The sequence below is a fragment of the Rhinopithecus roxellana genome, chromosome 17 (assembly GCF_007565055.1).
Source record: "Rhinopithecus roxellana isolate Shanxi Qingling chromosome 17, ASM756505v1, whole genome shotgun sequence".
Lineage (NCBI taxonomy): Eukaryota > Metazoa > Chordata > Mammalia > Primates > Cercopithecidae > Rhinopithecus > Rhinopithecus roxellana.
The window spans coordinates 31,111,538-31,255,716 of record NC_044565.1 but is presented as its reverse complement, the minus strand read 5'-3'; the positions used below and the strand labels follow the sequence as shown (position 1 = coordinate 31,255,716).

At 43.2% G+C, this 144,179-nt stretch overlaps 1 protein-coding gene across 1 annotated transcript; it reads right to left on the bottom strand.

The window, feature by feature from the left end:
* Window positions 1-55,907: 55,907 nt before the first annotated feature.
* Window positions 55,908-115,223, bottom strand: LOC104667570 (X-linked retinitis pigmentosa GTPase regulator-like). The gene is given in 20 exon segments (XM_030920491.1): window positions 55,908-56,565; window positions 60,135-60,226; window positions 61,831-61,888; window positions 63,327-63,509; window positions 73,917-74,068; window positions 74,679-74,859; window positions 78,102-78,167; window positions 78,577-78,668; window positions 84,109-84,274; window positions 86,034-86,105; window positions 86,107-86,220; window positions 88,623-88,747; window positions 91,974-92,129; window positions 98,140-98,298; window positions 104,791-104,940; window positions 106,232-106,390; window positions 108,753-108,815; window positions 110,582-110,674; window positions 111,120-111,245; window positions 115,050-115,223. Coding segments are annotated over 20 exon segments (2,442 nt in total). The 5' UTR covers window positions 115,078-115,223; the 3' UTR covers window positions 55,908-56,358.
* Window positions 115,224-144,179: the final 28,956 nt, after the last annotated feature.

Here is a 144,179-nt window from a genome sequence, read left to right as displayed (position 1 = left end):
CCCCACATGTGGGCTGGTCCCCTCAACTTCTCAATGAGCCCACAGCACCCATTGTATTGTCCCCGGGATTCTCACAGCATCCTCATCCTCATTCCCTGTACCCTGGACTGCCCCACATTCACCTCTAGGACTCAGGACATTACCAACCCCATGCTCCCCACACAGACCAGGTGTTGCTAGAAAGAGAGGCCTGCCCCGGGGTATAGCTCCACATCTCTCTGGCTGCCCTCACTCTACCAGCCACCACACCTGCTGCTTGCCTGAGCCTGGGGAGGGAGGGGCAGTGGGGCAAGGCCCGAGACAGGCAGGGTGGCTGCCAAAGCAGCAGGCATCCTTCTGCCACCTGTTTCTCCTTGAATCTGTCCATTTCCAGGGATGTTCTGGTCATCGGAAGGGCTACCCCAGCCCTCGGGGCTCTGCCATTCTGCCCACTACTGCACAGGGGGTACTGTGTCCCCCACTCTCATCAAACACAAGGTAGGTATTGCTAGGCCCTGGCACCCCAGATGGGTGTCAGGACCACCCTGGAATACCCAGATGTGTATTGGCTCAGAACCATGAGGCTGACTAGGGGCTCCTCCCAGCAGAGCTGAAGCTCCCTGAGAGCAGAACCCTCCTCACCTTGTCTCCATGGACCTGCACAGGGCCCAGGAATAGCACATTTCCTTGATTCTAATATATGCATCTTGTTCACACTTAACAACCCTAAACTCAGCAGCATCTTACAATTGATGGTATCTGACCATCGAGGCTGGCAGGGGTTTATTTCTTTTAAATGGTCTGTGAGATAACGATTTGTCTTCCAGACATTATCATCTTGGGTTTGACGCGCAGTGTTTACTCTGCATGTCCATGGGAATTTAGGAGTCCTCACAGCTGGGACGAGGCTGCAGAGTCACCCCATCTTAGATATGAGGAGACCTGGAGCATGGGGTAATCGTCTTGCTCAAGGACCATGTGGGGCACTTTCCTGGGTTGTGCACCTTCTCTGCAGATGGTCAGCATGCCCAGAAATCAGACAAAGAATAAGGCACCTTGTCTTGTGGGGGGCGGTTAGGGAGGGGGAGGCTGGAACCTCGAAGGTTCAGAGCCTGGGAGTCTGGGTCCTGTGTGCAGGATGACCTGCCCCACCAGTTCCAGGGCCCTGAGAACAGAGCCAGTTTGGAGATGGGAGCCATCCTTGTTCAGGAAATGCCAGAGGCATCTGTGTGTTGAATCATCATATCCTAGAGTAGTGGAGAGTAGCTGGGAGGATGAACATACAGACAAAGGCTAGGCAGATGGATGGAGAGACACTGGCCAGTGTTTGTTGATTGACTGACTCTCATCTTGTTACTGACTTGCTGTGTGACCTGAGGCAGGCACGGCCCTTTCCCCTCTGGGCCCAGGCCTCCCTTTTAGAACAGAGACTGCTCTTTCTTCTGAGAATTCCATATCAGTGCCACAGAGGACAGAAAAAGCCAGGAGATGACAGGAGGAGGGAAAGGAGGCCGCTGAGTCAACACTAGGATTTCAGAAGCCAAAGCCCTCCCATGGGGTCCTCCCAGCTCATCCTCCACAGGCCTCACAGACACAGCCAAAACACACATTAGTGAGGTGGTTTCACATGTACTATTTTCTTTTAGAGACAGGGTCTCACTCTGTTGCCCAGGCTGAAGCGCAGTGGCACAATCACAGCTTACTGCAGCCTCGACCTCCTGGGCTCAAGCAATCCTTCTGCCTCAGCCTCCCAAGTAACGGAGTACAGGCTTGCGCCGTCACACTCAGCTAACTTGTGTAATTTTTTTTTTTTTTTTGAGACGGAGTGTCGCTCTGTCGCCCAGGCTAGAGTGCAGTGGCGTGATCTTGGCTCATTGAAAGCTCCGCCTCCCGGGTTCACGCCATTCTCCTACCTCAGCCTCCCGCTGGGACTACAGGCGCCCGCCAGCACGCCCAGTTAATTTCGTGTGTGTGTGTGTGTGTGTGTGTATTTTTAGTAGAGACAGGGTTTCACCGTGTTAGCCAGGATGGTCTTGATCTCCTGAACTCGTGATCCACCTGCTTCAGCCTCCCAAAGGGTTGGGATTACAGGCGTGAGCCTCCACGCCCAGTCTTTTTTTTAAACTTTAAGTTCTAGGGTACATGTGCACAACATGCAGGTTTGTTACATATGTATACATGTGCCATGTTGGTGTGCTGCACCCATCAGCTCGTCATTTACATTAGGTATTTCTCCTAATGCTATCCCTCCCCCAGCCCCCAGCCCCCAACAGGCCCCGATGTGTGATGCTCCCCTCCCTGTGTCCATGTGTTCTTGTGTCAGCTCCCACCTATGAGTGAGAATATGCAGGTGTTTGATTTTCTGTCCTTGTGATAGTTTGCTGAGAATGATGGTTTCCTGCTCCATCCATGTCCCTGCAAAGGGCATGAACTCATCCTTTTTTATAGCTGCATAGTATTCCATTGTGTATATGTGCCATATTTTCTTAATTCAGTCTATCATTGATGGACATTTGGGTTGGTTCCAAGTCTTTGCTATTGTGAATAGTGCCACAATAAACATACATGTGCATGTGTCTTTAGAGTAGCATGATTTATCATCCTTAGGGTATATACCCAGTAATGGGATTGCTGGGTCAAATAGTATTTCTAGTTCTAGATCCTTGAGGAATCGCCACTGTCTTCCACAATGTTGAAACCCAGCTAGCCTTTTTATTTCCTGAAGAGACTAAATCTCTTCAGGAAATAAGAGTGTTGCCCAGGCTGTTCTCAAAACCCTTGACTCAAGAGATTCTTCTGCCTCAGCCTCCCAAAGTACAGGGGTTACAGATGTGAGCCACCACACCCAGCCTACATATAATCTTAATTGCAATGTAGCATCCAAATAGATGCTGGTCCCGGCTTCTCCTTTAGGTCCCACCCCTAGTATATGCAGCAGAGACAGGGGCCCTGATTGAAGTCCTTTTTTGCTTCTCTCCTGCACAGGTGGACACCCCAGGACTCTCTGGGAATGACATCTGCCCCCCTGGCTTCTTCTGCCCTAAAGGAACAAGCTCTCCAGTGCCTTGTCCTCCTGGGTTTTATTCCTCTGTTCCAGGCCTGAGCAGCAAGGACCAGTGCCAACCGTGTCCCCCAGGGCGCTACTGCAGCCGACCAGGGCTGAGGAGCACCCTGGAGGCAGGGCTTTGCGATGCAGGGTAAGGGTGTGCTGGTTCTGAGCTCCTCAGGAAGAGGAGGCAGGAGGGTCCCCAGCACAAGCCAGAGCCTGCCAGGGCCTCCAAGTCACAAACACGTCCTAAATTCCTATGGTCTCTCCGCAGCCCCTCTGGGGAGCACAGGCCAGGGTGACTCTCCCTGCTTGCAGGCCTCAGACGTTCCATCCCCGGACACAGGGCTGAACAGGACACACCCTCACAGGCTGCCCAGCACTGGCCTTCTGCAGTCCAAGGAGTCCTGGGTGTGCTGGAACAGCCCTAAGGTCTCCCTCCTCCTCAGGGCGCCTGCACTCCCTCCACAGCCCCTGCTAGGCCTTGGTCTTTACCCCATTGGCCAATATCCTCTGCCAACGTCCATCCAAGGCTCCCAATAAGTGCATTTTCCCTCATCGTCCAGAGGGCTGGAGACTGGCCATGACCACCAGAGGCTCCAGCCGGATCCTGTGTGCAGGACGACCTGCCTCATCTGCTCAGGGGTCCTGAGAGCAGAGACAGTTTGGAGATGGGAGCCGTCCTTATTCTGGGAAATGCCAGACATTTTCCAGGACTGTTTTCCTGAGGCCCCTACTACTTAGTTTCCCATGGTAGGGACAGAAGCATGTTTTAAGGTTGATGAATCAGAGAACTCCTGCTGCATTTGCAACGCCCTCTGGTCCTAGGCATGGCCCAGCTCAGCCGCTGACCCTCGGCTGTGGCCACACTTGCTGTCCCCGCAGCACAGCCTGACATCCAGGGCTCCAAACAGCCCGGCCGGCAGCTGAGGGAGTTCAGCCACAGTTCTGTCTCCCCCAGGTACATCTGTCGAGAGGGCAGCAGCTGTCCCCTCACCCTCCGATGGAACCCATGGATACACTATGTCCCCCTGGCTTCCATTGTCCCCCAGGAGCCCACAGGGAGCTGCCATGTGAGCCTGGCACCTTCAGTCCTCTGCCTGAGGCTGCCACCTGCCTGCCCTGCCCAGAGGGCACATACTGCCACCAGGCTGCCACCGTGCAGTCCACCATCTGCCCCAAAGGTAACATCCTTAGGCCACCTTGCCCTGGCTCTCCTGGGCGAAGAACATTGGCATCTCGCACCCCTGGCTCCCTGAGCTCAGGTCTGTCCAGAGTGCCATGCTGGGTGTTGAGTGTCACCTCACCCTGTGCTGCCCCTGCTGACCCACCTATGAAATGGGCTTATCATGTGACAGAGGGAGGTCGTCGGGAGAAGGGTGTTGGAGGTCCACAATGCCTGGGGACTTGCCAGCCCCTGCCCTACACGGTCTGTGAGGGGAATGCTCAGCTGTCCCCGGCGTGTGGCTGTGCAGGGGTAAGGAAGGAGCACAGTGGGACACGGCCAGGCGGCCTCCTGAACTGTACTCTCCTGTTGGGGTCGGCTCCTCCCTGACTCGAAGGCACTGCACCCCCGGGCAGACCAAACCCATCTGCAAATGGGACCATGGTGCCTGGTGCCTGTGGGCGCCCCATCCCAGCAGGAACATCCCCAGAGGGGACTGTGGCGGATCTGGTTTGAGACTCCAGGTCACCTCTGGGGCACCTGGTGGTGCCTGTGGGGCTCCAGGGCAGTGCAGGGGTGACAGGGACACATGGTCTCATTTTCTCCAGGACAAGAAGTTCTTTCCCTCTCAGGCCTGCAGAGCCAGACCACACCTGCCCTGGGCCCACCTCTCCCTAAGGAACAGCCTGTGCACACACAGACACAAACACGTGCTCATGTGCACACACTCATGTACGCAGGCATGCTCACACACATTCACATTTCTCAAACTCACTGTGACGTCCACTTCACTCACACCATTACACGCACACCCTGTCACACTCACACTCACTTGCACATGCACTCCACTCACACTTGCTCACACACACACACACTGTCACACCCACACCTCAGCTACCCCAACACAGACTCCACCCCACTGGCCCGGATTCTGGACCAGCATCCCCTTCAGGCCCTCTGGCTGTGGCCTCTGCACCCTCAGGGCTGCCCTGATTTCTCTTCCACAAACCATGGGAGGCTGTGGAGTGCCAGGCAGCCATGGGATTGGGACATTGGTGCTCACCCTGGTCTTTTCTGCAGGTCACTATTGCCCAGCCAGGACATCCTCTGCCGGCCCCTTTCCGGAGGGAACCCTGAGCGGGCGGGAGGGTGCTGTATCCCCTGGGGCCTGCCAGCCCTGCCCTGCAGGGACGTACTGCCCGGGAGAGGGCAATGGGCAGCCTGAGGGTAGGTACCCATGCCCACACAGAGTGTGTCCTGGGAACTGACCGGGTAGCCAGGGGACTGGCCCCATGGCATAGCCTGCTGGCTGAGGCGAGAACAGGACCATCGGGACTCCTGCGGGAGGCAGTTAGGTGCTGCAAAGACTGAGAGAGGGGTCAGGGACACAGAGCAGGCTTGCAGCATCACACAGAACTCAAGACCAATGCCCTGAATCCCTACTTCAGGGTCTCAGGGGTCCAGAATGGCCAGCTCCTCCACAGGGCTGCAGCACAGGCCTGTGGCTGGCCCAACCACCTCCTTATGCCACTTCCTGCTCCTCCCCTAAGAGGTCTCAGCCTCACGGCCAAGAGCGGGGCCACTGAGCCACGCCAGCCTCACTCGGAGCTTAGTGTTGGTGTGATGCTAGATGAGGCCCTTGCCCTCTTGGGTCTTGGTCTCCTGCCTATGAACTGAGCTGACAGTAGCACTCACCTCCTGCAGCTACTGTGTAGAGTGAGATCATTGTGGTCAGGAGCTCAGACTGGCACTGTGTAGAGTGGGCTCACTGCCGTCAGGAGCTCGGACTGGCTTGGACAGTGCCCACCACTGTCACCCCCAGTTGTCACTGCTGGCATCCTTGCCAACACTGACGCCAGAGCTGTGTGGACACCGCCAGCTGCAGGCTGTGGGCACCGGGCCCAGACACCAAGGCTGCTCTGCAGCTCCTTGCTTCGCCTTTGCTTTCTTCCTTAATTTCCGTGACTCTCCAGGTTTAGGGCCAGCAACCAGAGGCAGGGACTCACTGCAGGGACAAGACCTGGGCCTCCCACGGTCAGGCAAGTTCAAATACATGCTGGGGAGACTTCTGCCCTGAAATCCCACACCCCTCTGTATCCAAGGGCCCTGCTCAGCTGTTTACTACTGCCAGGGGGGCTCTGCCAGCCCCACGCCCCAGAGAAACTGCCTTTTCCCTCAACGGACCTTGTCCCGGAGGCCACTACTGCCCACAGGGGACGCTGTTCCCGGTTCCATGCCCCGTGGGGACAAGGAGCAGCCCAAGTGAGTGTCTGTCCTGGGCCCAAACTCCCTTCCCAGCCACGTGTCCCCAGTGTGGTGTTCAGAGCTTTGTCCCTGACTGGACCCATAGACACAAACGGTGCAACCGGGAGCCCCTGTGGCTGTGTTCCCCAGGGGACACTCAGGCTGAGCTGTGGACAGGAGACCTCTCCCCCAGGACAGGGCCACTGCTCCGCCCACAGCCTGTATCCTGGACCCGCAGTGCCCTCTGTTCTAGCTCCAGGACACAGCAGTGAGCCCGCAGGGAAGAAGGGCGTGTCCCTCTGGGGTTGCAATTCCAGAGAGACACAGAGCCCATGAACTGCCACCACCCCCATCCAGGCGCCACCTCCCAGGGCAACTGTGAGCCCTGCCCCGCTGGCTCCTTCTGCCCAAGGCTGGGCCTCAGCTTGTCCACTAGGCCCTGTGAGACTGACTCTGACTGCCCCTCGGACCCCGGGGCCTACAGCCCGAAGGCTCTCCCCTGCCCTCAGGTACCTCCCGAGAGCTTCAGGAGGGAGCTCAGTCCCCAGGGCCCTGAGAGGCTGGGAGTCCAGCCACGGACTTGAGGCTGGAGCTCAGCTTCCCAACTGTGGGCATCAGACCAGCCCTCAGTGCCTTGAGGGAGGGACTCCAATGCCCCCGTCTCCCATTCCCCATCCTTTCCCCACTGCCCCACCCGACCTCCAGGCCACCTGCCCCTCCATTCCCTGAGACCTGAACCAGCAGGAAGGAAGGATGCTGCACTGACCATCTCAGCGGCTGGCACCCTGACCATATCCATCCTTGGCCTCAGAGATGCCACTTTGTGTCCAATGCTCAGGGTCACTTCTGCCAGCCAGGGACTGCCTGGCCTGCCCTATGCCACCGAGGGCACTACCAGCCCTCCTTGGGCTCGGACCCCTGCCTACCGTGTCCACAAGGCTTTTACTGCCCACATCCAGGCACCAGCACGCCCAGGCTCTGCCCAGCACATGCCTACTGCCCGGTTGGTATGTCAGGAGCCCTCAACTCCACACATGTCCCAGGCCCTCTTCCTCCTCCCCAACATCCCTGCCTGCCTGCCTTTCATTCATTTATATATGCCCTATGGACTGCCTAGGTCGTCGGTCCACAGGCACTGATGTGACCTGAGCCCCCGGAGTCCATCTTCACTCAATGTCCCCTGCTTCTCCAGGGACATGGTCTCCACCACGGTGTCCTCCAGGGACCTTCACTCTCCAGGATGTATCAGGCCTCCGGGAAGAGAGTGACTGTTCCGTCTGTCCCCCGGGCCACTACTGCAGGTCAGTCACTGCCCAGAGCCATCCACATCCTGCCACCCGGTCAGACTGCAGTGGCTCGCAGCCCCCAGCCTGCTCTGCTTGTCCTGACCCGTGGCCTTGCACTGTAGGTGGGAGAGCAGGCTGGCTGCCCTAATTCAGGTGTGGGGGCCTGGGGGTGAGATCACAGCCCTGCCTGGCCACCCAGGCCTGAGTGGGGAGAGAAAACCTGACTCTCAGGTAAAGGAGAGATAGAACAATTAGCACAGGACTGGATTTTTTAAAAAATTTAAAGCAAAATGCATTCAAACTGAGGGAGGATCAGCATAAGGTGGAAAACTTCTGCTCAGTCCTTGCCTTAACTTAGGGAAAGCTCCTTGCAGGCAAAATTCTCTGCCTCTAGGGGACACTGGTATGCTGCATGCACATTCAGGAGAAACATGGACAGTTCTTCCTTCTCCTACTTCCCAATTATCTTCCATATGAAAAGCACTTGTAATCAGTCAGTCTGGGAGAAACGATAAATGGTACCTTTGAACAGAATGATCCAACATTAGGCCCGAGGGCGCCAAATTCCACCTGAACATCTTGTGTCCACTCGGTGTGGCCTGGCTTCCACATCTGGATGGTGGGGACATTCTCATGGAGTGTAGAAGTTACTGGAGAACTCTGGACCTGGGTCAGAGACTGACAGCTTCTAGGGCTGGATGAGGGGTAGGGGTGGTCCCTGACTCTCAAAGTGACCCTGGGCCCACACCCAGAGGGAGCCACAGCATGGGGATCTCTGGTCTAGGAAAGTCCCCAGCACTTGCTGAAGGCAAATACCTGCAACTCCAGAGATGGTGTCCGGTTCATCCACACAACAGTTGCTTGATATTTCATGCAGAAGTGAACCTGCTGTGAAGCAGATTTTTTTTCTGCTTAGAAGATGATAGCAGAAGATTCCTCAGGCTCTGTCTGGAGGCTGGTCTCCCTTGGCTCAGGAAGTTCATCCCTAGGTCTAGCCTGCTCTCTCCTGCTGCAGAGCTGGAGATCAGACTCAGGTTACCTTGGAGCCTAGGACTAAGCCCTTGGGGATCCAGCAGGCCCCAGACATCACAGGAACAGTGCAGGAAGCAGGTGCAACACCTGCTGGTGCCCTCTGTCCCCATTTTTACTGCAAGTCTAGAAAGGTCACTGACCTCTCGAGGACAGGTTTGTCCGCTGTTGGCAACCCTGAGTCCTGCTCCTGGTCCATTGAGCTCCATATACTCCAAGATGGAAAGATGTGCGGGAAGATGGAAAGATGTGCGGGAAGCTACCGCTTGCTGGTGGAAGCACAGTGGGGGCTATGAGCCTCGTGCTGGGCCTGGGCCAGGGGTCAGCCTCCCGGCCCTGCTGTGCTGCGCGCACCTCACCTTGTCTCTGTTGTATATCCAGGCTGTGCGTCTAAGGGAAGAGGCTGAGCTACAAAATATAATTTGAAGAGTTTACTTGAGCCAAAGTGAGGACAGCTGCCCAGAAGACTCAGACCCAAGTAGCCTTGGATCTGAGTTCTATTCCTTTGTAATAAGCAGGCAGTTTAAAGGCAAAAAGGAGTATGCTGGGAGAGGGCTGGTACAAAGTTGTCAGGAATTCTCACTGGTTTACAGAAAAAGCAGTAGTGATTGGCTAGACGTTGTTAAGCTATAGAGCATGGGTTATAGTGTCTGGCGAGGCTTTAGTAGGTTAAGTTACAGCTGCTCATGGCAATTGCAGGCAGTTTCAAGAGATGAATACACAGCTCAAACGGGGAGTCAACGGGATTGCTGTCTCATTTTAATGCCTCTCTGGGCCTGATCATTTGAAAGGACTCACATTCCTCAGATAAAAGTTCTTTTCTTTTCTCAGGGCCCACTCAAAGTTCTCTTGGGGCACAGGCAAAAGCATGTCTCCCTGTGGGCACAGAGAAAACTGAAACCCGGGTCGGGTGGGGCTTCCCCCAGCCCAGGGCCCAGGCTCCGGGGCTCAGATGGGCCCCCCTTCCCAGCTTCTCACTCTACTCCCTCTCCTGGACTATTAGAGGTGGACAGGTGTTGGGAAAATGTCCTGCTGGTTACTTCTGCCCACCTGGGGCCTCTGAAGTGAGAACATCAGGTCCCAGGCAGCCCCAGGTGCCATGTCCCCAGAGACAGCTTTGCGCGGAGCAGTGTCTACCAGGTAACCGCCCTCACATCTCGCCTGTGGGTGTGAAAGAAGCATAGGACCACCTGCGCATGGAGTTCTTTAATTGCCACTGACAGACTAAAAACAGGTCACCCCAGTCCTCCTACATTTAACATGTGTGTGCATGTAACATGAATCTGCTCCCAGTGCCATTGAGATGGTGGCTGATTTGACAAACATAAAAAGCAAGTGCACCGGGACGAATGCCCAACACTCAACTCCTGGACAGCACAACCCCAGGCTGCCCTGGACAGGGTCCCCCACAGTCCTGCCACTGTCCCCTGCCTGCCTTCACGGGTGCCAGCATCACCCCTTTGTTCTGTAGGATTTTACTGCCCTGAGGGCAGTGGAGAGCCCATTCGTTGTCCGCCTCACACACTGGTGGCTGACCCTGGAGGCAAGCAGAAAGAGGACTGTGAGCCTTGCCCCCCTGGGCGCTGGTGCAAAGCAGGTGAGGCGGGGGACGGTGGGACCTGTGGCACAGCCCAGAATGTGCTGCTTCCTGAGGGAGGCCTGGGGAAGCCGAATCTGGGGAGAAAAGTGAGGGCAGCCCTTGCTCTGCAGGCACCCCGGCCACTCAGTCCACTACTGCCCTGGAGGAAGTGAGACCCACCTGGGAGCCCCCCAGGCCTGTCCTGAGCATACCTACCTGGCAGCTGAAGGAGGCCAGAGTCAGGCGGAGTGCCTCCCCTGCCCTGCCGGGTACCACTGCCCGTGGCCAGGTAAGAGCCTGTCTGCAGGCTGGATGTGGGGGCCTTGGGATGGAGAGGGAAGAGGCTGTCGGGAGCCTCTCAGGCAACTCTTCTTAGCCTGATGCTTTTGCCCCCAGGTCTCTCTTCCTTTGAAGACCACCCATGTCGTCCTGGCCACTGGTGTCTAGGTGACCAGGGTGCCTTTCTCTGCCCACCTGGCACCTTTCGGTCAGAGCCGGGGGCATCAGCACAGGAAGACTGTGAACTCTGCCCTCCCGGCTACCACTGCCCAGACCCTGAGCTTCAGGGCCGTGCAAATGTGTTTGCCATCCCCTACCGAGCCGGATCTGAGTGCCCAGCAGGTGAGGCTACAGGATGACCCCAGCCCCTTCCCATCCCTGCCCTCATCCCTGAGACTCAGGCCTGGGCTCCTCAGGAAGCCCTGATTGAGCTCAGGCCACAGATGTGGCACAGCCACACCTGACCAGCCCCCACAAGACCCACCCAGTCTCTCGTGGCATCCACACCACCTGGATGTCCCCAGACCAAGGTGCCTTCAAGCCACCTCTTCCTCCTCATCTGGGTCAAGGAGGAGGCAGGCCAGAGGTTTAACTAGAAATAGCATGCCCGGTACAAAGCGTCCAGTACCTGCCACAGCTCAAGGCACACCCAAAAGCACCCTCCTGTTGGCTGCCCTCAGATGAGCTGTGGCCTCAGTGTCACTGCCCTGTGCCTCCTCATCAGAGCTCTTACCACCACCTCATGAAATGCATCCTTTTTCCCCGCCCCGGCCGCTGGCTGCACAAGGACAAGGGAACGTCCTGCCATTGATCTCTGTTCATGACACCACCACCTGCACGAGTCACCCTCCCTGACCACGCGAGATCTCCCTTCACCTGCAAGCTCCCCACCCCTTCCTGGTTCCCACACTGCTCCCCTACCACCTCAGAGGCCTCACCCCACTGCTGTCCTCCCTGCCTAGGCCCCTCCTGGGGAGCTGGGGACCCTCCTGGGTTCTCCTCCAGCTCTGGACCTCTCCCTGCTTCCAAGTGCCACTGATGGATGAAGGGGGGACTTGGGGTGTCCTCCAAACCACTGCCCACATTGTGGCCTGCTCTCCTGCATCCCTGGCTCTGTCTCCTCAGGTGCTGTGACTGAGGTCCCCTGTAGGAGCGGCTCCTACTGCGGGCCCCAGACGGGGGTGCCCCCCCTCTGCCCCAGGGGCTATGCCTGCCCTGTCAGCTCCTCCACCTACAGTGGCCCAGGGCAGTGGTGAGCAACTTCCCCCCACCCCCTAAGGGTCTGAGCCCCAACCCCAGCCCTGGAACTGCTGTCAGCACCCTATGTGAGGCCCCCCCATGACAAGCCTGTGTGCCCAGAAATCCAGCCAAAGGGCAGGGCCCACAAGCAAGCCCTGGTGACCCTCTGCTTGGGCTTCCCAGCTAGGGCCAGCCCCTGCCTCTGCCCCAGGGAAGGCGGGGTGATGAAGCACATTGCCCTGGGATGCCCCTGTCAGAGTGCAGGCTCATCCTGGTGGGGCAGCCAGATGGAACTACAAAACTACAGCACGCCTAGTTACATCTGACTTACAGGTAAAGGACGATACATTTTTACTCTAAGTATGGCCCATGCAATATTGGGGGTGTACTTCTACTAAAATCATGCTCATTGTTTATCTGAAATTCAAATAGGACTGGGCATGGAGTATTTCATCTGGTAAGCCCCATCCCGTGTCTGGGACTAACACCCTGACATCAGATCCACTCCACAGCACCCCACTGCCCAGGGTGGAATAGGCGAGCAGTTCCGGTCTGGCTACCTGGGTATGGCTCATCCTCCACCAGAAAGGCAGCTTGGTGCCGTGGCCCCACCAGACACAAGGCAACCCCAGGACTCCTGACTGGGACAGTAGCAGAGTCTCCCTCCCCCAGCAGCTGAGGCCCCAGGCCAGGGAGAGTCGGCCCCTGCTAGTGACAGGAGAAACCACCACACACACAGGTCCCGGCAGCACGAACCATCTGGGCTGTCTCTCTGCAGCTGTGTCTTTCCCCATTACTGCCCCCCGGGCAGTGCCCAACTTTGTGCCTGCCCTGGGGGCTCTGAAGCCCTGAATGGGAGCAGCCTCAGGGTCTCTGAGGAGACGTGCTGCCGCCTCTGTGAAGCGGGCACCTACCGCAGTCGGACCCTAGATGCCCTCCCCTGCCAGCCCTGCCCTGCCTGGATTCAGCTGCCCCCAGGGTGAGTCCTTGGGAGGCCTGGGAAGGAGAAGGGGGACCAGGCCTAGAGGTGACCCTGAGCAGAGGTCAGTGAGGCGGGTGGAGGCGCAGGCAGGGAGGGATCCTTAGGGCCTGGGGACAGCCCAAGAGGCCTGGAGCAGCCCAACACACAGACCCAAGAACATGAGGAGGATGGCAACACACACCAGGTGAGTGTCAGCTGCCACCGCATCAGGTTTAAAAGTCCTCCAGACACGGGGCAAAGCAGCACGCACACAGATGTGTCGGAGCCAGTGGCCCAGGCACTCTGGAGAGTAGGACAGCCACTGTCCAGTGCCCTACTGTGCCTAACACCCTGCCCTGCACCTGGCTGAGAGGGAGACCAAGGGCTGTGGGAGGTGAGGGGGTTACAGGGTACAGAGCCCTCCACTGTCCCCACAATCTAGATTCTTCCCTGATTTGCTGTGAGGTTCCCCCTCTCCCTCAGGGGGCACATCTCTTCCCTGGACAGCCCCAGCCCACTCACAGTCCCTGCCTTGGCTGGGTCAGAATTTCCCCTCTGTGTTCCTCCAGGGTCAGAGAGCTACCAGGGCCATCCCTGCCCCGTGGGCCACTACTGCCCTGCAGGGACTCACAGCCCAAGGCCCTGCCCAGCAGGGACCTTCAGAAGCAGCAGTGGGGCCAGGGCAGCTGAAGAGTGCCAGCTGTGCCCTGTGGACACCTTCAGTGCCCTGCCCGGACAGGTGGGCTGCCATACCTGCGGGAGCGTCGCTTTCTCTCCACCAGGTGAGTGTCATGTCTGCCTGCTCCTAATGCCCTGTCTGGGGCCTGCAGCTTTGAGGGCCCAAGATGTAAGGTTTTAGGAAACAGCCACCCATGGCTGAGTGGAGCTGTTCTAGGAGGGCTGCAGGTAAGGGCAGGAGCCTCTCTGTGACTCCCACACACTGGGTTGAGTGTGTGGATGGAGCAAGTGTGTATGCCAGGACTTCAGCAGGCAAAGGGGTGGGTGTGAGGGAACCAGCTCAGACCAGGCTCAGCCACTTGCTCAAGGTGTCTTGGTGGATGGGGCCAGCACCGCTCTGAGGCCGTCCAACAGGCTGCGATGCTGCATGGCTCTCCGGGGAACAGCCTTGTTCTGCTCACCCAAGTCAGTCCCTGGTCATAGGGTCAAGGCCAGAGCTGCAAGTGCAGCTCCCAGCTTTGAGCCTACAGCCCTGCTGATGTCTCCACTTCTCCCCATTTTGAGGTGTGGTCTTCTCATGGTCTTTGTTGTGGCACCCATATGTATGCAGTCCACTGTACAAACAGAAGTAACCAGATAATCTTACGATGGATAATCCAAAAGTTACACACATCACACATAGTTAGCCTCAATGGGGGCTCCAGTTGAGGGCTGACCTCAAAGCTCTGCTGATGGTGTCAGCAAGCTTCCTCTCTTAAGGCAATGGGACTGCTTACCACATGCCAGGTGTGTTCTAATGCTATATAATGTCAACTTACATGATCCTCATGACAACTCTATGAATCACGTACCCATTATGATCCCTGTGTTATGAGTATGTAAACTGAGGCACAGAGAGTTTAAATGACTTGCCCACATCAGAGGGTTAGTGGTGGCCGAACCAGGATTTGAACCCAGTCTGGCTGATTCCCAGTTTCCCGCTGTCAACCACCACACCATGACACCTTCAGATGCTGTGATTTGAGGTGTCCAGGGATTCTGCCGTCCTTTCTTATCTTCCAGCTGAGGCATTCTATCTCTGAGGTGACCAACTCCTGAATCGTGTAATCCCCCCACCTACCTGGAGACCAGGGACTGAGTAAAGTGGGTCCCAGAGGTGGTTGTGTCTAAATTACATTTCACTGGTGGGTTCGTAAAAATCACGTACAGCTGTTTGTGTGCTTGTCAGCTATTGAGGGGTATATTTTTAACTGGGTTGGATATGTGATTGTAGTGTTGGTAGTGACCCTTAGATAGCACTAAAACCTTTTCCAGGCTAATATTATTGCAGCCGTTCTCTGTGACGTGGAACTCTCTAGGTGTTTGTCTGCTGTAGCCGAATCCCACAGACGGTGGGGCTTGAGCAACAGAAACTTACCTCCTCAGAGTTCTGGAGGCTGCAAGTCCAAGATCGAGGTGTCAGCAGGGTTGGTTTCTCCCGAGGCCTCTCTCCTTGGCTTGCAGCTGGTCACCTTCTCCCTGTGTTCCCACATGCTCTTTTCTCTGTGCCTGCATCTGGTGTCTCTGTGTGTCCAAATGTCCTCTTCTGATAAGGGCAATAGTCACATTGGAGTAGAGCCCCTTCCACCTCTTCATTTTGACCTAGTAATCGCTTGAAAGGCCCTACCTCCAGTTACTGTCACATTCTAAGGAACTGGGGGATAGGGCATCTGTGTGTGAATCCAAGGAAACACAATTCAGCCCATAACGGGAACCCTAATCACCTCTGGGCAGAGCACCAGAACAAACAACATTCTTCTCAGGCTGTGTCCCAGTTATGCTTCTTCACATCTACAGTAAGTCCCACTCCAGTTGATATACTCTTCTTTTTTATTTCCTGCAAACTGTTGATTTGTTGTATAGGGTATGAATTAAGGTTCATAATATCTTTTTCCCAAATAGATATTCAATTGGCATGGAACCTAACATGAAATATTACCTAGGTTTATCATTGATCAAACATTTCACAGACATGCAGGTGTGTTTGAGAATCTCATGTCTGTTCCACTGGTATTGCATTCTATTCCTGTATAGGAATCACCCTGTCCCTAATCACTGTAGTTCTATATGTCTTAAATCGAGTAGTCTGTCTTCCAACTGTGTTCTTTTCAACAACAATGGCTATTCATGGTCCTTGCATTTCCATATAATCAGATTATTAATATCTACACGGGAACCTGCCAGGATTTCTATTGGGACTTCATAGAAACAATTGATCCATTGGCAGAGAAATGACATTACTACTATTTTGAGTCTTCTAGTCCTTGAACATGGCTTATCCTCTCATTTATTTATCTCTTCTTTTGTTTTTCTAAGCAGATTTTTGTGGGGGATAATTTTGTTTTTTGGGTAGAGATGGTGTGTATCTCATTAGATTTATTATTGGACTTTTTATGCTGTAAATGCTATTAGGTTTTTAAAATCTTTAGTAATGTTTTGTTTGTCTGAAAGGTGTATTTTTTCAGCTTTATTCTTGAAGCATGTTTTAGCTAGGTATAGAACTCTATCTTGAACTTTTTCTTTCAGCATTTCAAAAATATCTTTCCATTGCCTCTGGTTTTTCTTTTTCTGATATTAGTCTTATTTGCTCTTCATAGTTAAACGTCTTTCTGCTCTTGTGTTTTTAAGAGATTCTCATTGTCTTTGGTTTTTAGGACTGTAACTGAAGTTTTCTTCCTGTATTTATCCTATTTGGAGTTCTTTATCACTTCTCAAATCTGGTTTAATGGATTTTACCAATTTTATAAAATTCTCAGCCATTCTGTTTTGAAATATTTATTCTTTCCTTTTTGATATCCAATTACTCACGCTATCACTTTTTACTATGTCTCTTGCACTATTTTCTGCATTTTTATATTTAATTTTCTCTATGCTTCAATCTAGATAGTTTTTTGGACCTATATTCCAGTGTATTAATTTTATCTTCAGCTCCATATGATCGCCTATTAAATGCATTACTGATATTTTAATTTTTGCTGTTGAATCTTCTATTTAATTATAGTTCTCTATTCCTTGTTGACCTTTTCCACTTTGTCATTTATCAAACACAGTAATGGCAGTTTAAAGTACATGTCCTGTTTGGCAACTTTAATATTTGGATCCCTTGAGAGTGTGTAACTATTGTCTGGGTTTCTTCACATTAGTATTTCTTAATGATTTTTGTTGTCTTGTGTGTCTGGTTATTATTATTATTATTTTTTGAGACGGAGTCTCACTCAGTCGCCCAGGCTGGAGTGCAGTGGCGCGACCTCAGCTCACTGCAAGCTCCGCCTCCTGGGTTCATGCCATTCTCCTGCCTCAGCCTCCCAAGTAGCTGGGACTACAGGCACCCGCCACCACTGCCTGGCTAATTTTTTGCATTTTTAGTAGAGACGGGGTTTCACCGATGTCTGGTTATTTTTTATTGAATGCTAGATATTCTGTTGACAACTGTAGAGAAAATTTCCAATTCTGGATGGTGTTACCTTCCTCCAGGGAATAATTTTTTTTTATTCTAGGAGGCAATTAGAGTAGAAACAAATGACTTCAATTCATCAGGGATTTAGTAAATATAGTTCTGGCTCCATGTCTTGAGAGTGTCAGTTTCTTTGCAGTCAAGTCTTAGGGTGTAACCCCTCAGTGGTTCCAGTTGAAAGCCTGTGATGTTAACTAGAGACTCTCATTCTTGGTGGATTCAATGTTTGTTCCCTTATCCTTATGAGACCTCCTGAAGCCATGCTCATCTTCTCAGCTGTCTCACTCAGTTCAGCTATAATAAAGTACCATAAACTGGAAGGCTTATAAACAACAAAAATTTACTTTTGGTGGTTCTGGAGGCTGGAAGTCTGAGATCAGGATGCCAGCATGCTTGGGTTCTGGTGAGGGCCTGCCTCTAGGTTGCAGACTACCGACTTCTTGCTGTGTCCTCACATGCCAGAGAGCTGAGAGCAAGACAGCTCTCTGGGCCCCTTTTATAAGAGCACTAATCCCACTCCTGAGGGCTCCACCCCCATGACCTAATCACCTCCCAAAGGCTTCACCTAACACCATCACCTTGGGGTTGAGGATTTCAACATAAGAATTTGAGGGAAGAGAAACATCCAGCCCATAGCACCAGCTTCTCAACTGCACCTTTGAAGTGGCAAATGCCTTTAGGGAAAATGTGGCACCAGATCGGAGTGTGGGGCACATCCCTCTGGATTTTCCTTCTCTCCAGATTTTTTTTCTTAAGTCTTTACATTCTCCATTTTTCAAACAGATATTCTCTACATATTTTTCCTCCTTTCTAGTTATACATCATAGGAGGTTTGGTCTGAAATAAGCTGTCCTGCCATTGCCAAAGGTAGAAATTTATTTATTTTTATCTTGTAAGCATATGTAGTTTTGTAAACTGCCTCTTTCTCTTTGAGAATGAGGTACACAGCTTTCTACTTAACTTGTTTTTAAGGTTATCTCACAGACACTAACCTCCCACTATTGTCAGGTCCACAAAGGCACTGTGGAAGATACTAAGACAGGTATAATAGGAAGAAGGAAAATATTCACACCCGTGGTGGCAGAAGTGTTGAGTGCTGGAAGAAGGGAGCCCAAAAAGTCTGAATGGTTTAAAACAGGAAGAAATTGCTTCTTCATGACTGGATCAGTAGAACTTATGGAAGATGTATATATTTAAACTCATCAACATAAAATAATCAAAAGGGTCAGAATCTAGTTTAAGGAGAGTTTATTCAAGAGCAACATTTAAGGTTAGCTGCTTGGGAAGCCCAGATTCCAAAGAATGGAAGTCAGAGTTCTGCAGTGCAGAAGTTTGGAATTATTTATATAAAGTTTGGGAAAGCTAAACTTCCCTAAACATCTTCCCTTCAACATCTTTCTATTTAAGGCTTAACGGGTAGTTACAGTGATCTAATTAGTCAAGGTGGTGTCTTTCATTCAGGAAGGGTATATTTAACGTTCTGCACTGAAGATACAACAGTCATGGGGTCTTGGGTGCCGTCTAGTCTGAGTTAGGTACGGGACAATAAAGGAGGAGTTAATCTATAACAGAGATCAGTGATTGGAAGCAGGGAAGTTCTGGTCTCTGGTCTCTCCTAGTAATTTACAGAACAAGAACAATGAGGAAGTGAGTTCACCTATAATACAAGAAACCGAACTGCAAACACTATGTGATTCTGTCTCTGGGGCTTAACTTCCCCTATGGCATAATAAATTTAGAGGACCCTGAAATTTTATTTTCTTTTACAAGCTGGATCTTGAGGATAAGTAAAACTTCGGTGCGTTGAGATGGTGAGGGGAAATATTTTTAAACTGATACTTGTAATACAGATCTGTGGTTAATTCTACAGCCATGAATGTCAGGCCAAGTTCAGACTTTTGTTTGAAGTGTTCTTTAACAATAGAACACTTTCTCAAAAGAATTCTCCCTTTGAGAATTAACATAAAGCCTGTGAGGCAGGGTGGCTCAGATTAAACAAATGGTGAGGTCTTGTAACTGCTCCCGTTTGGTTTCTCCTTCACCCAACGCATCCCTGCAGCACCTCTGTAGAACCACAGGCCTCCAGAAACCCGATTTGAAGCCAGTGTCCTGGACAATGAGAAGACATGGCAGATGGCCTGATCACAGAGGTGCATGGGTCTTGCAGGGAGCCTGCAAAAGACAGGGCCTGACCATCCAGAACCAGACTAGGGGAGACAACTCCATGTGTCCCTATTATGTTACCTCCCTTCCTTCTGTATGGTGGAAATAGTTCTCTCTCTTGTTCGTTAGCAGAACAATGCCAGCTTTCCATCACCTCAGTTAATAAGCCCTGCTGAGGGCTCACTGGACACTGTGCCATGTACACTATGGAATGTGCATATGCATGGGAATCTGCAGCACACTGACAGGGCTGAATTTTAATTGTGTGTCGCCAAGTCTCCCTGAGCAGATTCCAACCCCAGCAGTGGGAAACAGGCCAGGATCGCAGGAACCCTGGTTGGCCACCAGGTCCCAATCATCACCTCAGCCACAATGCCTCTCCCAGAAGAACAGATCCCCCTGGACCCTTTTTGTCTCTCAACTAAACCCTGTATTTCCCACTGCCCACCTTCCTGTCCTCCCAGCTTTGCCTGTCAAATCCATTCCACCCTTCAGGCCTTGGTCTCTGCAGACCTAACTTCTCCCACGTCGGGAGGCAGCAGCCTGTGCAGTGCTGCAGGACTGTCCCACACAGCTTTGTGGGGTCATGGATGGAAACGAGGCCTCACATTCAGTGTCCACCGCATCCATAGTTCTCAGCCCAGCACCTAAGGGGCTTTAAAAAGGCAGATGTCCTGACCTTATCTCCTGTTTTTATTTAATTGGCCTAAAGGGGACCTGAACAGCAGTGTTTCTTTTTTCTTTTTTTTTTTTTTTTAATACTTTAAGTTCTAGGGTACATGTGCACAATGTGCAGGTTTGTTACATATATATACATGTGCCATGTAGGTGTGCTGCACCCATTAACTTGTCATTTACATTAGATATATCTCCTAATGCCATCCCTCCCCCATCCCCCTTCCCCACAATAGGACCCAGTGTGTGATGCTCCCCTTCCTGTGTCCAAGTGATCTCATTGTTCAATTCCCACCTATGAGTGAGAACATGCTGTATTTGTTCTTGCAACAGTTTGCTGAGAATGATGGTTTCCAGCTGCATCCATGTCCCTACAAAGGACACAAACTCATCCTTTTTTATGGCTACATATTATTCCATGGTGTATATGTGCCACATTTTCTTAATCCAGTCTGTCACTGATGGACATTTGGGTTGATTGCAAGTCTTTGCTATTGTGAATAGTGCCACAATAAACATACGTGTGCATGTGTCTTTATAGCAGCATGACTTACAATCCTTTGGGTATATCCCCAGGTAATGGGATGGCTGGGTCAAATGGTATTTCTAGTTGTAGATCCTTGAGGAATCGACACACTGTTTTCCACAATGGTTGAACTAGTTTACAGTCCCACCAACAGTGTAAAAGTGTTTCTATTTCTCCACATCCTCTCCAGCACCTGTTGTTTCCTGATATTCTAATGATTGCCATTCTAACTGGTGTGAGATGGTATCTCATTGTGGTTTTGATTTGCATTTCTCTGATGGCCAGTGATGAGCATTTTTTCATGTGTCTGTTGGCTGTATGAATGTCTTCTTTTGAGAAGTGTCTATTCATCAGTATTTCTTAAAAGCTTCTCATGAAAAGTCAGGGTTGAGAATGACTGAGAAGATCTCATTCAATCCCTATAAAGGCACCTAGGGTCAGAACTGTGGTAAAGGTCGGTGTCTGATCTCCCTATTGAGACCATACATTCCCTGAGGACAGGGACAGAGCTGGTCACCAGCCAGGCTCACTCCTGGGTACCTGTGAGGCCAAGGGACTTCTCTATTCCCAGGTGCCTCCACCTGCACATGTCAGGGCCTGAACAGGGTCTTCCAGAAGTCAGATGGTTCCTGCATCTGCCAAGCAGGACACGTGTCCTTCAACAACAAGGGCCTGGAAAGTGAAGACGAGAGCAGTGGCCATGAGGACTGCCAGCCCCAGGTGAGTCACTGCAGCCCCTGGACCAGCAGGCACAAGGGTAGAGGAAAGGGAAGGTCTAGGGGGTGCTGATGGGCTGTGGCCAGGTACTTAGGCTTGGGTATTTGTTTCCTGTTTGGTCCTCTGAGCCAGGTGCATTACTCTTTTGCAAGTGAGAAGGAGTTAATTCCTTAACATCTAACCACGATGCTGGCATCACAAAGAATCTCAGAGAGTGATTCTAAGATGTGCTCCCACCACTCCACGTGCTGAGCTTGCTAGACTCTGAGGAGTCATTTGGGGCCGCCCATGGGGACTCTGAGGCTGCAGGTGGGCTTGCTCCCCGTGGGCAGAGTCCCCCCGGTTGTGGGTGACCTTGCCTTGTGCCCGTGCTTGGGGCAGCTGGCAGGAGGGGCCACGTTCCATGTGGCTGGGAGACCAGCAGAGGAGCACAGAGTCCGCCCCCCCAATCCCAGGCATACAGCCCCGCAGCAGCATCCATCGGAGCCCCTTCCTTTCATGTCTGGAGGCTCTGGAGTGGATTACTTTTGAAAAGGCAGTGACTTCTTTAGAGGGAGTCACTTTATCCCATCAGCCACTTGGTGTGGAAAGCCCTGTGCTGGCCCCACAGCTCAGCCAGCCCCTCCTGGATGGAGCACAGCCCCCTATCCCCCTTATCCTTCCTACCCACCAACTGCAGGCCCCACTTTAGACAGCTCGTGCCTGTTCAGAGGTTTCCCCTTTGAACCCAAGTCTCCAGTTACTGGTCGGTCCCAATCCCACATTTCAACCACAGAGTCAAGACCCCAAGGTCAGCCTGGCCCTCCCAGTCATGTCTTGGGAGCCTCAGGGACTCTCTGCCCGCCCTTCTCATCTGCACTCTGATTAGGCAGCTCTACCTGACCCTGGGGACCCAGCCTCTGGGAAAGGACAAAACTAAGGGGATGTGTCCTGCCGCTTCATCTCTGCCACACAGAGGCTGTCGCCAGCCTCTGACTTTGACCCCTCCACTTCATCCTGTCCTGGCTGGCCTCCAGCACCCTCATGGGCCTTAACTCACCTGGCGCTCACTTTCCAGCAGCCTCTCCTATCTGACCCTGCTCCTGCATGCACAAATGGCTCTGCATCCTGCTGCCTTCCAGCCTAGCAGTTCTCAAAGCAGGGCCTTTGCACCGGCAGCATCAGCATCGCCTGGAAATGTGTTGGAAATGTGCATTCTCAAGCCCTCAGGCAGGCCCACTGAGTCAGAATGCCAGGGGTGGGACCCAGCCATCTGCACTTCTGCAAGCTCTTCAGGCGCCTTTGAAACCCGCTCAACCTAGCCCCCTACCAAGGCAACCTCAGCTGAGAGCCCCTCAGCTTGGGTGAAGGGCCAGCCCCATGGGTCAGCCTGGGAGCCTGTCCCTCATGCCGACATCCCTGCCTGAGGCCAAAGCCAGGGCCCCCGACAGGCCCTAGGACACAGCTCCCTCCTCCCAGTAGCCAAGAACACCAAGTCCCTGGCATCTGTCTCATCCTCTAGCTTCCCCCCCTCCCTCCCTCAGGGCTGAGTTGCTGGGGCAGCTCCTAACCACTCCTTCCCCTCCAGAGATCAGTACATCCTCGGAGCAGCACCAGCACCCCCTCCTCCTGGCTTCCAGCCCCAAACCTCCCATAGCTCCTCCAAGCCCTGTGAGCCTGACACACGCCAGCTGGCCCACCTCCCCACCCCTACAGGTCAAACCTGCCACCTTCACACCTGAAGAGGTTGAGATGCTGACCAGTAATGTGATCATGGACAGAGCGCAGGAGCCACAGCAGGGCTAGCCGCCAAGGTCAGATAGATCCTCAGTCAGAGGCGTGGTTACTTCATGGAAACCATCTCAATTCATCTCTTATTGGAATAGGCAGACTCCCTCATCCCCGAGAGGCCAGGACTTCTCCCAGGCAGAAGGCAGCCTAGGCCTGAGGCCCCCCAGCCCACCCCAAAGTGGGTGTGACCAGCCCCGGGGTACAGAAGAAAATATCCAAACTACCCATATTCATGTTTTCTTCTCATTCATTTTTCATTTATATTTTAGCCTATCTTTTAAGTGTAGTAAAATATATGCTATAAACTTTTTACAATAATTTTTTACTCTTGATGGAGCATGATCAGGTTTGGCTACCACTAGCCTAAGTACTCAGGCTGTTTCAATGGGGGTGTAGCATCCCTGACTCAACCCCCAGGGAGAGGCTGCAGTTCCCCTGTCCTCCCCTATCCTGGATCCACGCTCTCAGGAGAGAGTCATAGAAATGGCCTCATTTGATGCTGTGTCCTCTTGTAGACCCTCTGCACCGGCCCTGATGAGCAGCCTGTTCTCCTGAAACACTGGTCATTCTGACCTGTGAACTGCAGTGTCCTCCCCGCACCTACTTCACAGCCAGTCTCACCACCACCTCCTCCAGGAAGCCATCTCTGACTAGTCCCGAGCTAGAGCCCCAGTCATCTCTCCAAGGCAGCCCATTGTCCTCTGTTACTTTTGTGGGTTCCCTTGACCCTCAAGCCTAACCCTAGACTTAGTATAATGAGTAAATGACCTCCTGAGAAAAGTCTCATTCCCCTGAGGCCCTGCCTTGTGTCTCTGGAATGTTCTGTAATGCTGACAGTGCCACACACCTGGGCCTGCAGAGGTGCCAGGCCAACACTGTCCTGCGACCCCTCCGCAGGTCGCCGAGCGCTGCGTGCCTGGAGACGTGCGCCTGGCCGCCACCCGGGAGTGTGTATCCCCACAGCAGCATGACTGCACCTCCTTCTGCCACCCGGTGGGCGGGGAGCTCAGCGCTGAACTGGGCATGTAAGTGAGGAAAGAGAATGTAGCGTCTCCTGGCAGGCTCTCACTGTCCCCACAGGACCCAACCTGAAGGATGTCAGTGGACCCAGCCCTGACCGGAGCTTGAGCCAAGCACAAGCTCCTTCCAGAAGCTTCCCTGGGTCAGCATCCCCAGGGCACCCCGCCAACACCTGCCAGGGCAGAGCCACCCAAGGCTGAGGAGATGCTGGCCCCATGGAACAGTGGGGTCTAGGCCCCTGAGCCAAGTGCAGGGGCTGAGTCCTACCACATGCTAAGCCCAGAGGGGGCCCCCAGTTCTGTCCTTAGCCCCAGTACTGCTGCTGACTTGTGGACTGGGCAGGGAGCAGTTGCCTCTGAATCAACAGGACTATTCCAGGCTGAGCAGCTTTCTCACCACACCTGCCTCAGCAGGACACCAAAGCCGCAGTGTGCATCCCAGACCTCCATTAGAAGTGCAATGGCTGTTGAGGAAGCAGGCAGCCCACCTTCCTTGGGGAAAGGCTGACAACCCACCCATCCCTCCTGAGGGGCCTGCCTTGGCTACAAGGATTAGGGGTCGGGGCATCCTCTCCGCACCCACCAGAGCAGCCCCTCGCCCCTCCTTTCCTGCAGCTGCCAGTGCCGCGAGTATATCTCAGCGGACGAGCTCTGTGACACCCAGTGTCTGGCCCAGGCTCCCCAGCTCTCCTTGGCCTGGGGCCCCAGCAGGGAGCTGATTCTCAGAGTGAAGAGTGAGGCTGGGGACAGCGTCCAGATGGTGAGCCTGGTTCAGGGAGGCTGGGTGGGAGGCCACCCCTCCACTCTGGGGTGGGGATCGGGAGATGGAGCCACCCAGGCACCATGTCAAGGAAACCAGGTGGCAGAGGGAAAAGGCCACATGGTGACTGGTCTTCCCCACCCAGCCCTGCCATCTGCATGGCTTTCCAGTCTGCAAGCTGAAGGCAAGGGCAGGAAGGAGGAAGCAGGTGGTATTTTGTACATTAATGTTAATCATTCTGTTTAAATGCCAAATGAGACCCGAGAAAGCATCAGCTTCACTTTACAGATGTGTGACGTGAGGCCTGGATACAAGGCATCATCTGCCATGCCCAGTAAATGGTGTGCGCTCTGCTGGAGCCAGCCCTGGGTTTCTTGTTCTCAACAGGAGCTCTGACCACAGGGCAGGGCCACGTGTTGGCCTTCAAGGTGGTGGCTACAGCCATCTTCAGGGCCTTGATGCCTCCTTGGGGTAGAAGGTGCAGGGGGCCAGGGCCTGGGCCAGGCCAGGCCAGTACATGCAGAAGACAGGTCAGGCTGGCCCTGAATGGATTGCATCTGCCAGGAGGTTCTGGGTGGTGCACTGTCTGCTGCCACTGGAGGGCCACGGAGGATCATCTGGCTTGGGACTGGGCAGCAGATTGGGGTGATAGGGAGATGTCTCCAAGTCGGTCTCTAAGTAGGATGTTTGTAGGTAGAGGGAAAAGGGCACGCAGTGACCCAGTAGAGGGTTCGGATTGAGTTCGGGTGCGTTCTGAAGCTAAGGAGGGGAATAGGGCCCAGGAGGCCACACTGGAGAGGCTGAGGGTGGCCGTCACTGCGTCCCAAGGAACACCAGGGCCCAACCTGGGTCTTTGTCTGTCCATCTCTGCCACCCTTCCTCCCGGGCCTGGGATCTCATGCTGCATTTTCTCAGGAAGTATCAAGCACTCTGGGCCCAGAACAGCTCTTCCAAGGGAGCGCCAGGGTCCATCTGGTCCAGTTTGGCCCCCACGGCATCTTCAGCTTCATCATCTCCAGAGCAGATGTGCTCAGCTCCTTTCTTCTCGGTAAGTGGAGGAGAGGGCACCAAACCCGGGCCTTTCTGGAGAGCGTGGCGGATGTGGGGAATGGCTGCATTCTCCCAGCAAGTGCAAAGCATGGAGGCTGCAGGGCCCACCTACAGCCCCTCAGAAACCTCTCAGCTGTGTCCCAGGTGATCCGGAGGGGAGAATCTGGCAGAGGACACAGATGGTTACAAAGAAGAGACCTTTGCATGGAGAGGGCCCAGTAGGGAAGGGAGGCAGGTGGGGCTGATGGGTGAGCACAGGCCTTCCCCCAAGTCCAGGTCTTCAACAGGCCTTTCCCCAACTCTCCCAGGACCACCTGAAGCCAGCCCCCAGCGGCAAAGGCATTATCGGACCTCAGGCCCAAAGCAGCCCGGCCCCCAGGTCCCTGGCATCAATCCTCGTGTTCCAAACCCCGTGGTCTGCCTGGGGCTAGGGGACGTGATCCTCTTCCAGCTTCATATTCTTCCCCACAGTGAGTGCCACCCACTGAGCTCAACCAGCCTCCCTCTGAGTTGGGCCCTCTGATCCCTCCCCTGGCCTTCTGGGTGACCTTGCCTAAGAACAGGCCTTGTCAGTGCAGGAATCCCAGACCTGCGCTGTCCCCGGTTATTCACTTCACCGTGGGCTGCATTTTCACATGTGTAGAATCAGGGAGTTGGGACAGGTGTTCCTGCTCCGACATTCTGCAGCAGTGGGACCTCTTTACATTCAGGGTGGTGGGGACGCACCCAGGCCAAGCGTACCACTGCCTGGGGCCCCAGGCCTCCGCAGAGCTTCCCAAAGCCCGGCGACCCTTGCAGGGGCAAGCACCAGCTGTGCCATACAGTCATCCTGCAGGGCTGGACCCCAAAACACCACAGACGGCTCTGTTTTGGGGTGCCTTAGTTGATAAGGAACTGTCTTCCTCATGATGAGCTGAAGCCTGTGTTCTCCCTGTGGCCCCACCCCTGGGAACCTGCAGAGCAGGCTTGCTCCCTCCTCCCTGAGAGAATGGGGCACTCACGTCTCTCCCGGCTGTGACTGCATCCTCTCCACACATGGCATCCTCGTTCCATCCACTGAACGCTGGTCCTGGAGCCCTCAGCAACCCCAGCTCCCTCCCATTCTCCTCGACCAACACTGGCAACCTGCAGCAAAGAGGGAAATGAACGCCGGGAAATGCGCTCTTCATGGTGCCTGTGCGCTCCGTAACCCACTGGGACCTGGGCAGCTTCTTACCCCTCTAAGCTTTGGCATTGGCATCTGTGAAGTGAACCCAGTCACTTCCCCTTTCTCCACATGTGCAGCCCCGTGTTGGTCAGGAGCTGGGGGCTCAGGAAGAAGGATTGATAGCCGTGCTCAGCTAAAGGCTCCTTGTGTGGAGGAACTGCCAGGCCAGGCCCCCCAGGTTTCTGTCAGAGGCACTGCCACCTCCTTCACAGCCACTCCACAGCACACATTTTAGTGCCTGCTGCATGCCCGCACCATGCTGCCTGCTGCGGGTGCAGAGAGGAGCTGCCCCGCTTGGGAGAGGGCCAGGGCATCAAGCATGCTCACCATGAATGGCGTGGCGCCTGGGGGCTCTGCTGAGATCATGCTCTCTGTGTGCCAGTGGCCTCTGTAGACAGAGGGAGGAGGGCTTGCCCTGGCACCCAGATCATTAAATGCACCATCACAGGCGTGACAGGGTGAATCGTGTCATCTCATGGGAAGCATACCTCAGTTCCCCTCACTCTTCTGAGAACAGATACTGGGTCTGTCCCTGGACCTGGGTTGCTCAGGAGAGGGGCTGGGATGGGCTCTGGAACCCAGCCCAGCCCTGCATTCATCCCCCAGACCGCTCGGCCAGCCACTACCCTGTGTACCAGAAGCAGCATCTGTTCAACAGCAACCCCCACTGGGACTCCGGGGCCTTCCGCAGACTCAGCCACCTGGTGCGAGAGACGCACCTCAACTTCTCAAGGTAACACAGCTGAGCTCCCTGGAGTTTGGAAGATGGGAGGGGAAGGGGTGAGGTTCCTCTATGTGGCTCACAGCCTCTCCCTGGACAGACCAGTGGGAGAACACAGGAGACTGCAGACCATGCAGGTGGCCAGGTCAGAGCCCAGGGGCAGGAGAGGCCTCCTGTTCACGGGGCAGAGGGGAGCTTGGCAGGTGGGACCTCCTGGTGTCCAGCGGGGGTTATGGCAGCTTCCCTGGACCACATTGTTCCATATGCAAGGAGACATTTAGACCTGGCTTGCTGTGAGCAGCCCGTTCCAGGTGAACCTTCACTATTCTGACTCCTGATCTCTGCTCCTCAGGTTTGCCCACCAGTTCCTAGATCCCAGGCACATACACGTTTCAAGACAACAGGCAGCCAGAGAGTCTGGCCGTGGTGCTGGTGAAGGAGGAGGGGGTGGCCTGTGGCCCTGGCCTGTCCCCTGTGCAGCCCTCGTCCCCATATCAGCTGGGCAGGCAAGGCGTCCTCAGGCACAGGCTGCCACACCTGGGGCCGGACTGGGCAGTGATCACAGGTACTGATTGACAGGACATAACAGCCAGGACTGGAGCATACAGGGAGGAGTGCCGTGCCACAGAGCCCTGAGTGTGTGTCAGCCTTGTCTGAGGCCCTGGGTGCCTAGTATGTGTCAGCCCTCTCTGAGGCTCTGGGTGTAGCCTCCAAACTCCAGATATGTCCACAGTGACAGTGGCATGGTGCAGCTTGTCCTTGACCTAGGACTTCATTTGCAAGCAAAATTTTTCTCCATTTGGGGCCCCCTTTCTTGCCTCCTCTTCCCCAGCTTCTCATACTCCGTTGGTCCTGAAAGCTGCCCCAGTGGACAGCGTCCTTGAGTGGAGTCACAGGATCACACAGACACCCTAGACGAGCCCCCAGTGTGGGTTTCCCATCTTCCTTCCTTCTTTTCTCCAGAGGTCAGCAATCTGCACTGAGCTCTTTAAGCTGGGGCCTGCCCAATGGGCGAGAGGACACAGCCCTCTGACGGCTAAGACTCAGAGCCCTGGGCACAGCGCAGCAGCTCTTTCTCACACACATGCACACACATATACATGCATGCACGCACACATATACTCAGAGCACAGGCCTCATGCGGGGCTGTCCCAGGAGGGTCCTCACAGGGAAGGGCACAGGGTAGTGGGGAGGGCCTCCCAGCTGGGAGACTAATGGCATAAAGCCCAGAGGCAGGAAGGGAGCTGTGATGAGTTCAACAGGGCAGCAGGGCAGAGGCCAGGGCCACTGAGGCAAATGCAAAGCAGCAGTTCTCACGATCCCAGGCAGCCTGGAGGGGCTCTGAGTGGCCACCATGTAGCCCCATTCCCCTCTCCCACCCACCTCCCAGGGGTGCTGCTGGCTGTTGGCTTGGTGACTGTGCTGTTGATGGGCCTGGGCCTCCTGCTGAGTCCTTCCCTGCCCCATGCCTGCCCCATGCAGGCTTGGAAGCCTCGGTGGAGAAGCCTGGGACAGCCTCAGGTGCCTGCTGAGTATGTGATCCTCAGGGACAGGTGAGTCTCCCCTGCCCCCCACATACCAGGCCCAGCCCTGGCCCAGCCCGGGGACTGCTGTGGTGGGTCTGGTCACTCTCCAGGAGCCTGGGCACTGGCCAAGCTCCCCCTGACCCTGTGGACTTGGGACAGATGCTCTTTAGAGCTAACCTGTGATGTGGGCTCCACGTGGGGTTCAGCACTGCCGCTTGTGTCTGGGTACTGAGGCCGGCTCTTCCTTTTAGCCTCCCGTTCTATGAAGACCTTGGCCCTCGAGGATCTGGGGAAGGAGCTGACTCTGAGAAGGCCATGAGCTGGGGTACAGGTACCATGCTGGTGTGCAGTTAACTCCTCCTCAGTAATACTTGTTATTTTCCTTTTACTAGATAGTAGGTATCCTACTAGGGGCGTATATATACAATGATATCTTTCTGTAGTTTTGATTTGCATTCTTCCCTAATGATTAGTCATATTGAGCATCTTTTTATGTGTTTATTGGCCCTTTGTATATCTTCTTTTGAGAAATGTCTATTGGAGTTCTTTGTCCAGTTTTGAATTAAGTTGTTTGGTTTTTGTGGTTGTTGTTGTTGAGTTTTAAGAGTTCTCTACTGTATCACATACGTGATTTGACAATATTTTCTGTGATTCTGTGGGTTGCCTTTTTACTCTGTTTATAGCGGTTTTTGATGCACGACATATTTTTTAAGTCATGAAATTCAGTTTCCAAATTTTTTCTTTTCTTGCCTGTGCCTTTGGTATTGAATTCAAAAATTCATTGCCAAATTCAATATTGTGATGTTTTTGTCCAGTGTTTTCTTCTAAGAATGTTATTGTTTTAGATCATACATTTAGGTCTTTGATCCATTTTAGCTAATTTTTGTGTGTAGTGTTAAGAAGGAGTCCAACTTCATTCTTTTGCATGTGGATATCTAGTTCCCTCAACACAGTTTATTGAAAAGACTGTCCTTTTCCCTCCTGAAGGGTCTTGGGTTCCTTGTCAAAGGTGATTTGACTGTATCTGGAAGGGGTTATTTCTGGCCTCTCAATCCTTTTACTAGTTACAGGTCTATCCAGATTTTCTATTTCTTCATGATTTAGTCATGGTGGGTTTTGTGTTTCTAGGAACTTGTCCATTTCGTCTAGGTTGTCTTAATTTGTTGGCATACAGTTGTTCATAGCACTTTTATCATCCTTTTTTATTTTTGTAGACTTGTCGTCATTTTCATTTCTGATTTTAGTAATTTGTCTCCTTCTCTTTTTCTTAGTTCATCTAGCTAAAGATATGTCCATTTTGTTCATCTCTCCCAAGAAACAACTTTTGATTCTACTTTTTTCTATTCTTTTTGTGTTTATCTCTGCTCTCTCTGTTATTTCCTTCCTTCTGCTAGATTTAAGTTTGTTTCTCTTTTTCTAGTTGCTTAAGTTGTAAACTTCGGTTGTTCATAGAGATATTTTTTGTTTTATGATACAAATATTTATAGGTACACATTATACCCCTTGGTGCTGCTTGGGTTTTGGTAGGTGGTGCTTTTTTATGTTCATTCATCTCTAATTATTTTCTAATGTCCCCTATGATTGCTTCTTTGATCCACTGGTTGTTTTAAAATGTGCTGTTTAATTTCCAGAAGTTTTTGGATTTTTTAGTTTTGCTTCAATTACTAATTTCTAGCTTCATCCCACTGTCATTAAAGAAGATACTTTTTTATGATACCCATCCTTTTAAATCTATTGAGACTTAATTTTGTGGCCTAACAGATACTCTATCCTGGAAAACATCCCATAAAGACTTTAGAAAAATATGCATGCTGTTTTTGTTGGGTAATGTTTTCTATATGTCTGTTAGGTCTAGTTGGTTTATTGTGTGTTTAAGTCCCCTATTTCCTTATTTATATTCTGTCTGGTTGTTCTGTCATTAAGAAGTGGGTATATATACACCATGGAATACCATGCAGCCTTAAAAATAATGAGTTAATGTCCTTTGCAGGGACATGGATGAAGCTGGAAGCCACCATTCTCAGCAAACTAACACAAGAACAGAAAACCAAACACCGCATGTTTTCACTCAAAAGTGGGAGTTGAACAATGAGAACACATGGACACAGGGAGGGGAACATCACACACCAGGGCCTGTTAAGGGGTGGGGACCAAGGAGAGGAAGAGCATTAGGACAAATACCTAATGCCTGTGAGGCGTAAAACCTAGATGATGAGTTGATAGGTGAAGCAAACCACCATAGCACATGCATACCTATGTAGCAAGCCTGCACATTCTGGACATGTATCCCAGAAATTAAAGTAAAAATAAATAAATAAATAGATAGATAGATATTGCAGTCTCCAACCATTATTGTGGAACTATTTCTCCCTTCAATTCTGACAGTTTTTACTTTGCATATTTTCGTAGTCTGTCATTCAGTGTGTCATGCATATCATTGCTATATCTTCTTGCTGCATTGAACCTTTCATTAGTATTAATACATAGTGTACTTCTTTGTCTCTTGTAAACTTTTTTTATGTAAAGTGTATTTTGTGTGATACTAATATAACTATCTCTGCTCTCTTTTGGTTACTTTGTTCATGGAATATCTTTGTCTGTTCACTTTCAGTCTAGTTGTGTCTCTGAATGTGAAATGAGACTTTGTAGATAGCAAATCTACAAAGTTGATCGTGTGTTTTTATGATCATGTGTTGGATCATGTGTTGTTATCTATTCTGCCAATCTCTGTTTTTTTATTGGAGACTTCAGTCTATTTACATTTAAGGTAGTTATGATGAGGAGGGACATACTTTTGTCATTTTGCTGTGTGTGAGAACGGGTGGACAGTGAGGTGAACTCAGGTGGAGGAGAAAGCAGGGGAAGGCAGTCAAACAAAGCCTAGGAGAACCCAGCAAACAGCCTCCCCAGCAAGGTTGAAGATAGAGAGACTCACTCTCAGCAAAGTGTGAGGCAGTGCTGCCACCCAGTTCTGGTGTCACACCCGTCCTGCCACCTCCTACACCTGGAGACCTCCTTCCTCCTCTGCCTCCATCAAGGCTCCTCCCACCTTCACCCTGCAGTGCTGACTCCCTCCCCAGAGCTGGCCCCTCCTGCAGGTTGGCCTCCCCTCTCCTCCACCTGCCCATTCTGACTTCAAAGCCCTGAAGGAAAGAGGAAAGCTGCTGAGCCCACCACTTGGCCCAAGGTCTCCTCATCCTGAAGTCTCACTCCAAGGCCTCTTCCTGCAGGAAAGCCACTCCTGTCCCAGACCCTCGAGGACCAGAACCTTCATGTTGCGTCTCAGCTGAGCAAGCACAGGAGTGATGCCCTGGCCTTCTACAGGGCCACTGCCCAGCAGCTCCAGTGACTCCAGGTCAGCCCCCATCCCCAGACTGCCACCCAGGGAGCAGCCACCCACCCCTTCTGGATACTGCTGAGCCAAGAAGGATGCCCTCAGCTAAGAGGGTGACCCAGCCCTGGTTTTTCCAGGACTTTCTGCAGGGCCTCAGCAGGACTGAGCTGCAAGCTCTGGGCAAGGGTGGAGACCCTGAGACAGATCCCAAAGCCACTGCCAGGGCAGACACTGGGCAGAGCCAGGAACCAGTGGGACAGCCACACTGCAGCTTCTCAAAGGCAGTGCCAGCAGCCTCCTCCAGGTGAGGGCAGGGGCCTGGGTGGGCAGGACGGCAGGTGAAAACTCCTAGCATGAACTAGGAAGTGATTTGCACACCTGGGGAGTGACTTGCCCAGTGATCAAGATAATAGGGGGCACAGCAACGTTGTATTGCCAGCATTGAGAGTGGGTGGAGACGCTCCCGCTGGGAGAAGAGCACATATGGCTGTCTGGAGGAGGTTGAAAGGGAGCTGGCCTCACCCTCCTGCAGGGAATAGGGGATTCTGGGACTCCCTACCGTGTCCCTCCACAGCCCCTGAGGAGCTGATTTATATACACAGGACAGGTATTGCCTCATTGAACCCATTCAGTTGTCACAGGAAACCTGTGAATGAAATTATCACCATCTCCATTTCATAGTTGAGAAACTGAAACTTATAGAAGCTGACAGAACCAACCACAATCCTGCCAGAAGCCCAGTCTCAGCTACACCCCCTCCTCTCCAGCCAGAAGGGAATAAAGGGGCTTACAGACCAAGGTCTGCGGCTGCTCTGCCCAGTCACTGAGGCTCCTGGTTCCAAGAGCTGCAGGCCTGCCACGGAGCTCCTGGCCCTTTTGGGGAGACAGACTGGGTAGGCCAGGCCAGGGTCCCACCCCACTTGTCCTTCTTGAAGGTCGTGCTCCAGAAAGGGGTGGGTCCCTTGAAAATGTGTCACTTTTTTGTGACCATATCCTTAGATAAGGGGCCCTCCAAGGCCCTGTGGGCCCAGTTGGTGAGGAGTCGAGGAGCAGGGCAGACAGATGCCAGAAACCCTGCTACCCTCACCCCACGCGGCAGAGCATGGGTTGAGCCTTCCTTGATCTTTGCTCCAGGCAAGTTCCCTTCTCAAACTTCTTGTTAGTACACTGGTGAGCTAGGACACCTAGTGACTATGAGAAGAAAGGGACCAAGAAAACCACCTTCTTCTGAACCCTATCTGAGACTAAGCTAAAAACTGTGTCCCAGGCTGGTCACGGTGGCTCATACCTGTAATCCCAACACTTTGGGAGGCCAAGGCTGGCGGATCAGCTGAGGTCAGGAGTTAGAGATCAGCCCGGCCAACATGGTGAAACCCCATCTCTACTAAAAATACAAAAATTAGCCAGGTGTGATAATGCATGCCTGTAATCCCAGCTACTCGAGAGGCTGAGGTAGGAGGATTGCTTGAACCCAGGAGGTGGAGGCAGAGGTTGCAGTGAGCCAAGATCATGCCACTGCACACCAGCCTGGGTGACAGAGCAAGACCCTGTCTCAAAAACAAAGAAAAAAGAAAAAACAAACAAACAAACAAACAAACCTCTATGTCCCAAAGATTCCCCTTTGCTTGCTGAGTGGAACCTGGTTACAAGGCTGCATGAAGCTTTGCATTCCTCCCAAGCTATCAGTAACTGCAAAGCAGGTTACGTTTTTTTCTTGGAAAGGGACTTTTATTTTAAAGAGAAAAAAAGGATGGGATGAAACTCTTATCAAATTAATAAGAATAAAGCAATTAATCAACACTTTGGTGAAATTATCCTATAACTCAGAAAAACTACTCTAAGTGGCTATTTGAAAAATCTCACTGTGGGGCCCCAGAAGACTGTGCCTGGCGTGGCTGCCATCAGGTGTGGGTGGCTGCGGGTGCCTGGGGTGCAAGAAAGTGTGGTCAACAGGAGGAAGGGTCAGAATAGGTGGAAGGGACAGAGGAGATGTGTAAATGAAAGATGGATGGGTCTGTAAATATTTTAGAGTTAAAAAAAGAAAAATGAGAAACAGGATAAGACGTAGGAAGGGAAGAAAGGTATATGAAAACCAAAGCATTCATATGCAAAGCATCACCATGTGTCCCGCAGGGTTCTATCCACATGTGTTTAGCACAGGATGCTGAGTGTCCCAGTGCCAGAGGGAGATGGATATGGGCTCTGGAAATAGAGGGAAAAATAGAAGGTGACAGGCACACACACAATCCCACACAAGGCTTCGAAAGCAGGGGAGTGACGTGAATGTCGGGTTGGGGAGGTCTGTGGCTGGGTGAGATGAACATATTGAGGTCGTTCTGTTCTCCTGTGTCCTCCTTCCCCAGGCCGCAGTCCCAGCGCCACTGCCCTGGGCTTTCAGCTGGAGCTTGACCAAGCCATCGCAGCCCTGGCATCGGCACTTTCTCAGGCACAGGGATGGTCAGCCAGAGCCAGCAGAAAGGTGAAAGGCTGCCAGGGGGCACCTGAGCACACTTGTGTGTGCAGAACCACTGCCCAGTCCCCTGACCCCGTGGAGACTCATTGGCACACACACATGCACATCTGCAACCACACATGCATGCAGACACACACATGTGTACAAATCACACACATACAGGCACATTCAGGTGTGCACATCCACACTGACACGCACATGCATGCACACATATGCACACACCACACACCCCTCACTCATGCACTGGGGCCTCATACCCCTGCGGGGCTGGGGCTCTGCACTCTGATCAGAAACCCAGGGCACTTTGCCTGTACTGGAAGATCAACCCCAGTTTCTGCTATTCATCTCCTCCAAGATGTGTGTCCGAGATTATCTCCCCAGTCTACTGCTTGGTCTTCTAACCCACCATACAGAGCTCAGGCGGCAGAGGGATCTTGCCCTCAGAGCAGCATTTGGAAGGGAAGGCAGGCACGGCGGGCCTCTTTCAGGAACCCCTGCCTGAGAGGGCCACATGCAGGCCATGTCCTAGTGCCCTACAGTGAACAAAGCAGAATAACACCAAGGTGGCATGTGTTTCCAAGGGGCCAAGACCACAGCCCACAGCAGTTCTTAACTCCCGCCAGGCAGTTGCCTGTGGCCCCGGGAGCAGCCGGTGGTCAGGAACTAGGTCACAGGAATCCCAAGCTCAGTTCAGGGCTTGTGCCTTCATTGCTTTAGCAATGCTGCCCTCATCTGTCTATCGCTGTTCTTCTCGGGGCCCAAAACCTAGAGGGGAAATTACAGGACTGGCTGTCTGTTCTTCCAAGGCCTCCGGTCAGCTTGGTGAACAGCCTCTCTCCAGCTGCCAGCGGGATATGCTCCTGACGGCCCAGCCTGCACCCTCGGATGAGGAGCACCAAAGCACAAGGTGGGGGCAGGAACCAGACAAGCTGCTGCAGCAGCAGATGTGTCCCTAGGGGCGACCTTAGCTCCCAGGCAGTGACAATCTTATACCCAAAACCTGATTTAACACCTTAATCCATTCAAATCCAGCCACAAGATTCCAGGGGTCCCTGCTTCCATAGTCCCCTGTTGTCATGCCCACCTGGTTAGCCACAGGGTCCAGTGACTTGAGTAACTCTTCAGAACACATGTCATTCAGAGAAATTATTCCCACCCATGGGAACAAGGCCACATTCAGGCTGGTGGACCCCAGACTTCACACCCCATCCCCCACCTCCTTCTCATTTTCTTCATCTATATGCCATCTCTTCTGGGGTGTAACCAAGGGATCTCTTTGTTCTTCCTCTAAGTTTACCAGAGGCTAAGTGGATTTGTTTGCTTATGTTGATGAGTTCTATGAATGTTTAGAGGCATGGTCTCTTTTTCCTTCATCCCCTTTTAATGACAGTAAGTGGTAACAATCATTGACTGCTTGCATTTATTAAATACAAGGTATTAAGATAAGCACTTTATCTACTATCTAATTCAGTCCTCACAACAACTCTGTCAAGTAAGTACTATCACTAGCTTCATTTAAAGATGAAGAAACTGAGGGTGAAGTTGCTGAGATTTCAGCTTAGAGGATCAGACTCTCACAGCCCAGCCCGTACTGCTCACCTGCTCAGGCCTCCCCTCCAACCCTCCACTAAAGCCATGGTCAGTCCTCCCTCCCAGAAACACCCCTGCTATTAGTTTTTTGTTTGTTTTGTTTTGTTTTGTTTAAGAGGCTCAGAAAGTGTACACAAGTAACTAAAGTGTCCCATAGGTAGGGAGAGAGGAGTCTGGATTCTCCTAGAGCCTCGGGCCTGGGGACCCTGGAGGTAAGGAGAGTTAAGAATCTGGGTCTCCAGATTCTAGAATGCACTCTGCCCTGAATGTTGTGGATCCTGAGCAAATACTTTCTCCAGCCAATTCCATGAGCTACCATCTGAGGATAATTTCATTCAACAAACAGTAATGGCCATCCGATGTGGGGCATTGTGCAGGGTTTGAAGATGAGTGAGTCGGGTGGAATAGGCCTGAGGGTGCCAACAATGATAAGAAAAGGCGAGAAATGCTGAATCCAAGTGACCAGGTTCCAGAGATTTAAAGTTCGTAAGGATCGGCAAAGGGTTTGTGAAGCGGGGATCATTTGAGATGGGCTTTACAGTAAGGGTGGGTTCCTAAGTGGAGAGGTACAGGGAAGGATGTTTCTTGACAAAGGCACTAGGAGAGAAAGCCCAGGTGTGGCTCATGGACTAAGCAGTTCCAGAGGCTCTAAGGCTCCCTGGGATAGCCCAGCCCTCTCAATTCAAGGCATGGAAACAGATCAGAATTGAGTTGCCTAAGGGGACTCTGAAGAGTATAGCCATGCACGGAACAGGGTTCCAGCATGAAACAGCTGGCACATTCTAGACTGAAAACTTGGGAGCGTAAAAAGGGACTGTGTACAAAAGTATGGCAGGTTTGTGTGACCACACTGGGCAGTGTCTCCCCTCCCAGACCTGAAAGCAGTGCAGTGTGGGGAGGCCCTGACACCATGGTCTTTGGCCCTATCAAGGACACAGCTAGCCTGAGGTGGGGAAAGAAAATTGACCCTTCTCTTCAACCCATTTTAGGCTTTCCATCTGAGAGCCTGTAAATGAGACTAACAAAAGATAGGCCAACAAAAGAAAAACAAACAGAAGTTCCTAACACGTGCATCTGGCATACCCATAGGGACACCCGAGGATGAGTAACTCAAGGGGGTGGTTAGAACTTGGGCTTATTTAGCATCTTTAAAAGAGAATAATACATTTTCAGAGAAGCACAAAACAAAGGAAAATGGCATTGAGTTTCTAGGGTGGTAAGCTGAGGGAAGGTAAATATGTGAGGAAATGGATGGCAGATAAGGACCAGTTTTAGCAGTTTGTTATGTAGATTCCTCTGTGTGTACCTGTCTCCAGTGATTGATTGCCTCTGTCGTTCCAGGTAGAGAGGAGGGGAGGATACCTTTACAAATTTATGTCCTACTTTTAGGCAAATGGAGGGCCAAGAGCTTTTCTTGTATCTGCTTCTTCTCAAATGCCTTCAGCTCAGAAGAGTCTATATATGCCAGCATGGCGTGCTTTGGGGTGATAACGTATGTTCTGCTGCCCTTCACTGAGAAGGCTGCTCTGTACACAGAGGTGGAGCAGGCTATAGGGGAACATCAGTGATTCTGAGAGTTTATCAGTTTCTCCATCACGTTAATATCACAGCCTTTTCTAATGTCAGACACTCAGGGAGGAGCTGAAAGTGGCCAGTGTTCTTTTTGGATTCTGGCTGAGGTGGGATGTGCTTCTGGACAGCAGGGGCCTGAAAGGGAAGCTTTCTTTCCTCTTACTCTCAGACCCCAGCAGAACCCTGGACCCCCAGACCTCCCCCAGGGTGATGCTAAAGGAAGAGATGCCAAGAGCCCAGGACCTGGTGAGTGGATCTTTGAGGCTGGACACAGGCATGGAGCCACTCCTGAGCTGCAGGTAGGTGCATGGCTCTGGGGCAAGGCCCTCTTCACCTCAGGAGCTTTTGAGGCAGCCTCATTCCCTGGACATTCTGTTCCCTCCATCAACTTTAATAATGAGTATAATTAAGTATAAAGTTTGAGTACAAAGATTGAGGATGACCTATCAGGAAACACAGCCTCCAAACAAATGGGGTCAGCATTTCAAAGTGGAAAAGTAAAGGTTTACTTACATAGGCACTGACAGAGAGATTTTAGCAGGATTACATTTCCATTCAGGGACAGTGCATACATTATAGAGATTTGCTTAGTTCTGGATTGCTACATTCCGAGGAAGATTACTTTATTACTCTGTGAGGAGGGGTAATGATCTGAAGAGGATCTTATCTCTGGTGCCACTTGGTCTTCCAAATTATTTACAGAAAAAAAAAAGTTAGAAGCTGCAATTACCATGTGACTCAGGCCATATAGCCACACTCCCCTCAAGGCTCAGAATCATTTAAAGTTCCAACAGCTTTAAGTTTGAATGACTTAGTTTCACATTTCCCCCTTTTTATCAAGATCTTTCAAAGAAAGTATTGTAAATGAACTCAAACTGTTTGGGCTCCATTTATGTTCAGGAGCGTAGTTCTGTGTTGTGAGGAAGGCTCATTCCTAGAGGGTCATGTCCCACAGCTGGGGAACTGATCAAGCTATATAAGGCAAATGGAGTAGAGGCTGAATTTAAAGCAATATGAATCAGGTGATTTTGCACCTGAGTCAAACTACACAGCCGCATCTTTAATTAACGCAATTCTCTGAGTGACCATTATTTTAGTCATTACACTTTTGCATCAACTCCATTGTGAACAAATGCCACAGCAGCAATGAGGAAAAAACAAACAAACAAAAAGGACAAAACACAATATATGATTATAATTCTTGGAATAAATAACAGCTCTGCCATCAAGTTTGCCAAGATCCAATCCAGCTGTTTAGCCAATCATTTAGAGAAGGTGTTGATTCCGAAAGGTTAGGTATTTGGGTTTTCATATCAGCCATTAATTTAGTGCTGTTATCTGATCATTTGGAATATAGACATGCATTCAGTTTTTAGGGTAGTGCAAGTTTCCCCATGGGCTGCCATGAGTGTGTCTAATACAGCCTGCCTCATAAGAACAACTTTCTTGTTTAATAATGAGACACCCACACAGCTATCCTTAAGGACCTTTTTTGTGTAATTGATTAGGGCCTCTGCATGCCAAATTGCATCCTCAATACCCTGTTGCAGCAGAAAGATGGAAGCTAAATGGTCACATCAATGGAAGACAGAATAAATCCAATAAAATGATAAATGAGGAAGATCTGAAGCCTTTGAAAAGTTATGAATTATGTGACTTGGTGCCTAGCCATTACCCAAAGAACACAGTCCTAACAATCCTGGGGGTAAGTCCTGGCCATGGAATTGGTGCTGCATAACCAAGACATTCCATTGGAGCTAGCCAGTAATGGTCCAGTCACTGTGCCCATTCAGTGGCATGTCTGCCAGTACTTGTAATGGTGTGGATACACTCTCCTGTGGGTATCCCTCCATATCTCTAGTGCAATTGAACCAAGTTTCAGAATCTCCCCAGTCTTAAAAATTACACATTTTTCACTTAAGTCACAAAGATTTACTTCCTCTTTTCAAAGAGATACTTTTTCTCCGTGATCAAAATTTTAAATGAGAGAAGAGATTGAAAAACTCTAAGGAATAATCCCAAGCAAAACCTTTAACTTCAGAGAAAAGTGAAAATTACAAATCTGTGATAAACAGAATCTCTAGACTAACAAATAAAACTCCTGCCTTGCAGTAGAGCTTTAATTTCAAACCCATCAAGTTAGAAACGTGGTATCTGAATAAAGTCTGAATCTCAACCAAGCCAAGAGACTTGAACCTGAGAGGGGCAGTACCACACATCCCCTGTGACTCTGGCGAGGCCAGATGAATGAAAGTCATTAATGCTGGTACCAGGGCTATAGCTGTCAGAGAAGTGACGTGGATCCCTGGAGGTCTGCTTTTAGTTCCTTGGTAGGCACCAAAATGTCCATTTTAAATAATAAGAGTCAGAAAATAGGATTACGCAGAATTTATTGAATTGCAAAGCTTGAAGATAGCCACCTAGGACTATCTTCTAAGCTCCAAATAAATGGGGTAGTATTCTAAAGTGGAGAAGTTAAGGTTTCACTTATATAGGCAGACACAGAGATGTTAGCAGCATGACAACATTTTCCACACAGGGCCGGTGTGTATCTTACAGAGATTAGATTGGTTGCAGATTGCTCTGTTCCAAGGAAGATTACCTTATTACTAACTACTGTAGGAGGTCTTAGCTCTAGCACAGCCTGGTCTTCCTAATTATTTACAGAAAAAAAAAAAAAAGAGCTTGAGCTGCCTGTGTTGTAACTCAGTCTGCATAGCCACAGCACCCCTCTCATGGCTCAGAATAAATTCTGACGGCTTTAAGTCTGAATTATTTAATTTCACCTCCAGGGTTTCTCATTGCTCTCCGGCTGTTTCACCTCCTAGCCCTATCCCTTAACTACATGTCACAGGCGACTCTGGGAGACAGACATCAAACACAAGGTTGGAGGCAAACTACTCGAAGGAATATTTTACAGACAAAGAAATTAAGATTGGAGAATACTGGTCAGGAGAAAGAATTCACTCAATCAACAAGTGTTAACTGATTGTCTACAATGTTCTCAAGACCAAGAGGCGGGAGCCTGTGAAGGTTTAAGGAATCTTCAAATAATGAGAGAAAACCCAAAAGAAAGCAACAATAGATATGATCCCATAACAATATCAAATAAATTTGCTAAATTAAAATTTTACCATTAATAGATACCCTTGCTCTATTAGAAAAACATGTAAATGGCCCTAATAGTGTAGAGGAGAAGAGGGGAAACTTCCCCCTTTCACCTTTTGTCAGGAGGTGAACTGACAAAATGCAGATTAAAAGAGAAAAAGGCATACAAAATTATTTTTAATGTGCATGCGAGCCTGGGAGCCATACACAAAGTATGAGGCTCAAAGCAGGGGAGGGGGATCAGATGGTTGAAGTTTTTATACCCTCTTCAAGTTACAGAAAGAAGAGGGGCTTGAGGGTGGCAAGACAGGTTATAGGATGGACAGAAGAGAAGACCTGGCTAGCAAAGGTGGCCTTGCTATGCAGATGAAACCTCACAGGTAGCAGCTCTCAGAACAGATGGTGAATGTTTCTTTCAGACCTTAGAAAGGGTCAGACTCTCAGCTAATCTTTCCTACATTCGGAAAGTAGGGGGCCTCAGAGAAAGCCTGGCTGTGCCAAAGCAGATTCTCTACAGATGCAGATGCTCTCCCCCAGCAAAGACAGCTGTGTAAGGTTACTTCTGTTTGCAGGCCCCCTGAACAGCCTTCTCAAAATATGTCCAAGATGGGTATTTTGGGGTGAAGTCCTTTGATTTTCTTTTAAAGTGAAAAGTTAAAATCTTTCTGAAAAGCAACCTGGCAATTTGTATCAAAAGCCTCTAAAATATTTATTCCTTTTGACTCATTAACTCCAATTCTAAGAATCTCTCCGAAGGAAATAATTTTAAAATACAAGTGAACATGAAGAAACATGCTCACTGCAATTTTTGTAACATTAAAATGAATGGAGGTGGCCTAAACTTTCAGCAATAGAAGGGTTACCTGGATTATGCTAACGTCATACATAGTTACGTCTTTAGTAAAAATAATGTTACAGAGAATTTTTAGTGTCTTTAGGTTAAACGATTAAAAGAGAATGCAATTATGACATTATTTCAAAAATGAGTACATGTGTGCTCATAGAGAGATAAGGTAGCAACAGGGCAAGACAGAGCCATAAAAGCAGGAGAGAGACTAGCTTGGGGGAAGGGAGAGAAACTGAAAGGAGAAGACATGAAATGTGAGCTCAGTTACTGGATATCAGTTAACTTTTGCTGCAGGACAAACAGTGCAAACCCTCAGCAGCAAAGAGAAGCAAGCGTCCATTGCTCCTGCAATGTGGGAGTTCAGCCTCTGACCTGAACCCAGCTCTAGACTGGGCTTGCCCACCCAGCTCAGTTCATCTGGGGCAACCAGGCACCAGGATCCCTCCTCCTCCCACAGGGCAGCGGGCTAGGCTGGGCATGTCCTTCTCATAATGATGGCATGAATTCCAAAAGGCTCTTTGAGGCCCAGGCTCAGAACTGGCAAATTGTGACTTCAGCTTCATCCGAATAGTGAAAGAAAGTCAGTTGGTGGATCCTAGATCAAGGGGTGAGAAAAAAGCACCAGCCATTGTGAGAGGGCACCACCAAACTACAGGGCGAGGACACATGCCCAAAGAGGGACCATCAGTGCCATCTATCTCGGCAGGTTACGGGCAACATTACTGTACTTGTTTGTACCTTGAATCTTTACTAGTATTCTCCACTGAGTAGGTGTTATCTTTTAAAATTCGAAAAAAATGAAAGGTGGGAGTTTTTATGTTCTGGTATATTTTTGATTTTCATTTCTTTTTAATCAGAAAATAGTAGGGCAGGTCTGATATAGAAGAAAAAAGAAAAGGGAAGAAAACCTTGAAACCTGTTTTTTGTCAGTAGGGAGCCTCCCAACTCCATGCTTTTGCCCTTCCACTGAAAACAAGCAACTCCACTCCTAAGCGTGTAGTAATCTGATGCATTTCCCTAGTATTCCTCCCTTGCGCATCCCAGGGTGAGGACAGGGAAACTCTACACGAAGAACAGATGCTTGCGTGCCAGGAGCACCATCTGTTAATGGGTACTGCTGGACCATACTGAAAATCGCTGCCTCCCATGTGTTTCTTTGTCTCCCATCCATTCACCTCTTTGTGCTACATCCCAGGTTGTTTCCTCATAATTTTCTAGCAACTCTCCGCAGTTGGCTCTGTCTGTAATCCACCAGTCACACTGTCATTTTATTAACACTTTTTCACTTCTACAATTTTTTTCTCTCTCTCTGTAGTGTTCCTGTTCTTGTCTGATGGATTCTATTCCTCCTTTTACTTTTTCTTCATGTTGTTTAAGTATGAAGAAAAACAAAAGGAGGAATAGAATCCATATAACAGTCATGGTCAGACTTCACCATTATCTCTGGTTTCTTGGGTGTGTTTTTTGTTGTTGATTCTCACGTCATCAGCTTTCCTCGCAGGTTTTGTGTTTTTGTCTGTATCATCTCCAGTGGGACTTTCCTCTGTGCAGACCTTCTGGTGCTGCAACTGTGGTTGTCTCTGCTTACCGTGTATGGGGTTGGTTTTTTCCAGTCCTGTTCTTAGGCTCTGGCCTTCCAAGGTGGGTGGCCTTGTGCTTCCAGTTTCTCACATCAATTCTTTTCCAACCACACCCTTGAGCAAGAACCCTACTCAGCTACAGGGCCATGTCTTCAGGCTGGATAGAGGTTTCTAATCCAAGTTCAGAGAACAGCCAGCCACTTCCTCGGTCCAGACTTTTCTTAGGCACCCCTGGACCAGTTCTCCCACCATAATGGTGCTTACAGCTTAACGCCTGCCTAAGGTGGGAATTAACTCCTTGGCTTCTAAGGAGGAAGACCCACATGCCACGTGCCTTCACCTCCCTCCTACCCCTGACTTGTCTCATCACCTCTGGTGTCTGAAGAGTTTTCTTTTAAACATGGCTCTTCATTTATATTTTTATTTTAGCTGCTATTTCATGTGTGGAGCAAAAGTGGGCTTTCTGTGACAGCTAAACTCACCATGCAATTGAGGTTGTGTTAGCTCATGGAATGCCCGCAGAGGGCTTAAATTTAATCTGTTCAAAAGCAAATTCATCAGCATCCAGGGATCTACAAATTTCAGGATCCTTCTGTCTTTCTGCTTTATGACCTTAGCACATGACTTCCATTTTCATGGTCATTTGTGGTTACAAGATAGCTGCTGGAAATGCAAGAGGTAAAAAAGGAACTTAGCAGCTTCCCTTTTTAAAGACATTTTTCAGAATCCACCTCCTCAACACATCTTTTACATCTCACTGGACAAAATTTAGCTGCAGTGATCACCTCTATCTACAGGAGAGTCTGAGATAAGTCATTTTTCAGCTGGGCACACTGGCATTTCCAAGAAAATGAGGGTTCTATTAATAGGAAAGTCTCCGACATCATGGGCTTTATGTGATCCCACAATGCAAGAAGAGCACAGAGGCCCTTCATCTCCTGCTGTCCCCAGCCCCCACACCACTCCCATGTCTCTAACATCATCTCCTTTCATTTTTCCAAACAAATCCCATGCTACTACTTCCCACAGCAACCCAAACAGCCATCAAGTAACCCTCATCACACATCACTTCTTGTTCTGTCTGCCTTTCTTGATGTACCGCAAATTCCAAGGAAGTTCACTAATGGAGTCCCAGATTGTATCCTTGTTTTGATACATACTAAGTGTGCAATAAGTCTTTTTTTTACTTATAGGTGAGTGGATGGATGGATGCGTGGGTGGGTGGGTGGATGGATGGATGATGGGTGGGTGGATAGGTGGGTGAGTAGACGGGTGGATGGATTGGTGGGTAGACATGGATGGATGGATGGATGGATGGATGAATGGATGGATGAGTAGATGGGTGCATTGGTGGGTAGGTAGATGGATAGGTGGGTGGGTGGATGGATGAATGTAGGAATCATCCATCCACCCATGGATAGATGGATGGATGGATGGATGGGTGGGTGGAAGGATGGATGGATGAGTAGATGGTTGAATTGGTGAGTGGATGAGTGAATAGATGGATGGATACATGGATGATGTGGGTGGATGGGTAGATGTACGGGTAGGTTGATGGATGGGTGAGTAGATGGGTGAATGGGTGGGTGTATGGATGGGTGGGTGGGTGGATGGATGAATGAATGAATGAATGAGTGAATGAATGAATAGGTGGGTAAGTAGATGGGTGGATGAGTCGATGGATGAATGGGTGGGTAAATGGGTTAGTGGATGGGTAGGAATGGATATATGGATACATGGATGGGTGAGTGGATGGGTAGAAAGGTGGGTGGGTGGATGGATGGATGGATGGATGGATGGATGAATACACAGATGTATGGGTAGATGAATAGATAGATGAATGAGTGGATGAATCGATGGACAGATAAGTGAGTGAGTAGATGGGTGGATGGGTGAATTGATGAATAGCTGGGTGGGTAGATTAATGGATGGATGAATGAATGGGCAGCTGGGTTAATGTATGGGTAGGAAGATGAATGGATGGATAAATGAATAGATGGATGGATGGATGAGTGGATGGATGAGTGGATGAACTAATAGATGGATAAATGGGTGTGTGAATGAATGGATGCATGAATGGATAGATAGGTGGATGGATGAGTGTATGTATGGATAAATGGATGGATAGATGCATGGGTGGATGGATAGATGAATGGGTGAATTAATAGATGGATGGGTAGGTTGGTGGGTGGATGGATGGATGGATGAATGGAGGGGTGGATGGATGGATGAACAGATGGCTAAATAAATGTTCCCTGTGCTTTCTCATATCAGTTAACAGTTTTCCCACATACTGCTTCCTTTTGCCTAGATTGCTCCTGTATTTTTAGTAGAGACAGGGTTTCACCATGTTGGTCAGACTGGTCTTGAACTCCTCACCTCAGGTGATCCGAACCTCATACTTCTTTACTGTCCTGATAGCATTCAGATACTTTCAAATTTGTTTCAATATATACACTGTAGTCCAACTTTTCTATCTGTTCCCAGTGATAGAATGGTCTGAGCCACTTACTGGGAATTACCTAGAAATCTAGAGACTTGCTTTTAAATTCATGATTACATTTTACAAGACAACTGTCCCCATTTGTAAAATGTCAATGTCATGAAAAAAAAAAATGGGAAGAGAACTCTTTTAGATTGAAAGAGACTTAAAAGATTAACAAACAAATGCAGGGTATGGACCTTGACTGATTTCCAGTTTAAATGAACCAGCTTGTAAAAGACATTTTGAGAAGAGCAACGGAAATGTGAATATGAGATTGGGTAGCAGTTGACATTAGAAAATTATTGCTAAATTTGTTAGGCAAGATACGAGCATTGTGGTTACACAGGACAATGCACAAAATGTCATTTGTTGACATGCATCCTGATGTATTTAGGGTTGGAATGTCAGGATGTCTAGCTAAAACATGAAGCAAACATAGCAAAGTATAAGTGAAAGATCTGTGTGATGGGTTCATGAGTATTTATTATATTATACTTTCTTGTATATTTGAAATATTTCAAAATAAAAAAGTTTTTAAAAACCACAACAGACTAATTTTAAACAAACAAGTTTAATATTTACAGTAAATTTTCCAGCTTTAATTTCTAAAGTCTTATATTATCTAGTAATTACTGAGAAAAACAACTTATACATCTATCTTTTGCTTAAAGTTTTCTCCAATTGGTTTAAACTTTTATATTAATTTTCTAATTAATTGCTATATGCAGTAAATTAAATAATTGTAATAATTAAGAAGTCAATATAAATCTGATGGCAAGTTGTAACATGTTACCTATAAATATAAAATCAAATGTTCATATGCACATAGTTTTAATGATTTTTAAGTAATTATAGGCTAAAAACAATACAACAGAAAACTTTTCTGCTATAATAACCTTTGTGTCCACAGGGAAAATTCTGTAAAAACTTTAAAAGTAGTGTACTACTATTTTGACAGGTTCTGAACAAATTACTTGGACAGACTGCTTCTAAAACTCAAAAGATTTTCTAGAATATTAAAAAGGTGAAAAGGTGTTCACCTTGGGACAGATTTTTTTTTTTTTTTTTTTTTTTCAGACGGAGTTGTGCTCTGTCACCCAGGCTGGAGTGCAGTGGCGCGATCTTGGCTCACTGCAAGCTCCACCTCTCAGGTTCATGCCATTCTTCTGCCTCAGCCTCCCAAGTAGCTGGGACTACAGGTGCCCTCCACCATGCCAGGCTAATTTTTTTGTATTTTTACTAGAGACAGGGTTTCACCATGTTAGCCAGGATGGGATAGATTTTTACCACTGAACCAGATAAGATCTTTCTTAAGTAAAAATCAAAAGTGTCTTATTGTCACTTACACATTCCTTGGAGTTAGATACTGTTCTCTAGCCCACTGCTACTTAAGACATTTCATCTATTATAATAAACATAGTATACATACCAGATGAAAATAGAAGCAAGTGGAACTATTTGAGAATGCAGCTTGCTGTGGCCAGATATGTTTTCATGTTGTAGTTTTAGTGAATATTTTCAGGGTTAGGATAACATTTCCTGATGTTTTTGGTGATTAGTATTGTACAGTAACACTATGCCAAAGTAGTCCTCTGTCACAATTGTTAGAGGGACTGCTTATCAAGTCTGTCTGCTGTCTCTGAACTTTACTGTAGCTTCTTCCAACAGAAACATTCTACTTCACTGTTTAATACAGTTGCACTACCTCATGATCCTGACTCCCCACACTCCAAAGAAGGCTTAGTATGCATCTGTATGCAACATGAAACTTCAATTACCTTAGTAGAATGATCACTTTTCTAGTCAATTCTTTAACTCTCATTTCCTGTGTAAAATCTGAGATCAGATTAGGAAAGATTACAACTGAGATAAATCCAGGGTCCTATTTCAACATGTTTTCTTTGTAAACTACTTTCTCTTGCCAAAATAATGTACTTTGTTTAAAACAGAGGTGGTAACTTGGCCCCCTGAGAGCCAAATTTAGCCCTGAAGTTATGGTTTGGCCCTAAGTTTACACACACACACACACACACACACACACACACATACACATGCACACATGTGTATGTGAATGAGTTATCCATATAAAAACTCAGATTTCCAGCCTTTTTTTTTTTTTTTTTTTTTTTTTTTTTTTTTTTTTTTGAGACAGAGTCTCGCTCTGTCCCCCTGGCTGGAGTGCAGTGGTGCGATCTTGGCTCACTGCAAGCTCCGCCTCCCGGGTTCACGCCATTCTCCTGCCTCAGCCTCCCGAGTAGCTGAAACTACAGGTGCCCGCCACCGCGCCCAGCTAATGTTTTGTATTTTTGGAAAAAATTACAAAATGTAGTTTCACCATGGTCTCCATCTTCTGACCTTGTGATCCGCCCACCTCGGCCTCCCAAAGTGCTAGGATTACAGGTGTGAGCCACCGTGCCCCGGCTCCAGCTTCTTTTTAAAACAGCTGAGGGGCTGGCAATCAGAGCACAATACTGGGAAACAGAGCAATTGCCAGCTAGAACAGACTGGCTCCAATGTGCTTACCTGCCCAGCCACTGAAAACAATTTAGTTATGTGACTCCTAGTTTAAATGCATTCTTTGTTCAATTCAATAAAGTATCTCCCTTATTCCTGAGAAGATTTTTCCAACCTTTTGCCTCCTTTTTACTTACTAGTTTCTTATTCTTTTTTTATTTTTTTTATTATACTTTAAGTTCTAGGGTACATGTGCATAACGTGCAGGTTACATATGTATACTTATGCCATGTTGGTGTGCTGCACCCATCAACTCGTCAGCACCCATCAATTCATCATTTATATCACGTATAACTCCCCAATGAAATCCCTCCCTCCTCCCCCCTCCCCCCTCCCCATGATAGGCCCCAGTGCGTGATGTTCCCCTTCCCGAGTCCAAGTGATCTCATTGTTCAGTTCCCACCTATGAGTGAGAACATGCGGTGTTTGGTTTTCTCTTCTTGTGATAGTTTGCTAAGAATGATGGTTTCCAGCTGCATCCATGTCCCTACAAAGGACGCAAACTCATCCTTTTTTATGGCTGCATAGTATTCCATGGTGTATATGTGCCACATTTTCTTAATCCAGTCTGTCACAGATGGACATTTGGGTTGATTCCAAGTCTTTGCTATTGTGAATAGTGCCGCAATAAACATACGTGTACATGTGTCTTTGTAGTAGAATAATTTATAATCCTTTGGGTATATACCCAGTAGTGGGATGGCTGGGTCATATGGTACATCTAGTTCTAGATCCTTGAGGAATTGCCATACTGTTTTCCATAATGGTTGAACTAGTTTACAATCCCACCAACAGTGTAAAAGTGTTCCTATTTCTCCACATCCTCTCCAACACCTGTTGTTTCCTGACTTCTTAATGATTGCCATTCTAACTGGTGTGAGATGGTATCTCATTGTGGTTTTGATTTGCCAGAACAGAGTCCTCAGAAATAACACCGCACATCTACAGCCATCTGATCTTTGACAAACCTGAGAGAAACAAGAAATGGGGAAAGGATTCCCTATTTAATAAATGGTGCTGGGAAAATTGGCTAGCCATAAGTAGAAAGCTGAAACTGGATCCTTTCCTTACCCCTTATACGAAGATTAATTCAAGATGGATTAGAGACTTAAATGTTAGACCTAATACCATAAAAACCCTAGAAGAAAATCTAGGTAGTACCATTCAGGACATAGGCATGGGCAAGGACTTCATGTCTAAAACACCAAAAGCAACGGCAGCAAAAGCAAAAATTGACAAATGGGATCTAATTAAACTAAAGAGCTTTTGCACAGCAAAAGAAACTACCATCAGAGTGAACAGGCAACCTACAGAATGGGAGAAAATTTTTGCAACCTACTTATCTGACAAAGGGCTAATATCCAGAATCTACAAAGAACTCAAACAAATATACGAGAAAAAAACAAACAACCCCATCAAAAAGTGGGGAAAGGATATGAACAGACATTTCTCAAAAGAAGATATTCATACAGCCAACAGACACATGAAAAAATGCTCATCATCACTCGCCATTAGTTTCTTATTCTTACAAGGTAAAAAAGTAAAGCACATGTTAAAGTTCTGTCTAAAAAGATACTCTAAGCCGTTTTTTTTGTTTTTTTTTTTTTTTTTTTTGAAGCAGAGTCTTGCTGTCACTCAGGCTGGAGCGCAGTGGTGCGATTTTGGCTCACTACAATCTCCGCCTCCCAGGTTCAAGCAATTATCCCGCCTCAGCTTCCTGAGTAGCTGGGATTACAGGCGAGCACCACCATGCCTGGCTAATTTTTGTATTTTTCATAGACATGGGGTTTTGCCATGTTGGCTAGACTGACCTCAAACTGCTGGGCTCAAGTAATACCTCCCCCTCGGCCTCCCAAAGTGCTGGGATTACAGGTGTGAGCCACCACACCTGGCCAGTATTCTAAGCTTTTTAAAGAACTAGTATCAGATGAGAAATCTTTAAATCATGGGCCCTGGAAAAAGGAAATATTAAGTACAGAAATACTTTCGATTTTGGTTGCCTCACAAAATCAAAGTGGGCAGAAAATCTCTGAATTGAAGTTGAGGAATATAATACAGAAATCAGTATGGCTCTGTCCCATAATGCGTATTTTGCATCTTATCTCTAATCCTGTGGCCACTTGGGTCTCCTGTGGGTAGGGGTCTGTGACAATAACTTCTTTCTTGTTGCCACAACCCTGATGATTATAATACTAGTTGACCAAATGGTCCCCTTTTGGATGCTTCTGACAGTGTTCTGTTGGAGGAGACGGGGTCTTCCCTGCTCATGGAAAGACTTTGTTTTCCGTCTATGGATTTATAATAGCGTATGGGTAACAGAATTGTACTGCAATGAAGCATATGGCAAATATTTTAAAAAATAGAGTTTAACCTTAATGCACGTGTGCATAAATTTCTCAGAAACAAATCCTTGTCCAAACACTACAAGTGTAAATGTGATCATTTGTTTAGTCATCACTTAACGTTTAATACTTGCTCATTGTGTCTAGGATACTGAAAAAGATAACCCTGACAATTCCTGCTTTGATGTAACTGGAGATACATTAAATGAAAGTTTTAACATCACAAAGTGCCTCCACTGGAGACACATCATTAAAAATCCAGGATTTAGCAAGTTTCTAGCGAAAGAATTTAGGAGACTAGACACTATAAACAACTGAAGGGTTTTCTTGGTATGATGTGTAGCTGTCAAACTGAAGCACTGATATGGGCTGAATTTTGTTTCCCCCCAAAAGATATGTTGAAGTCCTAACTCCCAGTGACTCAGAATGTAATCTTATTTGGAAACACGGTCTTTAGAGAGGTCACCAAGTTATAAAGGAATACTTAGGGTAGGTTCTAATCCATTACGACTGGTATCCTTATAAAAAGAGGAAATGTGGACACAAATACACACAGAAGGGAGATAGTATGAAGACAAAGGACTCCAGTGATACATCTGTAAGCCATGGAATGCCTGAGACTACCGGAAGTTAGGAGAGACACCTGGGACAGATCCTTCCCTGGTCCCTTCAGAGGGAGCACGGCTCTGCCAACACCTGTGACTTCAGACTTCTGGCCTCCAGAACTTCGAGGCAACACATATCTGCTGTTTTAAGCCACCCAGTTTGTAGTACTTTGTTAAGGCAGCCCTGGGAAACTAATATTATATAAAAGCACCTTTCAAAACTACATTTTCTTATTGTGTAAGGAGGGACTTTTTGAATACCAAATTTTCTTTGATCTTACATGTTTTGACATGGATTTGCATGCTTTTTTATAAGACCTAAAAATCTTATCACTGCTATTTAAAAAATTAATACCTATTTAACATTTGATCCATAATAGATCTGAACAATGTCAATGACTCCCTAATGCTCAAGTCAATGGATTCTATTTTTCAGGTCCCATTAAGGTCAGTAAGAAAGTGTAAAGTAATACCATTATAGAGAGGAGAAAGGAATGAATAGGAAAGATAACAAATATGAGTAATTTGGGGATTAGAAGAAATCATTTAACTTTTTGTAAAGCTATAAAGTTATCAGTAAGGGCGGCCAGGAGTGGTGGCTCACGCCTGTAATCCCAGCACTTTGGGAGGCCCAGGCAGACAGATTGCTTGAGCCCAGGAGTTCGAGATCAGTTGGGCCAACATAGCGAAACCCCAACTCTACAAAAAAATACAAAACTTAGCTGCTTGTGGTAGTGTATGCCTGTAATCCCAGCTACTTCAGAGACTGAGGTGGGAGGATCACTTAAGCCCGGGAGGTAGAGGTTGCAGTGAGCTGAGATTGCGCCACTATACTCCAGCCTGAGTGACAGAGCAAGACCCTGTCTCAAATAAATAAGTTATCAGTAAATGCAACTCCATTTATTTTTGAAACTAGTATAAATTGATCATTATATTCAATTCTATCGATTGTCTCTTCTGTATTTTTAAAGAGTTCTCAGATATTCTTTAAGTTTAGTGTCCTTTCATTTAGAAAATAGGTTTTTAAATTGCCATAATATCTCTTATTGATCATCAGAGTCACACCCCATTTTCTTCATTTCACTCACATGTAACGGTAACTTTGTTTTCTTAGTTTCTGGCATAACATCTGGCATGTAGGAGATACTTGGTTAAGTATTTCTTCAATGTAAATGCCAGATAGGGGACCAAATCTAGAAAAGAAATGTAATACAAGTATTCAAAGTCCAAGGGCAGATGGCTGGTATGTTTCTATAGTGGTTTTTCTGAAAGTATGTACCCTTAAAATTATCTCTTGGTGTTGATGATTTTCAACAAATCACCTTATTAAGAAGTATAAATTGTTTTGAGACCTCTAACAAAGCAGGGATACTTCATCTGCTTGGTAAGGTTTGTCTCATGCACCTCTTCCAAGTGTTTGGGCTTAATCCTTTCTTTGGAAATAAGCTATCTGCCTAAAAGCGATTTGATTTCCTTGGTCTCTAAGCTGTCCCTTTCTCTTTTTGAATGACTGGCCAAATGACCAGTACAGTGGGGAGGTTCTAAGATGGTCTTTATGATCCTTGCCTTCTGGTATTCATGCCCTTGTGCTACCCCCTCACTTTGAGCGTGGGTGGGACCTGCGACTTGCTTCTAGCCAGCAGAATTTGGCAAAGATGGATGTCACTTTCATGATCATGTAACCTAAAATTATGACCTCTGTCTTGTTAGCAGATTCCTATTGACCCTTCCCTGTTGGCTTTGATGAAGGAAGCCACCATACAGACAGGTTCTGTCCCATAATACAAGTGTTAATAGTTTTTACTGCTGCATAATACATTACCATAAATTTAGTGGATACATGTATTTATTATCTCACAGTTTTTATGGGTCAGTAGTCTGAGTACTGCCCAACTGGGTCCTCTGCTCAGGGTCTCGCAAGGCTGTAATCAAGGTGCCAGCCAGGGCTGCGGTCCAGTCTGAGGATCAGGTTCCCCTTCCAGGCTCACTGGGTGCTAGCAGAATTAAATTTCTTGCAGTTGTAGGACTGAGGCCTTTCAATCCTAAAGGTTGTCCACCACTCCCTGGCACATGGCCCTCTCCATAAATATGGCAGTTGGCTTCTTCAAGCCCAACAGGAGAGCATCTCTGCTGTTTTGAATCTCTCTGACTTCTTCCATGTCAGACCTTTAGAGCCTCTTAGGGCTCATCTGATTAGGTCATGGCCACTTAGGAGTATCTCTTTTTTGCTTAACTTCAAGTCAACTAACAAGGAATTTTAATTACATCTGCAAAATCTTTTCTCTTTTCCACAATATATAACCTAAGCAAAGACGTGACATGACATCATATTCACTGATCCAACCCACACTCATGAGGAAGGGATTAATGAGACCATGTGGCACCAGCAGGTGAGAACCTTGGGGGTCAAATTAGAATTCTGCCTACCACAACTGGCATATCTTACTACCACTTGTGAGCTTTACTTCCACTTGACTCCTGTAGTTTATATTTTAGTATTTTTGCAATATTGTATTGTCATTGCAATAGCCACTTTTTATTATATTTACCTTTAATAAAATTAAAATTCTACTAAATGTAACATTTACACAGAAGACTATTTTTTAAGATTTCAAAATCACATCTATTCTGAACTAACATCCTTACAACCCCTGTGCAGGAAATGCAAAGACAAAGTTTCTTTTTCTTCGTTTAAATGGAGCAATGGTCATGGTGACTAAAGAAGAAAATGTTCTATTCACAAGTTAGAATGGGGAAAATGAAGATAGCTTGCTCTATTGAATAAGTAGTACCTGAGAGCATAAACAAACAATGTTTCTATCAGAGTAGACCTGATACGGTTTGGATGTTTGTTCCCTCTAAATTTCACCTTGAAATGTAATCCCCAATGTTGGAGGTGGGTCCTGGTGGGAGGTATTTAGGTCATGGAAGCAGATCCCTCATGAACGTCTTGGTGCCTTCCTCTCCCATAATGAGTGAGTTCTCACTCAGAGTTCATGTGACATCTGGTTGGTTAAAAGAATGTGGCACTTCCACCCTCTCTCTCTTGCTTCCTCTTTTGCCTACCATGTGACGTGCCTGCTCCTGCTTTGCTTTCTGCCATGAGTACAGGCTAACTGAAGCCTCACCAGAAGCTGAGCAGATGCCACTAAGTTCCCTGTACAGCCTACAGAACCATGAGCCAATTAAACCTCTTTTCTTTATAAATTACCCAGCCTCAGGTATAGCAACACAAAAGTGGAATGACACAAGACTTAGCAGCTTTATCATTCCTATTCTTTGTGGCAGAGCACTGTGTGACTGAACCAAATGTGGTTACTACTGTCAATGCCAGAGACAGTTGAAATGAGCAAACCTAGCTATGTTCACCTCTCCTATGGTGGTGATGGGTGGAATGGTCAAACACTCCAGATGATACCACATAATCTGCAATGTTTTCATGGCAAGTCACTTCCCTAAAGAAAGGAGTAGGGGCTGGGCACGGTGGCTCACGTCTGTAATCCCACCACTTTGGGAGGCTGAAGCAAGCGGATCACGAGGTCACGAGTTCGAGACCAGCCTGGCCAATATGGTGAAACTTTGTTTCTACTAAAAATACAAAAATTAGCCGGGTGTGGTGGCGTGTGCCTGTAGTCCCAGCTACTCAGGAGGCTGAGGCAGAAGAATCGCTTGAACCCGGAAGGCAGAGGTTGCAGTGAGCTGAGATCGTGCCACTGCACTCCAGCCTGGGTGACAGAGCGTCTGTCTCAAAAAAAAAAATATATATATATATGCAGCCATAAAAAAGGATGAGTTTGCGTCCTTTGTAGGGACATGGATGCAGCTGGAAACATCATTCTTAGCAAACTATCACAAGAACAGAAAACCAAACACCACATGTTCTCACTCATAGGTGGGAACTGAACAATGACAACACTTGGACTCGGGAAGGGGAACATCACACATCGGGGCCTATCATGGGGGGGGGAGGGGGGAGGGATTGCATTGGGAGTTATACCTGATATAAATGATGAATTGATGGGTGCTGACGAGTTGATGGGTGCAGCACACCAACATGGCACAAGTATACATATGTAACAAACCTGCACGTTATGCACATGTACCCTAGAACTTAAAGTATAATAAAAAAAAGAAAAAAAGAAAAAGAAAGGAGTGGGAAGCAAAGAAACTTCTGCACTCAGTTGTCCACAAGATGTACTGTTTATACAGTCGCAATGAAATTTTCTTTACTCAGGGTAAATGCATTTTGCATACTTCTGTATTTTAGAATTATTTTTGCCCCCATTTTGTCAATTGCTAATGCCAAGCACCTCCTAATTTTATTAATACTCATCAATTTTAACAGTGGAACTGGCCAGATATAGTTTATTAAAATATGTTCATTATAAACAATTTTACCTCAGTTTTGTAAAAACTGTAAATACATCAAAAACTGTTACAGTGTCATGAGATTGCAAATATTGCCTTATAAAATTATAAAGAAGTAAAATTGTTTAGTAAAAACTATGAAATATCTTATTTCAATTTTCAATGTATAAAAATATATTTTTTATTGCAACACTGAACAGTTAAGGCCACAACACTTGAGGGAGAATTTGAGATACACATATTTTGAAACAACTTGTTAAAAATATCAGCATAAATAAATATCAAAACTGGTCACACTGATAGAAGCCGAATAAAACATATTGACTTATATCTTTAAAATACTATCAGAAACTTTCCTTCATAAGTTATAACGTTTCTGAAGTATAAATTACAGTACACTTGGTGACTGTGAAAACATAAATATATATTTATAGTATTGTACAGAATTTTGATCTTCTCTCTGTACTTGCTGGTGGAATATTCTGATGATTCTGACTCATGTGGTTCTGGTCAGCATCTTTATTATCGCTTTTTAAAATGATCTGCTCTCCTATGGATTTTATCTCTGAGAGCGGCTCATCGTTATCCTTGACCATCTTTTGATTTATTGAGGGGACCCTTTTGAATAGAAAAATCTAGGGAAAAAACACACACACAAATATTCATTTCCATAAGTGAAACATTCACTTGACAGTATTTAGGGGATATCATTTTCAACAAGTATGAACATGATTTCATCATCTCTTTATGGGGTACCACATTTACTAAGGTACATTCTTAGCATCTGTATTTTTCCTTTCACCAAAAGGCAATCAGGATTCCACCGTAAAACCACAAGACCTCTCAGGGTCTAACATTCAACACCATCAGCACTTTGGTGATATATTATCTTTTTCTTCAAAGAACAAATTTAATGTTTCACTTTGTTAAGTTTGTAAGAGAAAAAATATATTAAAATTACAATATCACCTACTGTAACTTTTAAATGTATCCAGGAGGGGTAATTTTCAGGACATGTCTGTGATTCTCAGTGTATGGCAGCTACAGTGAATTTCTATTGTAATATTCTGAAGGAGAACGATGTACCTCCCCATTCCTGTACATGAGAACTTCTGGCAAAAAGTTAGTGCTGCGTGGCCGGGTGCAGTGGCTCACGCCTATAATCCCAGCACTTTGGAAGGCCGAGGCGGGTGGACCACGAGGACAGGATATCGAGACCGTCCTGGCTAACACAGTGAAACCCCATCTCTACTACAAATGCAAAAAAAAAAAAAAAAAAAAAAAATTAGCCAGGGGTGATGGTGGGCACCTGTAGTCCCAGCTACTTGGGAGGCTAAGGCAAGAGAATGGCATGAACCCAGGAGGTGGAGCTTGCAGTGAGCCAAGATCGTGCCACTGTACTCCAGCCTCGGCGACAGAGCAAGACTCCATCTCAAAAAAAAAAAAAAAAGTTAGTGCTGCCAAACGATGGCTGTGTGAGCCTGTGTGTGTGGGTCTGAGTAGGCAGTCGAATATGTGGAGCTGCTGCTCAGGGGAGGCTGGGGCTACAGATATGTAGAATATAAGCAAGAGATGAAAGTAGCCCTGATAACCCAGAGATTCCAGGCAGGTAGAAAACAGAATATAAGAAAAGAGACAGAAACAGCAGAGTGAGGGGCAGGCAGAAGAGGAGCTAGAACTGAGGACCAAGGTTTGTAGGTACAAAATTGGGGAAACTAGGCAGCTGTGAAGTCAGGAGAGAAAAATACATCAAGAAGGGAGTGGCCAACAGGGCCACATGCAGAAGAGATGAAGGTGACAAAAGTTTCATTTGATTTAGGCCCTTTGAGAATGTAGCCAGGAAGAAAATAGGATTCTTGAAGAGTGGTAACACAAATAATGGTTTTGACAAGATGCCAAAACAAAAAGCAGGAAACAAAAACCAGGTGAAAACTTGGCTCTTCCAGAAATAAAAATGGTACTAATGATAATAGATTACCTCCAGCTTTAAAGAGTGGAGAAACTAGGGCAAAAAGTAAGAGTCTAGAAAAAGGATCTATGGATTAAAATGGAAGAACTCCTGTTCCTGCTATGGTGAAGAAATACACAACTTCAAAAGGTGAAGAAATATACAACTTCAAAAAGTCTGCTACTATAAAATACCAAGAAATGCTGATTAAGTATAAAAAATATAATTTTATAATGTGCAGGCAATCTCCCCAAAATCTAAGGGAAATTCTTGTAGACCAAAAAAGAAAGAAGGAACAGGAAGCCTCAGAGGTGATTAAGAACTGAAATAGCATCTGCTGACTCATAACTTAGACCTTTAACTTTGAAACAATTTGATCTCACAAAATGAGGAGAACCCTACATAATGTGAGGACTTTCTAAGTACTATGCCCTTAATATAAGTCTACCTACAAACATTGTGGTCAACCCTTAAATGAGAAATGAACTTAAAGTGGTCCCTCAGTCACTCCAGAGCTAATAAAGACTAATGCAAACTCTCTATAGATGGATTTACTCTAACTGAGGCCTTAAAGGATTTCCACAAAAAAAGTCCCAGTGAAACATGAACTCACAATAGAAATTTCAAAACACATATGGAAACAAATCACCATTAGCAAGTCAGCCAAAGCAACACACATGTTTAGACTCCTAAGAATGACATTGGAATTACTAAATACAGAATGTAAACTAAGTGTGCTTAAAGGACTAGAATTAAAACAAACAAACAAACAAAAAAAACAAGATACTGATTTTAAAAGACCAGACTGATTTAAAAAAGAACAAAAATACAACTTCACTTAAAATGTGAAAGATGTTGTCACTGAAATTAAAACTTAATAGGTAGGTTAAATAGGCAAGTAGTCTCAGTTGCAGAGAAACTATGAAATTGATGAAGGCCCTGAAATTACCCAGAATATCACTTACACATAGAAAATATGAAGGTGATATTAAAAGACATGTACCATAAAATAAAAAGTTTTATATCAGGATTTGAAAGAGGGGGAGAGAAAATATTCAAATATATAATGGAGAATTTAAAAAAATTTGACAAATGACATGAATTCTCAGATTCAAGAGTCATAATAAATTCCAAGTAAGTTAAAATTTAAAAATCTGTATCTGCTGGGCATGGTGGCTCAAGCCTATAATCCCAGCACTTTGGGAGGCCAAGGCAGGCAGATCACCTGAGGTCAGGAGTTCGAGACCAGCCTGACCAACATGGAGAAACCCCGTCTCTACTAATAGTACAAAATTAGCCGGGCGTGGTGGCATATGCCTGTAATCCCAGCTACTCGGGAGGCTGAGGCAGGAGAATCGCTTGAACCCCGGAGGCAGAGGTTGTGGTGAGCCAGGATCGTGCCATTGCACCTCCAGCCTGAGCAGCAAGAGTAAAACTCCGTCTCAAAAAAAAAAAAAAAAAAAAAAAAAAAAATCCATACTCAAGCATCTCCTAGTGAACTGAAAACATCAAAGACAATCTAAAAAGCAGCCATAGAGAATGGCAGGTTATATACAAAGTTATCAGCAATTATACTAAAGCGAAATTATAGACAGCAATAATGGGAGCAGACACTAAGAGAAAATAACTGTTAACCAGTCACACTATCATTCAAGAACTATGGTAAAATAAAGATATTTTCAAGTGAACAGAAACTAAAAGTTTTAACTGTCAACAGACACCTGTGATAGGAAATTCCAAAATATTTCTTCAGGAAGAATAAGAATTCCAGAAAAGACAACTGAGTAAAAAAGTAGTATAAAAATTACTAAAAACATATGATTTATGATGTTAAAAAATTTTAAACACTGGGTACCATAACTTCTACAATAAGAAAGAAGAAGTGATAGGCAAGAAAATTATTCTAAGGTCCTGGCATTATTTGGGAAAAAAGATAGGAATACTGATGAGCTTTAGATTTTAGGTATGCATGTTAAAAATGTCAAAGACAAAATCCAGCTGTATAGGCCATTTACAAGAGACACATCTAAAACATAAGTTAAAGTAAAAGGATGAAAAGAAGATCTTCATTCAAATGCTAACCAAAGGAAAAGTAGTATATTAAAAATATGTGACATCACCTGAAATTCTTCAGGTTTTGGGGCCATAAAAACTCATATTAAGATAGTTAAATTATGTGGATCGCCATATGAAAAGTAAAAGGAACAATTCAATACTTTGGTCTTAGCATTAAAAAAGACAATTCATTTCACTTACCTTCTGTGTTTTTTTCATGTCTTTGCTTGGTGTTGATTCACTATTTTCCAGAATTTCTAATGAACTGCTCTCTGCATCATCAAGCACGGATCCTACAATTGGATCATTCAGAAATACTAGTTTTAACTAATAGGGAAAAGAAAAGACCTGATACTCTCAGTGAAACTCTATGAACCCTGAGTTGTGGGGTAAGAGGAAAAGAGCTCACCCCTGGAGTAGTGGACAATATCTACACTGCATATTTCCTGAAAAGCTGAGGTAAAGTGAAAAGCCCAGAATGACCTCACCAAAGTTGTAAATGTTTAGATGACCAGTATCCAAATACAGCTACAAAAGTAATAGTAAATGTTAGAGACTTCTGTAAAATACGAATTACTTTAAAAATTAACCTAGTTATAATTACATTCTTTGTACTCAAATGGATATGCTATTTTTTGTTTCAAATTAATCCACATGTTCTATATCTGAATAATTATCTTTAAAGTATACTTGTGAAGCATATGCATTGTTTTAATTTTATATTATCAACTACTTAAAGCTTATATTTAATTTCTTTGTAGTGCTTTAGGCTATATGTTAAGAATACTTACAGGTGATACATTTTTTAACACTTGCTTAAAATATTGTAAAACTCTTGTGGCAGAAGTTAAAAGGAATAGGATTAAGGAAACTATTCATTCTTCAGCTTAAGTTTAGATCAGATATCCAGTATTACAGATAGTTATTTTTTTATGAGAACACAGTAAAATGCATACTGCAGTGTGATGGTGTGGAAACAATATGGGAGTCGTACTACAGAAACACAGATGATTTGGGTCTAGATTATATAGATCGCAAGGGCAATCACAGTTGCTTCTATTCCACAGCACTTGTTCTCTGACACTAATAGGCAGGCTTGGGAAAGGACTTCTCTTCAGTGTTTATGGTAAGAGACTCAGGTCTGGGCCCTCAGTGGTAAATAACTGGGTGGCCATTGTGGCTTTAGGCCAGCCCAGTAGTCCCAACTTGGTTGGGCAATGGAGTCTGGCAGTGTGCACTAGAGATATAAATTGGAATTTGGGGCAAAATCTTGATTTAATAATACTTATCTAATAAAGAGAGAAAAGGTAGTAAAAAGGCTGCTTAAATTCCTTAACACCGGCTGGGTACGGTGGCTTATGCCTGTAATCCCAGCACTTTGGGAGGCCGAGGCGGGAGGATCACCTGAGGTCAGGAGTTTGAGATTCGCCTAGCCAATATGGCGAAACCCCATCTCTACTAAAAATACAACAATTAGCCAGGCGTAGTAGCACGTGACTGTAATCCCAGCTACTTGGGAGGCTGAGACAGGAGAAACACTTGAACCTGGGAGGTGAAGACTGCAATGAGCCGAGATCGCGCCATTGCACTCTATCCTGGACAACAAGAGCGAAACTCTGTCTCAAAAAAAAAAAAAAAAAAAAAAAAAAAAAAAAATCCTTAACAATGACACATAAGTAGCCATGAATAATGCAAGTATTTGTATGTGAAGAAGCTATGGTGGTTATATATAAGAACAGATAAGTCTGTATCACATATTTCATAGCTTGTTATGAGGATCATATGACAGTAAAAATTATAACATATATGTAAACTTATATGTAAGCTTATAATTACCCAATTATGGCATATACACACATATATATGTGTGTATGTATGTTATCAAACATGCTCATACCTTTTGGGTTTTCATTGTATTCACAAATGGCCCGTTCCTCCAGGTTGGCTTTTTCTTTCTATAAACAGTAACAAAGCAATATAACAAAAAACATTTCTGTGCTGTTCTAGAAAACTTAAGTCTGAATCTTTAAGCAGGTTCCAGAGTCTGCTTCTAGCTAATGACATAAACATGTGACAATTACTTCACTTTGCTGAGCTCTTGTAAAGCAAGGGGTCTTAGATGCTGACTGATTGCAAATGTCCTCCTGGCTTAAAATTGTGTGATTAAAAAAACTGTATGACTCAAGAATTCTCCTCAAAGAAGATTCACGAACGCTAATTGGCATATGACTTGTCTCAACATTTTACAGTGTCAAATTGGTATTTAGTGATTGCTATGTTAAATAATCTTAAGGACCACCCTAACCTGAACTCATAAATGTTTCCTATAAACAGAATAATTTTCTTCTTCTGAAAGAAAACCGTAACTGCTAGAATATTCTTTTTCTTAGTGAGAGAAAGGAGTCTCAGATAAAGAAGGAACCAAGGAAAAGAATGACCTTTTTAGCACAATGCCAATTTGTAAATTACACATGTATGCACACAAAACATGTTTCACAACTACACATTCAAATAAAACGACAAAAATGTTTCAGTGGTTGTCTATGTTAGGGGAAAAAGGGGAAGGGGAATGGAGCTAAAAGAGAATACATTTACATGAGAAGAGCCTTGCACAGACCAATGATGACAGTGTTTCATCAACTAGAAGGTATGACTAACTCAGTGTTCTGCATGAGAAGTTAAAAAAATGAAAACAAAAATGAATCAGTACAATGTCACTCAGTTTGGGTTGCAGAATTCCATACTTCTGAAGTTAATCCAGAGTAATGTTAGCAAATAAATGACTTCAAACTTACCAACTATCTCCTAGCAAGGTCACTCTCAGTCAAAACTGACAATGGAAGAGATTATGTTTTGGGCATCTCTACTCCACTTTCAGGGTGATTTTTGCTTCCTTACTGATATCTTCTCCTATTGCTTCTATACATACTTTTGTCTAGGCTGCACCTTTGAAGAACTGATCACAACTTCAAATACTGCTATCACCAACTTTCATTCATTCACACACGAAAACATACACAAGTGTGCATACACATACACATCCATTTCTGCCACCAGTGCCAGGGCTCCTAACTTTACGCTTTCAACATTTCAAGGACTGAGTGTTGAACTTCTTGGTTAATTTCCCAACACTGTACTATCCTGGCCCATACCACTCTACTTCCACTTATTCAGGAGGCGGAATGCTACCACACAGCATTCTAGAAAGTGTGCTAGAGACAAAGTTTGCTTAATTCACAAATAAGACAAAGCCTTTCTCCTATGGCACATGAATGAAGATATTCATGGAAGTATTTTTGATCCCAAAGGCAACTGGGATCTGTCCTCTGCAGAAACTAGAGAACCCATATGTTTTCTCCCAGGATGTCAGGATTTAAGCATCTAGCATCATACCTTTTCAATGGTTTCAGCTGAGCTATCATCACTGGTTCTTTCTGCTCCTTCTGTTTTACTGTGGGAACCTGTAGGAACACTTTCATCATCTCCCACAATTTTCTTGCTTTCCAGATTTTCAGCATTAATTTCCTCATCCACATCTTCCAGTTGTAGTTCCTCAGTTTCAGAAAATTCATGATCCTGTGACAAAATTAACCATCAGAGAAGAGTAAGACTTTCTTTTTAAAGAACTAGGGATTTGATATTGCTGTCATAAATAATTTGTGTCATCTAAAAAAACCATACAAATATTAATTCAAATATTGAAGCCAAAGAACACTGCATAATCTATGCTGAATATCAAGTTACTATATTAACAAGGATTTTATGCATGCCACTCTATTTTAATGACTAGGATTTCCAAAATTCTTATTAGCAACCAAGGCAAGGTTAAATGGAAAAAAAATTAAATAGTCTTTCTTGGTTGTCTCAGAGTGCTTTTAACCTTAAGAAAAGTTTAAAAAGCTTTCTGTCTACTGTAGCATTATAACATAATCATATCTATATATTATGTTCATTTTCCAAAATACAGGGATTTAGAATCACTTCAGAAGAACAATTCACTGATAGTCATGAGGAAGGTAAGTATAATTATTTACATTCCAGGATAAAAGATAAAGGAACATAGACAGTTTAAATGGTTTGCTCATAGTTATTAAAAACAGAAGGAAAACCAAACAGAGGCAGAACTTGTTCTATCTGGCTACTGGCCAGCTAATCCAAATGATAAAAGAACCTGTCTATGGATTTGATAGACTGACAGTAAATCATGGAATGCTTATTAAATATAGGCAGAAAATATTAGTTTTAACCTTTATTCTACACTGAAAAATTTTTTTAACTTTCTAATTTTGGGTGAAATACTCTTATTGTCATTAAGATGTCAGGTTTCTCATTTGATTCCCCCCCATACTTTTCATTTACACACTTCACTAAAGTTATAACTTTATTTATAGTCTATTATAACTGTTTCCAAAATATGTGAAGCAGTAGTCAGTGTCATTTTACTCCTTCAAATAACATTTGTACAAAGTTCACCTCGGCAATATTTGCTTCAGACCATATCCCCTTCAACACTGTAAGTAGCTTTCGGTGGTCAGCTTTCTAGTGGCTGTTTGGCTAAGGATAAAGCCTGATTGATACTTGACAGAATCATGGTTGGAAAACAATGCCTCTAAAATTTAACTCACCTTTCTTCTGGTAAAAATATAAAATGCGAAAGTCCAGGCTAGGAAGAGGATGTTTATACAGTACACCTTAGTAATAAACATTAGTGTCATCCTCAGGCCAATTTGCAAAGGCGTGGCCTAATAGCATTCCCACTGAGGACAGAAAGCTCTAAGTAAATAAAGCTTTGAGATTTTAAAATGAGTTTCAGAAGTTACTCGGGAAGAACGAGATTTAGGTTAATCCAAGGTCATGGGGCAATGTATGCAAGAGAGGAACGTGGGAGAAAGGAACATGGTACCAGAGCAGACAGCTATTTCAAATGATGATTGATTAGACTGGGTAGGGTTAACACGAGGTAGTTACCATTTACTTTTAAGCTTTGTTTTTGTCTGCATGATTCCAACCACCCGTTTTTTGTTTTTGTTTGCGATAGGGTCTCGCTCTGTCACCCAGGCTGGAGTGCAGTGGCGCAATCTTGGCGCAGCGCAACCTCCACCTCCCGGGTCCAAGTGATTCTCCTGCCTCAGCCTCCTGAGTAGCTGGGATTACAGGCACCCACCACCACACCCAGCTAATTTTTGTATTTTTAGTAAAGATGGGGTTTCGCCATGTTGGCCAGGCTGGTCTCAAACTCCTGACTTCAGGTGATCCTCCTGCCTCGGCCTCCCAAAGTGCTAGGATTACAGGCGTGAGCCACCACGCCTGGCCTGATTTTGCCCTTTGAGTGACTTGTATTGTGTATCATGCCTAGCCAGGTATACATTATGGGTAGCTAAAATTATCAGAAACAACTTCACTTTGAAAGGGAATGGGAAGATTACTAGATTTAAGACTTATGACTGATAGTTGTCTTCATAAATATAAGTAAACGAAAGGTTAACTAAAAAAACAGTGCTCCTTAGACAAAGGATTTCAGATTATGCCTCTCTCTTCACAGAGGGAGGGATCAGTGAGCTGTGTTCCCAGCATAATCCTCAATTACTTGGAAAGCTTGGCTAACCTAGCATCTGGGTAAACTCCAACTGGGCTTGTTAACTGAGGTATTCATGTAACCACAGGATAATATCATGCTATTATAAAAAGACACTTGGGAGTTTTACCTTATTTTAGAAATAAGTAAAACACTCATAACAAACTACAATTTTACTCATTAACTTTAAGAAATCTGTAACAATGAAGAACTTTTGGAACTATATCATTTTCTAAATTTGAGAAAGCTATTAGAAAATGACATTTTCACTAGAAATCACATAGCACTCACACTAAGCACATTTAAAATTATTCTAAACACATCTGGACAACTGCTTGAAATCACAGAAAGCACTTACCTTTAAACTGAAACAATTTGGGAGTGACTGGCAGAATACTGTCATTTTATAAAAAGAAAGGGTAAAGTTTAAGTACATTCTTGGCACTAGAACCATATAAGATGTAAACAGGTAGTCTGAAATGGTCAGTATGCGTCTGTGTCTTGTGTTAGGATCACGGTAAAGTGGTGAATGGGCCTGACCTCTCACAAAAGGACCCTTTGTTTCATTGGTCAGGCATGGCACAGTCAGGTGCAGACTCTGGTCTGGTCCAAGGCAACATTTTTCATATTTCTTAAGGAACAGATCAAGAGAGCAAAGGTTCCTACTGAGGTTTCCCTTTACTTAAGAACACAATTACATTGCATGCTTTAAGGAGGAGAGATCTCTGGGACGGGGGCTGGGGGGTGGGGCTGGGAGTGGAAAATGACTGAAGGGGGTTAAAGTGGAGCTTCTAGGGGAGCTGGTACTGTGTTTTTCCTTGATTTGGATGCTGATCAGTTTGTGATGGGTGTGATGACTTTGTGAAAAATACATTGAGCGATACATGTATGAGACAGGCACTTTTGTCTGTGGGTATTATAATTTTTTTAAGTAATAAAACAAACCAGAACTATAAAGTATAAAATTTTGTGTTATAATTCAGAATTTCTGGTATGCTTCAACGTCATATAGGGTAGAAAATATTTCCCAGATAGGTTAATATAGCATAAAACTTTGTATTTAAGTTATACTAGGTAGAAAAACCAAAATTTCAAGCTTTTTTTTTTTTGTACAAGAAAAGTTAATATGTAAGTTCATGTTTTAACTACACTGAAAATCATGGAAGCAGTAGTATGGGGTGGGAAGGGCATTAAATACAAAGCCCTAAGCACTGCTTTCCAAGCCTTAATCTAATCACTCATGGCCTGAGCATGGCATCCATTCATGAATGTATTTTATGGTTTACCTGTAAAATGGAAAAATAACATTAGCAATACCTACCTCAGAGGGTTTGTGTGAAGATTAAAAAGATTACAGAGAAAAGTAACATATGAGCAAATACTAAATATTTGTAAGTATAAATAATTTTGTAAAGGCCCCTCCATAAAAAGTAAGATAGAATTCTTAGTGTACGACCGTCGAAAAACAAAAAGTTTGGACTTTTTTTCCCCATAATGTCCCAGATCTTATCACTGGAAAATAGTTCATTTAAAACGTCCACTTACTTCTTTTTGTGTCCTCTATATATCCTTTTATTGTGAGCCAGGAGCCCAGCATCAAGGCCAGTGAGGGAAGCAGCCATGGGAACTGGGGAGAGGAGGGCCAGCCTCAGCTCAGCTGCCACAGAGTGTGATGCTCCCAGACTCAAGCTTTCCAAAAGTCCAAGAAACATTATTATTGAGATGGAGCCTCACTCTGTCACTCAAGCTGGAGTGCGGTGGCACAATCACAGCTCATTACAGCCTTGATCTTTAGGGCTCAAGCGATCTTCCCACCTCAGCCTCCTGAGTAGCTGGGACTACAGGGCGCACACCACCATGCCTAGCTAATCTTTTAATTTTTTGTAGAGACAAGTTTTTATCATCTTGCCCAGGCTGGTCTTGAACTCCTGGTCTCAAGCAATACTCCGGCCTCAGCCTCTCAAAGTTCTGGGATTACAGGTGTGAGCCACCATGCCTGGCTGAGAAACATTTTTTAAATGTAAAATCTCCTGACATTTCAATGTTGGCAACCAAATAACTGCACCAAACGGAATAAGTCTGCAGGCCAGACTGCACCCATGGGCTGCCGGTTGTGATCTCCAAATTCTTGGCCGATACTACTACTTTATAATCTCTTAAACTCTTCCTTCTTTCTAGGCACTACTCCCTTATGTCATTCCTAATCCTGTATTCTCACCACTGAATACATTCCAGTTTGACTCTGATAGCAGGCCTACACAAATAAATGTTCAGAGTATAGAATATCTCGCTGGTAGGCATTTTTATTCTCATTTTCAGATTTATTCTTTACTATTTCTCCTCTTTTTCTGTAGAAGATTTTCTTGCTGTCCATAAACAAATGCATGATCCACGACTATACCTTATGTGCTAGCTATTTTTATTTATTTTGATAAGGTGAGGACACAGAGGGAAATGTTCAGTGACAGAAAACACACCTACATTTTAGGCTAACCACATGAGTGTGATCAGCGTTTCAATACACTTTAAATATTTAGGGGCATTTATTGACTAATGTATGGTGTATAATAGTTTCACTCCACCTTATACTTAAGCATTATCATTATTGCAATCTACTTTATTCCCACAGAGATCTATTTCTAAGCCAATTTATATTTTGCTATTATGTTACATTTAAACAAAAGTCAGGTTCACAGGACTAAAGTCATGCAAATCAGTTAGTGACCTGGAGATTCATGAGTGTAGCTTTGCACCTACCTTGGTGTGACCGCAGAGTATAATTAGAGTGATACAGGTTACCATTTGCTGAGTGCCTATGTTTCACGTGTTAGGTAATTTAATCATCAAAAGTCCCTTCCTTTATCAAACGAGGGAAATAAGACTCAGAAAGGTCAAACAACAACCACCGCCACCACCACCACAACTTTTCTATGGGTCCACACAGCTAATCAGTGGAGGGCTAGGATTTTAACTCAGTTCTACTGGACTTTGGAGGCCATGTTTGTTTCCAAACCTGCCCATTTGAGGATAATAATGGCTCTTCTCACAGATCTTTTTTTCCTCCGCCTCACTAACGTTTAAAGCATTGCAGATTTTTCTTTTGGTTCATAAGCTCACATCAATAACACTCGATTCTTATGTATATATTAATTATGAACAAAATTTATCATCTTTTCCCCAGAGTACCAAAGTCTCTGGAAAACACATTTCCCTTCCTAAATTGAGAAATATGCTTAAAAAAATTAAATATTTAAAAAATTAAATATCTATATCTGATATTTAATTTTCACAGTTCTAATTCTGTTTCTCTGCAGAGCAGATTTCCTGGAGCTCATTCTTTCCTGGCAACGTGGGTTCTGCCCCTGGGCCTCTACTAGGCTGCCTCTGAGAGACTCTCTCTGCAGCTACTACCACTCCTTTCTCTCTGAAACCCCTTCTTTGGCTTGGGTGGCATCTCTCTTTCCTAGTAAGTGTGCTCCCACACCTCCTCAGACTTCACTTTTTCAACCTCTCCCTTACCTACTGATATTTCTCTGAATTCTGTCTTCAACTCTCCTCCATTCACACCAGGAACACTTCCTTTCAGTCAAATCCAATTTTAACTACATCTATGAGCTGTCGATACTCAGCAATCTCCGTGAGCTCCAGATCCATACATGTATCTGCCTCCTGAACATCTCCTACAGATAATCTAAATTCAACAGTAAAAAACTGCCTCCCAAACCTGCTTCTGCTCCCTTATTATCAATCTTGCTGAATAACACTCTTTCTACTCAGTTCTCCAGGTCAGAAACAAGAAAAGCTTGGCTTTTTCTTCTTCCATGGTCACATGTTATTTTTGCTATGTAAATGTATAGCAAGTTTCTCTATAGTGACATAATAGAAGACATGTCGGTTGCACTCACCTGGAGTGCTGCTGTTCAGCAGCAGCAGCAGAAGTTTCTAAGGTAGGTGATCCTTTGCAGCTTACCTTAAAGTCTTTTTCAGCCAGAGTCCTCATTAGGAAACATAACTCAATGGATTCTATACATACTACTCACACTTCCCTCAATAATGATCAGTGATAAACTACTATAAAAGCCTGAACAACCAGCAGATGGGAACAAGAAAGAAGGAACCAGTTATTTTAATCTATGTAACCAAATGTTAATTCATGAGGGCCAAAGTGGTCTCATTCTTAAGCTTCCTTTTTTTTTTTCTCCTAAGATATATAAAATTTACAAACATGTAAATCACTTCTGTCAATGAAAGCCTGGCTAGACCTGGGTCTTTTGTACCCCAACGCACCCCTAACCCACAATACACTACTCTCCATAAACTTTTTGAGGATACTAGACTTGCCACATGTGATTAAATAAATGTTTGCCCAACAATGGGCATAGAAAGTTAGTGTGTGCTTAGTAGTTTAGGATAACTGCTTACTTCAGCATAACTACTAGTTAGTTTGAATGTGGGGCCACTTTGGTGACGAGACTCAAGATATTTTATTGAGGAAAAAGGAACTGCAGAAAATCTGGGTGTGACAGAGCTCTAGCTGGTAATGAACAACTGCCGTTCCTACAGAATCCCTTAGGGCATCATTCTCATTCTTTACTTTTCCAGATGAAGAAATTGAGGACTGCCAAGCTAAGAGACCAGCCCAGGTTCAGACAGCTCAAAAGTACAAAACCAGAAGAAGAGCTTTGGTATCAAAGTGACTAGGGAGGCCAGTGCTCTCCACAAGAAAACAATGCTTGCATGAACTACCACTTCTAAAGAGCACAAAATGTTTTTGGTCAGGGAAATGTGAAGAAATGCTATTTAAACATGGACATACAGACCAGGTTTAATACTGAGATGGGCGTATTTTAGAAGGTTGTTTCAGTATTACTGGCTGATTATCTCTTCAATAGAAGATGAATGCCCATAGCTATTACATTAATAACTAGAGTTTAAGAGTTTCTCATTTCCCTGGAGGTTTTTTTCTTTATGAACTCTGTGTCATCCATCCTATTTAATCATTTTAAGTCTACTTTATAAATAATCATGTTTGGCACATATGTTTTTTATCATAGTATTAATTCTTTTCTACTAACCCTTAATGAATGCGGTCGAATTCAGTAAAGCACTGCAATGCCAAATCAGTACATTTGGTTAGTTAGCGGAAGCTGCCAGAGATCCTCGCAGCTAAGGTAAAATTTATAATTGCTCCTAGGAAATACTTTACTTAATACGATTCTAGACTTTTCCTCATATTCTTTCTTACTCAGAGAATCAAATGTGCAAAGAATTCAACTACACAAAATTCACAGGAAGTTTATCATCAAAATCCTCCTTAATAAAACTAAGTATAAGAAATATCTCATGTCCAGGATATAAAAGGGACTATGAAAGGAAATCAGTTGCAAAAGGAGCCACACACATATACATCATGGAATACTATGCAGCCATAAAAAAGGACGAGTTCATGGCCTTTGTAGGGACATGGATGCAGCTGGAAACCATCATTCTCAGCAAACTATTGCAAGAACAGAAAACCAAACACCGCATGTTCTCACTCATAGGTGGGAATTGAACAATGAGAACACTTGGACACCGGAAGGGGAACATCACACACCGGGGACTGTTGTGGGGTGGGGGGGAGGTGGGAGGGATAGCATTAGGAGATATACCTAATGTCAATGATGAGTTAATGGGTGCAGCACACCAACATGGCACATGTATACATATGAAACAAACCTGCACATTGTGCACATGTACCCTAGAACTTAAAGTATGATTTAAAGAAAAAAAAGAAAGAAAAAAGAGCCACAAATAAACAATCAGATAAATTAGCTGCATTACATACATGGATAATTTTAAGAGACAACTGTAATTACTCTAGTGGAAATCTAGCTTCTCTAAAATTCAGTATCTAATACTAGACAGTTTATCTTTTCACAAAGAATTTCTGACTATATACATTTAATTTTTTATTTTACTTGAAACATTCTGACAAGCAACAGACAAACTGAAATTACAGAATAGTCAATGAATACATTGAGGGCATATAACACATACTGGAAATGAAGGCTCTGATAAAGTACAGTTAAAGCTTGGAAATGACAGGAGTTTAGAAATAAAAAATTACAGAAGACAAGAGACATTAAAGCTGTCATAACTTCTCAAGAGTAAAGAAAACAATTGTATAGAAAACTATCTTAAAGTGTAATTTTTCTTCCCTAAAACGTTTCTTACACGAATAACAATGATAGTGTAAATCTGTGAGAATGAAAAGAATTTAAGAGTTAGAAGGGACTGCAGTTATCACATCAACTCATCTACTCCATTTTAGACATGAGGAAACCGAAGCCCGATGAGTAGCTTTGCCTGGACAAAAAATACTTCAAGTGTTACATATTTCCAGATTACACAGTTAAATTAATCATCATTTCATTAGATATACTGCCATCTGTTCAGAGAGTAACTAAAAGAGATCACGTTTTTGGGAGCTAAGCTCTGAACACAGCTGCCACTTTGTAGATTTTTGCAAAAAGAACATATAAAAGGTAAAAGACAATACTTTCTTTAAAATGTGAATGCCTCAATTGAGTTTTAGAATACCATCCATTATTAGAAAATTATTCTATACAGTAGGTAAACTGTAATCACTAACTTAAAAAAAGTGCTAACATATTTAAAAGAAATTAGAAGTTTTTATAGCCCTTAAGCATCTGTGCCATTTAAAAATGGAATGATTTATACACACAAACAAAACACTCTTGTAGTATATTCTTATTTCCTAAAGCTGCCTTTAATGAATATATAATGTTAATAATCTGATATGACCTTTTAATATTTTCTAGTTATGGTTTTATAATTTGGGGGTGAAATACACCAAAATTCTAGTCTGAAAGTGGCCAAAATTTACCAGTGCCTCCTGTTGTCTTTGGCTCCTTAACACAGCTGCATCAGTTGCTTTTTTTTTACTACACATAAAATAATTGACATAAAATCAATTTAACAACATGTAATGAGTGCCTGTTATATGCAAGGCATTTAAATTGTTTGGCTGGCCATAATCGGGTCACATTTAAGGTTTGTTACTTCAATTCCAAATAATGTGGTAATACATTATTCCAGAACTTTTTGGAACCCGGTGGCCTGTTTCCTAAAAGTTGTTTTGACTGCACTGGCATTTTGGACCTCTGCTCTTTCCCATTTCCCTGTGCGTTAGTAATTGACTTTTTTTGATATGTTTTATGTTTGCCATATTTCACAGATCCTTTCATTTTGCTCACTTTTTTGTACCCTTCTCCATCCTGCCTTTCCTGCCTTTCATTCTCTTCTTCGCCTGTCTCCTGGTACTTCCCCTCTTCTTCTTCCTCTTCTTCTCTGTTCCTCCTGTTTTCTTCTCCTTCCCCCTCCTTTCCTTCTTCCTCTCTAAGCAGAGAAGGAAGAGGAAGAGAAGGAAAAAGAGAAGGAAGAAAGGGAAAAGAAAAGGAAGAGGAGGAGAAAAGGAGAAGAAAGGAGGAAGAGAAGAGAAGGAGGAAGAAAGAAGGAGGAGAAGGAAGAAGAGGAAAAAAAGAAAGGAGAAGGAGGGAGAAAGAAAGGGAAAAGGAGAAGGAAGAAGAAGAAAGGAGAAGGAAGAAAAGGAAGAAGAGGAAAGGAAGAAGAGGAGAAAAGAAAGGAGACGGAAGAAGAGGAAAAAGGGAGAAGGAAGAAAAGGAAGAAGAAAAGGGAGGAGAAGGAAGAAGAGGAAAAAGAGGAGAGGGAGGAAGAAGAAAAGGGAAAGGAGACGGAAGAAGAAAAGGGAAAGGAGAAGGAAGAAGAGGAAAGAAGGGGAAAGGAGGAGAGAGCAAAAGAGAAAGGAAGGGAAAAAAGAAAAAGACATCTTAACCCCGCATGAACCCTCCCTCCTTTTTCCTCCCCTTCCTCCCTCCTTGGTCTCCTTCCTCCTCTCCTTTCTCCTCCTTCCCCACTCTTTCCTCCTTTTCCCTCTCTCCTTCTTCCACCTCTCCTTCCTCCTTTTCACCTTCTCCCTCCACTTCTTCCCCTTCACCTTCCTCTTTCCCTTCTCCCTCCTTCTCCTCCTCTTTCTGTTCTTCCTCTTCTCTGTCTTCCTCCTCTTCTTCTCCTTCTCCATGCTCCTCCTCCCCTTCTCCCTCCTCCATCTCTTGGTTTCTTTCCTTCTGATGGCCTTGCTCCCTCTCCTTTTGCTCTTGCTCTTTCCCATCCCTCTTCTCCCATTCCTCCTCCTCTGCTAGGTCCTTCTCTCCCTCTCCTGGCCTTGCCATTTCTCCTCCACCCTTGTCTTTCTGCCCCTTCTCCTCCCTCTCCTCACCTTGCCAGTGTTCTGCTCCTGAACTACCCTCCTCACAGGTTCCATCCCCTCTACCTTCAAGCCCATCCTCTGCTTCTCCCGCTGACTTTGCCTTGCCTTCACTCACCTCTGCTTTGTCTGTAAGGTCATCTGATAGGATCTCTGTTTCCTCCTGTCTTCCTCCATGCACCTTCACATTTTCCTCATTTGCTTCTACCTTTTGCTCCTCTATTCCATTTCCTTTTGAATCCTCTGCTCCTTCCTTCTCCTCTGGGATCTCTGACAAGCGATCACATTTAAAATCATACTTTGCCATGGATTTGGATATTATGGGTTTAGTCTCTTTTTCATTTCCTTGTTCAATCAATTTCCTGCCATACCATATGTTTTGGTCAGTTTCCACTTCATCATCCTCTTTCTCTCCACTACTAAATTCTATTGCCTCCGGCTGCTGGAATCCATCAGCTATACCCTGCTGACTCTTACTTGCACCTTCCATGTAATGTCTGGCTTTTCTACTGATTCTCTTTCACTGTCAAAGATCACATCTTGCTTGCAACTTTCCCTTTTCTTAACAAAATCTTTATTTTCTTCACTCTCAGTATTCATACCTCTATATGGTAAGTTGCCAAAGAAAGAACTCATATTTTTTGTGCTCTTTTCCCTTTTTCTTAAATCCTTCATACCTGCTATTTCTGCCAGTTTAGTTTCCTTCTCACTATTTCTTCTGCTTTTGATTCCTTCTGACTGTGTCCTCCATCACTTTCCTTTTCTATTTCCTTGGCATCAAGTTGATCAACACCATTATTATTTTCATGTCTAAATACGTCTTTTTGTAAACCGTCTCCATCAGTGTCAGCCTGAGGTCCCACCTGGCCTGAGTCATTACCTATTTCCTCATTTGAAAATGCTTCGATAGGCGTAGCTGGTTGCGTCACGAAAATCCCTTGTGACACATGTTGCTCACATGCTTTCCCTTCTTTCATTTCTGACATTTCTTCATATTCATCACTATCATCGTTTTCAGTAAGAGCTGTATGCTGCATCAGTTCCCCAATTGTTTGTTGTTTCTGTAAATTTTTTGAAGTAATTATCATAGTCATACTACTATTAGTTTACAAGGACACCTTATCTACTTTAAATACTGCCAAGACTTTACATTTTTATAAGTCTAGGAGAATAAAAATAGCAAATTGTACCAGATAGTTTGCTGAAGTTTTGGTTTCTTTAAGGATAATTTGTGCCACTCTCTAGTCTGTGATACATCTAATTTTGATTTAGTAACATGTATCTATGTTTAATTTTCAACTCGTACTACCTGCCTTAATTTTGCCATTAATCACAATACCATCAATATTTATTCTCTGCCTCTTTTCTCAATCCGAATCAATCCTTACATAAAACTTCGAGATTAATTTTGCAAGATGCTATTAAAAAATGTACACTTCTTGGCCTGGCACAGTGGCTCACACCTGTAATCTCATCACTTTAAGAGGCCAAAGCGGGTGGATCACCTGAGGTCAGGAGTTCAAGACTAGCCTGGCCAACATGGTGAAAACCTGTCTCTACTAAAAGTACAAAAATTAGCTGGGAGTGGTGGCACATGCCTGTAATCCCAGCTACTTGGGAGGCTGAGGCAGGAGAACTGCTTGAACTTGGGAGGCGGAGGTTGCAGTGAGCCAAGACTGTGCCACTGGACTCCAGCCTGGGCAACAAGAGCAAAACTCCATCTCAAAGAAAAAAAAGCGCACTTTTCTTGTACATAGTACAGCTTAGTATATTTTTTCCACTTTCCCGATCATCTCTAATTTTCAATTTTTTTTTCTTGAGACAGAGTTTCATTCTGTCACCTAGGCTGGAGCTCAGTGGCATGATCTCAGCTCACTGCAGCCTCTGCCTCCTGGGTTCCAGCGATTTTCCCACCTCAGCCTCCTGAGTAGCTGGGACTATGGGTGCGTGCCACCATACCCAGCTAATTTTTGTATTTTTAGTAGAGAGATGAGGTTTCACCATGATGGCCAGGCTGGTCTCGAACTCCTGACCTCAAGTGATCTGCCCATCTTGGCCACCCAAAGTGCTGGGATTACAGGCATGAGCTACCACGCCAGGCCTAATTTTCAAATTTTCATTTGTCTTTTGAGTCCACAAAATTCACAAAATAAATAAAAATGTAAAATTTGAAAAAAAATGAATAGTCCACTCCTAGAACTGAAGAAACTGCACATGAAATGTTTTTTATCTATAAACTAAATAATAACAAATATATTTTTCTTTTCTAAACAAAACCTTCATATGCGCTTTCAAATTTTTGACCTTCTTCCTTGTACTGATTATATTCTTTAATTATAATAATTTCTATAAATGAAAGAACACTAAGAGGAAAGAATATTAAGTGTAAATTGTAAGATTTGTATAAAAACTATGAAATCAAACACTGACATTTGAATAATGCATTAACAATATAAAATTAATTTCCTGCTGGATAAAATAAGGCAAAACCAAATTGCTGATCTAAATTCTACAAACAAGCTAAAGGATGCAAATATCTAATGAATTTGGGTCTCTGGATAGTAAAAACTCACTAATTCAAATTTTATAAACTGTGATGATTAGGCCTAGGAAGAGGTTCCTATTGTGCCAGAGATTATTAAAACACAACAAGTTAAAAATTAACAAGTTAATACACAGAAACAGTATAATAAATCTTTTATCATTTACTAAAGTAGGCCTGGTAGGGCCTAAACTTAAAGGGACTATAGAAAGTATAAAATATATGTCAGCTTAAAAGCAATTGCTTTCCGTTTCTGGTTGTTCTTGGCCTTGCTCTTTAAAAAGTCATGATTCTTTTAGGGCCGGGCGCGGTGGCTCAAGCCTGTAATCCCAGCACTTTGGGAGGCCAAGATGGGCAGATCACGAGGTCAGGAGATCGAGACCATCCTGGCTAACACGGTGAAACCCCGTCTCTACTAAAAAATACAAAAACTAGCTGGGCGTGGTGGCGGGCGCCTGTAGTCCCAGCTACTCAGGAGGGGCGGCAGGAGAATGGCCTAAACCTGGGAGGCGGAGCTTGCAGTCAGCTGAGATCCGGCCACTGCACTCCAGCCCGGGCAGAGCAAGACTCCGTCTCAAAAAAAAAAAAAAAAAAAAAAAAAGTCATGATTCTTTTAAGAGCCCTAAGAGAGGAAGGCCTGGTTGCCAGAACTGATTTCTAAAGGCACATGCCTTTCTTTCCCTAGTACAATGAAGCAGCCCAGAAGAGGGAGAGCCTGGAGTCTAAGGGAAGAGGAAGGAAAGAAACAAGAAAGGTGTCTGCTTGGAAGTATAGTCAGTCAAAAATCAGTCAATATTCATTAAGCTCCTACAACTGTGTTCGAACAGCTCTCCCATATTCAAAGGAATGCTGTTCTTCACCATGCCTTTCAGTGTAATAGATAGAACGAATGAGGACTAGCTCTAAATTTTAACAATTTAGCATGATTCTCCTGCACTTCAGTGACTTCAATTTTAAGAGTTTTAAACTTGAAAACATGTCAAAGACACTACAAATAGAAATTAAATATTTTTTTGTAGTCTTCTTCCCTCAATTTACATTTCTCCAATTTATTTTCCTAATCCTCAAATCCCTCATTCATTCATCGCACTAGTCCTTAAAGCCAGGAAGAGCAAAGGATTTCAGGGCAGGCCTTTATCTCTCTATGGTTGTGAAAATCACAGCCTATTCCCTTCTTTTGCTATTTGTTATTCATTAAAAGTCTCTCTTTCCTACCCATGAATAGTCTCTAATTTCCAAATGTTTAATCTTATTTTTATGCTGTCAATTTCTTGATAAATTAAAGCCCAACCAAATGCTGGGAAAGGTTATCAAAGATTTTCACTAAAATCACAAAATTGTAAAGCTAAAAAAGATACTAATATCATTCAGTAAAGTCAGCAGAGTAATTCATTCAAAGTCATACTCAACCAAAGTCAGAGAGCCACTCTATCAATAAATGGTAGTCTTTTCCTATACATAAGAACTGCAATCATAACCTATGGCTTGACAGAAGGAAAAGTATGGCTAGTATAACTTAAGTTAGTGATCCCAAAGAGCAAATTTCAGCAATAAAATGCTTCCACCACTCTTGTTTCTTTACAGAAAATACATAACATCAGAACAAGGCAAAATGGAGGTTATCTACATTGTATCCCTCTGTCTTTTAAATTCTAAAGTAAGTAAATGCTTACGTTTCTTGTGTTCTTTCCAAAAACCATCCAAAAAATTAACTTAAACTGCTCTTACCAACAATAATGAAAATAAATCTCCATATTATACCTTTTGTTTCTGAACTGGTGATAATTTTAATGACTTTTCATTGGAATTCAGGCTGATAATGTGTGTCTGAAATAAATAAAGAATATATATTATAAAAAGAATACAGTATATACACTATGTATTTGTACTATATATATAGTACAAATTTTATATATATATATTTTATATATGTGTGTACTATATATATATAGTACAAATTTTATATATACATGTTACACACACATATATATATAATGAAGGGAAAACAGTTCAGATAGTAATAGAATCTACTCTCAATTGCCATACTAATAATGTGAGGATCCATACAAATTTTATTATATGTGAATTATACCTCAATATGGTTGGTTAAAAATAACAAACAAAATAAGAAATAAGGTCTCATGCATATAAGAGTATAGGAAGTATACACACATTCACATACACAATGAACTAAAATTCAAACTCATATTTAGATAAACAGATAGGAAATCATTACCATATTCAAGGTATCAGTAGTTTCTCCAAGGCTTTCTACGGTTGAAGAATTATCTATCTCTGCTTCTTTGGTCATTTCATCTAGAAAATAATCTGAATGATTAAATGGGAAAAAGGAAATCCAGATTTCAACAGAAAAATGAAAGGCAACTGGAGAGAAAACAGAAATTATTCTATAATATAAAGTGTAGGTATAATTTTACTAAAAGTCCTTTAGCCTCATGTCAGGGAAACTGAATTCATTCACAGTGACACAGGTTTTAAAATCTTTGTGAAAGTTTAAAAATGTTGACACCAATTAGATTACAATTGTTTCATTCATATGAACAGGCAAACACTATTCCTTTGGGATAAATAACTACCCAGGTATCGAGCACTGTAATAGCTAGTCCTAAGAAGAGCCCCAACGACCTACATCCTCCTGGTGTTCATCCTCTTGTGTAGTTCCCTTGCACATTATACCAGGTTGGTCTGTATGTGCACAGCCAGTAAAATAAAGCAGACGTACCTGTGATAGCATTATAGCTTCTGTTTTGGTTATACACATGTATGAACGCTTGTGCTCGGTCTCTTGCTCTCTCCCCCTCTGCCCCTGGCTACACACGTGTACTCTCTCTCTTTCTCTCTAATCACTTGCTCTGTAGGAGTCCATGTTGTGAACATCTCAAGGAAGTGAGGCCTCCTGCCAATGACCATGTGAATGAGCTTGGAAGTGGATCTTCCAGTCTCAGTCAAGCCTTCAGATAACTGCAACCCCATCTGACAGTGTGACAGCAACCCTATGCAAGAATCTGGGCCAGAATCACCCAGCTAAGCTCCTGCTAGACTCCTGACTCTCAGAAACTGTGTGAAATAATAAATGCTTTTTGTTTTAACCTGCTAAGTTTTAGAGTCATTTTTAAAATGTAGCAACAGATAACTAGTATAAACACCTAGAACCTTTCACAGAAAACTGCAAGATTATTACATCATAAAGTAGATAATTAAAAGTCATAGGCTCTACTTGACTTTACATGTTTCTCAGTTTCTCACTATGCCTTCATTGATCACTGATACATTTGGAAGTAGCTCCTTAATGAAGTCTTCACTGAAAAATGACAGTCCACACTGATCCCTCCCCTTTAAATCCACTGACTTGAATGAGCAAATAATCATTTGGTATTTATTCCATGTGCGGTAATATGCAGAACAGCAACCTAAGTAATTGCTAATTCTTTTCATTTTTTATCATCTATATTTAAGGTATAAAACAGATGTTTTGATATACATATAGTAATAAGTTAATTAAGTATTAGCAATTACAATTTTGTTGTGTGTTAAAAAATTGTAACTGCCATGAAGTTATAGTCTATGAGAAATTACATCCGTATGTTGGGAAGCAGGAAAAGTTTCACTATGGAGGTACATAGAAGGATAAGTAGAATTCTGAGAGGCAGAGATGGAGGTGTAAGGGGAAGACAATGAAGCCCATTCCTAATGAAGCAGCAGAACAGTAGTCTGAGCAAATGAACAGAGGAAAGAAGCTTGTCTTGAAGGCTTACCAAGTGCCAGAAATATATGCTTTTATATATGTTACACTGACCCTATGACAACAAGGAAGGTTAAGTATTATATCCTCATTTTGTAAATGAAGAAATTAAGTTTCAGTGACTGTTGGTGTCCAGTGTCAATCTTAAGTCTGTCTGACTCCACAGCCCTTGTTCTTTCCACTAAGTTAGACTGAAGAGATCAGTCTGATCAAAATTAAGAATCGGCAAAATTTTCTCTAAAAGGCCATATAGTAAACATCTTAGGATTCCTGGGCCATATAGTCTCTGTCCTAACTAACCTATGACATTGTAGCAGAAAGCAGCCACAGACAATACATAAAGGAATGGGTATGGCTGGGTTCCAATAAAACTTCATTTGTAAAAACAAGTGGCCAGCTAGATTTGGCCCAAGAGCTATTGTTTGTAGACTATCATAATACATTACTACCATAAAACTGCCTATTACCAAATGAAGATTGTAAGGAAAAGACTACTGAGAGATAAAGCTAGAACTGGGAATTATATGGGCAAATTAACACTTATTTTCATAAATATTAGGAATTCACTGAAGACACTGGAGTACGTAAACTGAATTGCACCTGAGGAAGATCAATGTGGAAAGTGTTATGCAGGATAGATTGGAGAGAGCAGAGAATATAGGTTTGGAAAATACATAGCAGATTATTTAAACTGATGGCCTTGCCTCAGATTTGACTGAGAAAACAGAAGTCATCATATCTGATCCACTTGATCTTCTCACCAACAAACATACTCAACTACCTATATTTGTACCCAAGTTCTCATTTGCCTGTTAAAATGTAGGATGTGTTTTTCCTGTTACCAAAGACCACTCTCTATGCCGGCCCCTCCTGTTTTGCAAGAGCTTTACAACTTTGGTTATACTTTCTCTCCTCTGTGCTATCTCCCTCTCCAGGACTACCTGCTCATTCATTACCATACAAATGTGCTCCAATATTTTCTATTGAGCCCACATCCCCCTCTAGCTGCCAGACCATTTCTCTGCTCCACTTCATCGGCAAATACACAAAGGAATTATCTGCTCATCTTATCTCCTCTTCAATTCCTCATTCCCCATTCATAACTGACTCTAACACTCTGGCTTCTTCCCTGATTTTCCCCTAGAACTGCTCTTGTCGAGGTCACCAGTAAACTCCATTATACCAAATCCACTGGATACTTCTTTGAGCTATCTTTGCTTGATCTTTGAGCAGTACTTTGCATTCATGACACTACACTGTCCTAATTTCCCACCTCCTGCCTTACTGGCTGACAAAGCTGAGGAAGGCTTCTTTGCCGGCTTTTCCTTCTCTACCTCTCAAATGTTAGATGTTCTTAGGGCTACATTCTGGGCCCTCTTCTCTTCTGACTCAACTCTCTAGCAGGTGATTTCACCAACATCCATGGATTTTATTATTTTAAATAGAGAGAGGGGGTCTTGCTGTGTTGCCCAGGCTGGTCTCAAACTCCTAACTTTAAGCAATCCTCCCACCTCAGCCTCTCAAAATACCGGGATTATAGGCATAAGTTACCATGCCCATCTCTTTTAAATACCATCTCTATGCTGATGGCTTCCAAATTTATATTTCTAGTCCAGGGCTCTCTTCTAAACTTTAGGCTTGTGTTTCAACAATCAGCTTGATATTTCTACTTGGATGCCTCACAGATACCCAAGGCTTGGTTCTTAATTTTATTCCTCAAACGTGTCAAGCTTCCTCTTGCTTAGGAATCATCCTTGATTCCTCACTTTAATTCACACCTATGTGTGGTGCATTAATAAGTTTAGCAAGTCCGGTTGGTTTTTATGTCTATAATGTATTTCACATCGTCCCTCTTTTCTTTTTCTTTTCTCCATCTACGCTGCAAACACCTTGGTCCATACACTACCATCTCTTGCAAAGGGCTCACAAGTACTCTTCCTATTTCTAGTCTGGCCTCTGCATAATCTATATGGAGGTAGAAGTGATCATAATCATCTTAAAGTGGAAATAGGATTGGAACACATTAGTCTACTGCTTAAAATCTTTTAATGACTTTCTATTGCACTTAAGAAAAACATTCGTATCAAGTAGGTCCTCATGGCCTATAAAACCATAAATAATTTTTCACTGTCTCTTTCTCCAATACCGCTTTGTCTTACCCTTTCCCTCACTTTCTAGACCTACTGGTTGTCTTTTTCTTCTTAACTGCCTCCAGAACCTTTGCCTATATTATTTTCTTTGCCTGAAATACATCTATTCTCCTTGTGTAGCCATCCCTTTCTTATCCTTTAGCTTAAATGACACCTCCTTAGTAAGATGTATCCTGATATACTTTTCCTCCATTATAAAGACTGAAGTCTGTGAATGATTTAGAAAATGTCACAGTATATGTTAGACACAATTTTCAAAATAAGTTTTATTAAGAAGAGAGTGTTAGCAGTCACAAGAAGACAAGAAGAGATGGCATTTCCTTTTGATCTAGCTACAAAATCATGCATATTTTCACATTCAAATCTCTGGGACTGAGAAACAATTTTCTCTAAACCATAAATGTCTTTTTCCTTGTACACACTACATACTGCTTGTCAGAATCTACTACTTTTTCCATGTCCAGGGCTGAAGAGTACCATTAGACACTGATTCTTATTTCAAAAGAAAACATACAAAAGTTGTGGGTCAGGTGCAATAAATCAGCTCATTACCAAGGTCCTAGTTAGATATAATATCCCATTCCCACAGCCCACAGTTCTTACCTGAGTTCCCAATCCTATATTACCTCAACCCTTTGCCTAGCTTCCGGATCTCAAAGATACACAAATTATCTGTTCCTAGACCCTGATTCTTAGTCCCTGATGACAGGTTTATCTTCTTCATTTCAAATCTACTGCTTACTTTCTGATCTCCTAGTCCTGGTTTCTTGTCTTACCCCTATCAAATAGAGAAATATGTTGGCTATTACAAATAAAACTGCTATGAATCGTCAAAAAAATTATATGTTTTGAAACTTACAGTAATTTTTAGAAAAGGAATGTCTCCTTCAAAAATTATTTGCCATTTACTTTAAAAAATATATGTGTCATTGGAACAATAATTTTAAAACACATGAGAATCCCTAAATTTAATTAAGAGAGAATATTCCCTCTTTAGACATCCTGCAGTAACATATAGACACTCCTAAGATACACAAATATCTGTAAAGAAAATTACTTAGAATAGGTATAGAATAGTGAAAGAGCTGGGATTACAACTTAAAACATGAAATCTGTATCTAACAGGTAGTGAGGTAAAGGTATTAACATTAATCATAACAACATTTAGTGAGGTGTTTCTAGAGGTGCTGGGCTCAATGCTAATTATTTTATATGCCTGAACTCACTGAATCCTCTCAATCACTCTCTGAAGTCAGTATTATTAAATCAATTTCAAAGACAAGGAAACTGAGGCTTAGAGAGGTTAAGTAACTTTCCCAAAGTCAGTCACACAGCTAGTAAATGTTAAAACTGGCATTTGACCCCAGATCAATTTAACTCCATATTCCATGCTCTTAACCATTACGTTATACTGCCTAAATATAGAATTTCACATAGATCCAGAAGACCTGCATTCAAATTCTGACCACTTCATTTATAAGCTGAGTGACCTTGAGCAAGTCACTTGATCTCTTCAAGTCTTGCTTTTCTCCTCTCTGAAATGAGGACTGTAACTCCCTCCTAAGTTCATCGAGTGATTTCAGGGTTTAAAGGGGATATAGTTAAGGAAGGTAGTATGACTGTTACCCACTGCTCTTAAAGATATGCTGCTGTGGTTACATGGCAGTCTTGGGGCACTGATGATGCGTTCTATTTGTAAGGATATTCCTGGATTTGAGTTCAAATGAGGAATGTTAGGCTCTAACCAGGGAGAGAACAATTTATATAACTGGAGAAAACATCTTAAGATAAACATAAAAACAACAGGAGTAAAAGGCACATTTACCCTGAGAGCAGACAGAGTAGCAAATGTTACCTGGTTCCCCTGGGTGCATGAGGTCCTGTTCAGATAAGACGCTCTCTAGGTTACTCTCAGAACAACGTGGAAAGACCAAATTGGGGGGAAAACAAGCAGAAAGGCCAAGAGTCCCTTCTATTGGAGGTAGTGTTCTCATCATTGAAATCGAATCTGGAGACCTCTCCTTTAAAATAAGCAGGTTAAACAAACTATTAAATGATATTATATACTTAATATTGATATAAATCTTCCTAAAAGTTACAAAAATATTTAAGAGAAAGAGTTCAAAGTATGCCAACACTCCACAGCATTTACTTCTTAATAATTCCCAAAGGCTCAAAAACATTTTGTTCTGTTGTCTCTGTATCTTAGTTGCTCTAAATTTCAATTTGGAAGCTTTATTTTTCACATAACGGGGGAAAAGTGTGTGTGCATTTTCTCCACACTCCCTAAGAAACAAAAAATTACTTAGAAGATGTAAATTAACAACAACTACAAAACACTGATGGGGTATTTCTCAACTTTTCCATATATGCTTTTCAAACAAAACACCAGATTTAACCTTTTTACTTCAAAAGAAATATGTTGGCTATTACAAATAAAACTGCTAGGAACCTTCAAAAAAACATGTTTTGAAACTTATAGTAATTTTCAAAAAAGGAATGTCACCTTCAAAAATTATTTACCATTTACTTTAGAAAACATATGTGCCATTGGGGCCGGGCTTGATGGCTCACACCTGTAATCCCAGCATGCTAGGAGGCCGAGGCTGGTGGATCACTTGAAATCAGGAGTTTGAGACCAGCCTTGCCAGCATGGTGAAACCCCGTCTCTCCTAAAAATACAAAAAAATTAGCCGGGCATGGTGGCGTGCGCCTGTAGTCCCAGCTACTCAGGTGGCTGAGGCAGGAGAATTGCTTGAACCCAGGAGGTGAAGGTTTCAGTGAGCCAAGATTGCGCTACTGCACCCCAGCCTGGGCAACAGAGTGAGACTATCTCAAAAAAAAACAAAACAAAAAAACCAAAAAACAAAACACACACACATATATATATATGTCATTGGAACAACAATTTTAAAACACAGAAGAAAAATCTCTAAATTTAATTAAGAGGGAATATTTCCTCTCTCTAATTGAAGTCCTTATTCCTTTGTTTTCCCATTTCATTGTTTTTTTTTTTTTTTAATTTTATTTTATTTTATTATTTTTTTTTATTATTATTATACTTTAAGTTCTAGGGTACATGTGCATAACGTGCAGGTTTGTTACATATGTATACTTATGCCATGTTGGTGTGCTGCACCCATCAACTCGTCAGCACCCATCAATTCATCTTTTATATCATGTATAACTCCCCAATGCAATCCCTCCCTCCTCCCCCCTCCCCCCTCCCCATGATAGGGTTATAGTATATAATCTTCCACTGCTCATGAGGCTTAACTGAAAGACAAAAGAATGTAGCATTATATAAGATAAGTTCTACAGAGTTCTGAACAAGGTAACATTGTACCTATAGTCAACCATACTGTATTGCACACTTAAAAATCTGTTAAGTGGGTATATTTGTTGTATTTTTACTACCAAAATAAAAAAAAGCATGTAACAAGGTGAAAGTCAAGCCACATGCAGTTGAAAAAACAATTCAGCATTCTATGTGAGGTGATAAAATAGGACTATAAAAGGATGCTTTTATAGCACCATTGTCTATATGCAAAGGTTTTCTATAATTTAAATTTTCTAATTTGTGTCTTTTAAAAAAGCATTAAGCTTTTCTGCATTTTTCTGAATTAACTCTAGAAGTTTGTAAGCACTCAACTCTAATAATTTTATTTGGCAAATTTATCTAAGAAGACCCTTTGACTTAAAAAGAAGACAGATCTTTTTCTTCTAGTTTTCTTTGCAGTGCTAGATAATACTATTATACAGAATAGGCCACCATTGTACCCTCTCTCTTCGCCGCATACGTGCTGATAGAGTTCTCTGCAGTACATTTCCTGAGGTTAAACTGCCATACGGACAGAAAAGTCGCCACAGATAAGCAAGTATCACTTATTTCATCGAATTCAATTTCTTTTGCCACACTACGATGAGGAGCAGCAAAAACTACCATGTGACATCCACCACAAGCGACCTGCAGCATAAATCCAGAAAAACTAATCAACATTGGCTTCAAACACAAACGAGTTTTTAACAGTTATCAGCTGTAAGACATTTACTTAGTGGTAGGCTTCCCAGACAGACTGACTTGGTGAATCTGTCTATATGTATGTGTGTGCACAACGAGAATGTGTATACAATATGTATAAAATAAGTACACAATTGGCCAGGCGTGGTGGCTCAAGCCTGTAATCCCAGCACTTTGGGAGGCCAAGGTGGACAGATCATGAGGTCAGGAGATCGAGACCATCCTGGCTAACACGGTGAAACTCCGTCTCTACTAAAAATACAAAAAATTAGCCGGGTGTGGTGGCGGGTGCCTGTAGTCCCAGCTACCTGGGAAGCTGAGGCAGGAGAACGGCGTGAACCCAGGAGGCGGAGGTTGCAGTGAGCCAAGATTGCACCACTGCACTCCAGCCTGGGCGACAGAGCAAGACTCCGTCTCAAAAAAAAAAAAAAGTACATAATTACCATACATATTCTTTAAACACTGTGATTGAAAATTAGAACAAGTTTAATCCACCATTTAACTTTCAATTTAAAATAATATAGAGAAAAAATACTTGGCAGATTACATTTCTCCTTACAGTTAGAAAATGTTATTTTAATCTGGGAGAGACATTAAAAACGTGAAAAATTGCTCAGAGAAGTTCTACTGGAATAATTTTTTTTTTTAAGTATAAATCAGTCTCTTGGGCTAATTATGTCTCTAAGTCCTCTTTATATGAACATTTTCTAAGTTTAATGCTTAAAAGTAAATCCTTAGAGGAAAATAAATGCAGGTATGCATGATGACAGAACAATAAAAAATGAAATCAGCATTCAAAGAATTTTGAGAAATAAGTCATTTTCAAGAAAATGCTTAAAAAAACCCATAGTGCAGTATTTTCTGTACATAGGTTCTAGATACTTTATAATGTTCTATTTTTCCTTCATAACACTTTAAATTTTAAAATTTATATATATTTTATATATCCCTTTTAAAAATTGTAAGACTATAATGAATAAGTCCTCAATGAATGAGGGCATGGTTATTTCATTCATCACTGTACACAGTACTTTGTATTTCTTTTTTTCTTTCTTTTTTTTTTTTTTTGAGATGGAGTTTTACTGTTGTCGCCTAGGCTGGAGTGCAATGACACAATCTGGGCTCACTGCAACCTCTGCCTCCTGGATTCAACCAATTATCTTGCCTCAGGATCCCAAGAAGCTGGGATTACAGGCGTCTGCCACTATGCCCAGCTAATTTTTGTATTTTTAGTAGAGACGGGGTTTCGCCATGTTAGCCAGGCTGGTCTTGAACTCCTGACCTCAGGTGATCTGCCCGCCTCGGCCTCCCAAAGTGCTAGGATTACAGGCGTGAGCCAGCGCACCTGACCAGTACTTTGTATTTCTTATACTTAGCACACTATCTTACCCATAGTAGGCTTTCATTAAATGACTATCAAATCAATAAATGAAAGTGTTCCATATTATGAGACACTGAGTCTTTGAAGGACAAAATTTCAATATTATTATCAAGTCAACAGAATTTTCAAAAGTCAAAACTTAACTGGCAAAAAAATTAAGAAACAACACAGGTATGATGCATGATGGTGATGTGACACCGAAATAATACATCCTTAACCTACGAAAATTTAGCCAAAAAACCGTATCTTCAAAAATTTTTTTTTTTTTTTTTTTTGAGACAGGGTCTCACTGTCACCTGGTCTGGAGTGCAGTGACACGACCTCAGCTCACTGCAACCTCCACCTTCTGGGTTCAAGCAATTCTCATGCCTCAGCCTCCCGAGTAGCTGGGATTACAGGCGTGTGCCACCACACCTGGCTAATTTTTGTATTTTTAGTAGAGACGGGGTTTCACCATGTTGGCCAAGCTGTTCTTAAATTCCTGATCTCAGGTGATCCGCCTGCTGTGGCCTCCCAAAGTGCTGGGATTACAGGAGTGAGCCACCGTGTCCCACCAAAACTCTTTGTTTATTATCAGACTTTCTGTTGAGCAGGATTTGAGAGTCTAACATTTAATTCAGCAAATATTTACTAAAGACTACTGTGAGCAAGGTACTCTGCTGGGTGCCACACAAGATACAAAGCTTGCAGGCATGGCACAGTCCCAGCTTTCAACAGATATATGAGAACGAAGCAGAACAGTCAAGATTTCAGCAAAAAGGAAGATGCTAAAGGAGGACAATTAGGTGCAACACATTTTCTGACTGGCATAATGTCTGACATTTGGCTTTTAGGAAACAAGTATATTTATTAGATATATCTATGATACTCTTCCATACAAACATAAAAGTACCTATTTTCTATGAAATACTGAAAGATTCAAATACAGTAATACGAAAATATAAACAGGGAAATGTGATAGCCTTACCAATTTAACTATAAACCTCAAAAAATTAGAGCACAAAGTAGGAATGAAGTGATTGGTAAAATTCTCCAGTCCAAGTCCTAATTTTCCGTGGTGACCATCTCCAAAAGTATACATAAGGCCGATATCTAAAATGCAAAAATAATGAAGAGAATTATAAAAGAGTTACTTGTATGGATCTATTTGTAAACAGATAAATATGTTAACTCATACTGCAATTATAATTATCCCCCTCAAATTCTGCATTGAATTTACTTTATTGATCTTTCCACACTCTCTATGGTCTCTGTGGTCCTTCATGTAACATCAGGCAACAAATATTCTGAGAATAAATCAATTAACCTTGGTGGTTTGTGAAGCTGATGATCTGTCATGCAAGGCAGTGTGTGGAGCAGCAGCAATACAGCATGTGAGCTTGATACACACATCATATATTCCAAGGGAAGGAGGAGATGCTTGTATTCTGACCCCTACATCCCAACACAGTCTATTTTCCTTTTTCCTGAGGTCATTGATAGATCAGAGTTTCTCAACTTTGGCATTATTGACATTTGGGGCCAGAGAATTCATGGTCGTGTGAGTCTGTCCTGTGCACTGTAGAATGTTCAGCAGCATCCTTGGCCTCTACCCACTAAATGCCAGTAGGACAACACCACTCTGCAGCCACGACCATTAAAAAATGTCTCCAAACGTTGTCAAATGTGACTTGGGGAGTGGGATGTGCATAAAATCTCTACAACTGGCTTAGCGTAACTAATCTGGCTCCTGGGCTGTGGAATACTGTTGAAGTAAATGCCATAAGCCAACAATGCTAACTAATTCCTATACCAAAACTTAGGTCCCCTCTGAAACTGGGCCCACAATGATGATGATTAATCTTGTCACTTCTCGCCAGTTAGCCCTTTTGCTTACTGACATAGCAGCTATTACGAACCTTCACACTCCTTTCTTCAAGCCACTCCTTCATACCCTCCATCTCAACTGGGGTAAGTGCCAGGGAAGCAGAAGTAAGGGGGCGGTTAATATGGTGCAAAGCAGGGGAATTTTCCTCTAGTCTGGGGATTAGGGAAGGCTTTCAAAGGGAAACCTAAAGGATGAGTAAGGTTTAGCGGCACGAAGAAGGGAGCAAAAAATCTTCAGGCAGTCAGCAGTACATAGAAAGCCTCTGAATCAAGAGCAAACATGGCTTGGGCAAGAAACTGAAAGGCAACTAATATGCCTGGAGCACCAGAGTGGTAGGAGATGAGTCTGAAGAGGTGAAAAGGGAGTGTCCTATTAGTTCAGATGAAGAACTTTTCAACTTTTATCTTAAGGACATTAAGAAGGAAAATGAATGGTTTTAAGCTGGGAAACAATTGGGTTACCTTTGGGGACCTCTGATTTAAGATGGCGAAAGTGACTGCATACTAAGCAAATCCAAGAGAACTGACTGAAAGATCATTAGAAATAATAATATAATTCAGTAAGGTGGCAAGTATAAAAATAAATTTATAAAAATAAGTAGATTCCCTGTAAATAAGTGATAGTCAGTGTTTGGACTCTTTATTTATTTATTTTTTGAGATGGAGTCTCGCTCTGTTACCCAGGCTGGAGTACAGTGGCACGATCTCGGCTCACTGTAACCTCTGCCTCCTGGGTTCAAGTGATTCTCCTGTCTCAGCCTCAATAGCTGGGATTACAGGCACGCGCTGCCACGCCGGCTAATTTTTGTATTTTTTTTTTTAGTAGAGATGGGGTTTCACCATGTTGACCAGGCTGTAGACTCTTATAGTTCTTACTGTTAAGTATTTACGTCCTTCTTTTATATATACTCCTTATCATCTTTATCCCTTCTTCCTCCTTCTTTTCAACCTGATTTCTTTACCCAACTGTTTTTTTAAGGTTTGCCTTTTAAATCTGATTGTCTTTTGCCTGAAAAAAAAAATAAACCCTGATCCAAGCTGCCTGATGGCACTTCCAATTTCAGAGAGCTTTTAAAAATAAGAGCCACTGGCTATAATGGGGAACTGGCAAGGCCTTGCAGATAACCCAGTACGTACTTCTCATTAGTCCTGGAGGAAAAAAAAAAAAAAAAGATTCCATACCACTTGCTCTCTAGGGACAATTGATGAACAAAAAGGCAAACAAAGTTAATGTTCAATGACTCTTTTTATCAGGAGTAAAGGTACTATGAAAATTTAACTAAATAATCAAATTGTATGTAGGATGACAGATTAAAAACTAAGTATTTACTATCAGTGGCAGTTTAGAGTTGATGAAAAATGACAGTAAGGACGGAGAAAGTGACACTAGGACCCTATAGTTAAGGGATACACATCAACAACTCTTAGTGGATGACGAATGAATAATACTTTTCATATTCTATATAATGCTATTTCATGATATGTTCTCAAGAGCATTGATACTTGATAATGGGCAGGTCATCCTCTCTGAAAGGTTCTTTGGGGAAGAAGGAACACTGTGTCTTGCATTTGCTGATTCCTAGTTTCCCTAGCCAGATACCATTAGATGAGCAGTAGCTTTTTCAGGAGCTTTTTCATAGCAGGAGCTTTTCAGAAAGAAGGGAAAAAAGTAGAAATGCTAAAACATGGATTATGTCAATATACTAGATGATTTCTGACTTTCCGATGATTCACTCCATTTTTAGACAGAAATAGTGAAATTATACACCCTTTTGTTACAAAGCATTGAAAACTGTGGACTATATCCATTACCTACATATATGTGACTGAATCATTTAGGGGAGAATCTTTACAGAGTCCTACATTTTGAGGCTGAGAAGTGGGCTCAAAGGAACATTTCCCTGCATGAAGGTGATACCACAGAGTGGAAGAAGGTATCCACTTAGTGGTCTCTGAGGGGCCTTTCTCTCTAACACTGTGGAAAGAGAAGGAAAGGAGTCATTCCTGAAAACGCCTCCAGGTGGTAAAAACATAAGAATCGACTCGGCCTGAATGCAGCTCTGTCAGACTGAATAGGAAGAATGTTTTAAAATAAGTTTCTGCTTGTGGGATTTTTCCTTTTGGCCTGAGCAGAGTTAAGAGCCTTCAAACTGATATAATTTCAAAAAGATTCCTGTTTTCTGCCAAAGAATAATACTATAGTCTAACTTCTGACATCAGCAGGCTATTGTGAGGTTCTAAATCTTGGGATCATTTACATGTGCTCTAAATTGAATTAAAATAATAAAAAGGAACTCACGACTTTATACTTTGGAATAGTAAACATGGAATTCCATTTTTCTCAGTCATTAATTCCTTTACTTAAGTTAGATACATTCATTTCATATATAATTTATTTTGTAATAAAATATACCCCGTTCTATAAATATATAACAGAAATTCTAATCCATACCTGTTATCAAAGCTGTGTGATTTTCTCCACAAGAAATATAACTTACTGTATGATCCCTAATATTCTCAATGACTTTGGGTTCTGAAGTTTCAAAAAGAAAAGTGCCAAGACCCAGCTGACCAAATTGTCCCAGGCCAAACGTATACACAGCATTCTCTGAAACGAAAGGGGCAAATACAAGAGAAGGATTATGGAAGCAGACACTGTTACCATCATATCTGGAAAAATTGTGACATTCAACCTTTTATAGTGAAGTTAATAAGTGCCTCTGGGGGGAAAAAAACCCATTTAAGAATATTTAACATTGAAGAATAAATCTTTCAATGACGAAGGAAGAGAAAAATGAAAAGGTACATAATTATAAAAATTATGACATGGGTATGATTTTATCTTTTATACATAAACATAAAAGTTAGGTAAGTAACAGGTATGATACAAGGCACATAAGTCAGGGAACTCCATGAAATGTCCCCATAATTACATTGGCTCAAAAAGTACCAACTATCGGCTGGTAGCTCACGCCTGTAATCCCAGCACCTTGGGAGGCCAAGGTGGGTGGATTGCTTGAGGCCAGGCTCGAGACTGGCCTGGCCAACATGGTGAAACCCCATCTCTACTAAAATTACAAAAATTAGTTGGGCATGATGGCACGCATCTGTAATTCCAGCTACATAGGGAGGCTGAGGCACAAGAATCGCTTGAACCCAGGAGGCAGAGGTTGCAGTGGGCCAAGATTCCAAGATTGCACCACTGCACTCCAGCCTGGGTGATAGAGTGACACTCCATCTCAAACAATAAAAAAGAAAGTACCAACTGTCATTAAGCTAATTCACTATGTCAAATAAAAAGTGAACAGTGTCTCCTACAGAAAAACTTCTTCCTTTTAAAAGTAGTTTACCCATCACCTAAGGTCAGGAGTTGGAGAAGAGTCTGGCCAACGTGGTGAAACCCTGTCTCTACTAAAAATACAAAAATTAGCCGGGCGTGGTGGTGTACACCTGTAATCCCAGCTACTAGGGAGGCTGAGGCAGGAGAATCGCTTGAACCCAGGAGGTGGAGTGACCCGAGATCACGCCACTGCACTCCAGCCTGGGCAACAGAGCAAGACTCCATCTCAAAAATAAAATAAAACAAAATACAAGTAGTTTAGTAATCTATTTTATAAAACCCAATTTCAGAGAATTGTCTTGACAATTAAAACTGATAGTACATATGCTACATTTATTCACAAGTAAAGTTTCTTTACTAGGAAATGCAACTATAATAGGAGGGGAAAAGCTTTTCTTTATATTGATATTTTGAAGTGATTCCAAAGGATTTCCAGTAACTCATTAAATATTATGTCATATGTTTTCTAGAAATGAAAAAGTACAAAAACAGGATACAAGAGTGGTGATGAAAGGGTCGTTTTAGAGACATCATGCTCCTGGCTGCTGCATTAGGATGCGCAGTGTCGATTACATTAGTCACTTCTCTTTAGTACACTGAGTTTAGTACATTGAGTTTCTCCTATCACAGGAGGAAGGGTAAGAGCTTGGTATTCATGCCAGAACCCAAACCTTCATTATTACTAGCTGTGGCAAGCAGGTGAGTTACTTAGATTCTCTGATGTTATAATCCCTATCTAATAGAGTTGCTGACAGGATTAAAAGAGAAAACATTCAGGCAGATTTGAAAACATGACATACTGTTGTAGGCCGGGCGCGGTGGCTCAAGCCTGTAATCCCAGCACTTTGGGAGGCCGAGACGGGCGGATCACGAGGTCAGGAGATCGAGACCATCCTGGCTAACACGGTGAAACCCCGTCTCTACTAAAAATACAAAAACTAGCCGGGCGAGGTGGCGGGCGCCTGTAGTCCCAGCTACTCGGGAGGCTGAGGCAGGAGAATGGCGTAAACCCGGGAGGCGGAGCTTGCAGTGAGCTGAGATCTGGCCACTGCACTCCAGTCCGGGCGACAGAGCGAGACTCCGCCTCAAAAAAAAAAAAAAAAAAAAAAAAAAAAAAAAAAAAAAAAAGAAAACATGACATACTGTTGTAAAGAACATTTTTCTAAAAAGTAATCAACTCATTCTATCAATAGGGGTTACAAATGAAAACATAACTGTCTATGGTCATGTGGTTTTACAATTTCTTCTAATAAAAATGTTTGCTTCATAAATAAGACAAATAGATATTACTCCTTAAAGAAATATGCTGTATTAAGGATATGAAGCCATATTGAGGCAATGGCAAAACAGATCTTTATTTTAATATTAAAAAACCATCTTAGTTTAATTAATAATCACATGGCATATTTCCAGTTCTACATGTTCAGCTTAACAGTAGAATACTGGGTAAATTAAAACAACTATCTATCTCTAGCTGACCAACAATTACTCTACATTTTTTAGGCTGTCTGACTTTAATTAGCCTGTGAAATGAGGCTGTTTAGGCAGTCTGAATCATGTTACAAAAGTTTTGTTCAGTATCCTGGTAGGTTCCCATTCAGTTGCTTGGATATTAGTGATGACAGCAGTTTCTATTTTACAAAAATGATCTAAGGTGCTCTTATTTAAGGACATTATATTTAACAACCAAGAGAATTTTTGGCCATATCACCTTTGTGACATTTAACAACATAATTTAATGTTAATAAGTAATATTACATTAGGAAAACAGATTTGATCAGTTCGCTTCAGATCAATATTACTGTAATTTCACAGAATATATTTGATTTCAGAACGAATAATTTGTTAAACCTGTAGAAAACTTAAGTTTATCCAAACATAATCTTAGAAGTTAAGATAAATTCTCATTTGCCTCAGGACCCAGACTTCATTGTGAACCCCATCTTACAACTGGCCTTTCTTGTCTGTTGGTAACTGCTGTGGATGACTTACAAAATTACAAATATCACTCTGCCTCACTTAGTGTGTACCAAGTTCCAGCCTCAGACTTTTTCCACAGTGGTCCATGGTTTCCCTGATCCCAAGGAGAAACTGTAATCACCCTATCACTACAACCAGTTTTATTTTCTAACCTATCGTGGTCATGTGCAAATACTATAGTTGAAATAAATCCATCAGATATGAACTAAATTGTTTTAAAAATAGTTTAGTGAATGATCCTCTAATAGATTTTAAGGTAAGAGTTATAGACATATAGAAAAACAAGGCTGGGAAGGCCCTTCATAGAATAATCTAATCCAAGTGCTTTTCTTTAGTGAAAGAAATTGGAACAGGTGATTAGCTATTCTTTCCTTAAGGTCTTACAAAATATTCCATAACTCTCTTAGCAATCCAGTTTAGTATTTAGTCACACTGATGATCAATATACTCTTCAGGTCCATTTCTTCATCAGCTAGGTTTAAATATTTTTAAAATTCTGCCTATACTGTGTTCCAGAACCAGGTTCCTCACCAGGGCTGGCTCATAATAAAGCTTGCACAGGTCCATGGAGAAATGTGAAAAACAGGCAAAGTAGTAAAATTTCCATACAGATACGTTTATACAGTTTAAGGTGTCCTTTATTATACAATTAAGAGCTTTCTATTTTGAAAATATTCCTTATTTTATGATATGATAGTGCAAACAGTCATTTTTTTCAATGCCCATATTTAGGCAAATGTGAATCAGAAGCTGACAACCATCTATCGGTTCTCATAATTTTTTAAACTCAAATTTTAGGTTATTCTCTGGATTGTAACACAAGCTCTTCACTGTTTACAAAATTATTTATGAACTGTAAAAATTATCTCTTCATGTTTTTTTCCATGTATTGCCAAGTTTTTCTCCTGTATTCCCCCATTCAATGTTGGCTGCCACAATCAGACAGGAAATGCAAGGACACTACTTTCTTGTATCTGTAGTGGAAATCTTAGTGGCAAACAATAACTACTCCAGGTCTGTCAAATAGATGCATCTCATAATTTAAAAAACTTTCCTGGTGTATGAGATCCCAAAGCTTGCAAAAATCTGGAGAGAGCAATCAATTTCTGGAAAGATTATACTTAAGCTCAGAACAAAGACCACAGAAAGCTAAATGTCTTTAAAACCACAAGAAAATATCATCCTTAAGTGCGTTTATTTTAAATTAAGAATATAAAAGTAAGAATTAAGCTTTCATTAAAAGTATCATAGATCATCTTGTTGCTCACTTTATAGAAAAATATTTTATAATGAATGGTTGAAGACACTATTATTATACAATCAGCATTTGTATCTGTTAAAATAACCCTGAATGACCTATTCATTCTTTCTATAATCTTTGTATAAACTAGAGAAAATATATAACATACAAAGTTGCATTTCTGTCTATAGAATGAATTTTCAGATAATGTTTAAAAATTAATTTCAAAGTTTAATTTTTAGGACATTTTCGAAATTATATAAAAATTCACTTTTTCAACAGGAATTCAAAAAAAATCTTAAACCTCAGAATTATTTCCAAATTTAGAGTATAAGTTTTGAAAAAAAATTATTTCTAACTTAGAAAAGATTCCATCTAGTAACTAAAGCTTAATAACCACGACTGGGGCTGGAATAGGAAGTTGAGGAAAAGTAACATCAGAGAAAAAAATATAAAGATAAAATATTCTTCCCTTACCTGGCAACATTAGGCATATCATCTTAGAATTGGATATTATTCAAAATTTGTCTGCAACATTTCTAACTTTGGGCTACTAAAGATTAAGTGGTGACTTCACAAACTGTTAATTTTTGTGCAAAAAATATAATAATTCACTACCTAATTGTATTATGTACGTTACTCATCTAAAATAAATCTAATGTTGAAAAAAATTTGGAAGCATCAATTTAGTAAACATATTAGCAAGTAGTGAGTATATTTCAATATACTGATTAGAATTCTGAGAAATGACATGTCATAACAAATATGAAATTCAGATCCCAAAAGTAACATTACTATTAAAGTCCTAACTTTATTTTATTATCTATAATTTAAGACCTTACCAGTTTTTAATGAATTACTATAACAGAACATACAACTACAAAGAAATTCCCAAGTTATACACTGTAAATATCACAAAAAGAAAGAATTATCAATGTCATGCAGAAAATAGCTTGAAAAAGCTTCTCCAAAAGAAGGCATTTCAGGAAGAATGTCAATTTTAGATAAATATAGAAAACATATATATAAGAAAAATTGTTTGTCCCTGAAAATGAACTAAAAATAATGGAATATGTTGCCATTAAAAATGTTAAGGTCAGGCCAGATGTGGTGGCTCACGCCTGTAATCCCAGCACTTTCGGAGGCTGAGACGAGTGAATCACCTGAGGTTAGGAGTTCGAGACCAGTCTTGCCAACATGGTAAAACCCCCTCTCTACTAAAAATACAAAAATTAACCGGGCATGGTAGTGGGTGCCTGTAATCCCAGCTACTCAGGAGGCTGACGTGGGAGAATTGCTTGAACTCAGGAGGCAGAGGCTGCAGTGAGCCAAGATCGGGCCGTTGCACTTCAGCCTAGATGACAAGAGTGAAATCCGTCTCAAAAAAAAAAAAAAAAAAAGTTAAGGTCATGAAAATGTAAATTACATTAGCAGAATTCATTTTTTTCTACTTAAAAAAATTATTCCATAGACCAGAAATATATATTAAGTATAGAAATAAAGCGTGAGAATCTTTTTGGGTTGTTTTTTTTTTGTGGAGACAAGGTCTAGCTGAGACCACACCTGGCTAATTTTAGTAAAGTTGGGGTTTCATCATGTTGCTCAGGCTGGTCTCAAACTCCTGGGCTGAAGAGATCTGCTCGCCTTGGCCTCCCAAGATGCTAGGATTACAGGTGTCAGCGATTGCACCAGGCCCCAAAAGTGAGAATCTTAATGGAAAGAGATGCAAAGCCACCTGACACGAGGTATCTAAGAGTCAAACTCATAGAGGCTAAGAACAGAATGGTGGTTGCCAGGAGTTGAGGGGAGGCGGGAAAGATGAGTTGCCGTACAGTGGGCATGGAGTTTCAGTTACTCAAGGTAAGTTTCAGACATCTGCTGTACAATGGTTGTGCCTACATATAAAAATACTGTATTATACACTTAAAAATCTATTAAGAGGGTAGTTCTTATAGCAAGTATTCTTACCACAAAAAAAAAAAAAAAAAAATGAACATTAAAAAAGTTTCATTAGTCTCTACAGAAAGCAGGGAACAGAACAGTGGACTCCACACATACCTGTGAGAACCACAGTATGCTCTCCGCCACAAGCTACTTGGATCACCTTCTCAGGAATTTCAGACACCAGCTGGGGTGTTCTGTGATTGCTCAGGAGCTGATTAGGAAGACCTAACTTCCCATTCTCGGGTTCTCCAAACATATATAGTTCACCATCTGCTATTGAAGGAAAAGTACAGTGATTAATGATGACATACATATGAACAAAAAGCTGATCTTACCTTCAAAAAATGTTTTGACAAGGATAACTTAATACATTTGACCTTTCTTGAGATATTTTTACTGTATAAGGAAATATAGCTAGATTTTCTTTTCCCCTTATTTTAATCCAGTAATTTTCATGAAAAATTCATGACTACCATTACTAATAAACAACTAGAAATCATTTTAGTGCTTTCACAAAAGTGAAGAATATCTTGTGTCTTCTACTTACTTAAAGCTCCCATAAAAACATGAATTTTGTCTTGCTTCCTATGGTATCCCCAAAACCTAGCAGTGTCTAGAACAAGCACTTAATATTTGTGGAATAAATGAATGAATAATTGCTCTATATATGAAACTGGTTTAGAAAACTCACTTATGTGTGTAGTAAATATGTTAAGTAAATTTTAAGATAGCAGATTTTACCCATTTAGATGGCATTTCCTCCAAAGACGCTTACCAAAGAGTTCCTGACACTTAATCACTGCCCTGTCCATACTAACACTATTAATTTGCTTCTTTATTACATTTATCACACTGTATTATGACTGTGAACTTCTTGAAATAAAGAACTTTCTTATTCATTTCTATGCAATTAACTCAGTTCTATAAAGTAGAATTTAAAAACCTTGTGTAAGTATATGGTTCAATCTCAAGAATGACATAGAACACATCACCATTGGTATAAGCAAAGAGACAACAGAGCAGATCTGCTTGCTTATTCTTTGCAAGTCTCTGAGAGAACTATGATTGATCCTTGCCCAACCCCTGAGAAGGTGGCCCCTGGAGTGTTCTTTATATGAATGATTAATGACTTTGTTATATATACCAGAGCAATGAACTATGCCAGGTTAGGTTTCTCAGGACTGCTTGCACAAACATTAACATTGATGATGTGCACCTGGCTTCATTATTGAAGGTCCTGAGTTTCAGCTGCTGTGGCCAGTTGCTAGCAGATGGTGCCTATATGACCAGCCCCCTAAATCCCCTGGAAGCACCAGAATGGGTTTCCCTGGGCAGAGACATTCCACACATGTCCCTGTAGTTCACTGCTAAGAAGAAAACATGCCCTGTGTGGTTTCCTAAGAGAAAGTACTAGGAAGTCCAAGCACGACTTCTCTGGACTCCACTGTAGATGCTTATCTTTTCCCCACTTTTTCTTTTGGCTTTGTATCCTCTGCTGTAATAAATCTTATTCATAAGTATAATCTGCTATTGAAGACTGAGTTCTTCTAGAAAATCACGGAACTTTGGGAAGGTGTGGGACAGCCAATGCACAAGATATGCACCACTTGAAACTTGCTCAAATACTATAAACACAGCTATATTGATTTTCTGAATTGATCTGCACAGAAAATGAAGTTTTATGGACCACAGTTTTCTATTAAGTATTTAGCAAACACTGACACAAAAGTGGTGCCCAGTAAGTCAGCACCCTTCCATTCTCCCACACTTGTTGCCTCCCATAGGAAACTGGTTCCTAAGTCCTGATGAGTCTCTCTCCATTTCTGTCTATAGATTCCTGATTCCCTTTACATCTTAACATGAATTTTCACCTGGATCAAGTTTTCCAAATGTCTTTCCTACCTCTAGTCTAACATATCCACACAACATCAGATATATCTTCCAAAAACAAGGCTCTAATTATGACACTTCCAAATAAAAAAAAATACATGTATCAAGTATAAACTGCAGACTGTTACAAGAGACCTTCCATATTAGGTCCCCAGACTACTAACCAGTCGTATTTCTATCTACTCCCAAGCTGGTGACTCTCTTTTGAGTCACATCCTCCCTTGAGAATTTGATGACAGCTCTATAAAATAAGTACACATCCCAGCAGGGTGTGATGGCTCACACCTGTAATCCCAGCACTTTGGGAGGCCGAGGCTGGCAGATGGCTTGAGTCTAGGAGGTTGAGACCAGCCTGGGCAACATGGTGAAACCCAGTCTCTACAAAGAATACAAAAATTAGCCGGGTGTGGTGGCATGCATCTTTGTCCCAGCTACTCAGGGGAATGAGGTGAGAGGATCACTCGAGTCCAGAAGGTCTAGGCTACAGTGAGCCATGATTATACCACTGCACTCCAGCCTGGGCAACAGACTGAGACTTGGCTCAAAAAAAAAAAAAAAAAAAAAAACAATAGCATATCATTTTAGGGGTTCACATTCCTTTAGGATCCATGATCCCTAGCCTCTAAACAAACAACCTCTAAACAAACTCAACTATGCAATAATCTCCAAATACATGATTTACTTTTCTGTCTCTTTATCTCTGCACGTGTTTTGTCTCTGCCTGGATTGTTCTTCCCTCCTCTCTGTCTCTCTCAGAGTTGCTTCCATCTTTCATGGTTAATCTCAAATACCACCCTCTCTCTGAAATATGTCCTGATGTCCTTAACAAGAAATAATATTTTTTCTTTCTTGATCTCACGTAAGACTCTGCTATCAAATGTCTTATGTTACCAATCATGGTCTGCTGTATATTGCAGTTATTGGTCTAGCACAGTAGTGAAAAGTATATGCTACAGAGTCAGACTGCCTTGTTTGCATCTGGATTCTGCCACTTACTCAATCATACTGAGCAAGTTGTTCAGTCGCTAGGCCTGTAACATGGGGATAAAAGTGCCTATGTGATAGCGTTGTTTCATAGGAATAACTGAATTAATGCATTCAAAGGCACTTAGAACACAATCAGTGCCTGGTCATTATTAGTTGCTACCACATCCTCCTCTTCCTCTTGTACATGGAGAGAAACTGCATGTCAGTAGAAGTTGTTCTGGCTTTTAGAGCTGGAAGACTGGAGTTCAAATTCTGATTCTGCAACTCAATTGCAGCATCACCTTGAATAAAACTGTGCTCGAATCCTGCCTGCATATACGGAGAGACACCACCACCTCTCTCTCAGAGTGGTTGGGAGATGAAATGAAATATATTTATACTTGAAAATGCTTTGTACATGGAAAACTATACATCCTATAGTTTGATTGTAAACTCCAGAAGGGCAGGTACTACATTTTAATCAACTTGGTATTGTAAGAAATATCATTTAAAATGACTTTTACATGGTAAGTTGCTGAGGTTTCTCACAGTGTCAACTTTTTAAAGTAAAATGTTTTACCTATAAAGCAGGGGTGTCCAATCTTTTGGCTTCCCTGGACCACACTGGAAGAATTGTCTTTGGCCACATATTAAATACGCGAACACTAACGATAGCTAATGAGCTAAAAAAAGAAAAGGTCTGTGCATAAATCTCATGTTTTCAGAAGGGTTACGATTTGTGCTGGGCCACATTCAAAGCCATCCTGGGCTGCGGGTTGGACGAGCTTGCTATAAAGGGTAAGAAAAGATATTTCCTGTAGCTTATCAGTAGGACCTTCCTTAAAGGGGAAGGTGAGTGCTTTTAATCCATATAAAATGTTTTATTTAATTTCAAGGTCTTTTTCTTATTTATATATAAAAAATAAAATAACATTTATCATGAAGAACAAATAGGTCATTTCATATCAATTATATCTACTTCACTTAGGTCTATTAATTTTTATAAAATCTGGATTCTTCAAACTATCTACCTGGCTCTCATAGCTACCTTCCCCAGGATTCTGATCTTAAGCACAATGCCAAGTCTCTATTCTCCAGTCTCTGAAGATTGCTCCACAAATTCCTGCCCCCAGTTCCCATGACCCCAACTCATTTGCTTATATCCCCTATTGTACTACACCTCAATCAGTGAATCGTTGGTTGAAATGCTCAGACCCAACCATTAACATATCAGATGAAAAGACACAGAAATCAGGGATAATACCTGAAAACTCCATAGATTTTACCTATAACATCTAAAAATTGAATATTTTATATAATTTATAATATGAACTTGAATTGAGAACATGAATTTAAAATACGAACATGAGCATTTAAACATACTAGTAGGTGAAAAATCTGTAGAAAGTCTTAAACATAACTATCTTAGTAATATGTTCTGCATTTTTATTAAGAAATAAACTTCTGTTTGGAGGTTCCTCAAAAAACTAAAAACAGAGCTACCATATGATCCAGCAATCCCACTGCTGGGTATGTACCCAAAAGAAGAGAAACCGGTATATCAAAGAGATATCTGCACTCCCATGTTTGTTGCAGCACTGTTCACAATAGCCAAGATTTGGAAGCAACCTAAGTGTTCATCAACAGATGACTGAATAAAGAAAACATGGAGCTGGATGCGGTGGCTCAGACCTGTAATCCCAGCACTTTGGGAGGCCAAGGTGGGTGGATCACCTGAGGTCAGGAGTTCAAGACCAGCCTGACCAACATGGTGAAACCCTGTTGCTACTAAAAATACAAAAAAATTAGCTGGGCATGATGGTTGGCGCCTGTAATACCGGTTACTCAGGAGGCTGAGGCAGGAGAATCACTTGAACCTGGGAGCCGGAGGATGCAGTGAGCTGAGACTGCACTACTGTACTCCAGCCTGGGCAACAGAGCAAGACTCTGTGTCAAAAAAAAGAAAAAATGTGGTACTTATGCACCACAGAGTACTATTCAGCCATGAAAAAGAATGAGATCCAGTCATTTGCAATCACATGGATGGAACTGGAAGTCATTATGTTAAATGAAATAAAACAGGCACAGAAAGACATATACTGCATGTTCTCACTTATTTGTGGGATGTAAAAATCAAAACAAACTCATGGAAATAAAGAGTAGAAGGATTGTTACCAAAGGCTAGAAAGGGGAGTGGGGTGTGTGTAGGAGAGTGGTTAATGGGTCCAAAAATTAGAAATAATAATACCTAGTATTTGACAGCACAACAGGATGATTACAATCAAAGTAACTGTACATCTTAAAATAACTAAGAGTATCATTGGATTGTTTGTAACACAAAGGGTAAATGCTTGAGGGGATGGATACCCCATTCTACATGACGTGATTATTACCCATCACATGCCTGTATAAAAACATCTCAGGTATTCCATACATATATATATATATATATATAAAATGTACCTACTATATATATATATTATGTACCCACAAATACTAAAAATTAAAAATAAAGAATTAATCTGTTTTTTCTGATCTACAAATTCAACATACAAAGAGAAAAAAATGCTTTTCTATATAACATTTTCATCTATCATAAAATACATATTAAGTAAAACCCCTTATACTTGAGTTATTTCCAAAATTTGTAAAAAGTTGCTTTAAGTGATTAAAGTCATAAAATAATGGCTAGTGTGAAAATTACTGACAGTTCATATCAGCTGATGTAAATAAATCTCAGCAAAATGCTTGGTATAAAAGTTCATTTTATGTACAAACCTGTGAATATGCTAAAAAACATTCCATCATATACCTTAAATGGGTGAATTGCAGGGTATGTGACTTATATCTCAATAAAGCTGGGTTTTAATTTTTAAAAAAAGCATAAAAACACACCAAAAAAAAGCTCAGTGTAATGCCTGTTGGTTAAGATGAACTATTCCACTTGTTCACCTAATGGCTAATGCAGAGTTCATTCACACAATTCATTCTGGCAGTTTTCTGAAAGTCCAAATATAAAACAATGCTTTTGCTTGGTATTTTTATTGTTTGGCTGGCTTTTTTTCCATTTGTGTTTTTGTTTCTTGTTTTTTGTTTCATGAACAAAGCAAGTACAGACTATACCAACCCCAGGAGCCAAAAGTTGCCAATAAGTTGGTAGGTAGTGTTGCCCCAAGGAATGCAATCAATTCATCATTCATTCACTTTCTCCCTCATTCAATAATATTTATTGATTATCGGTTTGTTCAAGACACCAGGGATGCAGTGGTGAAAAATACTGACAAAGTCAGGTTTACTCTGTCTTGGTATCATGCTGCTGCCAATTCATTGGTAACTCTGGGGGGCACTGAGATGGGTGAATTACCACTTTCTAACCCTGAGTCTGTGGTACATGAAATAAAGAGCAAATGTATAAAATAAATCTTTAAAGATTTGTCTAAGAAGGTCCATAAACTATTTCCTCTAGGTATTTTTACTATTAAAAAAATCCCATCAATTAGATGCAAAGCCATAATCACACTTCCTGTTATTACTAGTGTAGATATACACTATAACAGCTAGAGCCCAACATTTCAAATATTTTAACTAAGATAGAAAAGGTTGCCAGTAGGTCCAGGAAAGGGAGAAGTTGGGAATGCTGAGAAGGTCCTACCAAAGGAAACCATATCCCATGCTGAACCCTCTATATTCACCTAAAAAGTGATCATGTCAGACACAGTTTGAAATTATGAACTCTTATTATATAAATGGGGAAATACTGTGACCTAAAACAGACCAAAACAATTTCATTACATAGACAACCATGGCATTATTTCTATAGAACCAGAGAATATGTTACATCATTTCATTATTAACTTAATAATAACATAGAAGTGGGAGATAACATGATGACTTCAAAATGTGTCTTACTTGTTACAAAAGCTGAATGGTAATATCCACAAGAGATCCAGGAGACAGGTTTTCCAATGGTCACTTGATGAGGCACACAGACATTAGTTACATTTTTCAAACCAATTTGCCCTTCGGAATTTTCACCCCACATAAAAAGTCTTCCATCCTCTATAAAGAAAAATACAAGGGGAGAAAACGTTTTACAAGGTAGTCAGGCTCTGAAGCTATTACACTTCCAAAAGACCATTTATTTTATAGTTCATAAAAATTATGTATCTTAACAATGAAGTACTACTAAGACATTTACATCAGTTAGCTACTTAAGAGTTCAATTTATATTGTGAAATACTTCTATAATGATAAAGAACACAGAACAGCCTGATTGTAAATCACTTAAGTCCTGGCCATATTTTTATCTCAATAGCAAAGACAGAATGCCCTTTCCTACAATCAGCCTTTCCCATTCTAATGTCTCTAAACAGAAATGTTCTCCTCCTTCCAAGCAGTCTACCTGCAACTGAACTGAAAGACAGCACAGGTCACATTAGACACCCGCAGGTCAAAAAAGCCTGGAAGACCTTGCTCTTGAGAGCACTGTGGAAATGATGTTTTGGAAAAAAGAACAGAAGAAATGTATTTCACTACCTATTTTTTTCCTTATAATTTAAACCTGAAAACACAGAATCTAGCCTTAGAGAATGAAGATATAATATCACGTAAAACATCTCAAAAATAGGTAACTTATATAATTTCTGATAAGGGTTTTGATGTAAGAAAAAATCTAGGAAAAATATTTTAGAAAGGAATTCTCAAGATTTATTTATATATTTTAAATAATTTAAATTTTGAAGTGGTTTAGTAATGCAAAACAAATAAATGAAAATAACAACTGAAAGGACTGAGCTTCAGATACAACTCTGACTTTCCTGATAGAGTAACACCGGATGTTACACAGTCTCCTGCTTGAAACAAAGCAGCTAACCAGCAGCTTCAGTGAGATCAAGCTGATCTTGGCTCCAAATTTTAAAGAAATGTCTCATATGGGCTTTTGGTAGGGAGGGCAGAGAGGTACAATGACTGTTACAAATCACATTTTAATATCATGTGCTACAATAGATTTCTGTGGATGTTTCTGATAGCAACTTCAGTTAAAACTGTAAGTATAACTTTAAGAGCACACAATGAAAATAATATTTAAGAATATCTAAAGGAGTAGACGGAGAGCATAGCTTAGAGCTTATTTGCCAATTACTTTTTAAATGTACATTTAAATAATCACAAATAAGCATAAAATAAGCATAAATAAGCATAAAATTGCAGTATGTCAAGTTTTAAAGTTATATTTTAAATGTTTTTTGTAAACACATAGATAGTCAATGAAAGAAAACTAAATAGCAATGCTCCCTTCAGTTTACTGAGTTGGCATATACTGATCTACAGGAAAGGAAACAAGCCTCACCAGTTAGGGCAGCTGAAGTATTAGATCCAGCAGAGAGCTGTTTAATCTTATGCTCGGATGTAAAAAAGCTAATTACATGAAAAGTGTTTCTTTCTTCAGTGTCACCAAGCCCCAACTGTCCTTCATCATTTCCACCAGTTGCATATACGTTGCCTCCTTCTGCACATGGAAAAGAAAACATCAATATACTATAGAGTCCCCCTTTTTATGAGACAGGTCAGTGTATAGCAGCGATTTCCTCTATTAACAGTGAAGAAAGCTGAAAGCTATCATTATCCTATTATTTGGGAGACAACTTCATTTCATCGTCAAAATAAAGCAAAACAAGCAAAGTCACATATTTTTGTGAGATGTTAGAAATCAATCTAGAATGTAACTAGCAACTGAAATGAACAGAATGAATGGAACGTATTTCTTGCTAATATAGTACTTTATTAATTCAGAGTAAAAACAAGGAAAGTAACTTCCAAACTAGTTTAAAATGCAAATCTATTTTAAAAGAGATGTGTCCATTAATTTTAACTTCTGTGCCCAGTAAAGCTAAGATATAGCATAAATAAGTAAAACGAGGCAAATCCAAGAAGAATCTAATTAGAAACATGATAATTCTGGCTGGGCGCGGTGGCTCAAGGCTGTAATCCCAGCACTTTGGGAGGCCGAGACGGGCGGATCACGAGGTCAGGAGATCAAGACCATCCTGGCTAATACGGTGAAACCCCGTCTCTACTAAAAACTACAAAAAACTAGCCAGGCGTGGCGGCGGGCGCCTGTAGTCCCAGCTACTTGGGAGGCTGAGGCAGGAGAATGGCGTAAACCCGGGAGGCGCAGCTTGCAGTGAGCTGAGATCCGGCCACTGCACTCCAGCTTGGGCGACAGAGCGAGACTCCGTCTCAAAAAAAAAAAAAAAAAAAAAAAAGAAACATGATAATTCTATGTTGTATTCATTTTAACTTCCTAGCTAAATAAGAAGTCACTATAGCACTCTGTTTAGGAGGAAAGACTCCAGAGCCAGACTGCTTGGGTGCAAATTCTCGCTTACCACTTACCAAAGCTGTGGGACCTTGGGCAAGCCATAACCTCTGTGTGCCTCATTTTCCTCATCTATAAAATGGGGATAATAATAGTACCTACTTCATAGAGTTGTTATGAAGATTGAATTAGTTGAGATTTGTAAAACTCTTAGAACAGCATTTGGCTCATTTAAAGTACGTAAAAATGTTTGTTAATTACTCTGCTAATTAAATAAAAAGTACATCATGCCTAGATTACAAACATTTCCAGTAAGTTGTAAATTAATGAAGATTTTTAACACACAATTAGTTATCTACATCATAAATATATACATGAAGTTAAAGCCTTGCTAAATTATAGGGTGAAATGAGGGCAGAATCAGCCTGAGTTAGTAAAAATTTTAAAATTATTGTTATTTTTATTTTTTGTTTTTAAGAAAAGAGGAAACCTAATTGGGGAAAAAAGACTAGCTTTCAAATGGAAAATACATACAAGGTCACATGAAATTGGAGTGCACAATTTAACACACATGGAGCAAACCTGAGTTGGTGAGATTGAAATAAGTCAAACAAATAAATGAACACAAAGTTGAACAGTCACAAAATGTTCCATGGAAGAAGTAACACTTAATGGGATCTCAAAAGATAATCTGAAAAGCCGAAGAGAAAGAGAAAAGACACTTCAGAAAGGGAAAGGTATGGAGAGGTGGAGAGCAGCTGACGCAGTGAAAAATCCTGAAGACAGAATAAGTGGTTGGGGGCGCGGGGCAGGGGTGGGGGAAGGTGGTAGAAAGAACTGCTCAGTGGTCAGGTCCTGGAGGTCTAATTGTTATCGCAGCATTTGCTGAAGATACTACCCTTTCTATATTGAATTTCCTTGGCATCTCTGCCAAAAATCAAGTGGGCATATATATGGGTCTACTTGTAGACTCTATTCTGTTCCATTAATCTTTGTCTATCTTTTTGCCAATACCACACTGTCTTGATTACGGCAGCTTTACAGTGAGTCTTGAAATCAGGTAGTGCCAGTCCTCTAATTTTGTTATTTTTCAAAATTGTTTTGGCTCTTTTATGTCAATTGTTTTCCATATAAATTTTAGAAGCACTTTGTTCATTTCTACAAACACACATACACACACAAAAGCTGGTATGGATTTTGATGGGAATTGTGCTCGCTCACATCAACAGCCTTCTGGGTGCCTTCCTCTCAACCTTAGTAAGGAAGAGTTCTAGAAGAGCAAGAACAGGAATAACCAGCCCCTAAGGTGGACACACAGGTTAGGAGATGCTGTCCCATGATATAATCCAAGAAAAGAAGCTTTTTCTTCAGCCATTTGACATTTATGTGTATATTTGCAAAGGCAAACGTGTACTAGCCATTGACATTTTTAAAAACCCTAATTTTACTGTTGCCAAAGTATAATCTCTATTAATTTTACAAAACCACGTTACTGGAATGAGACCTCAGTTCTCAAAGTCAGGCAGGAAATCATACAGGTTGAGCACTATACCTGTTGACACCAGGGTGTGGTTCCTTCCACAGGCAGCTAATTTCACCTTTTCAGGTTTTAGAGCTAAAAATATTTAAAAATGGGACAATTATTTTACAGCAATGAAAATGAACAGTAGTCCAGGACAAATGGTAACTAAGTGATAGAACCGAGATTTAATAGCAGGCTTGTCTGATTCCAAAGTCAATGTTCTTAACTAGCAAACCAGAGGTTTTCAGAACTGGTTGTGTACCATCATAACCAGTGGAGCTTGAATACAATATAGATAGCTTAGCCCCAGGGGCTAGGCATCTATATATGTATATTTTTAAACTCCATAGGTAGGCCAGGTGCGGGGGCTCACACCTATTATCCCAGCACTTTGGGAAGCTGAGACGGGTGGATGGCTTGAGCTCAGGAGTTCCAGACCGGCCTGAGCAACATGGTGAAACCCCATCTCTACAAAAAAAATACAAAAATTAGCTGGGTGTGGTGGTGCATGCCTGTAGTTTCAGCTATTCAGAGAGGGGGTGCTGAGGTGGGAGGATGGCTGGAGCCCAGGAGGTTGAGGCTGCAGTAATCAGAGATCACGCCACTGCACTCCAGCTTGAGCGACAGAGCGAGACCCCGTCTCAAAAAACAAACAAACAAACAAAAAAAAAAAACAAAAACAACTTCACAGGTAGTTAATATGTGCTGAGACTCACTGCATTCTATTATGCTGCCTCCTCACCAATCTGATCCATTACCCAACCTGTCATCACCGTTATCAAGCTCACCTTCTATCACATTCAATGAAAAACTGAAAGACCAATATTGACAGGTATACATGTATGAATCAAAGTTGTTCATTCATTCATCTACATATTCAAAAAACATTTAAAGAAAACATCTCCTAAGTGCTTGGCATAGGGGCTGCAAAAAGATGACTAAGATAGAATTCCTGGTCTCAAGGATCCCATAGTCTAAACAATTCTGTTAGCTTCTCTATTAGATAAGATATTTGAGAGTAAGGGTCATGGTCACTGTGAATATCCCCAAGTGCTTAGACTGTGCTCAATAAATACTTTTGAACACATGGAATACTTTAAAAGTTCCATAACAATTCCCATAAACAGCATGAATATGATAAGCTACACTGACATTTTGAGCTGAAATTAAAATCTAGCCAGGAAGATAAAAAATACTGCTCTTACTACATCTCAAGGAATCTCCATCATCCTTTCAAGTTTAGCTGATGTTCACAGGTTATACCCAGAGATTTTGCATATAACATCCAGAAAGCTTTGTAAGGGTATTATATATCTAATACTTTCTGGAACACTCCTGATTTCAAATATTTTGTCCTGTTGTTCTTTTACACTAGTACTAATCAATCCCTAGTCTCGATGTTTTATTTACTTCACCTAGTCACTATATAAAGCAGGATAAGTATGTTTTATAAAACCAGCAACTAAATAGAAGCATAATGTCCACAACTCTATTAAATGAGAAAAGCTCAAAATTCTAACATATGTTTGTTCTCTGTATATACAATAACAGTAATACGTAGGTAGTTTTACAAACAAGCAAAAAAAAAAAAAAAAAAGGAGGGGGGATGTTCAAATGCAATACTGTAAAATCATTACTTCCTTTGTGGTCCCTGGATTTAAAATCAATCTGATTTTTAGACCCTAACATATAAAAGCGGTTCTGAATATCACATAAAAGATAAGTTAAATGCTAATAATATTCAAGCAAATGTCAGAAAATAAACAACTAAAGGCTTTATTATTTATGACATTAAAGAACTACACGGTCAACATAAAAACACTTTATACAGCTTGTGAAAAGGTAAAAAGATCCCAAACCTTTGACACATGTTGGCTTGCTGATGGCTGACTTTGATCCTAATCCTAACTGACCCCAGTTGTTACTACCAAACACGTAAAGTTTATTATTTCCTGGTGGGAGGGAAAAAGAAATAATCAACTGAAGCATTTTTCACACAATGTAAGATAAGTCATCACAAAGCAATAAAAAGCTATACTTTTTAAATGTCACTGCTTTTCTGTGCTGAAACAAGCTACCTTGTTCATCTATATATAACCAGATTCTATTAGGTGGGAAAGAGTTTCTAAAATTATACAGTAACAGTTTTTTAATTATATTGAAATAGATTCATTTCAAGAAAGTTGTGTGTATAGAAAACCATACTTAAATATACTAAGGAAACTTAAAATTTAAAAGACACTCCTGATGACTTATTTTGTGAAGAATTCTCTGGCAAAGTAAAAAACAACACTTTTGATATATTTTCAACATGTTTAAAACACAGCAGCGTATCTATAACATAATATTTACAATTTTCTAAGTATTACTGTCCTCATTCAGGATTGTAATACTAACCGGTAACAACAGCAGTATGTTCATCTCCACATGAAAGATGTACAGGGACATCATTTTTAAACCAGAATTTACTGGGATTATTTTCAGCAAATTTACTTTTCCCAAATGTAAACACAGCACCCGAATCTGCAAATATAAGACGGTCTCTATTTTATAACTTTTACTATGTTGCCTGTTATTAAAATACCTTTTCAGTAATTTATCCATACAAACCTCTGTCTCATGACAGCTTTGCCCCCACTCTGGCAATGTTTAGGCCTTCCTTCTTCCACCTTAAATCAGTCTTTCTTATTCCTCAGACTCCATTATAGTTTTATCTCTGAAATCTACTAGATTGAACATGTATTACTCATATACTGGCACAAAGTAAGAAATATACTATCACAAGGAAGGCAGTCATCTATTACTAATAGTTCTGCTGTCAACAAGTAGATGTCTATTCCCTGGAATGAAATGGTACAATTTGTGCTAGTCTTGCTCTGGTTAACACCTCATGGTCTGGCCTCTGACTGAGAGCTCTTCTCCAAACACAGAAACAGGACAGTATTTAGCTTCCTCATTAACTTCATCAGGATATCTATGGGGAGAGTCTCTATCAGTCAATTTGGATTTTCTCTGGTCCAGTTTTTCCAAGGAACCTCCAGTGTTCTCATGCAAGGGAAACGACGTTAGCCCAAATGATGAACTCTTTTTATTTTTGTTGAAAGAGTCTCACTCTGTCACCCAGGTTGAAGCACAGTGGCCCAATCACGGCTAACTGCCGCCTCAACCTCCTGGGCCCAAGCAATTCTCCCACCTCAGCCTCCAGAGAAGCTAGGACTATAGGCGTGTGCCACCATGTCCAGCTAAATTTTGTAATTTTTGTACAGACAGGGGTTTTAGCATGTTGTCCAGGCTGGTCTCAAACTCCTGGGCTTAGGCTCAGGTCTCAAACTCCTGGGCTCCTGCCTCGGCCTCCCAAAGTGCTGGGATTACAGGCGTGAACCACAACACCTGGCCAAAATGGTGAACTCTTAATTTCTTTGTTGGTAATCCCAGTGAATACCCATAAAACCAGAGACAGCACAGAGAGAAACAAATTACTCCACCACTATCTCTTTCATTTGAACCAAGGGAAAGCAGCTAGGAAAAAAAAAAAAAAAAACAGGCTTTAAAGGCAACTAGGTATTCAAAGGTTGTTGTAAGGATTAAACGAGATGACATGAATAAAGAACTTAGCTCAGAGCCTAGCATCCTCAAAGTGTTAGCTCATAGCTGCCTCTGTAAACTCTTCCTCCACAAGAGTTGGAAATGATCACTGGCTTCTCTGAACTATGTGATTTGTAGAATTTATATGGCAAATAATTGTGCTACCTAGCAATCTTTCTAATTAAACTGTTACACAAATCAGCAAAATTACAAATGTCAGCAAGATTTATGTAACAGTTTGATTAGAGAGCTTGGTAGGCAGCATAATATGTAAGATGAGGTCCTCACAAAGCAATAAAAAGCTATACTTTAAAAATGTTGGCCAGGTGTGGTGGCTCACGCCTGTAATCCCAGCACTTTGGGAGGCCTAGGCGGGTGGATCATTCGATGTCAGGAGTTTGAGACCAGCCTGGCCAACGTGGTGAAACCCTGTCTTGACTAAAAATGCAAAAATTAGCCGGGTATGGTGGTGGGCGCCTGTAATCCTAGCTACTTGGGGGGCTGAGGCAGGACAATTGCATGAACCCCAGGGGCAGAGGTTGCAGTGAGCCAAGACAGCGTCATTGCACTACAGCCTAGGCGACAGAGTAAGACTCCGTCTCAAAAAAAAAAAAAAAAAAAAAAAAAGTCACTGCTTTTCTGTGTTGAAACACAGACAGAGTTCACCATTTGTTATCCCAAATGTTGTTTTTTTCCAACTATTTTCTAAGGTTACAGAAAGTATAAACTGTCTGCACTACCCATATTGCCTGGCACAAAGTAGCCATTGTGTGTTCTACTTTTCACACAGAAAGGGTCCCCCTTACACACATGTATATTCGTAACTGTTCAATGTTTTGTTTACGAATTCATCATAATGGTGAGTAGGTAATCGAATATAACTTTCGATATTGTTAATATAAAAGACAGGTTACCCAAGTCGTCAGCAAAGGAGCACTTCAGTTTTTCCTGATTTCTGAGAACTCAGAATGTTTAGGGATCCAGTACAAAATGAAAAGACCCTCTCAACACAGCTACTCAGGAAGTTCCTAATTCTCATCTTACTCAGGCACTACAGTCAGTCATAGAGATGTCTTTTTCTCTTTCCAGAAACAGTACATGGGAAAGGATGGTTTATCTTTCCCCCCAAAACATCACAAAATGCCACGGCCCTAGGAGATTGGGAGAGGAGTACACCGGGATGTTGAGATTTAACATCAAGTCATTACCTGATCTGAGTAGTATTCACAAACTGTTGTGGCACAGCATCATTTTGAAGAGAGAATAAAAACCCCTACCAGTTCCCAAAAACCATTTAAACACACACATACACCAAATAGTAGGCCAGGTCCAGCTTCTGGGGAAATCCCAAGGGGGGTGATCACACATAAAGTAATTCGTACCAGAAAGGAAAACATGGCGAATATAAGTATTAATAATAAATATTAATATGCAAAAGACTAGCCACTGTGGACAACTTTTTGAGAACCACTGTGAGGCATCTCAGTTCGACTAGGATCTAGAACAGACTCTGAGTTTCCCCAGAATGAATTATTTTAACATTTTAACTGTTTTGTCCTGGCTTCCCTGGCTTCCCTGATACCCTCATCCCAAGCCAAGGTTTGGTGGCTCTGCTCTGGCCCTGTAACATCTACTGTCAATTTGTATGATCATTTTGTTCACCTTCCTGTATGTCTCACTAAATTGTGAACTGCAGGACAGGAATCTAAGTTCCGGCCAGGAGCATGGAAGAAAACATACATATTTCAGTGAAGGTATAATTTCTGCTCAAACCCAGTGTTTTTTCAACATGGTCGTGACCTACTAGTGGGTCAGAAAATCAATTCAGTGGATCACGATTAGCATTTTAAAAGAATGCATTATCAAAAAGCTGTGTGTGGAATCTAAGTGGTTAGAACAAGGACTGCATCACGAGACATCTATTTCTGTTACACAGTATGTATGTGGTATCGGGGCACAATGTCAAAAGTATTTCTAACTATAGAGCTCAGAAAAAAAGGCTAAAAAACACTCGCTAAAGGGTCCCTCTTCTTCCTCTTTATCCAATTTATTTCCTGTATCTCCTTTTACCCCCACAACCCTGATCACTCACTCTTTACCGCATTCAATACATAACCAGGAGCTCAGGACCTCCAAAGTGCACAAGTCTGGAGTCTGCACTTTGGGGAGTTTACAGATAGGTAAAAAGTGTCCCTGCCTGTCCGGGCGCGGTGGCTCACGCCTGTAATCTCAGCACTTTGGAAGGCCGAGGCAGGCTGATCACCTGAGGTCGGGAGTTGGAGACCAGCCTGACCAACATACAGAAACCCCGTCTCTACTAAAAATACAAAATTAGCCAGGCGTGGTGGCGCATGCCTGTAATCCCAGCTACTCGGAGGCTGAGGCAGGAGAATCGCTTGAACCCGGGAGGTGGAGGTTGCCTGGGCAACAAGAGCGAAACTCCGTCTCAAAAAAAAAAAAAAAAAAAAAAGTGTCCCGCCTTCAAGAATCTCATCAAAAGCTTATTTTAAAAGCATAAGAAAGACAGGCACCCTCTTTCCTGTTCTCCCCCATCCTGTTCTTCCCGTGTGGTCCTCTGCCCTCACTCATTCCTGAAAGAGCAACCATCGATCCCGCCACAGTCCGGCCGCCAGGCCTCGGGCCTGTCCCCTTACAGGGCCGATCCGGAGGCGGGGCCAGGCCGCCCGCCCGCCCGCGGACCCTCCCTCCCAGCCTTCCGCCACCGGCGCGGGCGCGACTCACCGGGCAACAGCTCTTTGGGCTCCTTCATCCCAAGGACGGTAGGGGCAGCCTGCGCCTGGGCCAGGAGGCTGTAGAGGACGGTTTGGTCGGGGCTAAGACAGCTACTCCGCCCAGACGCGGGCCGCGAAAGCCCCCCAGTTGCGCATGGCGAAACTCCGTGGATCAACTACAACCGCGCTCCCAGAAGTCAATAAACAGCCACTACGGGCAAGGGGGGGGGGGCGGAGCTTGGGAATGCAAGGCGGGGCAGGCGCTGCTGGGGAGGGGAACGGAGGCCGGGTAAGGGGTAAGGGGTAACTCAGGCACAGCGGAGGGGCGGTAGAGACCAGGCTGCCTCTGGCGGCCTGGAGCAGAGAGGCGGCCACGCCGCGCAGTGATGCCCTGGAGTCAAAGCCCTCGTGCCACTGGAGGTCCAGGCGCCGCAGGGACCCTGTCATGAGTGGCAGACGTCACAAATCTCATACCCCGTGACATAAGCAAACATCCACACACAATTATGACACTACTAGTAATAGTGACCAGCTGGAACATTAAAGGAGATAAGCACTCTGCTAAAGGCATCTCCAGCATCTAAACCAAGGTCTGGCCTATATTGAATACTCATTACGTATTTATTGACCAAATGAGTACTATTACAACCCTGTAAAGTGGTTAATGTCACCCCTGTTTAAGCATGTGGAGATTATACAATAAGAGATCTGGAATCTAGTGCAGCTAGTCCAGCCTGTGGTCAACAGAAAGTAAAAGCTGAGGTGTATATGGTCCACTACTCACAGAACATGCACAAAGGGGTTCACCAGCAGCACAACATCATTGCTGTAGAATTTGCTCAGCGATGTTATATGATGCAGGGTTTCCCGTGCATCAACATTTGGCTATCATGAAATAAAGAAGCAAAAAGCCATCCTCCAGGATGAGCAGATTTATGTACACTTGGTAGTTGTGGACATGAGCTCTAGAATCAGACACAACTGGATTCAGCGATACCTGAATTACTCGTGTGTGTTACCAACTCTTTCTCAGGAAGTTTGCATTAACATGAAGAGGGGACATTAAACTATTCGTTACACAAATAATCCTTCACTTACAAAGCAAACTGGAGGTTACTAAGGAAGTGTTTAACAAGAAGCATTGACCTGGTGTAGGAGGTTAAGAAAGGCTTATCTGAAGAAAGAACATTAAATCTAAGAACTGGAGAAAAAGAAGCCAGGAGGGGGAGAGAGCTCTTGGCAGAGAGTAAATTGTGTATAAATGTTTATAAGGAGCTTGACTCTTTAAAGGAACACCAAGAGGCGAGGCTGGTTCCTAGCAAGGTGGCAAGGTCTTGGGCCTATTAAGGATCTGAGATTTTATACTAAAAGCACTGTGAAACCACTGAGAAGTTTTAGGCAGTAGAACAACAGAACAGGATCAGTTATGTGTGTCCCTGAAATCATTCTGCCTGGTCTGGATGCTATGTAGAGAATAAACTAGAGCAGTGAGACGGGTTCAGAGGCTATTGCAGAATTTCAGATATGTGGTCAGGATGACTTGGAGTACAGTTCATTGGTGCCAGAGAGGAGTAGAAAGATTTGAAAATATTTTAGGTCGTAGAGTAAACAGGAAATGGTTTCTGACTCTTGACTCCTAGACAGTGCTGGACTACCAAATAGTTCTGAGAGCAACAGCAAAGATGGGACCTTAAATTATTTTGAAAAGGATTTGATATTCATTTTTAGAGCATCATAATTGTTACTATGGGAAAATTAGAATTTTTAAAGATTTACTTTATGATACGCAGTCATTTTTTTATTTCAAAATACAGTAAGGCACATTTTGGTGCTAAGCATCCCAGAAGATAATGATGCAGCCCTACTCCAACGTTTCCAACATAAGCAAATAGCAGGAGGGGGGCACCATTTACTGAGATGGGGAACACTGACGAAAGAGCTGGTGACATTGGAGTTAGGTAAATGGGGCAAGAAGAGCACATTGAGTTCATCCTTGAGCACACTAAGACATCAAATTGGAAGTGCTGAGCAGGTAATTGGTGAGCAGAAGCCCCAGAAGGAAGCACATATTCGAGGAATGACTGGGTCTACATAGTGAAAGCAGGCTTGAGATACTTGCAACACTGGAAAATGACTGTAGAATTAAGGCAGTAGAATAGGGTCGGGAGGCAGGAAGCCTAAGGTCAATTCATGCTGACCTCCTAAAACTAAATCAAAAGGAAAACCCCAACTTTCCACACCTCAGTAACAAAAGAACCAGAGGCTACTTCCGTTTCAACCCCCACCCCTTTTTTCTGCGTGGTAGAGGGAAAGTTGAAAGTGTCTCTGATTAGTTGCTTTTTGCAACCAACCAGACATTTGCATAGGAGTATAACTCTGTAACTTCAGTTTAGCCTCTGATTGGTTGCTTTCGACAACCAATCAGATGCTTGAATAGGGTGTAACCTTTGTAACTACACTTCAGCCTCTGATCCGTTGCAAGGCCACTACTTCATTTACATAGTAACCAATGGGAAATGTACCAATGGTTACTTGGGAATGGCACCAGGTAACCAATGGGAAACCTCTAGAGGGTAATAAAATCCCAGAAAACTCTGTAAAGGGACTCTTGAGCCCCTGCACTAGGGCTTGCTCCCACGATGGGGTTTTGCCACATTGCCCAGGCTGGTCTTAAACTTCTGAGCTCAAGCAATCTGCCCACCTCAGCCTCCCAAACTGCTGGGATTACAGGCGTGAGCCACTGTGCCTGGCCATCTATACTATTGATATATATGATCCAGAGCTATATAATATATATCACAACCCCAGGCCATGAATTGGCACTGGCTCATGGCCTTTTAGGAACAGGGCTGCAGAGGCCGGGCGCGGTGGCTCAAGCCTGTAATCCCAGCACTTTGGGAGGCCGAGACGGGCAGATCATGAGGTCAGGAGATCAAGACCATCCTGGCTAAGACGGTGAAACCCCGTCTCTACTAAAAAATACAAAAAACTAGCCGGGCGACGAGGCGGGCGCCTGTAGTCCCAGCTACTCGGGAGGCTGAGACAGGAGAATGGCGTGAACCCGGGAGGCGGAGCTTGCAGTGAGCTGAGAGCCGGCCACTGCACTCCAGCCTGGGCGGCAGAGCAAGACTCCGTCTCAAAAAAAAAAAAAAAAAAAAAAAAAAAAAAAAAAAAAGGAACAGGGCTGCAGAGCAAGTGAAACTTCATCTGTATATACAGCCACTCCCCACCACCCAAGCTCCACCTCCTTGTCAGATCAGTGGTGGCATTAGTTTCTCATAGGAGTGTGAACTCTATTGTGAACTGCACATGGGAGGGATCTAGGTTGTGAGCTCCTTATGAGAATCTAATGCCTGATGATCTGTCATTGTTTCCTATCACCCCTAGATGGGAACCCTTCCTTAGGCCACCTGGTGGTCCCCCACTCCTGAAGACGGAGGAATGGAGGTGGCCTCTAGAAGCTGCAAAAGGCAAGGAAATTGATTCTCCTCCAGAGCCTCCAAAAAGAACACTGTGCTGCCAACACCTTGATCTTGAACACAGGTTCTCAGTGAGACCTGAGTCAGACTTCTGAACTAGAAAACTATAAGATCATAATTTGTGTTGTTTTAAGCCACTAGGTTTGCAGTAATTTGTTACAGCAATGACAGAAAATGACTATAGTATCTACCATAAAATGCTTTTGGTAAGCAATTAAGCACAAATACACTTTGAAAAAATGAAAGAATAGAAAGTTTCAGTAAAGAAACAGCAGATATAAAGAATAACCAAATAGAAACTTTAGAACTGAAAAATAGAATAACTAGAACTAAAAACTCTCTGGATGGGGTCAACAGGAGAACAGAGACAGCAGAGGAAAGAATCAGTGAACTTGAATATGGGACAGTAACAACAGAATTACATAATATGAACAACAGAGGGACAGAAGAGCAAAAACCAAAATGAACAGAGCCTTAGAGATCTGAGGCTATAACAAAGATTTTTAAAAATGAACAAAGATAGCATTTGTATCATTGGAATCCCACAAGAGAGGACAAAGTGTGGAGCTGAAGAAAAGTATTCAAAGGAATCATGGCTGAAAATTGACCAAATTTGGCAAAAGACACAAACCTACAGACTGAAGATGCTGAGCTAACCTCAAACAGGAGAGGCCCAAAGAAATCCACACAATGACACGTCACAGTCAAATTCCTGAAAACCAAAGACAAAGCAAAGATTTTTTTTTTTTTTTTGAGACGGAGTCTTGCTCTGTTGCCCAGGCTGGAGTGCAGTGATGCGATCTCAGCTCGCTGCAACCTCCGCCTCCACCTACCAAGTAGCTGGGACTATAGGCATGTGCCACCACGCCCAGCTAATTTTTGTATTTTTTTAGTAGAGACGGGGTTTCACCATATTGGCCAGGCTGGTCTCGAACTCCTGACCTCATGATCCGCCTGCCTCGGTCTCCCAAAATGCTGGGATTACAGGTGTGAGGCACTGCGCCCGGCCAGCAAAGATCTTTCTTTTGAGACAGAGTCTCACTTTGTCACCCAGGCTGGCGTGTAGTGTGATCCCAGCTCACTGCAGCTTCCACTTCTTGGGCTCAAGTGATCCTTCTGCCTCAGCCTGCCCAGTAGCTGGGACTACAGGCATGCGTCACCACACCTGGCTACTAAAAAAAATATTTTTTTTTTTTTGGCCAGGCATGGTGGCTCACGCCTGTAATCCCAGCACTTTGGGAGGCTCATGCAGGTGGATCACTTGAGGTCAGGAGTTCAAGACCAGCCTGGCCAACATGGTGAAACCCCATCTCTGCTAAAAAATACAAAAAAAAGCTGGGTGTGGTGGCACAGGCCTGTAGTCCCAGCTACTTAGAAGGCTGAGGCAGGAGAATTGCTTGAACCCGGGAGGTGGAGGTTGCAGTGAGCTGAGATCGTGCCACTGCACTCCAGCCTGGGCAATAGAGTGAGACTCTATCTCAAGAAAAAAAAAATTTTTTTTGTAGAGATAGGGTCTTGCAATGTTGCCCAGGCTGGTCTTGAACTCCTTGTCTCAAGCAATCCTCATTATTTCATTTCATTTCATCTCATTTCATTTCATCTCATTCATTTCATCATCTCATTTCATCATCTCATTTCATTTCATCATGTCATTTCATTTCATCATTTCATTTCAATTTATGTCCTCATTTCATTTCATCATTTCATGGCACATGGTTATCTATTCAAATGTTTGTGGAATAAATATGAATAAACGCAAAATAAAGAGAACATATATTAATTTTTCCCTAATTTGCACATTTCTCTCTTTTATTTCCTTCACTGCAAACTACCCCCACTGAGAGAATTGGCATCTGAGTTCATAGTGTTGATTTCTAACATTTTAAAACAAAAAACTATGTTTCAATTATAAATCATGTATTTAAATATGAATACTTGCTTCATCAACTATAAGAGCATAAATTGTAAGATACATTTTCTCTACTGACGTGTTAAAATGTAGGGGAGAAATGTGTGTTTTATAATTAATAAAACAAAATTCCTTAAGGTCTTACCATATGCTTGGCCCCATGCTGTTTTATATTAATTCTCTTAACCTTCACCACAGTCCTATGAGGAGAGTATTTTTATTATTCTCATTCTAAACATTAATAAAGGTCAAAGAAAGGGAATTTTCCCAAAGTTACCCAGATTTTAAGTGGCAATTGTAGGATTTATCTCTATCTTACTCTACTGTCTGAAACATTCTTGATATTCCTTTATTGGGTTCAGTACTAAGAAGAAACCATAGAAAATAACATTATTGGTCCTCATTTTAGAATATTTTTTCCTTGGGTTCATCATACACACATGTGCACACATAAACACAAATATACACAGTAATTGTAAACAGTGTGGTAATTTCTTTAAATTTTATTAAAATACCTCCTGAGAAAAATGAAGAAAAGTGGGGGAGAGAATCTCAGAGCTGGAAGACTATCTTTATGAAATAAGACAGGCAGAAAAGAATAGAGATAAAAGAATAAAAAAGAGTAAACAAAACCTCCAAGAAATATGGGATTATGTAAAGAGACAGAACCTATGACTGATTGGGGTACCTCAAAAAGATGCGGAGAATGGAATCAAGCTGGAAAACATACTTCAGGATATCATCCAGGAGAACTTCCCCAACCTAGCAAGACAGGCCAACATTTAAATTCAAGAAATTCAGAGAACTTCAGTAGGATACTCCATTAGAAGATCAATCCCAGGACACATAATCATCAGATTCTCCAAGGTCGAAATGAAAGAAAAAATGTTAAGGGCAGCCAGAGAGCAAGTCCAGGTCATCTGCAAAGGGAGAGCCACAAGACTAACAGTGGACCTCTCAGTGGAAACCCTACAAGCCAGAAGAGATTGGGGCCAGTATTCAACATTCTTGAAGAAAATAATTTCCAGCCTAGAACTTCATGTCTGGTCAAACTAAGCTTCATAAGCAAAAGAGAAATAAGATCCTTTACAAACAAGCAAATCCTGAGGGAATTTGTCACCCTCGGGCCTGGCTTCTAAGAGCTCCTGAAAGAAGCACTGAAAATTGAAAGAAAACAGTTTTACCAGTCACTACAAAAACACACTGAAATACACAGACCAGTAACACTATGAAGCAACCACATACACAATTCTGCAAAATGACCAGCTAGCATCATGATGACAGGATCAAATTCACACATAACAATACTAACCTTAAATGTAAATGGGCTTAATGCCTCAATTAAAAGACACGGAAAGGCAAGCTGGATAAAGGGCCAAGACTCATCACTATGCTGTCTTGAAAAGAGCCATCTCACATGCAAAGACACACAGGCTCAAAACAAAGGGATGGAGGAAAATTTACCAAGCAAATAGAAATCAGAGAGAAGGGGTTGCAATCCTAGTCTCTGACAAAACAGACTTTAAACCAAAAAGATCAGAAAAGACAAAGAAGGGCATTACATAATGGCAAAGGGTTCAATTAAGCAAGAAGAGCTAACTACACTAAAATATATATGCACCCAATACAGAAGCACCCAGATTCATAAAGCAAAGAGTCACAAAGACACTTAAGACTCCCACACAATAATAGTGGAAGACTAATACCTCACTGACAATATTAGACAGATCATTGAGGCAGAATTCTAACAAAGATATTCAGGACCTGAACTCAGCTCTGGATCAAGCAGACCCAATAGATACCTACAGAGCTCTCCACCCCAAAACAACAGAGTATACATTCTTTTCAGTACCACGTGGCACGTTAAAATTGATCGCGTAATCAGAAGTAAAACACTCCTCAGCAAATGCAGAAGAACTAAAATCATAACAGTCTCTTAGACGGCAGCACAACCAAATTAGAACTCAAGATTAAGACATTCACTCAAAGCCACACCATCAAATGGAAATTGAACAACCTGCTCTTGAATGACTCCTGGATAAACAACAAAATTAAGGCAGAAGTCAAGAAATTCCTTGAAACCAATGAGAACAAAGATACAGTGTACCAGAATCTCTGGGACACAACTAAAGCAGTGTTAAGAGGGAAATTTATAGCACTAAATGCCCACATCAGAAAGTGGGAAAGATCTAAAACTGACACCCTAACATCACAATTAAAAGAGCTGGAAAGGCAAGAGCAAACAAATTCAAAAGCTAGCAAAAGAAAACATATAACTAAGATCAGAGCAGAACTGAAAGAGATGCAGAAATGAAAACTCTCCAAAAAAATCAATGAATCCAGGAGCTGGTGTTTAGAAAAAAGTAACAAAATCAACAGATCACTAGCTAGACTAATAAAGAAAACATGAGAGAAGAATCATATAGACACAATCAAAAATGATAAACTCCACAGAAATACAAACTACCATCAGAGAATACTATAGACACCTCTGTGCACATAAACTAGAAAATCTAGAAGAAATGAACAAATTCCTGGACAGGTACACCTTCCCAAGACTAACTCAGGAAGAAGTTGAAGTCCAGAATAGACCAATAACAAGTTCTGAAACTGAGGCAGTAATTAATAGCCTACTGATCAAAAAAGGCCCAAGACCAGGTGGATTCACAGCTGAATTCTACCAGATGTACAAAGAGGAGCTGCTAACATTCCTTCTAAAACTATTCCAAACAAATGAAAAGGGGAAATGTTTCCCTAAGTCATTTTATGAAGCGAGCATCATCCTGATACCAAAAACTGGGAAGAGACACAACAAAAAAAGAAAACTCCAGACCAACATCCCTGAGGAACATCAATGCAAAAATCCTCAATAAAATACTGGCAAACCGATTCCAGCAGTACATCAAACAGCTTATCCACCACCAAGTCAGCTTAATCCCTAGGACGCAAGGCTGGTTCAACATTTGCAAATCAATGAACACAATACATCACATAACCAAAACCAAGGACGAAAACCACATGATTATCTCAATAGATGCAGAAAAGGCTTTGGATAAAATTCAACATCCTTTATGTTAAAAACTCTCAATAAACCAGGTATTGGTGAAACATATCTCAAAATAATAGAAGCTATTTATGACAAACCCATAGCCAATATATTGAATAGGCAGAAATGATAAGGTAGACATAATACTATTGCACCCTTACTAGACTACAGTGTAGCAGAAACATAACTTTTAGATGCAAAACTTCTTTTAGATGCAAAACACTTCGTCTGACTTGCTTTATGGCAGTGGCCTGGAACTGAATCCACAATATCTGAGGTATGCCACTATTTGAACTGAATACAATTGGTAGCTTATACTTTCCGTTTTTACTTCTTCAGCAATCAATACGCCAAAAACAAATTTGGCTGTATTTAAAGTACAGCAAGGAATTATTATCTTCAAAGAGCCCCTAATTTAGTGGAGGAGAGAATACCTATAAAATGTAAAAACAATGCTGGTAAAGACAAATGGCATCATAAGGGAATAGGTCGAATGGTTAAGAAGTGCACAAAAATAAAAATCACTCTATATTTAGACGAATTGGAAAAAGCATCAGGAATGGTATCTTATTTTAACAAAATTTGTAAAATTCAAAAGGCTGACAGAAGTGATAGGCTCTGGGTATGTGGAACACCGTGAGAAAGAGCGGAGTGTAGAAATTTCCCAGATAATTGAGAAACACTTTTATGACTTGTATACCTGAGAGTACATGGCCAACATAGTGCAATGCTGACTATAGATTTGGAGTTGTTTCTAGCCTCCACTCCTGGTTATTTCCTACTGATTAGCTGTGTGGCATTAACAAAGTCACTTAACATCCCTCAACTGGAGTTTTCCCATAGATGGAATGGGACTAGTAATACAACTGATTTACAGCTATTAAGATAGAATATTTTGTTAGTGGAAGAAAGAGATGGATAGATAAAAAGATGAGATAAGTCTGGGGAAAGAAATCAGGTCTTTTAGAGATGTACATTGGGGATTTAGAACTTCCTGCCATAGGCATGTAAAATTTAACTTGGATTACATGAACTGGTTAATGTACATGATACAATTAATTACTTAAATGCAGAAGAATTATTAATTTATGCTTACTAGGTTACCTATGACAATGAACTTTCTGACACTGAAAACTCAAAGGTAAGTAATATCTACAATGTATTTCCCTATATAGTTAATATTTTACAAGATTCTACATGCTACTAGAACATTCAAGTAAACATAGTAGTTAAGATAGAGCAATGAAAATAAAATATTTCAAAATCTAATTTCCCTTAATAACATTAATTTAATGTGATGTTATTTTATATAATTAACATCATATAACAAATTTTATAATAAGATGGGCTTTATTATGACAGAACTATTCTTCCTTGACTGGATTTACAAATAGCTGACAGCAGTTACTTGCCCTTGACTTTTGTGGAGACCACAATCTGCTGGTTTACATTATTAATGTTTAGAGACTCATTTTCCTAATTCACTGAACTGAGGCAAAACTTCCCAAGTTCCAGAAATTAATGATATTTTATTCACTGAGTATTCCAGGTAAAAAGGGAATTTTTGCTAGGATGTAGATAATTGTCTTAATTTGCTTCATAGCTTTCTACTTACCATCATTAGAATTTAAGAGAGGTAATTAAGAACCAGGTGTGTATTCTAACAGGCACAGGTCATCAGTTGTATATATCTATAGCTGATTCAGCCTGCGTTAAGTGCTTCCTCAGTAAAATATGTGCACATGATTGTACTGTTGAAGGTGCATTATCAATAAAGATACCATGAAATTGCAAATCAATTCATAAAACACTCAAACTTTTTCTGAAGAATAGCTTTTTCTGTGTTTTATTTTTTTTCTCAATGATAACGTTAGCTTTAAAAAGACACACTGAGGTGCCCCAACGCTTCCTCTCTTTGTAAGTTGTATCTTGGTAAGTATTCGGAACAAAAAATAAGCATACAAATTTTTTAAACTTCGTTGTGGTAAAAGCTAAGACACAAATACACACACACTAGCCTAGGCCTACACTGGGTCAGGATCTTTACAGTTAACTTTTTTTTAAATATAAGTAGAAGGAATGCATTCTAAAAAAATGCCAAAAACCATAGTTATTAAATACATAAACCAGTAACATAGTTGTTCATTATCATTATCAACTTTCATGTATTATGTGTAATTATATGTGCTATACTTTTTTATTTTTATTTTTTGAGACTGAGTTTCACTCTGTCGCCAAGTCTGGAGTGCAGTGGTGTGATCTCAGCTCACTACAAGCTCCACCTTCTGGGTTCACGCCATTCTCCTGCCTCAGCCTCACAAGCAGCAGGGACTACAGGGGCCTGCCACCACTCCTGGCTAATTTTTTCTATTTTTAGTAGAGACGGGGTTTCACCGTGTTAGCCAGGATGGTCTCGATCTCCTGACCTGGTGATCTGCCCGCCTCGGCCTCCCAAAGTGCTTGGATTACAGGTGTGAGTCACCATGCCTGGCCTGTATGTGTTATACTTTTACAGAAAGAGGAGCTCAGTAGGTTTGTTTATGCCATCATCACCACAAACACGTGAATACTGCGTTGCATTACGAGGTTAAGATGGCTATGAGGTAACAAGGCAATGAGAATTTTTCAGTTTCATTATAATTTTATAGGACTACCCTGATACATGCAGGCCCATCGCTGGCAAAATGTTGTTATGCAGTGCATGACTATATTACATTGGAAGAAAGAGATAATATGCTGACACTCCCACCTGGTTCATGCATCCAGCAGGAGGAGGTCGCCCTCCAGAGACTGCAAGAGAAGGGGTAGAACTCCTCCTTGCCCTGGCTGTTCCTCCACCACTTCCACCGAGACTGTGGTACAGCACCCGAAGCTTCCTACCCAGCCCAGTCCTGGCCGGGCAGGCCCCTCAGCGCTCCTACTCCCTCTTCCCAGCCCCTGGACTTGCTGCTGCTGCCACCACTAGCGTGGATGTCAATACAACCATTGCTGCTGTTGCCCTCAATGCACTGGCCCACCCTGCAAAGCTCCTACTACCTGGCCACCCCGCAGCCCTGCCCCTGCCATGGCCGCAGCTGGCTGTCCTCTTACCGCTCTGGGCCGCTGCAGTCTCCATAGCTGCCACCAACCGCAGCGAGGGGAGCGGCAGCCCCAGGACTGCCAAGTTGCCAGCATGTAACTCCTCCTCCTCCTGGCATGGAACAGCTGGGCAGGCAAAGCCAAAAAAACCTAGAGGAGCAAAGTGATAGCGTTAGAGCCTCACCTTGTCATCCTGGCCACTGGATGGCAGGGGCTGGTCTCAGTGAAGGCACTCACACCCACCCTCCGAAGTCCAGCCTCTCCTTTTGGCCCAAGCGGACCAGGAACTGGGGCCTGGAGTGGATACTGGTAACACCACATTGCCTGGCTCCAATCCACAGGAACCGCTGGGCGCAGCAGGCCTGCACTCCTTGGGGAGCAGAACCAGCAGGAACTCAGACCCAGCCAGCCCTCCCACCCAAGCGCCGGTTCCCGATCCTCATGCCTCCACCCACAGAGCCCTGTCCTCCCGTGGTGTCCGCTACTCCGTGTCTGTCGTGCCTACGGGTCCCAGGTGGTCTCCGCAACACAGAGAGAAAGGTCGTGGCCCCTGGAACCACAGCGGGTGTTGGGGCCTATGCCTTGCTCAGGATTCCTGCGGAAAGGCTGTGCGCTTGCTGCACTGGAGCAGGAGCAGGAGGAGATCGCCCTCTAGAGTCTGGAGTCCAGGGAGAGGAGGAAAGCTCCTTCCTTGGAGACCACTGCTGTTGCTGCAACCTCTGCCGCCACTGGCAGGGCAGCCCCTGATAGCGCCCCTAACCCGCTGCCTGCTGTTGGCCCCGGGACAGTGCCCCTAACACCGCCCCTTGCCGCTGCCCTGCAGAACCCAATAGCGCCCCCAACCCGCCCCCACCTCGGACAGCGCAGCACCAGAACACTTCCCCATCCTACCCCCTGCCGTGGGCCATGCAGCCACTGAGAGGACCCCTAACCCACTGCAGGCAGTGACGCCCCAGGCAGAGCACAGCAACCTCCTCCCCGCCGTGAATAGTGCAGCCAAGGATCCTTAAGGCCCGCAACCCCCTCCCCAGGATGGGTAGTGCAGCCCCACATAGCAGACAGCACCCCCAACACTCCCGCAGCCACAGAGAATGATGCCCTGGACAGCGCACCCCACCCGCATCCCGCCGTGGACAGTGTAGCCCCTGTCAGCACCCCTAAGCGGTATGCCGCTGCCGGAACTATAGTCCCCATAGCGCACCAAACCCGGCCCCCACCACAAACAGTGCAGCAGCTGATAGAGCCCCTAACTCGCCCCCACTGACCGCAGAGCAGCCCCCGAACGGTGCACACAACCCACCCCACCACCCTGCCTGCCACCGGCCAGGTATCGCCCCCAAACCGCCCCTTGCTGCGGGGAGTGTATCTCCCAATAGCACACCCAACCCACCCTCTATCGTGGGCAGTATGGCCCCGACAGCGCCTGAAACCACACCCTCCAAGCACCTACCTGCACCCCTCACTCCCCTGCCCCACCACCAGCAGTGTAGCACCGGATACAGTCTCTAACCTATCCCCCTGCCACGGGCATTGCAACCCCACATGGTGCCCCCAACAAGCCCCCCCGCCATGGGCAGAGCAGCCTCGGAGAGCATCCCCACCCTGCTGTGGGCAATGAAGCCGGATCAAGTCAGGACCCCGACCAGTCCTCCCATCTCCAGGCCGCGGGCAGTGTAACCACAATAGCAGCCCCAACCCGGCCCCTGTCAAGGGCAGTGCAGCACCCAATAGCGCTCCCAACCAGCCCTACTGCTGCCAGCAATACAGCCAAGATAGTGACTCCAATCCACCCCCCCCACACCGCCATCCCGCCCACACCCCCCCCCCCACCTACCCCTGCTGCTGAGAGCAGTGCAGTCCCGACAGCACACCTGAAACTAGTGACCCCTGGAATAACACTCTAGTACGCCAAAACAGTGACGTTCGAATAACACCCAAACCAGTCCCCGCTGCGGGCAGCCCCGGACAGCGCGCACCTACCCCATCGCCTTTCTAGGCTCTGGCCAGCTGCAGTGTCCATCGCTGCCACCAACCACAGCGAGGCGACCCAGTGAGGTGAGGGCCAGCGAGGCCAGCCACAATCCCACAGGCTCTAGCCTCCAGCCTGTGGTAGGTGCCTCCTCCTCCTCCTTCCCTTCCTGTAGCGAGGCATGGAGCAGCTCTCACCACCAGCTGCCTCTACTCCATTGCGGGCCACACACCAAGCAGAGGCAAGCCCTAGCCACAGGCTCCAGCTTTCAGTGTGGGGGGCAGAAACGGCTTCTGCCTGCTCTAAACTACCAGTGGAGGAAACTCACTGACTAACACAGCAGAGCCCACAATGACGTGACTACCGTTAGTGTGCCTTATATACTGAGGTTGTGCAGGCCAGGTTCCTGGACTTTGTGTTCTGATTGGATGAGAGAAAACTGCTTTGCCTACTCTGATTGGACGTTATTTTCACGTTCTGATTGGATGAGAGCAAGTCTTAGACTAACCAATGAGAATGTGAAAATAAAGTCCAATCAGAGTAGGCCTAGCCTTTTCCTCTCATCCAATCAGAACACGTAGTTTATAATCTTGGTAAATAAAGCATGTTAAGTGGGCGAATCTCCCTATTCCAGCCTTGTCTGTGTCTGACTTCGTAGCTGCTCCGTTCCCAGCTTGGAGTAGGAGGTGCTGGCTGCCACATGCTGGACGCTGGAGCCTGTGGAGCTGTGGCTGTCCTTGCTGACTCGCCTCGCTGGTGTGCTTTGCTCGCTGCAGTTGGTGGCAGCCACGGACACCGCAGCTGGCCAGAGCATAGAACGGCGTCAGAGTAAGTGCGCTATCCAGGGCTGCACTGCCTGTGGCCTGGGACAGTTTGGGGGCCCTATCTCAGGCGTCACTGCCCGCCTTGGGTGGCTGGTTGGGTGTGCAATCTGGGGCTGTGCTGCCTGCACCGGGGGGTGGGTTGGGGGCCTTAACCAGGGCTGCAGTGCCCTTGTCGGGGAGCTGGTTAGGAGCACTATACCAGACTGTATTGCCGGCAGCAGTGGGGTGGGCTAAGTGTGCTATCCAGGGCTGCACTGCGCGGCTGTGGGGAGGGTGGCGGTTTCAGGTTGAGGGCGCTGTGGGGTGCTGCCAAGCCCATGGTGCGGGGAGGCGGGGCGGTTTGGGTGTGTTGGGTGCCAGCTACACTGCTGGTGGCAGGGGGCAGGGTGGGTTGGGAACCGTATCAGGGGCTACACTGATTGCTTTAGCTAGGATTTCCAGTACTGCGTTAAATAACAGTGGTGACAGTGGACATCCTTATCATGTTCCAGATCTTAGAGGAAAAGCTTTCCATTTTTCCCCATTCCCTGTGATTCTGGCTGTGGGTGTCTCTCATGTGGTTTTTATGTTGCGATATGTTTCTTCTGTTCCAGTTTTTTTGAGGATTTATAGTGTGAAGGGATGTTGAATATCATTAAATGCTTTTTCAGTTTCAATTAACGTGATCATACTGTTTTTGTCTTTTATTCGGTTGATATGATGTATGACATTGTACGTTGAATGACCCTTGCATCCCAGGGATACATCCCACTTGATCATGATGAATTATTTTTTCAATTTATTGCTGAATTTGATTCACTGATATTTTGTTGAGGATTTTTGCATCAACATTGGAGATACTGGTCTGTAGTTTCCTTCTTTGATGTCATTATCTGATTTTGGTATCAGGGTAATAATGGCCTCATAGAATAAGTTTGGAAGTATTCCCTCCTGTTTTTCAAAGTAGTTTGAGTAGGATTGGTACTAGGTCTTTATATCGTTTGGTGTGAAGCCATCAGCAGTGAAGCCATCCGTTCCTGGGCTTTTCTTTACTGGGAGACTTTTTCTGACGGCTTCAATCTCATTACTTGTTACCAATCTGTTCTGGTCTTGCACGTTTTGACTGTTCAACCTAAGTAGGTTGTATGCGTCTAGAAATTTGTCAATTTCTACTAAACTTTCCAATTTATTGGCATATGATAGCCAGTTATGATCCTTTGAATTTCTGAAATATCAGTTGTAATGTCTTCTTTTTTTATTTGTTGATTTTATTTGTTGGAATCTTCTGTCTTTTTTCGTAGCCTGGTTAAAAGTTTGTCGATTTTGTTTAGCTTTCTAGAAAACCAACTTTCTGTTTAATCTTTTGTACTTTTTTATTTAAATTTTATTTCTGCTGTGATCTTATTTTCTTATTTTGGGTTTAGTTTGTCCTTACTAGTTCTTTAAGATGTATTGTTTATTTGAAGTTTTTCTTTTGTTTGGATGGTAGGCACTTATAGCTATAAATCTCTGCCTTTGCACTGCTTTCTGTGTAATGTAAGTTTTGCTGTATTGTGTTTTGATTACCATTTGTTTCATAAAATTTTTCAATTTCTGTCTTAGTATCTTCATTGACTTACCAGTCATTCATTCAGGAGCGTATTGTTTAACTTCCATGTGATTGTATGGTTTTCAAAATTACTCTTCTTACTGATACCTAGTTTTATTCCTTTGTAGTCAGAGAAGATGGCCATGGAGACAGCAGCGTGGTTGGAGTGGTAGGAGCCGGCCATCAGCGAGAGCTGCTCCGGGCCTGGCTGCTGAGTGCTAGAGCGTGCGGCCCAGTGGCTTCCTTCACTGTGGTTGGTGGTGGCGGTGACAGAGACTGCAGCATGACCAGAGTGGTAGGGCAGGTGCTATCGGGGCTACACTTTTCGCAGTGTGGGGTGGGTTGGGGGCACCATCCAGGGTGTCATTGCCTGCATTGGGGGTATTAGTTGGTAGCACTGTAGAGGGCTACACTGCCTACGGTGCGGGGGGTGGGTAATGGGCACTTTCTGGGGTCGCAGTGCCTATGGAGGCAGGCGCACCGTGTTCCTGTGGGAATCCTGAGCGTGGCAGAGACCCCACACCCACCGTGGCTCCTGGGCCCATGCACTCTGGGACTGTGCCTTAGAGGCTGCCAGGCGCCCCGGGTATGGAGTAGCAGACACCATGGGGGACAGGGCCCTGTGCGTGGAGGCATCCGGAACAGGAATTGGCACCTGGGTGTGGAGGGCTGGCTGGGTCTCAGTTTTTCTGCTGCTCCTGTTCCCTGAGGAGTGCAGCCCCGGTGGGCCCAGTGGTTCCTGTGGAGTGGGGAGCTGGGCGCTGTGGTGTCTCCAGCACCTACTCCAGCCCCAGTTCCTGGCCAGCTTGGGCCAAAAGGAGAGGCTGAACTTTGCAGGGTGGGTGCGAGTGCCTTTGCTGAAACTGGCCCCTGCCACCCAGTCCCTGGCATGACAAGTTGAGGCTCTTAATGTTACCACCCCTCGCATCTTCCTCTAGGCTTTTCTGGCTTTGCCCGCCCAGCTGCTCTGTGCCAGGAGGAGGAGGAGACACCTGGAGCCTGTGACACCATGGCTTGCCTCGCTGAGGGTGGGTGGCAGCGACGGAGACTGCAGCGTGCTGGAACGGTAGGAGAGTGACCGTGCTAGGAGGTCAGGCAGCTGCAGCCAGGGTTGGGGGTCAGGCTTACAGCGATGGCCGGGCTGCGACAGTGGCCAGGTGGTAGAAGCCTTGTAGGGAGGGCTGTTGCATTGGCAATGGGCCTAGCTTTGCCCTGCCACTGCCGTGGACCTGGCCCTGTACTGCCCTGCCTTGCCCTGGCCCTGCCCTACTGGACTGTCTCGGCCCTGCCCTGCTCTGGTCCCATCCTGGTCTTGCCTTTGCACTGGCCCTTCCCTGAACCTGTGCTGGCCCAGCCTCGGCTCTGGCCCAGCCTCTTGTCCTGACCCTGGTCCTGTCATGGCACTGGCCCTGCTAACGGTCATGGTCCTGCTCCTGTTCCAGCCTTGACCTGGCCTTGGGCATTTCCTGACCCAGATTTGTCCTGGCCCTGCGTTGGCCCATCCCTGCCCTGGCCTCACCATGGCCTTGCCTGTTCTGCCCTCTCCTGGCACTGACTTTGCCCTGTCATGGTACAGTGGTGCCATTGACCTGCCTTACACTGCTCTGGTTGTGCCCTGGCCCTGTCTGGCACTGGCGTCTCCCTGGACCTGCTCTGACCCTGCCTTGGCCTTTGCCCTGCCCTCACTATGGCCTGGCCCTGGCCCTGCTCTGGCTTAGCCCGGGCCCTGGCCCTGGTCCTGCCATATCCCTGGTCCTGCCATATCCCTGGCCTTGCCGTTATCCGGGCCCTGCCCCTGCCTCTGCCCTGGCCCTGGCCTGGAACCTGGTCCTGTCAAGGACCTGCCCCGACTCTGCCATGGCCCTGGCCCTGCTCTGCTTTGGTCCTGGCCCTGACCCAGACCCTTTCCTGGCTGTGCCCTGGCCATGGCCTTTCCCTGGCCCTGAGTTGGCAGTGGTCTGCCCCTGGTCTTGCCACCCACTGTGTGTATTGTCTTCTCATTCTCTTGACATTATCTTTCTTGGAACAGACATTTTAAATTTTAATAAGTCTAGTTTATCAATTATTTCTTTCATGGATCATGCCTTTGATGTATCTAAGATATCATTTAGATATCTAAAATATCATTTAGATGCCTAAGGACACAGCGTAGAGCTTCCCTAGATCCCCCCTAGATCCCTTTGGAGATAGAACTTGCTAGAGGAAATGAAAGTCTGAACCATTAGTACCTAGGAGGCAGGGATCAGAGGAAGTAGATTCAGCAGTAAGGAGAATTTTGGGGCTACACTTTCAAGAAAGTCGTGGTCGGGACCCAGGAGGTGTGGGTCAGAAGGAAAGGTAGGGGCACACGGATGGGTGACTGTTGAATAGAGACTTCTGGCTGTGCCATGATCTCAACCTGCTAGTGCTGGGAGTTTGGGACAATAGCTTTCTGTCTCTAGTTGGCCCTCAGCTTCCCCGGGAAAATTGAAAGCGGAAGCTGGTTCTAGGCAGATGAATGCTCCCAACCCAGAAGGATTGGGGGTTATTAGAAAGCCCTTCCCCAGACAGCGTCACACCTGGGTCTTAAGTCTGGAGGCCGTGTCAGTCGTTTCTAACTGGCCGACAGGTGCCCGGTATTGTCCTCCAATTCCAAGGAAGGATAGGACACAATAGCAAGCAAAAGTGGTCCAATATTACTCACTGCTTTGGAGGTCCCTTCGTGGTCACCAAAATGCTACTGGGGGGTCCTTGCTTGCAGAGCTCCCAAGATGGTGGCGGGCAGCTTCCAAGATGGCAGTGGGCCACTTCCAAGATGGTGCAAGCCTCGTGTTCTCTGACCTGGGGTTCATGGCCTCACGGATTCCAAGGAATGGAATCTTGGGCCATGCGGTGAGTGTTATAGCTTTATTAGAAGCCGTGGGTCATGGAAGAGAACCGTGGAACCCAGTGATTAGTGTTCAACTCGATTAGGACGAAGCCGGGCACTTAGCCGTGCAGGAACAGTGGCAAGCCTTTAGCCTGATCGGGAGCGGCAAGGGGCGCCTTGCTGAATTAGGAGCACAGCAGACACCCTGCCGACTCTGGAGGGATGGAAGTCAAAGGCGAGTCTGTGAGGGTGGCAAACAGCAGTGGTAGACAGTGAAAGAAAGCTCAGCTCCAGTCGTAACAAACACGGACCAGAAGAGTGCAGCTGCAAGATTTAATAGAGTGAAAATAGAGCTCGCATACAAAGGGAGGAGACCCAAAGAGAGTAGCCACCAATTTATATTTTTAATCATTTACATTACATAGATATATCACAAACTATGTATGGTATGATTTTCTTTTATATTTACATATTTACATACATGTATCATTTACATTTTACATAACATTCTTTTTTTATTCAATCTTAGCTTTTAAAATATATCTACATTGAGATAAATATTTCTAATTTATTGATTTTAACTACAATGGAGTGTTTATTCATATAAATATTTTTTTAAACTATGTATTCTTTCCTCTACTTATGGAAATGTATATTTTGTTGATTTCAGGATATGCAATTTGCAACATTTTGCAGTCTCTGAAATCTGAATTCAGTGCTAATAATGACAAATATATTCTCTATTTTCACTTTTTTTTTTTTTTTTTATTATACTTTAAGTTCTAGGGTACATGTGCATAACGTGCAGGTTTGTTACATATGTATACTTATGCCATGTTGGTGTGCTGCACCCATCAACTCGTCAGCACCCATCAATTCATCATTTATATCATGTATAACTCCCCAATGCAATCCCTCCCTCCTCCCCCCTCCCCCCTCCCCATGATAGGCCCCAGTGCGTGATGTTCCCCTTCCCGAGTCCAAGTGATCTCATTGTTCAGTTCCCACCTATGAGTGAGAACATGCGGTGTTTGGTTTTCTCTTCTTGTGATAGTTTGCTAAGAATGATGGTTTCCAGCTGCATCCATGTCCCTACAAAGGACGCAAACTCATCCTTTTTTATGGCTGCATAGTATTCCATGGTGTATATGTGCCACATTTTCTTAATCCAGTCTGTCACAGATGGACATTTGGGTTGATTCCAAGTCTTTGCTATTGTGAATAGTGCCGCAATAAACATACGTGTGCATGTGTCTTTGTAGTAGAATAATTTATAATCCTTTGGGTATATACCCAGTAGTGGGATGGCTGGGTCATATGGTACATCTAGTTCTAGATCCTTGAGGAATTGCCATACTGTTTTCCATAATGGTTGAACTAGTTTACAATCCCACCAACAGTGTAAAAGTGTTCCTATTTCTCCACATCCTCTCCAACACCTGTTGTTTCCTGACTTCTTAATGATTGCCATTCTAACTGGTGTGAGATGGTATCTCATTGTGGTTTTGATTTGCATTTCTCTGATGGCGAGTGACGATGAGCATTTTTTCATGTGTCTGTTGGCTGTATGAATATCTTCTTTTGAGAAATGTCTGTTCATATCCTTTCCCCACTTTTTGATGGGGTTGTTTGTTTTTTTCTCGTATATTTGTTTGAGTTCTTTGTAGATTCTGGATATTAGCCCTTTGTCAGATGAGTAGGTTGCAAAAATTTTCTCCCATTCTGTAGGTTGCCTGTTCACTCTGATGGTAGTTTCTTTTGCTGTGCAAAAGCTCTTTAGTTTAATTAGATCCCATTTGTCAATTTTTGCTTTTGCTGCCGTTGCTTTTGGTGTTTTAGACATGAAGTCCTTGCCCATGCCTATGTCCTGAATGGTACTACCTAGATTTTCTTCTAGGGTTTTTATGGTATTAGGTCTAACATTTAAGTCTCTAATCCATCTTGAATTAATCTTCGTATAAGGGGTAAGGAAAGGATCCAGTTTCAGCTTTCTACTTATGGCTAGCCAATTTTCCCAGCACCATTTATTAAATAGGGAATCCTTTCCCCATTTCTTGTTTCTCTCAGGTTTGTCAAAGATCAGATGGCTGTAGATGTGCGGTATTATTTCTGAGGACTCTGTTCTGTTCCATTGGTCTATAGCTCTGTTTTGGTACCAGTACCATGCTGTTTTGGTTACTGTAGCCTTGTAGTATAGTTTGAAGTCAGGTAGCGTGACGCCTCCAGCTTTGTCCTTTTGACTTAGGATTGTCTTGGCAATGCGGGCTCTTTTTTGGTTCCATATGAACTTTAAAGCAGTTTTTTCCAATTCTGTGAAGAAACTCATTGGTAGCTTGATGGGGATGGCATTGAATCTATAAATAACCTTGGGGAGTATGGCCATTTTCACGATATTGATTCTTCCTATCCATGAGCATGGTATGTTCTTCCATTTGTTTGTGTCCTCTTTGATTTCACTGAGCAGTGGTTTGTAGTTCTCCTTGAAGAGGTCCTTTACATCCCTTGTAAGCTGGATTCCTAGGTATTTTATTCTCTTTGAAGCAATTGTGAATGGAAGTTCATTCCTGATTTGGCTCTCTGCTTGTCTGTTACTGGTGTATAAGAATGCTTGTGATTTTTGCACATTAATTTTGTATCCTGAGACTTTGCTGAAGTTGCTTATCAGCTTAAGGAGATTTTGGGCTGAGACGATGGGGTTTTCTAAATATACAATCATGTCATCTGCAAACAGGGACAATTTGACTTCTTCTTTTCCTAACTGGATACCCTTGATTTCTTTCTCTTGCCTGACTGCTCTAGCCAGAACTTCCAACACTATGTTGAATAGGAGTGGTGAGAGAGGGCATCCCTGTCTTGTGCCAGTTTTCAAAGGGAATTTTTCCAGTTTTTGCCCATTCGGTATGATATTAGCTGTGGGTTTGTCATAAATGGCTCTTATTATTTTGAGATACGTTCCATCAATACCGAATTTATTGAGCGTTTTTAGCGTGAAGGGCTGTTGAATTTTGTCAAAAGCCTTTTCTGCATCTATTGAGACAATCATGTGGTTCTTGTCTTTGGTTCTGTTTATATGCTGGATTACGTTTATTGATTTGCGAATGTTGAACCAGCCTTGCATCCCAGGGATGAAGCCCACTTGATCATGGTGGATAAGCTTTTTGATGTGCTGCTGAATCCGGTTTGCCAGTATTTTATTGAGAATTTTTGCATCAATGTTCATCAGGGATATTGGTCTAAAATTCTCTTTTTTTGTTGTGTCTCTGCCAGGCTTTGGTATCAGGATGATGTTGGCCTCATAAAATGAGTTAGGGAGGATTCCCTCTTTTTCTATTGATTGGAATAGTTTCAGAAGGAATGGTACCAGCTCCTCCTTGTACCTCTGGTAGAATTCAGCTGTGAATCCATCTGGTCCTGGACTTTTTTTGGTGGGTAGGCTATTAATTGTTGCCTCAATTTCAGAGCCTGCTATTGGTCTATTCAGGGATTCAACTTCTTCCTGGTTTAGCCTTGGGAGAGTGTAAGTGTCCAGGAAATTATCCATTTCTTCTAGATTTTCTAGTTGATTTGCGTAGAGGCGTTTATAGTATTCTCTGATGGTAGTTTGTATTTCTGTGGGGTCGGTGGTGATATCCCCTTTATCATTTTTTATTGCATCTATTTGATTCCTCTCTCTTTTCTTCTTTATTAGCCTTGCTAGCGGTCTGTCAATTTTGTTGATCTTTTCAAAAAACCAACTCCTGGATTCATTGATTTTTTGGAGGGTTTTTTGTGTCTCTATCTCCTTCAGTTCGGCTCTGATCTTAGTTATTTCTTGCCTTCTGCTAGCTTTTGAATGTGTTTGCTCTTGCCTCTCTAGTTCTTTTAATTGTGATGTTAGAGTGTCAATTTTAGATCTTTCCTGCTTTCTCTTGTGGGCATTTAGTGCTATAAATTTCCCTCTACACACTGCTTTAAATGTGTCCCAGAGATTCTGGTATGTTGTATCTTTGTTCTCATTGGTTTCAAATAACATCTTTATTTCCGCTTTCATTTCGTTATGTACCCAGTAGTCATTCAGGAGCAGGTTGTTCAGTTTCCATGTAGTTGAGCGGTTTTGATTGAGTTTCTTAGTCCTGAGTTCTAGTTTGATTGCACTGTGGTCTGAGAGACAGTTTGTTATAATTTCTGTTCTTTTACATTTGCTGAGGAGTGCTTTACTTCCAATTATGTGGTCAATTTTGGAATAAGTGTGATGTGGTGCTGAGAAGAATGTATATTCTGTTGATTTGGGGTGGAGAGTTCTATAGATGTCTATCAGGTCTGCTTGGTGCAGAGATGAGTTCAATTCCTGGATATGCTTGTTAACTTTCTGTCTCGTTGATCTGTCTAATGTTGACAGTGGAGTGTTGAAGTCTCCCATTATTATTGTATGGGAGTCTAAGTCTCTTTGTAAGTCCCTAAGGACTTGCTTTATGAATCTGGGTGCTCCTGTATTGGGTGCATATATATTTAGGAGAGTTAGCTCTTCCTGTTGAATTGATCCCTTTACCATTATGTAATGGCCTTCTTTGTCTCTTTTGATCTTTGATGGTTTAAAGTCTGTTTTATCAGAGACAAGGATTGCAACCCCTGCTTTTTTTTGTTCTCCATTTGCTTGGTAGATCTTCCTCCATCCCTTTATTTTGAGCATATGTGTGTCTCTGCATGTGAGATGGGTCTCCTGAATACAGCAGACTGATGGGTCTTGACTCTTTATCCAGTTTGCCAGTCTGTGTCTTTTAATTGGAGCATTTAGTCCATTTACATTTAAGGTTAATATTGTTATGTGTGAACTTGATCCTGCCATTATGATATTAACTGGTTATTTTGCTCGTTAGTTGATGCAGTTTCTTCCTAGCCTCGATGGTCTTTACATTTTGGCATGTTTTTGCGATGGCTGGTACCGGTTGTTCCTTTCCATGTTTAGTGCTTCCTTCAGGGTCTCTTGTAAGGCAGGCCTGGTGGTGACAAAATCTCTAAGCATTTGCTTATCTGTAAAGGATTTTATTTCTCCTTCACTTATGAAACTTAGTTTGGCTGGATATGAAATTCTGGGTTTAAAATTCTTTGCTTTAAGAACGTTGAATATTGGCCCCCACTCTCTTCTGGCTTGTAGAGTTTCTGCCGAGAGATCTGCTGTTAGTCTGATGGGCTTCCCTTTGTGGGTAACCCGACCTTTCTCTCTGGCTGCCCTTAAGATTTTTTCCTTCATTTCAACTTTGGTGAATCTGGCAATGATGTGTCTTGGAGTTGCTCTTCTGGAGGAGTATCTTTGTGGCGTTCTCTGTATTTCCTGAATTTGAATGTTGTCCTGCCCTACTAGGTTGGGGAAGTTCTCCTGGATGATTTCCTGAAGAGTGTTTTCCAACTTGGTTCCATTTTCCCCCTCACTTTCAGGCACCCCAATCAGGCGTAGATTTGGTCTTTTTACGTAATCCCATACTTCTTGCAGGCTTTGCTCATTTCTTTTTCTTCTTTTTTCTTTTGGTTTCTCTTCTCGCTTCATTTCATTCATTTGATCTTCAATCGCTGATACTCTTTCTTCCAGTTGATCGAGTCGGTTACTGAAGCTTGTGCATTTGTCACGTATTTCTCGTGTCATGGTTTTCATCTCTGTCATTTCGTTTATGATCTTCTCTGCATTAATTAGTCTAGCTGTCAATTCTTCCACTCTTTTTTCAAGATTTTTAGTTTCTTTGCGCTGGGTATGTAATTCCTCCTTTAGCTCTGATAAGTTTGATGGACTGAAGCCTTCTTCTCTCCTCTCGTCCAAGTCATTCTCTGACCAGCTTTGATCCGTTGCTGGCGATGGGCTGCGCTCCTTTGCAGGGGGAGATGCGCTCTTATTTTTTGAATTTCCAGCTTTTCTGCCCTGCTTCTTCCCCATCTTTGTGGTTTTATCTGCCTCTGGTCTTTGATGATGGTGACGTACTGATGGGGTTTTGGTATAGGTGTCCTTCCTGTTTGATAGTTTTCCTTCTGACAGTCAGAAGGACTGTCTGTTGGTCTGTTGGAGATTGCTTGAGGTCCACTCCAGACCCTGTTTGCCTGGGGATCAGCAGCAGAGTTTGCCGAAGATAGAATATTGCTGAACAGCGAGTGTACCTGTCTGATTCTTCCTTTGGAAGTTTCCTCTCAGGGGTGTACTCCACCCTGTGAGGTGTGGGGTGTCAGACTGCCCCTAGTGGGGGATTTCTCCCAGCTAGGCTACTCAGGGGTCAGGGACACACCTGAGCAGGCAGTCTGTCCGTTCTCAGATCTCAACCTCCGCGTTGGGAGATCCACGGCTCTCCCCAAAGCTGTCAGACAGAGTCGTTCGCGTCTGCACCGGCTCCCGCTACTTCCCCTGTTGGTCTTCAGCTGTGCGCTGTCCCCAGAGGTGGAGACTACAGAGACAGGCAGGCTTCCTTGAGCTGCTGTGAGCTCCACCCAGTTTGAGCTTCCCAGCGGCTTTGTTTACCTACTTAAGCCTCAGCAATGGCGGGCGCCCCTCCCCCAGCCTCGCTGCTGCCTTGCGGATAGATCGCGGCAGACTGCTGTGTTAGCAGTGAGGGAGGCTTCGTGGGCGTGGGACCCTCCCGGCCAGGTGTGGGATATATTCTGGTGTGCCTGTATGCTTACAGCGCAGTATTGGGGTGGGAGTTACCCGATTTTCCAGGTGTTGTGTGTCTCAGTTCCCCTGGCTAGGAAAACGGATCCCCTTCCCCCTTGCGCTTCCAGGTGAGGCGATGCCTCGCCCTGCTTCAGCTCTCGCTGGTCAGGCTGCAGCAGCTGACCAGCACCGATTGTCCGGCACTCCCTAGTGAGATGACCCCAGTACCTCAGTTGAAAATGCAGAAATCAGCGGTCTTCTGTGTCGCTCGCGCTGGGAGTTGGAGACTGGAGCTGTTCCTATTCGGCCATCTTGCTCCGCCCTCCTATTTTCACTTTTTAAAACAAAGGTCAGCAAACTTCTACATAGAGCCAGACAGTAAAGAGCTCTGTGGGCTATACCATTTTTGTCATAATTATTCAACTCTGCCATTGTAACATGAAAGCAGCACAGGCAATAAAGAAGTCCATATACATGTTTGTGTTCTAGTTAAACATTAATTATGGACATTGAAATTCAAATTTTAGGTAATTTCATGTGTCACAAAATATTTTCTCTTCTTTTAATTATTTCCCAACATTTACGACTAGAGTAATTTATTCTAAGTTCATGAGCCATATACAAACAGAAAAACGGGACAAATATGTCCAACTGACTACAGTTTGCTAATACCTGCTATATGGAAAATGAGAAATAAACTAATGAAATAATAGCACAATTAATTACAGAACAATGAGAACTGTGAAAGACAGATGTATAGGGATTTTTTGAGAGCATAAAACAGAATGTACCTGGTGGTAGCAGCAAGAAAATGAGTTGATCTGATTCTAAAGGGCACTGATTTTGATAATTTTTGTTCCATTTGGAATGAGAAATAGGTGTTTAGTGAATGAAACCAGATTAAGCATCTGTCAGCAAAATAGTTCAGAAAAACACTTTCAAATGTACTTTATTCCAGATAGAACAAGATACAACGAATCAAAGCAGTGTTTGTGGAAATAAGCAGCATATAAACAAAGAAGGTCAATTTCAGGCACTTCTTCAAAGTAACTTCTTACCGCCTATTCAAATAAAATCCAAGTTCCAATGGAAAGTATATTTAAGGAACTGAAAAAATGCAGGTCCAAAATCTAGGTTCAAAGTTCATGTCCATATGGAATTATATCAAGCTAAACAGCTTCTGCATGGAAAACAGTCAACAAGCTGAAGAGACAACCCATAGAACATATTTGCAAATTACCCATCTGACAAGTGATTAATACGCAGAATAAATAAGGAGCTCAAACAACTCAGGAATAAAAACAAATAGTCCCATTTTAAAATGGGCAAAAGATATGAACAGATATTTCTCAAAAGGATACATACAAATGGCCAACAGGTATATGCAAAAATGCTCAACATTATTAATCATCAGAGAAATACAAATCAAAACTACAATGAGAGGTCATCTTGCCCCAGCTGAAATAGTTTTATCCAAAAAGATAACAAGTGCTGGTAATCATGTGGAGAAAGAAAGATCCCTGTATGCTGTTGGTGGGAATGTAAACTAGTACAGCCACTACGGAGAAGAGTATGGAGATTCCTCAAAGAACTAAAATTAGAACTGCCATATGATCCAGCTACTGGGATCCCACCAATGGGTATATACCCTAAATAAAATAAATTAGTATATTAAAGAAATATCTGCCCTCCCATGTTTATTGCAGAGCTATTCACAATAGCGAAGATATATACTCAATCCAAGTGTCCATCAATGGGTGAATGAAAAACAACAAAAATGTGGTATGTGTATACATAGATTATTATTCAGCCATTGATAGGAATGCAGTATTGCCATTTGCAACAACGTAGATGGAACTGGAGGAAATTATACGAAGTTAAATAAGCCAGGCACAGAAAGACAAATATCACATGTTCTCACCAGAGCTAAAAAAAAAAATTTTACTTCTCAGAGCTAAAAACAATATTCAACTAACAAAGACAGACAGTAGAATGATGGTTGCCAGAGACTGGAAAGAATAGTGAGGAAAGGGGGATAAAGAAAGGGTGGTTGATGGATACAAAAACTGTTGTTAGAGGGAATAACATCTAGTGTTTGGTAGTACATTGTGGTGACTACAGTTAACAGTAATTTATTGATTATTTTAAAATAACTAAAAGATTAAAACTGAAGTGTTCCTAACACAAAGAAATGATAAAAGCTTGAGGCTATGGATTCCCCAATTACCTTGATTTGATCATTACACACTGTAACCTTGTATCAGGCTATCACGTGTCCATAAATATGTACACATAAATAAGTGCTATTCATATGTATCCATAAGAATTAAAAGTAAATATATTTTTTTCAAAGTTCATGTGAAGATCTGAGGTCCACTGTCAAAATCTATGACAAAGTGAAGTCTAGGTCCAGTTCTAAGGGCTAGCCCAAAGTCTATGGCTAAGGATAAAGCTACATTCTCATAATTCACGATCTTGTCCAAGTTCAAGGTCCAGGTCTAATAGCAGGTCTAAGATTTAGGTCAAATTCATTTCCATGTTCAAGGTTCAATGTCCAGGATAAGGTAAAGATCCAGGGTCAAGAGCATAGTTTTAAGGTTCAGGTTCACATCTAGGTCTAGGATTGAGGTTTGTGTTGAAGTTCTAGGTCTAAGGTCAGGAACAGGTCGAGATGTGAGATTCAAGTTTAGGATTAGTTGTCTAGGTCAAATTTTAATGACTAAAGTCCAAGTCCACAACCATGCAGCATAATTAAGGTCAGATTCAAGGTTCTGGATGAATGCAATGTCAAGTTTTAGGTCCCACATCCAGTTCCAATGTCCAGGTTCAGGTGCTAACTTCAAGTTAAAGTACACGGTCAAGGTTTACACCAAGGTCTGAGATCCAGGTCTCAGTCTGATGTCTAAGTTTGAAATCATGGTTCAAGGTAAGTATAAAAGGTCCAAGATCCAATTCCAGTGTCCTTATTCAGTATAAGTTCATGGTCCATGTTCATAGTCAAGATCCAATATACATACCCTAGGTCCATTTCAGGTTCATGACTGGGGCACCAGTCCAACATCCTGGTCTAGATCCATGTCTAATGTCAGACCTAAATTCCAGATAAATTCAGGTTCTGAGTTTTCTTCCCTCTTTTCTCTCATTATATCCCCTTAGTGACATTTATTACTTCTTCTAGATTGTATCTCCCCTTTTTCTTCTTACATCCCAATCTAACATAAGCTAATTCTCTAAGATTGTTCCTCCTTCTAGTCCATTCTTTTATTTACCTCCTTTGACACCTCCTAATTCCAATAGCGCTCATTTTTCCCTTTCTCCTGTCTTGTGATACATACTAATTCTCCAATATTGTCTTAAGTTTTATAACATCAAAAAAGCTCTTATCCATGCTTTCTCTCTTTCTATGGCAGCTGCTCAGGGCAGGACTGAAAATCAGACCTGGAACAGGACCTCATCTGAGTAAGATTGCTACATCTAGACAAAGATTTATCTTTTAAGTGAAGAAGATCACGGTGACAGATGTACCCCTATAATGTGAACAAATACAATCTAGTTTCAGGATTTTAATACTTAATGAATCCTGTGTTGGTACTCTACATAATTGGTAACTCTGCTTCCCTGGCTACCCCATCCATTAGATGTAGGATTTATGAAGGTACAGATTAGAAAGTCTTAATATGTTAATTCATATAGGATATGAAGGCCTTTACTGGGAGGTAACCAGCTCCTCTATGTTTTTATTAATGAAATGATATGGTCAGAATTGGAACTTGGCATTCATAATTCATAAACAAAAGTGCTCTATTGAAG